Source organism: Salmo salar, chromosome 13 (genome assembly GCF_965601325.2).
Source record: "Salmo salar chromosome 13, fSalSal1, whole genome shotgun sequence".
Classification (NCBI taxonomy): domain Eukaryota; kingdom Metazoa; phylum Chordata; class Actinopteri; order Salmoniformes; family Salmonidae; genus Salmo; species Salmo salar.
The window spans coordinates 104,882,034-105,005,000 of record NC_138303.1 but is presented as its reverse complement, the minus strand read 5'-3'; the positions used below and the strand labels follow the sequence as shown (position 1 = coordinate 105,005,000).

At 42.4% G+C, this 122,967-nt stretch overlaps 1 protein-coding gene and 1 non-coding gene across 4 annotated transcripts; one reads left to right on the top strand and one right to left on the bottom strand.

Moving 5' to 3' along the window:
• Positions 1-1,398: 1,398 nt before the first annotated feature.
• On the bottom strand, positions 1,399-85,304 carry LOC106568460 (zinc finger protein 462). Of its 3 annotated transcripts, none has more exons than XM_082960546.1 (13): positions 85,134-85,304; positions 42,449-42,705; positions 36,891-42,217; positions 36,404-36,541; positions 32,456-32,838; positions 31,455-31,573; positions 27,229-27,429; positions 18,552-18,810; positions 18,122-18,258; positions 17,473-17,696; positions 16,240-16,441; positions 15,878-16,007; positions 1,399-9,266 (listed from the first exon to the last, which is right to left on the bottom strand). In XM_082960546.1, the coding sequence occupies exons 2-13, from the start codon at positions 42,672-42,674 to the stop codon at positions 9,038-9,040; spliced, it is 7,575 nt and encodes a 2,524-aa protein (XP_082816672.1). In that variant the 5' UTR covers positions 42,675-42,705; positions 85,134-85,304; the 3' UTR covers positions 1,399-9,037. The 3 variants fall into 3 exon arrangements, with proteins under 3 accessions (XP_082816672.1, XP_013994304.3, XP_082816673.1); XM_014138829.3 differs by having other exon boundaries at positions 32,456-32,841; positions 85,134-85,303; XM_082960547.1 differs by lacking the exon at positions 27,229-27,429 and having other exon boundaries at positions 32,456-32,841; positions 85,134-85,303.
• On the top strand, positions 30,992-31,044 carry LOC123726251 (U7 small nuclear RNA). The gene has a single exon (XR_006758643.1). It is a non-coding gene; the product is annotated as a U7 small nuclear RNA (small nuclear RNA).
• Positions 85,305-122,967: the final 37,663 nt, after the last annotated feature.

The window sequence follows — 122,967 nt, the reverse complement described above, 5'->3', positions numbered from 1 at the left end:
ACTTCACACTCATATCTGTTGATAAGGTCATGTCAGTTGATGTGATCAGGTTGCAGTAAAAAAATGTGACAGTGGTGTTTTCACCAAAGAAGAGTAGTAAACAATGGCTGTTTAATACAAATAGATAGTTCTAAGAACTCTCGCCTGCCCTAGAACAGCTCATCTTTCTGGTAGCTACAGTACTGGCTGTTGTCTTTGTCCTTTCTCTCTTCTCTGGCCACTCTCTCAGACAGATAAAGAGGGAGCCCCAGCCTGGCTTTGTACGTTGGTTTCAAAGCCTAAACGACTGTCTGTCACATTCTTTTATCTGAGACTGAGGTGAGAGATTCAGGCTTGCGTAACAAAATGGCACTTTATTCCCTACATAGTGCACTACTTTTGACCAGAGCACCTATGTACCCTGGCCAAAAGTAGTGCACTATATAGGGAATAGGGTGCCATTTTAGATGCATCCTCACTATGGCTTCTCCTGTCAACCTTCTCTTTGTCCTCTGCTGCCCAGGGGTGGCTGCATCCCTCCACTAACAGAAGATTGAAGATGCATAAAGACATTTGATCTAACAAAAGATTGCCACCGTCTCTGACAGACACATTCAAACAAGCCACATGTACTACCACAACTACAGCAAATAAAAGGTATTTTGGTATTATTATCCATGTCTCGGCAATCATCCAAAAACAATAATTACACTCAAAAATGATGAGAACTCATGAGGGTTGGGATGAGTAAATACTATGTAAATAATGAATGATCAGTGCAAGGAATTAAAATGTAATGGCTGGCATAGCCGTGATTGTGAAACACTTAAGTATTATTTTATCTCACTGAATCGCATCTGTTCTGCCCTTGAAAGCCAAGGATTCATGTTTGCAAATTGCTTTCCTGGGAGCTTGCTTACCTCATTATTTTTTATTTTACCTTTATTTGAATAGGCAAGTCAGTTAAGAACAAATTCTTATTTACAATGACGGCCTACCCCGGCCAAACCCTAACCCGGATGACGCTGGGGACTCCCTATGGGACATCCAATCATGGCCGGTTGTGATACAGCCTGGAATTGAACCAGGGTCTGTAGTGACGCCTCTAGCACTGAGATGCAGTGCCTTAGACAGCTGCACCACTCGGGAGCCCCTTAGAGCTTATTAATTTACAATTCATGACATCTGTCGTGATAAGCATACTAATAGATACGCCTGTACAAAGAGCTGTTTTGGGAGTGTCAATAACCTGAAACAATGGTATGGTGTCCTATTCAAAGTATTGGGTGGATTGACCTGTGATTTCTTGTGACAATGGAGAACATACTGATCCTGTGGTGTCAAGAGACACTAGATATATCTGATTGGAAACAACAGATGCACAAAGTGGAACTATGATCCATGACAACAAACACAATATACCGTTATCTGATAACTTTATTAACAAGTTAAAAAAAGACAATGAATTACAATATTTACAGAATATCCAGAGATCAAATGGAATACAATTGTAAACAATCATTCTAGGCCCACCTTTAGGAATCAGATTTTCACAGGAGAAAAGGCAAAATGGAGAATCTAAAGTAGTAAAACTATAGAGAACAGTCTGAAGAGAGGAGAGAAACATAATGAAGACAAACTATATATATATATATATACATATATATATATATATACATATATAAATACATATATATATACACATATATATATATACACATATATATACATATATATATATACACATATACTATATATATACACATACAAGTATCCAGTGTGTTATGACGAGCAGGGATTAAATTGGGAGGTGGGAGGAAGGGGTGTGACCAACAACCAACAGAGTCCCACCACCTCCAGGGTACAGTGAGACACTGTATACAGTGACAGTTCAATAGATTCATATGAAAAATTTACCAATTTTGGGGGACAGAGAGACAGGACAGTTTCATCACCTTACAAAATCCATATTTAACCCCTGGTTTTAAGTGGAGCGGCTGCCACTTTAAAAGCTTGTTTCCTCAAACAAACATTTCTCTAATGGGTTAATGTTTAAAAAGCTAGGCTAGTCCTTTAAAAGGAAAAGAGGACAAGGGGTAAAAGACTCAGCACCCCCCCCCCCCCCACGTTGTTTTTAAGGTACAAAAAAATAAGCGATATTTCTTATCAACCAGACGTTGTACAACAGCTTGTTATTAACATTTTGATTTGGGAGTCTGAAAAACACTCCAAAGGTTTTTATTTTTAGATTTTTTGTTTTGTTTATTTGTTTAATTTGAGACCAACACCTAAAGGAAAAAGGTTAAAGTATCCTTTCTGAAACACCACAGTTTCAAACACTTAACAAGCAGTTTGTTTTCTCTATACACGGCTGCATGTCACATACGTACATGCAGGACACCCTATAGGGGAACTGGATTCTATCAGAGCCATATATACATTAATACTGTATTATTATATATATATGTCTCTGGGTTCTTCCCCCTATGCAACAATGGTTCTTTACCCAGGAAAGACATTTGTAGCAAACATAGCCAGCTAAATATTTTGGTAGCAAGAAAACATATTTTTTTTCTGTCATTTTGATGGCTCAAATGAGTTATACCAATAACTGTCAATCACTTTGTATTGTATTGTTTTTTTTGTATTGGTTCCAACCAACCACTGTTGGAAAGAAAACATTTGTTTTGATGAAGCTTGAAATAATTGCTATTCATAATTCTAATAAGGCTTTGGGGTATTTGAGCAGCAACTTCTAACATATACAATCTCTGCCTTGTTTGTCAAAACAGCCTAGTCTAAAAAGAAGCATACAGAAGAGCAGGCTCTCCTAGTTATCTCCATAAACAATGATAGAATCATAGAATACAGCATAAATGCACTGGAGAACATTAGTTAAACACCCCAGTGTTCTACTTTCACATTGCTGGTCAGTCACATTTAAAATCCTTTTTCTTTAGCATACAAGTTGGTTGTCTTTCAAATGCTGTCACAATTCTCTATTGATGAGGTGAATTAGCTGCTTATGTCATGCATTATTCCCTCTATTTTCTTCTGACGTTGAAGATATATATAATATATATATATATATATATATATATATATATATATATATATAATATCACCAGAGTACAGTGTAGCTCGCTATCGATAGAGAAAATAGCAAGGGAACTTAACCAATTAAGTCAAGCTGCTGGTTATCATGTTGTAGGAACACGGTTGTGTCAGTTCACTTTCAAATGTCAAAATCTCAACTGTCAGAAGTTGGACTATAGACAATAAATGCAGTTATAAAGAGTGGAAGTGATGGGAATGCCTAAGGCTGAAGGCATCACGTCATATTCAAGGGAACCATATTAGGTCAAAAGTCAAGTCAATATTCTAAAAGTTGGATATATACTATAGATAAATAAGGTGCAACTATTCCTCAAGGAATTATTCTACTTGATTAACACAATGCTAAAAAAAAAACTACTGTAAAGTAATCATTCGGGTCAAATCACAGAAATGTCCTACTGTGTTTTACAGCAAGTATGGATGGGTGGAGAGTGACAAGTTGAGAAGGCAGATCTAGGATCAGGTCCACAATGTCCATATAATCTTCTTCATTATGATCTAAAAGGCAAAACTGACCCTAGATCAGCACTCCTACTCAGAGACACAAGAATACAGGCACAGGTCAAGAAGAGTCATCTCTCATATACTGTGTCTCTCACATCATGAAACCGACGGCAGTGAGCTGCTCACAGTATATTTTCCTCCACAGTATATCTTCCTCCACAGTATATCTTCCTCCACAGTATATCTTCCTCCACAGTATATTGTCCTCCACTGTCCGTGTCCCCATAACGGGCTCGAACCAGTGACCATCCTCGTTGACAAAGTACCGACCGATTGAGCTATACAAAAGGATCCAATTGGATGGCTCCATCGACGACATTTCAAGCTAGCTGTGGAGTGACCTTACGGCACGTTCTTAACTCTGTTACAACGACAACACTAGATGATGGGAGTATTAGGATAAGGAAATGAGGATCTGGATGGTAGCAGTGAGGTTGAAGGTGGGTCAGGGATTAAATGGGGGTCAGTGAGCTGAATGTGTTACCCCATACAGTAGGAGGTTAAAGGGGGTGAGTTAAATGTGTTACCCCATACAGTAGGAGGTTAAATGGGGGTTGAGGTGGAGGGGGGTCAGGGAGCAGTAGCAGGTTAAAGGGGGATCAGGGAGCAGTAGGAGGTTAAAGGGGGATCAGGGAGCAGGAGGTTAAAGGGGGATCAGGGAGCAGTAGGAGGTTAAAGGGGGATCAGGGAGCAGTAGGAGGTTAAAGGGGGATCAGGGAGCAGTAGGAGGTTAAAGGGGGATCAGGGAGCAGTAGTATGTTAAAGGGGGATCAGGGAGCAGTAGGAGGTTAAAGGGGGATCAGGGAGCAGTAGGAGGTTAAAGGGGGATCAGGGAGCAGTAGGAGGTTAAAGGGTGATCAGGGAGCAGTAGGAGGTTAAAGGGGGATCAGGGAGCAGTAGGAGGTTAAAGGGGGATCAGGGAGCAGTAGAAGGTTAAAGGGGGATCAGGGAGCAGGAGGTTAAAGGGGGATCAGGGAGCAGTAGTATGTTAAAGGGGGATCAGGGAGCAGTAGGAGGTTAAAGGGGGATCAGGGAGCAGGAGGTTAAAGGGGGATCAGGGAGCAGTAGGAGGTTAAAGGGGGATCAGGGAGCAGGAGGTTAAAGGGGGATCAGGGAGCAGTAGTATGTTAAAGGGGGATCAGGGAGCAGTAGGAGGTTAAAAGTGGGGACATAGAGTAGGTTATATATCTTTAAAGAACCCCTCGTTTGGAACTTCCATGAGGTCAAAGGTGCTTTGATACATACAGTGCCTTCAGAAAGTATTCACACCTCTTGACTATTTCCCACATCTTGTTGTGTTACAGCCTGAATTTAAAATGGATTAAATGTAGATTTTTGTTTGTCAATTGCCGACACACAATACCGCATAATGTCAAAATGGAATTACAGTACTAGTCAAAAGTTTGGACACACCTACTCATTCAAGGGTTTTTCTTTATTTTTACTATTTTCTACATTGTAGAATAATAGTGAAGACATCAAAACTATGGAAATTACACATATGGAATCATGTAACCAAAAAAGTGTTAAACAATTCAAAATATATTTTATATTTGAGATTCTTCAAAGTAGCCACCATTTGCCTTGAAGACAGCTTTGCACACTCTTGGCATTCTCTCAACTAGCTTCATGAGGTAGTCACCTGGAATGCAATTCAATTAACAGGTGTGCCTTGTTAAAAGTGAATTTGTGGAATTTCATTCCTTAATGCGTTTGAACCAATCAGTTGTGTTGTGACAAGGTAGGGGTGGTATACAGAAGATATCCCATTTTGGTAAAAGGCCAAGTCCATATTATGGCAAGAACACCTCAAATAAGCAAAGAGAAATGAGAGTCCATCTTTACTTTAAGACATGAAGGTCAGTCATTTCAGAAAATTTCAAGAACTTTGAAAGTTTCTTCAAGTGCAGTCGCAAAAACCATCAAGCGCTATGATGAAACTGGCTCTCATGAGGACCGCCACAGGAATGGACCCAGAGTTACCCAGAGTTACCTCTGCTGCAGAAGATAAGTTCATTTGAGTTACCAGCCTCAGAAATTGCAGCCCAAATATATGCGCTTAGTGGGACTATCATTTGTTTTTCAACAGGACAATGACCCAAAACACACCTCCAAGATGTGTAATGGCTATTTGACCAAGAAGGAGAGTGATGGAGTGCTGCATCAGATGACGTGGCCTCCACAATCACCCGACCTCAACTCAATTGAGATGGTTTGAGATGAGTTGGACCACAGAGTGAAGTAAAAGCAGCCAACGAGTGCTCAGTATGTGTGGGAACTCCTTCAAGACTGTTGGAAAAGCATTCCAGGTGAAGCTGGTTGAGAGAATGCCAAGAGTGTGCAAAGCTGTCATCAATGCAAAGGGTGGCTTTGAAGAATCTAAAATATATTTTGATTTGATTAACAGTTTTCTGGTTACTACATGATTCCATATGTGTTATTTCCATAGTTTTGATGTCTTCACTGTTATTCTACAATGTAGAAAATAGTAAAATAAAGAAAAACCCTTGAATGAGTATGTGTGTTCAAACTTTTGTCTGGTACTGTATGTTTTTAGAAATTATTTGAAATTAATAAAAAATGTAAAGCTGAAATGTCTTGAGTCAACAACTATTCAACCCATTTGTTATGGCAAGCATAAATAGGTTCATGTTACATAAAACGTTGCATGGACTCACTCTGTGTGCAATAATAGTGATTCATAGTAATAAACATGATTTTTGAATGACTACCTCATCTATGTACCCCACACATACAATTATCTGTAAGGTCCCTCAGTTGAGCAGTGAATTTCAAACACAGATTCAACCAATGCCTCGCATAAAAGGGCACCCATTAGTAGATGGGTAAAAAAAGCAGACATTGAATATCCCTTTGAGCATGGTGAAGTTATTAATTACACTAATTACACCCAGTCACTACAAAGATAGAAGCGTCCTTCCTAACTCAGTTGCCAGAGAGGAAGGAAATCGCTCAGGGATTTCACCATGAGGCCAATGGTGACTTTAAAACAGTTACAGTGTTTAATGGCTGTGATAGGAGAAAACTGAGGATGGATCAACAACATTGTAGTTACTCCACAATATTAACATAATTACAGAGGGCAAAGAAGGAAGCCTGTACAGAATAAAAATTATCCAAAACATGCATCCTGTTTGCAATAAGGCACTAAAGTAAAAAAGCAAAAAATGTGGCAAAACAATTACCTTTTTTGTCCTAAATACAAAGTGTTATGTTTGAGGCAAATCCAATACAACACATTACTGAGTACCACTCTCCATATTTTCAAGCATAGTGGTGGCTGCATCATGCTCTGGGTATGCTTGTAATCGTTAAGGACTGGGGAGTTTTTCAGGATAAAAAATAAATGGAATGGTGCTAAGCACAGGCAAAACCTTGTTCAGTCTGCATTCCACCAGATACTGGGAGATTAATTCACCTTTCAGCAGGACAATAACCTAAAACAAAAGGCCCCATCTAGACTGGAGTTTCTTACCGAGAAGTCTGTGAATGTTCCCGAGTGGCCGAGTTACAGTTTCGACTTAAATCTACCTAAAACTTTATGGAAAGACCTGAAAAGGGTTGTTTAGCAATGACCAACAACCAATTTGACAGAGCTTGAATGATTTTGAAAATAATAATGGGCAGATGTTGTACAATCCAGGTGTGCAAAGCTCTTAGAGACTTACCCAGAAAGACTGACAGCTGTACTCGCTGCCAAAGGTGCTTGCATCTACAACAAATTGACTCAGGGGTGTAAATACTTACGGAAATGAGATATTTCTGTATTTAATTTTCAATAAATGTGCAACAAAAAAAAATCTAAAAACATGTTTTCACTTTCTCATTATTGGGTATTGTGTGTAGATGGATGAGAAAAAATATATAATTAATACATTTTGAATTCAGGATGTAACACAACCAAATGTGGAATAAATCAAAGGGTATAAATACTTTCTGAAGGCACTGTATAGGCTTAAAAATGTAATTCTCCAATTTCAAACATGTTTTGGGGAAATGTCACCCACTCTTTCTTTAAACAAAATAAATATCTTAGTTCACTAGACGTGAACTAGGACTTAAGCTGTGGAAACTGACGATTTGACCTGAATGTATACTTTACAGTACCATTCACTATTGGTTACCAATATATTAACATCTATTCTATGGGACCAGTGACTAATTTTAAAGTTCAGCCATTTACATTTTTTGGGATGTAACACAAACGGTGATGTATATAAACCCTGGATTGCTGATGCTATGTATATTTTTTCAATGTTTATTTTTATGTTTAGCTCACATAATATAATAACAAAAATATGCATTAACATGTCTGTAATATACTGAACAAAAACATAAATGCAACATGTAAAGTGTTGGTCCCATGTTTCATGAACTGATATAAATGATATGTTCCAAATGCACAAAAGCTTCTTTTTCTCAGATTTTTTTTTACATCCGTTAGTGAGCATTTCTCCTTTGCCAAGATAAACCATCCACTTGACAGGTGTGGCATATCAAGAAGCTGATTAAACAGCATGATCATTACACAGGTGCACCTTGTACTGGGGACAATAAAAGGCCACTCTAAAATGTGCAGTGTTGTCACACAACACAATGCCACAGGTGTCTCAAGTTTTGAGGGAGCGTGCAATTGGCATGCTGACTGCAGGAATGTCCACCAGAGCTGTTGCCAGAGAATGTTATGTTCATTTCTCTACCATAAGACGCCTACAAGGTTATTTTATAGAATTTGGCAGTACGTCCAACCAGTCTCACAACCGCAGACCACGTGTAACCACGCCAGCCCAGGACCTCCACATCCGGCTTCTTTACCTGCGGGAGCATCTGAGACCAGCCAACTGGACAGCTAATGAAGCTGAGGAGTATTTCTGTCTGTAATAAAGACCTTTTGTTGTGAAAAACTAATTCTGATTGGCTGGGCCTGGCTCGCAAGTGGGGCCTAATTTATTTATTTAAAATGACTGATTTCCTTATATGAAGTGTAACTCAGTACAATCGTTGAAATTGTTGCATGTTGCATTTATATTTTTGTTCAGTATAGAATAAACGTGGCAAAAACAAATGTAGACTTTATAAATGCATTTCTATAGCTTCCAAAATATTTTTTTTCAACGGTGGGGGAGTTCCAAGATGGAGGTACGGCGGCTTCAAAACAGCGCTCCCTGTCAGTCATCTAGTGTATATATAAATCATTGAACACAACCTATTGTTTCCAATATGTTACACTTAAAAGCTAACAATGCTCCAAAAGGTGACAATTCCTTTGACTTTGTTTTTTATGTTTACATCTTTTTTTTTTTGCAGCCTATTTTTGATACCCAACCCAACATCAATATCCATACAACCTAATGTTATGGTCTCTAGCACAGTGACTACAATGTTAGGCCACAGTTCTCTTCTCTTCCATCTCTTCCTATAGGTCATTTTTGGTCTCAAGTATTTCTTTGTCTTCCTCATTCTGATTTTTACTACTCTGTGATAGGTCAGAGGCATATCCTCTCTCCACCTCCATGCCGTTGCTGGATAGGTCCATCCCTCTATCGGTCATTGTCACGTCATCCAACGAGCCAATAAGCAGCTGAGCTGAGGTGTCTATTGCTGGAGTGGTGCTAGTGTCTGTTGTTCTGCTGTTGGTAACAGTCCTGCATGGGGATGAGAGGGTGAAAGGTCAGTGTCCATCACCATAGGAACATACTGGGGGAAAACATGCCGAAGGAAGAGGCTGAGAGGGAGGGAAAGAAGTAGGAATGGAGAGAGAGATGGGACAGGGAAAGGAGAAGAGAGGGATGCAAGATCCCAGTAAACACAATTACGTTGAAAATATGTCTTTTAGACATCTAGTTGCTGAATCAAAGTTGAAAATATGTATTTTCCGGACGTTGAAAATACATATTCAACAGGGCATTGAAATTGGGTGCATTTCAGGTGCGGAATGAAAGGTGAAAATACATATTCTACAGGGCATTGAAAAGACTTCAATTACAGACATTGAAAATATGTTAATAACAGATGTTGAATACTTATTTTTTCAGTCATTGATTCTATGGCCAACTTTCATATGCATATACACTACCGTTCAAACATTTGGGGTCACTTAGAAATGTCCTTGTTTTTGAAAGAAAAGCACCTTTTTTGTCCATGAAATTAACATCAAATTGATCTGAAATACAGTGTAGACATTGTTAATGTTGTAAATGACTATTGTAGCTGTAAACGGCTGATTTGTAATGGAATATATACATAGGCGTACAGAGCCCATTATAAGCAACCATCACTCCTGTGTTCCAATGGTAATCCAAGTTTATCATTTTTAAAAGGCTAATTGATCATTAGAAAACCCTTTTGCAATTATGTTAGCACAGCTGAAAACTGTTGTTCTGTTTAAAGAAGCAATAAAACAAACCTTCTTTAGACTAGTTGAGTATCTGGAGCATCAGCAAGCTCAAAATGGCCAGAAACAAAGAACTTTCTTCTGAAACTCATCAGTCTATTCTTGTTCTGAGAAATTAAGGCTATTCCATGTGAAAAATTGCCAAGAAACTGAAGATCTCGTACAACGCTGTGTACTACTCCCTTCACAGAACAGCACAAACTGTCTCTAACCAGAATAGAAAGAGGATTGGGAGGTCCCGGTGCACAACTGAGCAAGAGGACAAGTACGTTAGTGTCTAGTTTGAGAAACAGGCAGCTTCATTAAATATTACCCGCAAAACACCAGTCTCAAAGTCAAGAGTGAAGAGGCAACTCCGGGATTTTTGCTTTTCTTTCAAAAACAAGGACATTTCTAAGTGACCCCAAACGTTTGAACGGTAGTGTACATTCTCAATGAAATATGCATTATATCACAACATTTTTCAAGCCTCTTTATTATATGAAAAAGGAACTCAAGATTGCAACAGAATATTTATTCTGTCACATGGACTTATTTATGTGAGCTTTTTCAAAAGCTTTAAAATGTGCTATTCTTGCTATGACTGTGATATTTTGTGGTTTATCTACTTAAGTTGAATGCACTGACTGTAAGTCGCTCTGGATAAGAGCGTCTGCTGAATGACCAAAATGTAAATGTAAAAACAAACACTTGCAAAGCATGCCGGGTATTATTCCCCGCCCCGCCCCAAACAAGTACATATTTGGTCGGTATGGACCAGATCCAAATCTGAACAAATCATAGACGTCTATGCTATGTTTCATCAATTTGAACATCGCTGTACAGTACAGCACAGTTTAGCACAGTAGAGCACAGTACAGTATGGTACAGTACAGTAAACTTTAATTCAGAAGAGTACAGTACAGTAGAGTTTAATTCGATAGAGTAGAGTACATTAAGAGTAAAGTAGGGTACAATACAGTAGAGAGGGTGGGGTAAGCTGAACCAAAGGGGTAAGTTGAGTAACCCTTGTTTCTAGGAAACCATACATAAAATGAATAAGGTCATCCTTTCATTTAGTCTGTGAAGGAAGAAACCACATGGAAAAAGTGGTAAGCAAGTTGCGTAAAAGAAAAAAAGGTTTTATGATGCTTGTATCTAAACCAAATTAGATAATGTAAAGATTGTTCTATACATCAGTTGGGATCTCTATAAGCTTCAATATAAGGTCATAAAACTGGCATGAAAGTGCTTCATTGTACCTGTGTGGGCTAATAGTCAAAATATTTGCCTTGGGGTAAGTTGAGCCAATGGCCATGGGGTAAGTTGAGCCAATGGCCATGGGGTAAGTTGAGCCAAATGGTTGAGCCAATGGCAAGTTGAGCAAATTCAAGTGTTTTCTTCCCAAGCGTAATGCAAGGCATTATCACTGGGATATATTGGCCAATGTTGTGTTTACAAAAGTACAAGTGTAAGTACAAGTACAAGTGTTTGTTATTTGTTCAAAGATGCTTAAAATGATTAAAACACCAGAAAAGTGATTGTGTTGAATTGTGTTTGGGAAAAAATATAGACATTGTTTTAACCTGTTATGGATAGGGGGCAGTATTTTCACGGCCGGATAAAAAACGTACCCGATTTAATCTGATTATTACTCCTGCCCAGAAACTAGAATATGCATATCATTATTAGCTTTGGATAGAACACACTCCCAACTTTCTAAAACTGTTTGAATGGTGTCTGTGAGTATAACAGAACTCATTTGGCAGGCCAAAACCTGAGAAGATTCTGTACAGGAAGTACCCTGTATGACCATTTCTTGGCCTTCTTGATCATCTCTATCCAAAACAGGGGATCTCTGCTGTTACGTGACACTTCCTACGGCTCCCATAGGCTCTCAGAAGGCGGCAAAAAGCTGAATGGTGGCTTTGCAGGCCCTGGCTGAAAAACATTAGCGCATTTTGATAGTGGTCGATCAGAGAACAGAGACCGGAGGCGCGTGCACGAGGCGACCCCATGTTTTTATTCTTTCGTCTTTGAACAAAAACAACGACTCCCGGTCGGAATATTATCGCTTTTTTACGAGAAAAATAGCATAAAAATTGATTTTAAACAGCGGTTGACATGCTTCGAAGTACGCTAATGTAATATTTAGACATTTTTTGTCACGAAACGCGTCGGGCGCGTAACCCTTCGTCACCCTTGGATAGTGTCTTGAACGCACGAACAAAACGCCGCTATTTGGATATAACTATGGATTATTTTGAACCAAACCAACATTTGTTATTGAAGTAGAAGCCCTGGGAGTGCATTCTGACGAAGAACAGTAAAGGTAATCACATTTTTCTTATAGTAAATCTGAGTTTGGTGAGGGTCAAACTTGGTGGGTGTCAAAATAGCTAGCCTGTGATGGCGTGCTATCTACTCAGAATATTGCAAAATGTGCTTTCACCGAAAAGCTATTTTAAAATCGGACACCTCGATTGCATAAAGGAGTTCTGTATCTATAATTCTTAAAATAATTGTTATGTTTTTTGTGAACGTTTATCGTGAGTAATTTAGTAAATTCACCGGAAGTGTTCGGTGGGAATGCTAGTTCTGAACGTCACATGCTAATGTAAAAAGCTGTTTTTTGATATAAATATGAACTTGATTGAACAAAACATGCATGTAGAGGAGTTCTGTATCTATAATTCTATATAATCTATAATAACATAATGTCCTAGGCGTGTCATCTGATGAAGATCATCAAAGGTTAGTGCTGCATTTAGCTGTGGTTTTGTTTTTTGTGACATTATATGCTAGCTTGAAAAATGGGTGTCTGATTATTTCTGGCTGGGTACTCTGCTGACATAATCTAATGTTTTGCTTTCGCTGTAAAGCCTTTTTGAAATCGGACAGTGTGGTTAGATAAAGGAGAGTCTTGTCTTTAAAATGGTGTAAAATAGTCATATGTTTGAAAAATTTAAGTTTTTGGATTTTTGAGGAATTTGTATTTCGCGCCACGCCTATCATTGGATATTGGAGCAGGTGTTCCGCTAGCGGAACGTCTAGATGTAAGATTAACAAGGTAGTGGTAATATTTCATTCAGTACATAAATGAGTAGGCGCCTTAACTTACCCTGTCCTGCGACTCAACTTAACCCATACCCCTTTTTTTTTTACAAACTATGTTCTCAAAACAGTAATGTTTACAACATCCTGAAATATGTGTAGATATCTTTATTAGAAAGAATACTATATTTCCCTTGATGAAGTGATGCTGAATGTAAAAAATGGCTCAACCTACCCCACTCTCCCCTTCACTCTATTGTACTGTACTATACTATACTTTTCTGTACTGTACTGTGTACTGTATTGTACTATACTTTTCTATACTGTACTGTGTACTGTACTAAGCTGTGCCATACTGTACTGTACTTTACGCTGCTGTGCTCTACTGTACTGTGTACTGCACTGTAATGTACTGTACTCTGCTGTGCTCTACTGTACTGTGTACTGTATTGTACTGTACTCTGCTGTGCTCTACTGTACTGTGTACTGTAATGTACTGTACTCTGCTGTGCTCTACTCTGCTGTGCTCTACTGTACTGTGTACTGTACTGTAATGTACTGTACTCTGCTGTGCTCTACTGTACTGTGTACTGTACTGTGTGCTGTGCTCTACTGTACTGTGTACTGTACTCTGCTGTGCTCTACTGTACTGTATACTGTACTCTGCTGTGCTCTACTGTACTGTGTACTGTACTCTGCTGTGCTCTACTGTACTGTGTACTGCACTATATTTTTCTTTACTGTACTGTGTACCTAATGCTAGGTAAAGCTCCGCCTTATCTCAGCTCACTGGTCACCATAGCAGCACCCACTCGTAGCACGCGCTCCAGCAGGTATATCTCACTGGTCACCCCCAAAGCCAATTCCTCCTTTGGTCGTCTTTCCTTCCAGTTCTCTGCTGCCCAATGACTGGAACGAACTGCAAAAATCACTGAAGCTGGAGATTCCCATCTCCCTCACTAGCTTTAAGCACCAGCTGTCAGAGCAGCTCACAGATCACCGCACCTGTACATAGCCCATCTGTAAACAGCCCATCTATCTACCTCATCCCCACACTGTATATATTTATTTATCTTGCTCCTTTGCACCCCTGTATCTCTACTTGCACATTCATCTTCTGCACATCTTCCATTCCAGTGTTTAATTGCTATATTGTAATTACTTCGCCACCATGGCCTATTTATTGCCTTACGTCATTTGCACTCACTGTATATAGACTTTTTGTTTTCTTTTGTTCTACTGTATTATTGACTGTATGTTTGTTTTACTCCATGTGTAACTCTGTGTTGTTGTATGTGTCGAATTGCTATGCTTTATCTTGGCCAGGTCACAGTTGTAAATGAGAACTTGTTCTCAACTAGCCTACCTGGTTTAATAAAGGTGAAAAATCAAGAAAGAAAAAAAAGTACTGTACTAAGCTGTGCCATACTGTACTGTATTGTACTCTGCTGTGCTCTACTGTACTGTATTGTACTCTACTCTGCTGTGCTCTACTGTGTACTGTACTGTGTTGTACTATACTCTGCTGTGCTCTACTGTACTGTGTACTGTACTGTATTGTACTGTACTCTACTGTGCTTTACTGTATTGTACGCCACTGTGCTTTACTGTACTGTGAACTGTACTGGACTCTGCTGTGCTCTACTGTACTGTGTACTGCACTCTATTGTACTCTACTCTGCTGTACTCTACTGTACTATACTGTACTATATTGTACTGTACGCTGCTGTACTGTACTCTGCTGTGCTCTACTGTACACTGTACTGTACTGTACTCTGCTGTGCTATACTGTACTACATTTACATTTACATTTAAGTCATTTAGCAGACGCTCTTATCCAGAGCGACTTACAAAATGGTGCATTCACCTTATGATATCCAGTGGAACAACCACTTTACAATAGTGCATCTAAATCTTTTAAGGGGGGGGGGGGGGGTTAGAAGGATTACTTTATCCTATCCTAGGTATTCCTTAAAGAGGTGGGGTTTCAGGTGTCTCCGGAAGGTGGTGATTGACTCCGCTGTCCTGGCGTCGTGAGGGAGCTTGTTCCACCATTGGGGTGCCAGAGAAGCGAACACTGTGTAATGTACTCTGCTGTGCTCTACTGTACTGTGTACTGTACTCTACTGTACTGTGTACTGTACTGTAATGTAATGTACTGTACTCTACTCTGCTGTACTCTACTGTACTGTGTAATGTACTCTGCTGTGCTCTACTGTACTATATTGTACTGTACTCTGCTGTGCTCTACTGTACTGTGTACTGCAATGTATTGTACTCTACTCTGCTGTACTCTACTGTACTGTGTACTGTACTATATTGTACTGTACTCTGCTGTGCTCTACTGTACTGTGTACTGTACTCTACTCTACTGTGTACTGTACTATATTGTACTCTGCTGTGCTCTACTGTACTGTGTACTGTACTCTACTGTGTACTGTACTATATTGTACTGTACTCTGCTGTATTGTACTGTACTCTGCTGTGCTTTACTCTACTATATTGTACTGTACTCTCCAAACTTATGAAACATAGATGTCTATGATTGCTTTTTTGGTCAGGACCAAATCTGAACCAATTATAGACGTCTACGTTTGGGCCAAATAAAGGCCAGACCGGACCAGCTCTGAATCAAACATAGACGCCTATGATTGGTTCAGATTTGGTCTGGTCCGGACTAAAAATCTACATCCTTGGACATTAAAATCAAGGCCAGGCCAGACTGCACCAAAAAAAGACGTTGCTGTCGGTAAATGCTTAGCTGGGGGGGAGGGGGGCACAGAACTAAATACTAATATAAGATATTATCATGTATCTCTATGGACTCACATTCCGTGTCGGAGGACGTGGCGTTCCCACTCTATGTTGTTGGTGAAGCAACGACCACAGAACTCACAGGGGAAACGCTTCTCAGCGGAGGCAGACACACTGCTGCTGCTAGGGGAAACCACAGGGACATCTGGGAGACAGACAGCGATCAGCACGATGAGGGGTTAATATCAGACATACAGCAAAGACAGATATAACATGCCCCCAGTCAAATCACATTACTGATCAGTGACAGGGCCAGTAACAGGGTTGTGTTCATTAGGGCACATGTAACAAAACGTTTTGAAACAGTCCCTCCCTGATTCAGTCAGTTTTCTTCTGTTTTGGTGCCTGATGAACACAGCTCAAAGATTCTTGTTTACCTTTAGGAAAAGGCTTTTCTGCCACTCCCCCTTCCTCTTCCTCCTCTAGCTCTTCATCTCTACTCTCCTCTATCATCTCTTCTTCCATGACCGTTCCATCCTCCTCTCTCTCCTCTTCCTCCTCGGCGCTACCACGAATCTCCTTTAAAGCATCCAGCTGATCCAGATTGACCCGCCCCATCGACTCAAAGTTACGGATCACCTGATCAACAAGAGAAAGACAGAGGTATCATCAGTATGTTCTTACTGCTGTCAAGTTGTTGTTTACTTGTCTCCTCGTAAAACCCAGAAAAATGTCCCCTCTGGGAGGAATTCAGCTTATTGGATTGACTTTATTACAATTAAATGTGACGTTTTTTGTTGTTGCATCTATTCATGTTTAACGATACTGTATAACACCATGATTCAACATGAAGCACAATTTCTATAATTGACGAGCACTACAAACCATGATTGATAGGTATCATGTCAGAAAATAATGATATAATTGGCTTTTAAACAATGAGTTGACGGAACAGAAGCTTCTTAGTCTTTCCTTGAAAAACAGCTAGCGTCGTCTGAGCCCTTTCAATGTCCCTTCAAACTCATGAAAGGCCACCTGCACTCGTTCAGCATCTCATGCATTATCTCCATTTAGGGACTATGGGAAATGAAACCTATTCTTTGTGATATGCACTCAGAATAGATAGCAGGATGTATATGTGTGGGATGTGAATCATCTTGCTTGGTTTACTTTGTGTAACTTCAGATCCTTTTTACCGATAAGCACATTTTATGTGATGGAGGTATAATAAATTCTATGATAAAGTACTGAAATAACTCAGAACTTATTAGTCACTGATATAAAATGCACTGAGACCTCTTGATGCCAAAACAGAATTGTATACAAGCACGATCTTGTATACGATGGCACGATCTTGTGATTTTCTCAGGATAACATCCTTAGAGAACTGCCTATTTTAAAAAGTAAGTAGTTAATTTTGGATTTTTTAAAGATTGATGCGTAGGCTACCCCAAAGTTTAAAAAAGATAAACAGGAAGAGCATGTGTCGAGGCAGGGCATGCTGAGAGTTGAAGTTCAGACCACATCGTGGAGGGGTGTGTGCTACAGAGTGAAAACAATACTATAGTATAATATCAACACACTTCCCATATTGACAGGATGAAGTCCCTTGCATATGTGCCAGCCAGACAGGCTGCATGATGGGAGTTGTAGTTCTGAGTCTGACTTACCTTGTGCTGGTCTCGGAGGTGTTCCTCCAGCTGGTAGCGCTGCCTGCTGTCGTAGTAACACAGCTGGCACTGATAGGGTTTCATCTCGTTATGCTTGGTGATGTGCAGCTGCAGGCTCTGGTCGCTGGAGCAGGTGAAGGTGCACTTGTGGCAGCGAAACACCACACCCGCCAGGTGGCGAGACAGCTTGGAGCGGGACACCTCCAGGGGTACCACGCGCTCCTCTGTGGGGGTGAGGGAGAGGGGGGAGAGAGAAAGAAAGAGATAATGACTACTGTGTAAACATCATAACACTTACAACTGTGAAGTCATATCTTAGCACAGGAGGATGGTGGGACCTGGAGAGGATGGGCTCCTGGTAATGACTGGGGCGGAATCAGTGGAATGCTATCAAATACATTAACCACATAGTTTCCATGTGTTTGATGCCATTCCATTTGCTCCATTCCAGCCATTATTATGAGCCGTCCTGTATCTTAGTAAGTGTAGCTAATCACTTTGGTTTTGCGACAATACAGTGTAATGTCCCGGGACTCCGAGACTAGTACAGCTGTGACTTTAAGCTCAATAAGATCATAACACCTGGCACTAAGAGCTATTTCCCCCTGAATTGTCTTATTAATATTTGAGCAGATAAACTATGGCTTACCCCTGTGCAGGACGATGTGGTCGATCATACTGCTCTTGTATTTGGTGTGGTAGAGACAGAGTGGACAGCGCAGGTCTTTGTGACCCTCCTCAAGAACCACAGTGTGTCCTGCTTCCACATGCATGGTGAATGCTGACCTGACAGGAACCGAACAGATGCAGTGAGGCCCAACGGACAGAAGAAAACAACCAGCACAATCAGTTGCCAAGCAACCATCATAAAACTCCCCCCAAAAGAAGAAAAATAAGACAATTTGTCTTTCCTTGATTCCTCATGTCCACTCTCCTCTCCATTTTGTCAACATGTATTTGAGAGGGTTCCGAGGCAAGGGACCTTGGATGCTCTCCTCCAATGCGGTTTAAGGAGTAAAGAGGACGTGAGGACTCAAGGAAAGACAAATTTGTTGTCACAGTATCATTCATTTGCTTACTTGGAGCAGGTGAAGAAGGAGCAGTCCTTGCACTTGAACAGCTTCTTCCCTCCGTGTCTGTCTCTGTAGTGGCGGCGCAGGCTCTGCATGTACCCCGAACTGAACTCACAGAACTCACAGGTCAGGATGCCATCCGGACGCGTGTCGGAGGTCGCGCCCTGGCCCGGGGCGGTGGGAGAGGTCACATGACTACGAGACGCTAGCTGATAGTGACTGAGCTGCTGCCGTACGTCCGCCGTCTCATGCAGGTACCCAGCGTCTAGAGTGCAGGAAGACACAGTGGGGGCTGAGTGTGTATATCGTATAATACACTACCATTCAGCAGACACTTTTATCCAAAATGACTCACAGCACAGTTACAGTACAATTAGTGATTTTATTTGTGTGTGATCCCTCCGGGAATTGAACCCACAATCTTGGCATTGCTAGTTTAACGCTAATGCAAACTAAGCCACACAGGATCACATGGATAAAAATCATGAAGAAATACTGCCTTACAGTAACTTCCTTTTTTATACTGTAGTAATCATCGACTAGTTATTAACAGAGAAAACAGCCTGTCAGGAACTCAAACAGGCTGTAAGGATTCACCCAAAGAGCTATAAAAGTAAACATTGCTTCAGAATCTGAATGGATCTGGAATGTGTTGGGTTTTACCTCTAGAATGCCAAAGGAACCCGGAATGGAAATCAAACCCACCACGGCTCTACACACTAAGAATGGGTTCCTCAAGGGTTCTTTGGGAAGAGTGATGGTTCTATGTGGAACCATAATGACTCAAAGAACACTTTGCGCCCTTCAATGGTTCCTTACAGTTCACAAAAGGGTTCTTTGCTCTTTTAGTGCTAATTAAAATGCAGGGAAAGTGGCTCAATATAATATTTTGGTGCATGGTTTACGCACAGCTCTTTTTGTGCAACCATGAGTGAGAGTGTCATTCCAGTGTATCTAATCTGTTGCGTTATGCCATAACATGTTATACATGACAGGTGCCAGTAACCGTGTTTTGTGAAAGAATCAAGTAAGGCCTTGTGTCAATTGAGAACTGTTGACTAAATCAGTGGTTCTCAATTCTCTCCTCAGCGACCCCCAGCTGTTACAGAGCTAGTACAGCTGATTCAACTTGTCAATTAACACAATAATGACACCCATGACATTTTAACAATATGGCTAACCAGAATAAAAAACCCTGTATGATTCTTCAAAATGATCAATAAAGAACCTTTGAGATTGAGGAACTCTCCATAAAGGTTCTGTAAATAACTATTAAAAAGTGTTCTGTGTTCTATATAGGTGCTATAGTGGCAAGAAAAAGTATGTGAACCCTTTGGAATTACCTGGACTTCTGCATCAACTGGTCATACAATTTGATCTGATCTTCATCTAAGTCACAACAATAGACAAACACAGTCTGCCTAAACTAATAACACACAAACAATAATACGTTTTCATGTCTTTATTGAACACACAGTGTAAACATTCACAGTGCAGGGTGTGAACCCTTGGATTTAATAACTGGTTGACCCTCCTTTGGCAGCAATAACCTCAACCAAACGGTTTCTGTAGTTGAGGATCAGACCTGCACAACGGTCAGGAGGAATTTTGGACCATTCCTCTTTACAAAACTATTTCAGTTCAGCAATATTCTTGGGATGTCTGGTGTGAACCACTCTCAAGGTCATGCCACAGCATCTCAATTGGGTTGAGGTCAGGACTCTGACTGGGCCACTCCAGAAGGCGTATTTTCTTCTGTTGAAGCCATTCTGTTGTTGATTTACTTCTGTGTTTTGGGTCGTTGTCCTGTTGCATCACCCAACATCTGTTGAGCTTAGATTGGTGGACAGATAGCCTTAAATTCTCCTGCAAAATGTGTTGATAAACTTGGGAATTCATTTTTCCGTCGATGATAGCAAGCTGTCCAGGCCCTGAGGCAGCAAAGCAGCTCCAAACCATGACGCTCCCTCCACCATACTTTACAGTTGGGATGAGGTTTTGATGTTGTTGTGCTGTGCCTTTTTTTCTCCAAACATAGTGTTGTGTGTTCCTTCCAAACAACTCAACTGTAGTTTCATCTGTCCACAGAATATTTTGCCAGTAGCGCTGTGGAACATCCAATGCTCTTTTGTGAACTTCTGACGTGAACACCATTCTTGTTTAGTGTTTTACGGATCGTAGACTCGTCAACAGAGATGTTAGCATGGTCTAGAGAGTTCTGTAAGTCTTTAGCTGACACTCTAGGATTCTAGGACTGCTCTTGCAGTCATCTTTGCAGGACGGCCACTCCTAGGGAGTGTAGCAACAGTGCTGAACTTTCTCCATTTATAGACAATTTGTCTTATCGTGGACTGATGAACATCAAGGCTTTTAGAGATACTTTTGTAACCCTATCCAGCTTTATGCAAGTCAACAATTGGGTCTTCTGAGATCTCTTTTGTTCGGGGCATGGTTCACATCAGGCAATGCTTCTTGTGAATAGCAAACTCAAATGAGTGTTTTTTATAGGGCAGGGCAGCTCTAACCAACATCCCCAATCTCATCTCAATGATTATACTCCAGGTTAGCTGACTCCTGACTCCAATTACGTTTTGGAGAAGTCATTAGCCTAGGGGTTCACATACTATTTCCAACCTACACTGTGAATGTTTAAATGATGTATTCAATATTGACAAGAAAAATACAATAATTTGTGTGTTATTAGTTTAAGCAGACTGTGTTTGTCTGTTGTTGTGACTTTGATGAATATCAGATCTAATTTTATGACCAATTTATGCAGAAATCCAGATAATTCCAAAGGGTTCACATACTTTTTCTTGCCACTGTATATAGAACTTTTTAATAATAGTTCTTTATAGAACCTTAGGAAAGGGTTCCATTTAGAACCTCATGAGCATGTTTCTTTACAGAATCTTCAAAAAAGGTTCTATATAGCACCAAAAAGGGATCCTCTGTGGTAACAAGCCAAATAACCCTTATTTGGCACTATACAGAACCATTTGTTTTAGTGTGTACTGTAACATCCCAGAACTGTGCACAACCACGGTGGATGTCTGCATGTGAAAAATGCCTCATTCAGCACAGTAGCAAGACGAAGCCAGTGAATATGTAGATGAGATGGCAGGTACAGTCAAATCCTTTGAGAAAGTAGTAATCTGTCTTCTTAAATGGTAGTAACAGAAGCCAATAGTTCTGCCCAAGAGCTGTTGAACCGTGCTGAACCACTGTGAAGCAGGAAGGAAGCAGTAGACTCCTTGGGGACTTTAGGAGATCAGCCAAGTGAAATATTTTTACACTAGTATCATGACGACCACAGATATTCAACAGTCAATAACTTTCATAGGAAAACCCTGAACCTAACTACAAGACAGCACAAACACTAGTTGTAAAAATCTACTAGTTGTAACGTTTAGAACTGCTAAGGTTCTGCTCCGTTCCCCCTCAATGGTCTGCTGTAGCCTACGGTGACATGGCAGTTGCATTCCACAGTGCTTCTCTGCTCTCGGTGTTCCACTTCCACCTAGAGGGAAAATTCCATTGTGCCCGCAGCTAGATGACACCTGCCAAGAACATTCTAGAACAGAGCGGGGCGGTTGGTTGGAGGGCCAGGCACCTGACAAGCTAGTTTAACACCTTCTGGAACCAGTCATGGGCACAAAAAGAAAGGTGGATTCTGTTTGATCAGGTCTAACAATGTGAATCCTGGGATTTCAGAGGGAGACCATATGTTAGCTCCTATCCCAGTGTTTCCCCTAGCGGTGAGAAGGGCTGCCCTGCTGAGTTCTGATGCTCTCCAGCCTTGAAATGAATGAGGCTTGTACTGGTTGTAATTGAAAATGTGTATTTGTGTCAACAGTACCCAACCCCAAATATTGTCTTTGTAGTATTATTGTTCTGTATACACTGCTCAAAAAAATAAAGGGAACACTTAAACAACAAAATGTAACTCCAAGTCAATCACACTTTTGTGAAATCAAACTGTCCACTTACGAAGCAACACTGATTGACAATACATTTCACATGCTGTTGTGCAAATGGAATAGACAACAGGTGGAAATTATAGGTCATTAGCAAGACACCCCCAATAAAGGAGTGGTTCTGCAGGTGGTGACCACAGACCACTTCTCAGTTCCTATGCTTCCTGGCTGATGTTTTGGTCACTTTTGAATGCTGGCGGTGCTTTCACTCTAGTGGTAGCATGAGACGGAGTCTACAACCCACACAAGTGGCTCAGGTAGTGCAGCTCATCCAGGATGGCACATCAATGCGAGCTGTGGCAAGGTTTGCTGTGTCTGTCAGCGTAGTATCCAGAGCATGGAGGCGCTACCAGGAGACAGGCCAGTACATCAGGAGACGTGGAGGAGGCCGTAGGAGGGCAACAACCCAGCAGCAGGACCGCTACCGCCGCCTTTGTGCAAGGAGGAGCAGAAGGAGCACTGCCAGAGCCCTGCAAAATGACCTCCAGCAGGCCAGAAATGTGCATGTGTCTCCTCAAACGGTCAGAAACAGACTCCATGAGGGTGGTATGAGGGCCCGACGTCCACAGGTGGGGGTTGTGCTTACAGCCCAACACCGTGCAGGACGTTTGGCATTTGCCAGAGAACACCAAGATTGGCAAATTTGCCACTGGCGCCCTGTGCACTTCACAGATGAAAGCAGGTTCACACTGAGCACCTGACAAACGTGACAGAGTCTGGAGACGCCGTGGAGAACGTTCTGCTGCCTGCAACATCCTCCAGCATGACCGGTTTGGCGGTGGGTCAGTCATGGTGTGGGGTGGCATTTCTTTGGGGGGCCGCACAGCCCTCCATGTGCTTGCCAGAGGTAGCCTGACTGCCATTAGGTACAGAGATGAGATCCTCAGACCCCTTGTGAGACCATATGCTGGTGCGGTTGGCCCTGGGTTCCTCCTAATGCAAGACAATGCTAGAACTCATGTGGTTGGAGTGTGTCAGCAGTTCCTGCAAGAGGAAGGCATTGATGCTATGGACTGGCCCGCCCGTTCCCCAGACCTGAATCCAATTGAGCACATCTGGGACATCATGTCTTGCTCCATCCACCAACACCACGTTGCACCACAGACTGTCCAGGAGTTGGCGGATGCTTTAGTCCAGGTCTGGGAGGAGATCCCTCAGGAGACCATCCGCCACCTCATCAGGAGCATGCCCAGGCATTGTAGGGAGGTCATACAGGCACGTGGAGGCCACACACACTACTGAGACTCATTTTGACTTGTTTTAAGGACATTACATCAAAGTTGGATCAGCCTGTAGTGTGGTTTTCCACTTTAATTTTGAGTGTGACTCCAAATCCAGACCTCCATGGGTTGATAAATTGGATTTCCATTGATTATTTTTGTGTGATTTTGTTGTCAGCACATTCAACTATGTAAAGAAAAAAGTATTTAATAAGATTATTTCATTCATTCAGATCTAGGATGTGTTATTTTAGTGTTCCCTTTATTTTTTGGGGCAGTGTATATTGTGTTTGTTTAGGATTTTACTATTTGATGTTAACTGTGTTGTACATTTGTGTACAATTCAGTCCATGATTGCAATAAACCAATGAAACCTATTAATACTACTACTTGGGGCCTTTTGTAAAGGGTGTTTTCACACTTGGTCCTTTTCAGACAATGTTTGTGAATTCAGTGCGGTTCGCTTAATTTTTTGTGCAGTGTGAACATTCCTACAGAACTCAGACCCCTCAAAAGAGCCCCCGAAGTGAACCAAACTGAGACCATCTCGAGAGGTGGTCTGAGTTCGGCTAGCTTGAATTCCACAGTCCTGTTCCCTTTTTTTGTGAGCAATGTGAACACAAAGCTGGCCAGGTTCTCCTGTCATTATTCCAGAACCACGCACTAGACTACTGCAACACCGTTTCCCCGGACATAACCCCTCACATTAGTGGCACAAAAGAAACGTATGCTCTTTTTGGATATTGATTAGAGATTGTCAAGGATGCAAAGAAATTCCAAAATATGTGTAGAGTTTTGTACTGACACAATGTTCAGATTATTTGTTTTCAATATGTGATCTACAGTATAGGCTAAGAGAGCTTCATAAGCTGTTCGTTCCATTCGATTACAGGCTCAAAATGGCCAGAAACAAATAACTTATTTCTGAAACTTGTCAGTCTATTCCTGTTCTGAGAAATGAAGGCTATTCCTTGCGAGAAATTGCCAAGAAACTGAAGATCTTGTACAACGCTGTGTACTACTCCCTTCACAGAACAGTGCAATCGCGCTCTAACCAGAATAGAAAGAGGAGTGGGAGGCCCCGGTGCACAACTGAGCAAGAAGACAAGTACATTAGTGTCTAGTTTGAGAAACAGATGCCTCACAAGTCCTCAAATGGCAGCTTCATTAAATAGTACCCGCAAAACATCAATCTCAACGTCAACAGTGAAGAGGTGACTCCGGGATGCTGGCCTTCTAGGCAGAGTTCCTCTGTCCAGTGTCTGTATTCTAGGCAGAGTTGCAAAGAAAAAGCCATCCTCCACCAAACTTTACAGTTGGCACTACACACTGGGGCAGGTAGCGTTCTCTAGGCATCCACCAAACCCAGATTCGTCCGTCATACTGCCACTCCTGTGGTGGGCCGGACGCATACACGCTCACGCGGTCGACAGTTGTACGGTGTTTCCTTCGACACATTGGTGCGGCTGGCTTCTGGGTTAAGCGAGCAGTGTGTTAAGAAGCAGTGCGGCTTGGCAGAGTCGTTGTTTCGGAGGATGCATGGCTCTTGACCTTCGCCTCTCCTCATTCATAGGGGAGTGTTCTTCCGTTTTTTTTTTTTTTTTACCCCAGAGTTCACTTTAAACAGGACTGAGATCATTTATTTTAAAAGAGGAGTTCTCCTGTACAGTGCCTTGCAAAAGTATTCACCACCTTGGCGCTTTTCCTATTTTGTTGCATTACAACCTGTAATTTAAATGGCTTTTTATTTGGATTTCATGTAATGGACATACACAAAATAGTCCAAATTGGTGAAGTGAAATGAACAAAAATGACTTGTTAAAAAAATTCTAAAGAATGTCAAACTGAAAAGTGGTGGGTGCATATATATTCACCCCTTTGCTATGAAGCTCCTAAATAAGATATTGTGCAACCAATTACCTTCAGAAGTCACATAATTAGTTAAATAAAGTCCACCTGTGTGCAATCTAAGTGTCACATGATCTGTCACATGATCTCAGTATATATACACTTCTTCTGAAAGAGTCTGTAACACCACTAAGCAAAGGGCACCACCAAACAAGCGGCACTATGAAGACCCAGGAGCTTTCCAAACAGGTCAGGGACAAAGTTATGGAGAAGTATTGATCAGGGTTGGGTTCTAAAAAAAATATCCTAAACTTTGAACATACCAAGAAGCACCACATTATAAAAAATGGAAAGAATATGGCACCACAACAAACCTGCCAAGAGAGGGCCGTCCACCAAAACTCATGGATCAGGCAAGGAGGGCATTAATCAGAGAGGCAACAAAGAGACCAAAGATAACCCTGAAGGAGCTGCAAAGCTCCACAGCGGAGATTGGAGTATCTGTCCATCGGACCACTTTAAGCCATACATTCCACAGAGCTGGGCTTTACAGAAGAGTGACCAGAAAAAAAGCCATTGCTTAAAGGAAAAAATAAGCAAACACGTTTGGTGTTCGCCAAAAGGCATGTGGGAGTCTCCCCAAACATATGGAAGAAGGTACTCTGGTCAGATGAGACTAAAATTGAGCTTTTTGGCCATCAAGGAAAACGCTATGTCTGGCGCAAACCAAACACCTCTCATTACCCGAGAACACCATCCCCACAGTGAATCATGGTGGTGGCAGCATCATGCTGTTGGGATGTTTTTCATTGGCAGGGACTGGGAAACTGGTCAGAATTGAAAGAATGAAGGATGGTGCTAAATACAGGGAAATTATTGAGGGAAACCTCTTTCAGTCTTCAGAGATTTGAGACTGGGACGGAGGTTCACCTTCCAGCAGGACAACGACCCTAAGCATACTGCTAAAGCAACACTCGAGTGGTTTAAGGGGAAACATTTAAATGTCTTGGAATGGCCTAGGTCAAAGCCCAGACTCAATCCAATTGAGAATCTGTGGTATGACTTAAAGATTGCTGTACACCAGCGGAACCCATCCAACTTGAAGGAGCTGGAGCAGTTTTGCCTTGAAGAATGGGCAAAAATCCCAGTGGCTAGATGTGCCAAGCTTATAGAGACATACTCCAAGAGACTTGCAGCTGTAATTAAAAAAAGGTGGCTCTACAAAGTATTGACTTTGGGGGGGATGATTAGTTATGCACGCTCAAGTTTTCTGTTTTTTTGTGTTATTTCTTGTTTGTTTCACAAGAAAAAATATTTTGCGGCTTCAAAGTGGTAGGCATGTTGTGTAAATCAAATGATACAAACCCCCCAAAAATCCATTTTAATTCCAGGTTGTAAGGCAACAAACTAGGAAAAATTCCAAGGGGGTGAATACTTTCGCAAGCCAGTCTATATATGAAAACACCCTAAAATAAACGGCATATCAGCGAATAAATTAGGGCTCATTTGAATAAGATATGTTAATCGCAATTACCTTCCTGGTTAATTTTTTAAAATAAAATATCAAACTAAAAACAATCTACGATCAATAAAAGTCTCCCATCTCAGTCTGCTTGGTAATACAGATGGAGCTCTTACCGTCAAGGTGAGAGGTCAGGGGTGTCTGGTGGGGGTCTGAGCCCAGCCTGAGGGGCCTGGTCTGGGGGCCCTGGGTGGTAGCGCCAGCACGAAGCCTGGGGAGGGTCAGGGCCTCCCCATGGTCCCTCAGAGAGTGCTCCTTCAGCTGGCTGATAGTCATTGAGGAGAAGGGGCAGGACAAGCACTTATAGGTGTTCTCGCCTGTAAAATAGTAATAATAATAATAATAATAGCAAGTAAAGTAACCCAGAGTCAGAATGGCTCATAATAAAACATGGGTTTTATGTAACCGTTAGAGATTCTCAAGGACCCAAAGACACCTGTATGTGTCAAGAATAAATAAAGATCATATCAATATTTCATTAATCTTTTACAGTTTGATGATAATATAGCACTAAATATAATTTTATTAAAGCCCAAGTCACAGTAAAAAAACGACTAAAAAGAAAAATACTATGATAGTGTAAAATAAATTACTCTCTCTCTTTGGCATAGTAGCAGAAATGTTGGTCAGAGAGAGACTCTTTTGAGAGCGGCTTTGTCCAACTTAGTATGGAGTCGAACATGCCAGTCAGTTTTCAGACTCCGAGTCGCTCAAGACACGACAATCTGCCGCTCGTCTGACAATTTTCTTTTTTTGACACTTTTTATGATGAGAACCCCGACTCCATTCAAGGGCAAATCGATTGGCTTGATACTATATTGTAAGGCCAAAAGCTTTCAGCTAGACTGACAGAGCCAGTGCCTTTGGCAGCCAACGGATCTGAAAAGAGGGGTGCTGACACTCATTTTCTACTGCTCTACCCTTCAATGACTTTTGCACCTTATCGAGAGAACCAGCATTCACATGCCACAAGCTATGGATTCCACCGCATACACATGATCCATTACCAAAGCAGCAATCCAAACCCAATCTTTTTCAACTGTCCCGTAATCTGGTTTTAATATCCATTCTAGAATGCTCTTCCAACAAATCAGAAAGTAGTTTTCAACAATGCTGTGGTATAATATACTGTATACAACAGAAGAAGTTTGGGAAAAGAAACACCACCAATAGACTATGTTAGAACACTTTCAACATGTAATCACATGTTAAATGGCTCTGGTTTAGAGTCGATTATCTGAAGCAATTGTTGATTGTTGTTGACTCATCTTTCTGTGTTCTTTTCCAATCATAACTGAGACAACATTCATGACTTGTTTTTAGATGGTTCTTCTATGTACTCGCATTGTCATTTATGATGATTGGCTATCATATCTATTCCTCTGTTCTGGCGTTGGTTCACTGGCTGCATCAGTGCAGTCTATAGGAGTAAATATCCAACAACATCACACACAGAGCATATCCGCAGCCACTTGTACGACAGATATTCACTGCACTCAATGACAGGCTGACTTTAAGATATTCCCATAGGAGACATCTGAGAGACTACTGATATTAGTGTTGATTTAGTATCCTCGAACAGCTCTGGTAAAGTCATACATTCAGACTAGGCCACAGCCCCAATACACAGCTGGGGACAATAACAACCCACTAGCTTGATCCTAGATCAGTTTGTGTTGTTTAGCCAGCTCCTATTAAGTCATGTTTGGCAGCCTGAACAGATCTGGGACCAGCAGGCTAATAACATACCATGTTACAGTACACGTGGGTTGCGTCTGAATCCTATTCACCAGAGCCCTGTAAACGTAGTGCACTACCCACATGAAAAAATACTACAGTTTACTATACTGCCCTACCAAGTAAAAGAGCAATAACTACTCATTGAGTGTAACTGGGAAAAATGGCTTTAAAGTTTAATTGTCTAACCAAATGAGTTGGCAGATCACTGAAAATGTGGTTATCTGTTGTCTTACTATAAGGTCATTTTTTAATTCATATTGACTCTGACCTCTGACATTACCTTTGACCCTAGACTGCAGTTACTGCCTTCTTGCTCGTTACACCCACTGGATACGTTTCCATTATGATTTTTGTATTTTTTATTTTTCATATAGTTTGATACTTGTATCAGCAAAGAAGAATCAATAATACCAAGGTAAACCGTACACACTGCAGATTGGTGATACCAAGGTAAAATACCAAGGTAAAATACCAAGGTAAACCGTACACACTGCAGATTGGTGGTACCAAGGTAAAATACCAAGGTAAAATACCAAGGTAAACCGTACACACTGCAGATTGGTGATACCAAGGTAAAATACCAAGGTAAAATACCAAGGTAAACCGTGCACACTGCAGATTGGTGATACCAAGGTAAAATACCAAGGTAAAATACCAAGGTAAACCGTACACACTGCAGATTGGTGATACCAAGGTAAAATACCAAGATAAACCGTACACACTGCAGATTGGTGATACCAAGGTAAAATACCAAGGTAAAATACCAAGATAAACCGTACACACTGCAGATTGGTGATACCAAGGTAAAATACCAAGGTAAACCGTACACACTGCAGATTGGTGACACCAAGGTAAAATACCAAGGTAAAATACCAAGGTAAACCGTACACACTGCAGATTGGTGATACCAAGGTAAAATACCAAGATAAACCGTACACACTGCAGATTGGTGACACCAAGGTAAAATACCAAGATAAACCGTACACACTGCAGATTGGTGATACCAAGGTAAAATACCAAGGTAAACCGTACACACTGCAGATTGGTGACACCAAGGTAAAATACCAAGGTAAAATACCAAGGTAAACCGTACACACTGCAGATTGGTGATACCAAGGTAAAATACCAAGGTAAACCGTGCACACTGCAGATTGGTGACACCAAGGTAAAATACCAAGGTAAACCGTACATACTGCAGATTGGTGATACCAAGGTAAAATACCAAGATAAACCGTACACACTGCAGATTGGTGACACCAAGGTAAAATACCAAGGTAAAATACCAAGATAAACCGTACACACTGCAGATTGGTGATACCAAGGTAAAATACCAAGGTAAACCGTGCACACTGCAGATTGGTGATACCAAGGTAAAATACCAAGGTAAAATACCAAGATAAACCGTACACACTGCAGATTGGTGATACCAAGGTAAAATACCAAGGTAAAATTCCAAGGTAAACCGTACACACTGCAGATTGGTGATACCAAGGTAAAATACCAAGATAAACCGTGCACACTGCAGATTGGTGATACCAAGGTAAAATACCAAGGTAAAATACCAAGGTAAACCGTACACACTGCAGATTGGTGACACCAAGGTAAAATACCAAGGTAAACCGTACACACTGCAGATTGGTGACACCAAGGTAAAATACCAAGGTAAACCGTACATACTGCAGATTGGTGATACCAAGGTAAAATACCAAGGTAAAATACCAAGATAAACCGTACACACTGCAGATTGGTGATACCAAGGTAAAATACCAAGGTAAAATACCAAGGTAAAATACCAAGGTAAACCGTACACACTGCAGATTGGTGATACCAAGGTAAAATACCAAGGTAAAATACCAAGGTAAACTGTAGTATCCCTTGATCATGTGCAGTACTAACTATAGAATGTTGTAGTATACTGTAGAATACTATAGTAAATACTACAGTATTATAAAAAAAACACTGCAGTAAATACTACAGTAATGTCCGCAAAAACATTTCATAATTTGTGCCACCCATGAGTGAAAAACCTACATGCCAAGTGAAGACCATACAACGTGTTCCCTACAGGTGATAGAAAAGAGCAGAAGCCCTGAATTATCCTTTCAGATCCCAGTTACATACCTACCTACAGGTTATGGAAAATGTGCTCTTTTAGTATTTCTCCAGTAGGTTTCCTAAAGGAGAAAGCCTCCATTTCCGTGTCAAAGATAATTCAACAAAAACACTAAAGTAAATACTACAGTAATGTCCGCAAAAACACTACAGTAAATACTACAGTATAGTACAGTCCACAAAAACGCTACATTAATTATTATAGTATATACTACAGTTTTCTTTTACTACAGTATTTATACTATAGTCAACTGTAAATACTACAGTATAATACAGTATTCTACAGTAAATACTACAGTATAATACAGCATTCACTGTAGTGTTCTTGCAGACTTTTGTCTGCAAAAACAATATTTACACCATAGTATACTATAGTATTTCTTTACGTGGGTGTATAGGGAATAGAGTTCTATTTCGGACCACCCATGAACACTGTCTGTTTCAGGTAGTTGTATAGAGCTCCGTGAGGTGTGTTGTGGTTGTTTTCTACCTGCGTGTGCTTTGTGTAGGTGACTCTTCAGGCGACTCAGGTAGGCAGACTTAAAGGGACAGAGCTTGCATCTGAAAGGCTTGTGGTGCCCATGGTGGGACTGCACGTGTCTGTCCAGACTGAAGAGATGGAGACAGAGAGGAAGTAGGAGGAAGAGGGTTAGAGAGAGAGAGAGAGGAGACAGACAGAGAAGGAGACAAAGAGAGATATAGAGAAAGAAATGTCTTCACACATGTTCCAACACATCACAACAGAATGCTTTCAGGGAAGCAGAGGGAATCTGTTTTCATATAACTTCCTTTTTCAAAACCACAATTTCCAATGACTATTGAGCAGAGGCCGTAGGGGAAAACATCTACCACAGTCCCTGTATCCCTAGTGTATCGCTTTGTGTCTGACTGCAAACCACATAGAACATATCTGGGGAATATTAGTGTGTTTTCATCCAAGCCTCTTGGGTGGCATGGGAACGCATTTCCTTTCTGGGTCAGGGCACATGCAGTACAGTGGGATTACACAATGGAGCTCAACAAAGATGAAGTCTTTCAGCTTTGGATAAGAAGACAAATTAAAATCAAAATGTCTGCCATGCCTGCAGCGTCTCACTGGAGTGGACTGGAGTGAGCTTTGGAGGCAATGTGTGTACCAGCTAACCTGGTGCCTGATCTGTTTGTGCTCTTTCCTGTCAATCACAAACAGACTGGCACTTAGGCTCCATTCCATCCAGAGAGAATGTTGAAATAAAGCACAGCTAAGGAGACAGGTGCAGTAGAGTAAACGCCATACAGAACACAGCCACACACACCAAGACATTAGAGGACTCTATTCATCGAAACAGCAACACACTCAATCTTAAACAATTCAGAGGGCCTACAAAATTGAACTCCAAATCCCAGAATGCCTCTGATATATACATGTACTGTATGCCCTTTGTGTGTGTTTGACAAGCAGTGAACCAATCATTTATATTATCTCTTTAAGTCTATATTATGTCCTCTTACTTGTGTCTGAAGGGGGAGACGAACTGGCAATACTGGCAGCTGTACTTGTCCTCTCTGGTGAACATGGCCATGGCCGAGTGGCTCCTCTCGTGGGACCTCAGCCCCTGCATGGACATGAAGACGCGGTCGCACTGAGCGCACGGGTGTCCCCCAACAAGCCTCTCCTTCACCTGCTGGCCGACGGGCGCCACCACCCCAACTTCCATCTCCGTCGTTTCTATGGCAACAGCCTCCCCGGCGACCACCGGGCCCATCGCTGTGGCGACCATCGTCATGTCCTTGGGGGATGTCTCCATGATGGAGTTGTCGGTCACCTCTTCCACCTCTCCGTTGGTGATGCTGTTCTCTCCCGGGATGGTGGACAATGGTACATCTGTGACTTCCTGCTGAGGTGAAGGACAGAGGGAGAACAGCATTATAGCAGCTATATTTATTTATAATTTCCATATGCTTTGGCAGTTAACACGTCGTCCTGACTAATGTACTCCAAACTGTTGCCATTGTACCAAACTAACCTTGCTTTAGGCTTTGGCTCACTGGGATAACACAGTCTCGTGGTGCGTAGAGAACTTGAGATTGAACCTAGTCAGTCACACCATCATGGCCGAATATGTTATTTGATTTCTGAATTTAATTGAAAACAATATTGCTAGCTGTGATTGAACTTAAATTGGAATAACCTCCCTACAGGCATGGACATACTGTAGAGCAGGGATAGCCAACCAGATTCAGCCGCGGCCCTTTTCCTGTCGGAGTGGATGGTCAGGGGGTAGGAACGTAATCAGAATCATTTCTACACTGCAAATTGACCGCAGCTAAGCCCAAAAATATATTGTATTTGAAAAGAACAATTATTTCCTACCTTGACTACATTGGATACACGATCGCATAAGTCTCTTTTTTTATTTGTGGAAATACTTGAGAACATATTTCCTAAATTAAACTCATTTCTTGCTGAATTCCTGGTCTTTTTTCACCAATTGTTTTTTGTTGTTGTTTTTTTTATAAAAACTTTGCAAACCAAAAACAATCACTTGCAGGCCGGTTTTGGCCCGCGGGCTTGTCGTTGCCTAACCCTGCTGTAGTGAACAGTAAATTAGACATACCGTAGAGGTCAGTAAATTAGACATACCGTAGAGAACAGTAAATTAGACATACCGTAGAGATACAGTAAATTAGACATACCGTAGAGATCAGTAAATTAGACATACCGTAGAGAACAGTAAATTAGACATACCGTAGAGATCAGTAAATTAGACATACCGTAGAGATCAGTAAATTAGACATACCGTAGAGAACAGTAAATTAGACATACCGTAGAGAACAGTAAATTAGACATACCGTAGAGATACAGTAAATTAGACATACCGTATAGAACAGCAAATTAAACATACCGTAGAGATCAGTAAATTAGACATACCGTAGAGATACAGTAAATTAGACATACCGTAGAGGTCAGTAAATTAGACATACCGTAGAGATACAGTAAATTAGACATACCGTAGAGAACAGTAAATTAGACATACCGTAGAGATACAGTAAATTAGACATACCGTAGAGAACAGTAAATTAGACATACCGTAGAGATACAGTAATTAGACATACCGTAGAGATACAGTAAATTAGACATACCGTAGAGAACAGTAAATTAGACATACCGTAGAGAACAGTAAATTAGACATACCGTAGAGAACAGTAAATTAGACATACCGTAGAGATCAGTAAATTAGACATACCGTAGAGATACAGTAAATTAGACATACCGTAGAGAACAGTAAATTAGACATACCGTAGAGATCAGTAAATTAGACATACCGTAGAGAACAGTAAATTAGACATACCGTAGAGATACAGTAAATTAGACATACCGTAGAGATACAGTAAATTAGACATACCGTAGAGATACAGTAAATTAGACATACCGTAGAGAACAGTAAATTGGACATACCGTAGAGAACAGTAAATTGGACATACCGTAGAGAACAGTAAATTAGACATACTGTAGAGATACAGTAAATTAGAAAATGGTTTAGGAGTAAAAGTAGGGCTTTAAGACACTGATTGGTTTTTCTAGTCAACGTTTAAAACGCCTTGTGAAAGTAGAGCCAATTCCCAAGGTCTACATAATGAACTACTAAATTCTTACTACTGCTGTTACCACTAACACTAACCAGGTATTCTGTGTGGTTTCTTTAATCTGACAGTTGGTGATGGTTAAAGTAGGATCTGTTTTTTAACAGACCTTCCTCATTAATAGTCAAAGAGAACTAACTTTGCCCTCCTGTGACTGTAGTTGATTATGTGGACATTAACCTTGAAGACGCCCCGACAGAGACCAGGCGACCAGAGACCAGGCGACCAGAGACCAGAGACATGGCAAGTCCATGTAGTCCCTCCCTGTTTCAGTCCGTTTTCCGTTGTTTGTTGCCTAATGAATAAGACCACGGCCTGCTCTGGTCTGCATATCCCACTTCCTTGATCTGGGAAAGGCAGCACAAAGTGTTTTCTGTCCTGTGCCCCTCGCAAACTCTCCCTCTCTCTCTCTCTCTCGCTCTCTCACACAGACATGACGGCCAACAGACAACCAACCTGGCTTTTTATGGCCTACAGGAAGCTCACTATTTCTGCTCAAGGACCTGACCCCGCACTTCATAGGACCATAAATAAGATGGGCGTCCGCAGAGCTAGCCAGTCTTGCACCGTCAGCCTATTCTCACCCACCCTCTGGGAGAGCTAGGGGACAGGCCAGGGCCAATGTAAATGGCAAAAGATCTAGTACAAATTAGTACAGAAACATGTAATAGCCTAAATGTTCATATGAAACAAATATGCAGTGTAAATATTTGCTATAAGCTGTATTTCTCTGACTGACTTGCTCTTCATATTCAAAATATTTCCACCACACTTTTAGTTGGGGGCAAATTTCCAGAGTGGTTTTGTTTTGTTTTCTAGTCCTAATAGTCGGTGCCATCATGGAGATGGCTTCTCTCGCTCTCTTTCTGACAGGACTTCAGCCATTCCATCTTCCGTATACAGTATTACAGCGGCCTGGAGTGGCCTCCCTGGAGTGGCATGGCCCGCAGAATCAACCAGGCATTAATTTGGCTTCCGTTTTGGGTGAGGCTTTAAATCTTCAGGCCTGTCCTCCCTTTGCCAAGTCCCTGGCAAGCTCAGTGGAATACTAATGTCCAAGCGGTTATCCGCTGCACTCAAAGTTATGGCTTCTTTTTCCCCTGCCTGCCCTGTCACGAGAGGGAGGGACTACCTCACTTGTTTTCTCCAGGGGAAGTTGACAGACTGTCTACCCAGGTGCCTGCCTGCCCTGCAACGAGAGGGAGGGACTACCACACTTGTTTTCTCCAGGGGAAGTTGACAGACTGTCTACCCATCGGCCTCCGTTGCAATAAACAAAACTGAAAACAGAACCCTGCTGCCCCCTAAAAACAGACCTCAGCAGTGTGGGGGTCTCTGAGGGCTAGGAGTCACAAGTCATGACGGACTCTGAACCAAAGAGAACGGGGAACACAGTGGCTTTTAGAGATACGTTTTTGGGGAATTTTAAATATTTAAAAAGCAGCTTCAGAAGTAACCTTTCAGTTTCAGCTGAGATCATTTTTTAATGAGAGGTAAAGAGCTAAAATGTGTTATGGGATGAAAACACATATAATAATAAATCCTACTTCTATTTGTAAGTATGTATTTAACCATCTTAATTCACGTACATTAATAATATGCATATAAAGCATTTACATTTATATAAGCAATGAACCAACTAACTCTACAGTCTAAATGGACTAGTGACTGAATACTGATGAAAACCCCCTATACTTAGAGCTGCAGCTGCAGGTAGAAGGCATTATGATGCAGTTATAATCCACTGTAAGACTTGTCAAGAGTATGTGTGACACCCGTATGTTACCAAACCCTTGGCTATGTGATCATCATTACCTTGACATGGCCCTCCTTGACCTCCCCGTACTGGACGTGTTTCCTCAGGTGGTTACAGATGGCTCTGAGAGTGGGGTGGACCTCCACACAGAAGTTACACCTGTAGCCGATTGGAGCTTTGTCAGCATTGTTCACCAGCTAAAAGAAAGGGAAAACGGGTGGGGGAGGAGTGGTCAGTCAAAATTGTAAACAAGTTGCTTTTCACAAGACTAGTTGCAATGATATTTTCTATTGCTGATTAAATTTCTTAAAATAATACTTAAACATTTCATATTCGTTATTCAATACTATGGGTAACATTGCTATTTTAGCCATTACATTTTAGACTAAGAGTGAAATGCTTACTTACGGGTCCTTTTCCAACAATGCAGAGTTAAGATAAACGCTCCCTATAGTCTTGCTTATTATGCCTGTCTCATTCGACTCTGAGCACATCTAGTATTTTACTGAGATGATAAATAATTTGTCCTTGAACTCTACAACTCACCTTCTCAGTCTTTGTCTCTGGTGGCTCAGATGCCTTCTGCTTGCTAAGGAGCTGTCTCCTCCTCTCCTGCCTCATCGCCCGCTTCTGGAACTCCTCGTTATGGTTCATCAGGTGAGTGCTGAGGAGAGGAAGGCCCAGGAATTTCAGCTCACAGTGGGCACACTGATAGAGCTCTGTCTCCGTCCCATCCTCCGTAAGGCTGGGGTGGATGACGAAGTCCCGCTTCAGGTCCTTGCCACTGTGATGGTCGTTGTAGTGCATGGAGAGCAGATCGACCGTGCTGAAGGATAGCTGGAAGCATTTTAGACACTTGAACGGCAGCCATCCGGCAACCTCTCCCTCTGGCTCGGGCTTCGGTTCAACCTCCACCACTTTGTTCACCTCTTCGATAGGTTCGGGTTCTTTGGCATAGAGTACAGTGAAGTAGCGTCCAAGCTTGCTGGAGTGTTGCCGTTTGGGGAAGACTCCTGGATGGCGTTTGATGTAGTGGGAGACTATGCTCTTCCTGCTGAAGGCCTGGAAAGCACAGAGCGAACACTTTCTCCTCTCCACGGCCAACCGTAACTCCTCGGTCAGCTCTGACCCTTCCGCCTCCGACGCCAAGGGCACCACCACTTTACTGGGCTTCTCCGTCAACGTCTTGGAGGCTGCCAGGCAATGTGTGTAGTAGGCATCAATGTCATGACGCTTCTGATAGTGAGCCGCCAGGCCTTTGCGAATGGGATTGGTGTACGAACAGAGAGCACACTTGAAGACATTGTTCTTGCCTTCCGGCTGAGCTCTGACATTGTTGTGTTTGATGCGGTAGTGTCGAGCTATGCCTTTTCTGGTCGAGCAGAAGTACTTGCAGAGCTGACACCTAAACACAGCATGGGCCTCTCCTTTGTTGATGGGGAACTGGGTGAGAGCGAGTTCGAATTCGCTGACCTCTTGTACCTCTGACGATAGACTCGTGGCACTGCATTCAGCCACCGGCTCATCTTTCACTGTGGAATATTGCATGTGGGGAGTCTTGAACATATCTGAAGCTGGCTGATTGTGATATTTCTCGTAGTGAATTTTCAGTTTCTCCAATGTCCCATGAGTGTAAGGACACATTTTGCACCTGTACGCACCATAGCCCTGTCTTTGGGTTTTGCACTTGTCATCCACTTCAGTTATATCTTTAACCTGCTCTATATCGTCTGAGAAGTCCTCCGCGGTGACCTTCACCAACGGATGCCTCTTCTGGTAATGAGTGAGAACTCCATGGATGCGTGAGTTCACATACGGACAGTGGCGGCACTTGTAAACCGAACTTGGATTGATATCAGCTTCCTGTGCGAAGTCAGCCGCCTTGACTTTCATGCCTGGGTGTTTCTTGCCATAGTGTGTTAGAAGTCCATGTAGGCTGTTATACTCAGACAGACATACAGTGCACTGGTACGGGCTGTTTGAGATAGAGCTGCTTGTGTGGGAGAGCCTGGGATGGTGTTGGAGGTGTTCTTGAGGTGGCGTAGGGATATCCAGTGGGCCTTCATCGTGCTCAGTCGGAAGAAAAATAAATGGTGGTCCTTTAGCCATCGACGGGTGGAGTGTCGCTTGGGACCTTTGACCTTTGATGATGTCCAGTAGCACAGACTCATCCCCTTTGACAGCCCAGGGGTGGACAGCTTGGTAGTGGTTGGTGATATCCCAGATGGAACAAGCCTCGAAGGCACAATCTCTGCATTGGTAGTGCTTAGTGTCCCCAGTGTTCCCTCCCGGCTGGGAGGCAGTAGTATCAGGCCCTGCCCACAGCTTGCTGGCCATGTATGTGTAGTCAACGTTGTGCTCTGGGTGGCGTCTTTGGTAATGCAAGAGCAGCCCGTTGGGTTCTCCGTGGGAGTAGATGCACCACTCACAGTGGTAACCAGCCTCCAGGATGCCGTCTTGGTACGCCCAGTGTAAAATTGTCATGGCTGTGGCCTTCACAGTAGGATGATCCTTCTTCAGGTGCTTCTTCAAGGCATACACGTATGGAGATGTATAAGAGCAGTGCCTGCACTTCAATGAGCGAAGGGTTTCGGAGGACGTTTCTATCTCAGCAGGAGCAGCAGGAGCAATGGCAGAGGCTGCAGTGCCTGACTGGCCCATCTGAGCTCGCTCTCGTTGACTGCGGACCACTGCAGTGTGCCGGCGTACAAGGTCAGCATTCGACTTTGCGTCCCTGTGCTTCTTTTGGTAGTGAATCAGCACTCCTTTTACAGTGCGGTTCCCATAGTCACAGTGCTGACAGAAGAAGAGCATCTCTGCTTCTCCCTTCTCTGTGCCAACCCTACCGTGGGAATTACTGGATCCATCGAATCCGTTGTTGTTGAACTGTTTGAGGAACTGCTTTGGAGGTGCAATCTGTAGCTCATCCATTAGTTTCATCAACCCAGGGGTGGGAGTGGCATGCTTGATGTATTTCGCTGTCACTTTTATTTCTGCATGTCTCTTTTGATAATGGACAAGAACACCCACAACAGAGCGGTTGCTGTAAACACAATGTTTACAGTAGTAGATCTCCTCATCCGTACCAAATGGCATTGTGGCGCTGGATGACTTCACAGGGGTGGGTATGTTGACATTGTAGGAAGAGCTGCCTGCTGACAGTGGCCTATCAACAGTGATAACCCTCATAGTTTTCTGAATGCGGAAATACGAGGCCTTCTGCTCTGGGTGCTTCTTCTGATAGTGAACTAGAACAGAGTGCATGTTAGGGCTAGCAAAGGAGCATACTTCACAGTCATACACCACAACGTTACCACCCTCTTTCAGGGCTTCCGTCTCTGCAGTTGTATCTTGCGTCTTTGCAACATTTTTGTGGGCAGGACTGGATGAGGACTTGGGCGTGGAAGTGGAAGAGCTACAGGTGAAACTCTTGGGACCGGAGTTTAATATTTCTCTCAGAGTTTGAGATTCTGCACCCTTGTGTTGCTGTTCCACCACGTAACTCGAGAAGATCATAGCATTGTTTATTTTCACTTCAGGGTGCATTCTTTGGTAATGGGGCATCAAGCTCCTGACGTTTGGACTTGTGTACGAACAGAAGCGGCACATGTACACCAGATCTGGCTGGTTGAAGTTCAGCACATTGCTGGCTTCTGGGTGGTGATCCATATAGTGATCGTGAAGATCGTTGAAGTTGGTGTATTCGATGAAGCACTCCAGGCAACGGAAGACGGCGCTCTGATCCTCGGGGTCGAGGATGTATCTAAAGCTGAACTTGATATAAGGGTGCATTCTCTGGTAGTGGGTGCTCACACTGCGGGCTGACTTGTTGTGGTAGTCACAGTGCTTGCAATAGAAGCGTGCGACCCCAGAGACCTCTGAATAGTCCAGGTTCTCATGGAAAGAAGTGTCCCGGCTGTCTTGGCTGCTCTGGTCCTGGAGATCAGCTTTAGGATCAGCAGAGTCGTTGTCCTCATCGTCAGAGAGTGTCAGCGCAATGGGAATGTTTCTTAGCTTTGACGTAAGGGTTCTTTTTCTTTTCCCCACCCGGCCTTCGTAAAGCTTGTTGTAAACGTAGCCATGATTTTTACTATCGCTGTCATTCTCCTCCTTGTCTCTGCCCGCATCTTCATCAATGTTGAGCTCTCCTTCCTCTTCATCATCAATTTCTTCCAGATTAATCACCAGATCCTCCTGTTGTTGACTGATCTTGCTCTGAAGGTTGTTGGCGATTTCATCAATCCTAGTTCTCTTTTTGACTGGAGACAGATCCAAAGGTAGGTCGTTGATGGACTTTCTTGCTGTTTTCCCGGTTAAGTGCTTTTTGGATCCAAGTCCAAGAATCGAAGTCTGGGTTTTTTGTACGAAGCTCTGAGAATTGGAGAGCGTTTCTAATTCAGAGTCCTGCTGCTCATTTGCTGACTCCTCCAGAACGACAGCTTGCATTTCGTCACAGTAGGAGTGTTTGTGTTGCTGGTGAACCCTCAGACCTTTCAGGGTGGTGGTCGAGAAGCTACAAAGTGTACAGCGGTGAGGGTTCTGCTGATTAAGGTCATTTAGCACACTGTTTAGCTTTTTCCCATTGACTTTGGAAGGAGCAACATTTCCTCCGTTCACTGGTTCTGGAGTCTCGTTCTGAGGACCTGGGCTTTCACTGGTCAAGTCCATGGTGTCCCAGTCTGAGGAGTGGCTTTGCTTGTGCGTGCCTAACTTGAGAGGGCTGGTGCAGATGAAGGGGCACACATCACACTTGTACACTGTAGTCTTACCAGACAGGTGTATGTTCTCGATGTGACGGGAGATGCTTCTGCGATGCATGGTGAGGAAAGAGCAGAAGGGACACTGGAACCTGTTCATGTACCTTCTGAACGGTATCCCTTTAGTCTCCAGCATCTTGTTATCCTCCTCAGACAGAAGCTGCTTAGCAGAATCACCGGCTGACAACGGGTCGGTGTATTTGGGGTCATCCTCGTCACCCAGTTCATCGTCGTCTTCTTCAGAGCTGCTCCTAGGGTCATCCAGCATGCCTGAATCCATCTCTATGGCAGAGTTGGAGACATCAGACATCACGAAGGTGGACCTTTCAGACAAAATGGAGGATCCTGTGCTGTTGGGCGCTACCGATTGGATCTGTGAATACTGATAGGGTGATATCCCAGAGGCGGTCTTGCTGAACTTGAAAACTGAGCAGTTGGCTACTGAGGAGCCTTCATTAACACTCTGGTCATTGGAAACCATATTGGAGTTAGGAGGGCTTCTTGGGGAAGAGGGGGAATCCGATTTAGAAGAGCCTGCACTTCCCTCTCCTTCTCCACCTGGGTGGATGGTTGAGATCCTTTTCGCCATGTTGCTGTTTTTCATCATGTTATCACACCATTCCCCACGAAGAGCCTGGTTCCTCCTGGACTTCCCCAGAGGTTTAACCATGGACTCCAAGATGCCACGTTCCACCACATCCTCTTCTAGTTCCTCACTGGGTTCCTCAGACGACAATGCCTCAGATTCTTCAACAGCCTCAGACTGAGATTCTGGGGGGTCCAGATTAAGTTTGCCTTTATGATACATCTTTTGGTGTTTCAGGATCCTGGCTTTGCGTGGAGACTTGTATGTACAATACTGGCAGGAGAACACTTTCCCAAGACTATCATGGATAAGGATGTTGTAGTTGGACTGTTTGGATGCCTGGGATGCTGGTGAGCTCCCACCACTTAGTGTGGCTCCATGTACCTTCTTGGTGTGTTTACTCAAGAGAGATTTGGATCTAAAGTAACGGACACAGATCTTACACTGGAATAACTGGTTTGCTGACTGGTTTGCTGACTTGTTGTATGGTATTTGGTTCGAGATGGAAAAGTCTGTTTCGAAGCAGTGGCCTGTGGGAAAGAAAGAATAGCAAAAGAGACCAGTGTAAAACTTGAATCAATCTTTCCTTTAATAATTATATGCATCTTTATATAAATATATAAAATATGTACGTATAAGACCTATAAATATGTAAAGTATAAGACATACCTATACATATATCTATATCATTCATAATAATGATGACAATCAAAATCATAATCATTTGTCCATACACAACACAGTCGATGGAGTGCCCTTACTTGTTTCAGTTTGGGGAGATTCATTCTGCTCATCCTCCTCCTCCCCCTCTGTCTGGCTGGGGGAGTTAAGAGAGTCTGACCTGGACTGGCAGGGACTCCCGCCCCCCTCTCCATCTCCGACGTCCGTGGGCTGCAGGAAGGCTGTGTGGACATCCTGGATGTGAGCCTTGAGGTCGTCATATGACTCAGCACGGAAGTCACAGCCATCGCACTGTAGCACCTCCATCGCTGAGGACTCCCTGGAAAATCAGGGAAACCTGGCGAGGAAAAACACAAGAGAAGAGAATGGGTGAGTAGGGAAAGAAATTAAAGTGACATGTCACATTTAGGCCACATGGGTGGAAACACAAAAGTATTTAGGCCTAGACCCGGTGTAGGCTAAAACCCTGGTATAGAAATGAGTCTAGGCTAAAACCCTGGGATAGAAATGCAACAGTAGAGATATCTTAGAGAAGGCAAGACAAGAGAATTGGTCAGTTTCTGCCTCGGTCTCACACGACAACATTAGAGACATCTACAGACGGCTGGATTCTTCTGCTCTGACATCACCGCAGCGCATACTAAGAAGATCTGTTGTTGTTGTTGCTGCATGGTTCCAAGAACAATGGGCAATCTGAGGAGGGATTACTGAGTTGATTTGTTCCATTTTTATTACCTTGGGATAAACTACAGCTGGAGAGCAGCGCCATCAGGATGCGTCCCAAATAGTACCCTATTCCTGATATGGCGCACTACATTTGACCAGGGCCCTATGTGCGGTGGTCAAAAGTAGAGCGCTAAAAAAGGGACTAGGGTACTATTTGGGACGCATAACCGTCAGACTGCATCCCAATATTTACATCACACACACACAGACAATTCCCTCAGATTGCATCAAGTCCCTCCCAAAAAAGACTTAAATCAATCCACACAGAGAGAAAGATAAAGCTTTGTGTCCGCAGTGCTATTCTGTTCCATGATGAAACACACAACTGATGTAACTGATAATGGTCAGTGCTATCCGGGGTCCTTGGGACATCCCTATCCTAATCCTTAACCCCAACCCTAACATTAATCCTTACCTTAAACATTTTAAACGTCAACTTAAACGGGGTAGAGACGTCCCAAGGTTCACGGATAGCGCGGACCAACTGATAACAACCTGTCACCACCGACCTCGACATTCTAACCAACCAATGGTATTGCTTGTTGGTCAAACTGACTTGCTGCAAATAAATACACCGATATGCCATCCATTTACATTTCTCTGTTTCAAATAGACAGTTTTCAATGTAGACCAATGCCACATAGACACACACTGGTGTGTATTGTTATGATACAAACATAAATCCCAAACTTGTGGACAGACTAGTCCCAAGTGGAACAAAGTATTACACAGTGTGACAAAAAACACACAATTCCAAATGGTAACCCGCTTCCCATTCTAAAATATGTTTCCAAAACGATGGACGTTAAACTAATACATACATTGGTAAAATAGCACAGGACAGTTCTTAGACCATCACAAAAGACAGGCAATCTTAATTAGCCATCTCTGTCTACAGTCAGTGTCAGTTAAAAAGGAAAAAACACATTTCAAAGCATTAATGAAACGGAGAGAGTGAAACAGGACTGGGGCATAAAATGGCTGTTTATGTGGCAGTTATGACAGCTATTTCATCAAAAGGGTGTTGGCCTCTCGTCCACACTTCTTTGTGTGGTGACACACAGAGACACACGGCATTACCTTGAAATGTAACTCATTAACATTCAAACTCGTCACAGCGTGATGTGCACTCTCTTTTTTTATTCTTTTTAGATATATTTTATTGGATTTTAACACTTTCTAAATAAAGGCTGAACTAAAACACCAAGCCTAATTCTGCAGAAAGCAGAACAGGCAATATTTAATACATTTGCCACAGGTCATCTGCGCTGTGCATTGGTCTAGACCAAGGACATGAATATTTGCATGTATTCAAAGAGGATTATTGCTTCACTCTGTTAGCAGTTTAGTCCAGTGAAATATGCATCGTTTTGTATAATCCTTTGGCCTTGGCAGAACGATCATAACATAGCATTCTGGGGGTTATTTACTGGTAAGATGTCTATAGAGTTTGACCATCCCTTATGGAAATAGTCTATACAACCAGCACTAGTTCTTATTCAAATATACACTGTTCAGAAAAGTAGAAGGTAGGAAGAAGCACTAAAAAGCTGTTGACTTTAGAAAGCCTGTGTTATTCAACTCCCTGGCTTTATCTTACATCCACCAGCATTCCTGTCCTAGGAGGAGCTTTTGCAATACCACCACAAGGCCTATATATCCTGTTTATCTGAAGCTCCTGCACCTGTGGCAAAATGGTGGCCAGTAAATGTCAATTTGAGTTTGAGCACACACTCTTCCTTTACCTGGTCCTGTAAACGTACACCATAACATACACCATACGTACACCATATGAGCAGTGTAACCCGTTGCAGAGCTCCAAAAACACAGTGACTTCTCCTCTCCTACGGCTAACTGTGGTAGAAGGGGACATTATTTTCAGTCATCTGTCCATTTGTATTAGTATTGTAGCTTATGTTTGGCTGCAGGGTCAGCAGACCTCTGGTATGAAACCATAACAGTTAACGTCCGTCCAGTAACCAACCAATCTCCACTGGAACAGCCCCTGCAGCCTGCCAGTGGGTCCCCGAGAAGACAGTTCCTGCTCCCTCATTGTTGTCCAGGGTCAGGTTGCCACCCTGATCTGTGGCAGCTCTCTCGTCGGAACTTGGAACATGGAATACAAAACAAAGATGCATTCTAATGCCAGGATCCTTGACATGGATATCAAGAACGTTCCTGCGACTATCTCCCCAGGTGTCAGTTTAGTGACTCCATGCCAGCCACACCAAGTTAATGGACGGTATTTGTAATGCTTTTATCTGCTCTGTCGGCGCTCTGACAGTCAGGCACTGAGCTGTGCAGCAGATCCTTTGAGCTTCAAGGGCAGCCATTTTAGGAGCCAGCCAGCTATGTGTGCTTAGGTGTTCAGCCAGTGCTCTCACTGCACAACATGGCCCCACGGATCAGATCCTCCTCACAGAGGCTGCATCCCAAATGGCTCCCTATTCCCTATATACTGCACTACGTTTGACCAGATCCCTATGGGGCCCTGGTCAAAATAGGGCTCTGGTCAAACGATAGGGCTCTGGTCAAGCGTAGTGGACTATATAGAGAATAGGGTGCTATTTGTGACGGGTCCTGAGACAGCCCAGACAGTCACTTGAGAGCTGCTGACAGAAATCTATCTGCCAGATGTACTGTGCCTCAAGTCCTTCAGCCTGCCTCGCCTGCAATGTAGCTCAGCAAAACCACCTCGCACTTGCTAGCCTTCCTGACTTAGCTCTTTCATTCATTGGTGACAATACATTTATTGGGGACCAAAAAAATGACAGTAAAAAATAACCAAATAATTAATTAAGAGGGTCAGGCCTTTGGAATGACACCACACCAGCTTCTTTAAAACAAATTGGGAAGAGAGAAAATATTTTGAAATTGCCAACTAAGCCCCACAAGGTCTTAACATGCAAAACATGCCTGAACTTCCTTTTTTTCAGAGCCCACAGAAACATCTGCAGTCTTTGGCTTGAAGAGCCAGAGAAGAGGGGTGGAGAGGAGTGAGGAAGAGAGGGGAGGACGAGAGGAGAGGAAGAGAGGAGTGAGGAAAGAGGGGAGGAAGATCGGGAAAACAGGCTAGCATGACCCAGCCACCTGACTCTGCTCCCCAGATTCCAAAGTCTACTGACATTTGTTAATCACCAACCAGTCTCTCTGCATCGGCCAGGCTGCCAGCAGTCACACCCTCTCCTCAAACTGGGCCCGGCCTGGCGGCAGCAGCTGCCCTGTCTGAAAGAGCGCCTTTGAATAAGCCAGCATTAAGCTGATTAAGAGTACAGAGGTTTTGTCCTTAACCGTTGGCCGGTCTGGTCTCCACCATCTCATGCAGTATACAGGAGAGGCAGGCAATGGAAGCCGCAGATTAAATTATGTGGCCACATTTAACTGATAACACACTACAGAAACATGTTAGGGAGGTGTAGAGATCCTCAATTATTAATCCTGGATTGATTGACAACATTATTGATCTCTCTTGTGTTGTGTCATCTCCCATGGACATCAATCTATTGTTGTCAATGAGAGATGACACAACACAAGAGAGATCAATAAATTATTATTTCATATTTGAAAAGGTTTATAAAAAACAAACATACAACCACATTTTGACAGAAACCAGCTCTCTGACACTTCATCTAGACGCTCTCTGACACTTCATCTAGAAGCTCTCTGACACTTCATCTAGAAGCTCTCTGACACTTCATCTAGAAGCTCTCTGACACTTCATCTAGAAGCTCTCTGACACTTCATCTAGAAGCTCTCTGCCACAGCTCTCTGTCACTTCATGTAGAAGATCTCTCCCAGAAATCTCTGACACTTCATCTAGACGCTCTCTGACACTTCATCTAGACGCTCTCTGACACTTCATCTAGAAGATCTCTGACACTTCATCTAGAAGCTCTCTGACACTTCATCTAGAAGCTCTCTGACACTTCATCTAGAAGATCTCTGACACTTCATCTAGAAGCTCTCTGACACTTCATCTAGAAGCTCTCTGACACTTCATCTAGAAGCTCTCTGACACTTCATCTAGAAGCTCTCTGACACTTCATCTGGAAGATATCTGACACTTCATCTAGAAGCTCTCTGACACTTCATCTGGAAGATCTCTGTCACTTCATCTAGAAGCTCTATGTCACTTCATCTAGAAGCTCTCTTCCACAGCTCTCTGACATTTCCTCTAGAAGCTCTCTGACACTTCATCTAGAAAATATCTGACACTTCATCTAGAAGATATCTGACACTTCATCTAGAAGATCTGACACTTCATCTAGAAGATCTGACACTTCATCTAGAAGCTCTCTGACACTTCATCTAGAAGCTCTCTGACACTTCCTCTAGAAGCTCTGACACTATCTAGAAACTCTGACACTTCATCTAGAAGATCTGACACTTCATCTAGAAGATCTGACACTTCATCTAGAAGCTCTCTGACACTTCATCTAGAAGATCTCTGACACTTCCTCTAGAAGATCTCTGACACTTCCTCTAGAAGCTCTCTCCCACAAATCTCTGACACTTCATCTAGAAGGTCTCTCCCACAGCTCTCTGTCACTTCATCTAAATGCTCTCTGTCACTCCATATAGAAGCTCTCTTACACAGCTTTCTGACACTTCCTCTAGCAGCTCTCTCCCACAGCTGTCACTTCATCTAGGATATCTGTCACTTCCTCTAGAAGCTCTCTCCCACAGCTGTCACTTGTATCTATGTCAACACTGTACAGATCCAGATTCTTCAGAACTTCATATGGGTTCATTTGTTAAGGTAATTGTCATATATTCAAAATATGACTTTCAGAATGAATATGGTACAATGAAGACTAGGCAATGTCAACACAAAACAAGATTTAGACTTTGAGCTTCAAGCTTATTACTTCAGACCTTATGGGTCAAATATTTATATGTTCAACCCATGGCTTTCAGAATGAACATGGAACAAACAAGACTACCACTAGACAGCTTCAGACTTCAGACCTTATGGGTCAACATGTTCTCCTTTCATATATCTGAACCAGAATGAATATGTTACAAGCAAGAGTCTGCCACCTATACAATTGCCTCATGGGTCAATGGAATTAAGTGGAATATTAATATTGTCTGTATATGCATAGTTTTTTCAAAGGCCAAACCCACCATTGGTGTGCGTGGCCAAATAGCTATTTTTTCATGTCATATAACCATAGCACCGGTTCTAATCTTAGTGCCAATACAGTTTATCAAATGCCAGGCGGTGCTATCGTCAGATGACATGAAAATAGAGGTTTTTGGCCACGCACACCAATGGTGGGTTTGGCCTTCAAAATAACAATGCATATGCAGAAAATACTTCCACCACCATATTTTACAGTAGGGATGATCTTTGATATTATGGGGCTATTTTGCTTCCAATGGTCCTGGGGCCCTTGTTAACCTGTTGGGGCTAGGGGGCAGTATTTTCACGGCTGGATAAAAAAACGTACCCGATTTAATCTGGTTACTAATCCTACCCAGTAACTAGAATATGCATATACTTATTATATATGGATAGAAAACACCCTATATTTTCTAAAACTGTTTGAATGGTGTTTGTGAGTATAACAGAACTCATTTGGCAGGCAAAACCCTGAGACATTTTCTGACAGGAAGTGGATACCTGATGTGTTGAATTACCTTTAAGCCTATGCCATTGAAACACACAGGGGTTGATTAATGTTTTGGCACTTCCTATTGCTTCCACTAGATGTCACCAGCCTTTACAAAGTGTTTTGAGTCTTTTACTGTGAGATCTGACCGAACAAGAGCCATGGAACGGTGATGGCCGATTAGACTCTGGCGCGCGAGTTCATGTTGGGTACCCTCGTTCCAATACGTTATAAAAGAGAATGCATTCGTCCACCTTGATTATTATTCATGTTCTGGTTAAAAAAGGCACTAATGATTTATGCTATACAACGTTTGACATGTTTGAACGAACGTAAATATATTTTTTCCCCTCGTTCATGACGAGAAGTCCGGCTGGCTTAGATCATGTGCTAACAACACGGAGCTTTTTGGATATAAATGATGAGCTTTTTTGAACAAAACTACATTCGTTATGGACCTGGGATTCCTGGAAGTGACATCTGATGAAGAGAATCAAAGGTAATGGATTATTTACATAGTATTTTCGATTTTAGATCTCTCCAACATGGCCGTTTGTCTGTATAGCAAAGCATATTTTTCTGGGCGCAGTGCTCAGATTATTGCAAAGTGTGATTTCCCAGTAAGGTTATTTTTAAATCTGGCAAGTTGATTGCGTTCAAGAGATGTAAATCTATAATTCTTTAAATGACAATATAATATTTTACCAATGTTTTCTAATTTTAATTATTTAATTTGTGGTGCTGACTTGACTGCCGGTTATTGGAGGGAAACGATTTCCTCAACATCAATGCCATAGTAAAACGCTGTTTTTGGATATAAATATGAACTTGATAGAACTAAAAATGCATGCATTGTCTAACATAATGTCCTAGGAGTGTCATCTGATGGAGATTGTAAAAGGTTAGTGCATCATTTTAGCTGGTTTTATGGTTTTGGTGACCCTGTCTTTGAATTGACAAAACATTACACACAGCTATTGTCAATGTACTCTCCTAACATAATCTAACTTTATGCTTTCGCCGTAAAACCTTTTTGAAATCGGACAACGTGGTTAGATTAAGGAGATGTTTATCTTTCAAAGGGTGTAAGATAGTTGTATGTTTGAAAAATTTGAATTTTGACATTTATTTGGTTTCAAATTTGCCGCTCTTGAAATGCACCTGCTGTTGATAGGGTGCACCACGGGTGGCACGCTAGCGTCCCACATAGCCCCAAGAAGTTAAGGTCAACTGCATCATGAATTTGACCAAGTACCAGGCCATTTTTGCCAAAAACCTGGTTGCCTCTACCAGGAGGATGAAACTTGGCCGCAAGTGGATCTTCCAGCAAGACAATTACCTCAAGCACACATAAAAATCCACCAGGGCTGTCCACGACTAAAGAAATCTTTTATTTTGACCCATCGATTGGTCAAAATTGCAAAATTTGTATTTTTCTATATATAGACACACAATGTGTTTTAATCAAATCAACTATATACACTGAGCTTGTCTGATGCTTTAAGCACACTGTTTGATTACATAATTAAGACACACAAATGACTCAAGAGTGAATCAAAGATCTAGATAACCAGAAGAAAAAACCTGTTCCCGACCCTCCTCCTGCAGTTGGCAGTAATAGGCTACACCAAGGGTCAACAGTCTTTTTCATGTGGAGTGCCAACTTACAATTAATATTACCATTTCTACTGATCTGCATGCCAGTTATGATTTTCATATGCACATTGTCATGGAGCAGTTTCAATTAAATTATAATAAAGTATTTTTGTTCTATTGCCAACTAGGTAAAAAATTGCCTACATAAAGCCATCAAATAAAAAAATATCAGGAAAAAGAATTATTAAAATACATATTCAATAAAATCACAGTGGCTACGCATGGAAGTTTGTTCATGTTCTTCATTCATCTCGCTACTCCACCTGTCTACAATGAACTTGAAACATTGTATCAACTATCAACTGGTCCAGCCCACAGCTAGCTAGAAAACTTGCAACATTGTATCAACTATTCTGGGAACTCAGAGTTTCCGGAGCCAGTGAGCTCCAGACAAACACAGTTGTATTTGTGCAAGGGCTAAGAAGTAATCAGGTATTTTATGAAGTTTCCACTGGATCAGAGTATGCAATTTTTCCCTTTCACGCTGAGGCTCAGTGGTTATTTGTAAGTCGCTCTGGATAAGAGCGTCTGCTAAATGACTAAAATGTAAAAATGTAAAATGTTATCGAAAGGGAGAGACCCGGGAAAATGTTTTAAAAACACTGAGGAACAGACTTTGTTTACATGCTGTTTGAAGTGAAGAAAACACACAGCTCATTAGTGGTGGTGAGTTAAGACAATCAGAAATACTATCAGACATCCCCAAACGGGCGGCTTCCGGTGACGCAAGTTAAGAAATGGCTGTCTAGTTTTTCGTACTGCACATCGGTTGGGTATTTCCCCTCCTAAATTCAAGTATTTACTCAGAGCATTATAATAACTTAAGCAAAATGGAAAAGGGGAAAATAGGAAAAGGTTGCGGAGCTACAACAACAGCCCGTAACAAGACAGCAGAAGATATAATCGTCGATGAACCTGAGATGGCTAATACTAGCACAAATAAGATAGCAGCAGCAAAAGAACCCTCATTTCGTGAGGTGAAAAAGGAGGAATTGCACGAGGTGCTCACAGGCTTACGAGGGGAACTTCGAGAAGATCTAAGAAAGTAACTAAATGAATTCAAGAAAGAAATTAACCTGTTAGGGCTAGGGGGCAGTATTGACACGGCTGGATAAAAAACATACCCGATTTAATCTGGTTACCACTCCTACCCAGTAACTAGAATATGCATATACTTATTACATATGGATAGAAAACACCCTAAAGTTTCTAAAACTGTTTGAATGGTGTCTGTGAGTATAACAGAACTCAAATGGCAGGTCAAAACCTGAGAGATTCCTTTACAGGAAGTGGCCTGTCTGACCATTTCTTGAACTTCTTTTCCATCTCTATCTTTTACTAAGGATCTCTGCTCTAACGTGACACTTCCTACGTCGTTCATAGGCGCTCAGAGCCCGGGAAAAACCTGAATGTCGTCATCTCAGCCCCAGGCTGAAACACATTATCGCCTTTCTCAAGTGGCCGATCAAGGGACTCTGGGCTTAGGCGCGTGACCCGACCGCCCCCGCCTTTGTGATTTTTTCCTCTGTTTGCCGAAAAGGAGATTCCCTGTCGGAATATTATCGCTTTTCTACGAGAAAAATGGCGTAAAAATTGATTTTAAACAGCGGTTGACATGCTTCGAAGTACGGTAATGGAATATTTAGAATTTTTTTGTCACGAATTGCGCCATGCACGCGACCCTTCTTTACCATTTCGGATAGTGTCTGGAACGCACGAACAAAACGCCGCTATTCGGATATAACGATGGATTATTTTGGACCAAACCAACATTTGTTATTGAAGTAGCAGTCCTGGGAGTGCATTCTGACGAAGACAACAAAAGGTAATCAAACTTTTATAATAGTAAATATGATTATGGTGAGTGCTAAACTTGCCGGGTGTCTAAATAGCTAGCCCGTGATGCCTGGGCTATGTACTTAGAATATTGCAAAATGTGCTTTCACCAAAAAGCTATTTTAAAATCGGACATATCGAGTGCATAGAGGAGGTCTGTATCTATAATTCTTAAAATAATTGTTATGCTTTTTGTGAACGTTTATCGTGAGTAATTTAGTCAAATGTTAGCGAATTCCCCGGAAGTTTGCGGGGGGTATGCTAGTTCTGAACGTCACATGCTAATGTAAAAAGCTGTTTTTTGATATAAATATGAACTTGATTGAACAAAACATGCATGTATTGTATAACATAATGTCCTAGGGTTGTCATCTGATGAAGATCATCAAAGGTGAGTGCTGCATTTAGCTGTCTTCTGGGTTTTTGTGACATTATATGCTAGCTTGAAAAATGGGTGTCTGATTATTTCTGGCTTGGTACTCTGCTGACATAATCTAATGTTTTGCTTTCGTTGTAAAGCCTTTTTGAAATCGGACAGTGTGGTTAGATTAACGAGAGTCTTGTCTTTAAATAGCTGTAAAATAGTCATATGTTTGAGAAATTGAAGTAATAGGATTTTTAAGGTTTTGAAAATCGCGCCACAGGCTTCAAGTGGCTGTTACGTAGGTGGGACGAATTCGTCCCGCCTAGCCCAGAGAGGTTAACCGGAAACTTGAAGAAAACAAATTAGAACTTCACAGCATATCTACGAGAATGGGGGACGCAGAACAGCGCATTGGGGAAACGGACACATGGAACTCCGCAGTCAAGGAAATACTTGAACAGTCACTGAAAAACCAACACGCACTACGGGCAAAAGTGACAGAACTCAAAGGTTTCTCACGTCGAAACAACATTAGACTTTATAACGTAGTAGAGAGCGCAGAAAAAGACTCTATGCCCAAATTCGTGGAGGTTCTATTCAAAGACATACTTGAAGACGACACTGACCTGGGAATTGAGAGAGCACACCGAGCTCTGGCCCCAAAACCCCCAGCGGCGCCCCACCAAGATCCATAGTAGTACGGTTCCTAAAATTCTCAGTCAAAGAGAAAGTCTTACATGCAACCTGGAAAAAGTCTGTTAGCTTCCAAGGCCAACGAGTGTTCTTTGATCATGACTACGCGGGAGAGATACTGAAAAAAAGGAAAGAATACACCCTCATTAAGAAAGCACTTAAAGAGAAGGGTATACGCTTCCAAACACCATTCCCGGCAAAAATGCGGGTATTTCTGGAAAATGGCCCGGTTACATACGAGCATGCAGACGAGGCGGCTGAGGATCTGAAGTCGAGAGGCATCCCAGTGGAGTATACCGCCAGGAGAAAGGCGACATCACCGGCAGAAAGACTCGAGCAGGCTCTCCCATGGATCGTTATCGACAAGCAGAGCCATGGAGAAAGAGGGAAACCACCTCGGCGAGAGGACGTTCACATCCGAGAGAGACTCAGGCATTTCCAACAGGAAGATGGAAGACACTGAACCAGATTTAACAGAATGAATAGTTACTGCGAGCTGTTAAGACATTGGGTTGTTACGGTTGACATTACAATAGGTTAAATATCTCCCCTATTTCCCCCCAATGCTGAACAAGATGAGCAGCCAAACGTATGTGTTCTTTATGAACACACTAAGTAGAGTCACGTTAATAACATATATATTAACTAAGGATTAATGACACATTGACAACGGGGTGACAGAAGGACATATCAAGAGGAGGATTCAGGATATGCACGCATGACCGTTATAGTTTCACTTGTAATTAACCGATGTGTATAAGTGACGAAACAGGCGCCCTTATTATTTTCGTTTCCAACAGGTCTAGTTTGTGACTACGTCACGCATTTTCATATCTGAGCGAGGGGCCCCTCCTGCGGACAGGCTCATCCCCTCAAACCCCAGAGGCAGGAGACAGTCCTCTGACATGGGAGTCCAAATACCTAAGTATTTTCCCACTTTACTTTATTATGGTTCTTGATTTTTCGTTCATTTTTAGGCTCAAGATAAGCAGGCAGATATGGTGCACAGGTTTTTTTATTTCTATCGATGCATCATCGGGAATTTAAGGTCATAAGTCTGAATGTAAACGGACTGGGGAGTGCCATCAAGAGAAGTAAGGTAATAGCAAAGATGAAACGGGAGAGAGTTGACATACTATTCTGGCAGGAAACTCACTTATCCACACCTGAACACGAGAAACTCAAGAAAATGGGATATAGGAACACTTTGTTTTCTCCTTACAAAACGGGTAGAAGGGGAGTTGCAATCTTGATCCCAAATTCAGTTAATTTTGAGTTTATGTCAGAAATAAAAGACAAGGAGGGTAGACTTATACTTGTTAAATGTAAACTGGATAACAAGGAAGTTACATTATTTAATGTATACACACCCCCAGGGAGTGACATGGTCTTCTACAGGAAGGTGTTTGATTGAATTACCCCAGAAACCTGACACTCTTATCTGTGGAGGGGATTTTAACACTATTTTAAACTCAAAATTGGACAGCACAAATAAAAATAGGAACATGAGTCTAGTTGCTAAAAAGATCAATAGGATATTGCAGGATCTAGGAGTGCTCGATGTATGGCGTGAAACCCACAAGACAGAATATACTTTTTACTCAGCCCGCCACACTGAACACTCCAGGTTAGACTATTTTTTCATGTACAGTGCAGATAGACACAGGCTTAAGGATTGTAGGATGGACAGAGCGACTTATCAGATCGTAATGGAGTTTACCTTACTCTACATCTTGATAGCAAACTAAGAAATACTCTATGGAGACTTAATACAAGCATGCTGAATGATCCAGCATTCAAGGAATGAATAAAGACAGAATTGAACATCTATCTGGAGAATAATGATAACGAGGAAGTATCTCCTGCTACATTGTGGGATGCAGCTAAGGCGGTTATTAGAGGAAAGATCATAGCCACATCATCTCTCAAGAAAAAGATTAAAGCACAGAAACTGCTGACATTACAGGAAACACTAAGAAACTTAGAACGATCTCATAGTCAATACAAAGATCCTCTTCTATTACGAGAGATTCAAAAGGTAAAACAGGAAATTGACCAGATTTATAGAGAAGTAGAGAAAAAGCTCAGGTTCCTGAAACAACGATATTATGGAGCAGGCTCAAAGGCAACCAAATTACTAGCATGGAGACTCAGGAAACAACAAGCACAGAATACCGTTTTCAAAATAAAAGACCCCAAAACAAAGAAGATCACATGCAAATTAGATGAAATACAGAATGCATTTGAATCATATTACACATCTGTACAAGGAACCAGAGAAGGCAGATGCACAGACAATAGAGCATTTTTTGAACTCACTTGATCTCCCCTCAATTGGGACAGAGCAAAATGATAGACTAACTTTAGAAATATCCACCGAAGAAATTAATAAAGCAATATCTCAACTAAAAGTAAACAAGTCTCCAGGCACTGATGGCTTCCCTTCAGAATGATTCAAGACCTTCAGAGAACAACTAACACCTCTACTTAAGGGCCTGATGGCTTCCCTTCAGAATGGTTCAAGACCTTCAGAGAACAACTAACACCTCTACTTAAGGGCCTGATGGCTTCCCTTCAGAATGGTTCAAGACCTTCAGAGAACAACTAACACCTCTACTTAACCTGTTAGGGCTAGGGGGCAGTATTGACACGGCTGGATAAAAAACATACCCGATTTAATCTGGTTACTACTCCTGCCCAGTAACTAGAATATGCATATAAGTATTGGCTTTGGATAGAAAACACCCTAAAGTTTCTAAAACTGTTTGAATGGTGTCTGTGAGTATAACAGAACTCCTATGGCAGGCCAAAACCTGAGAAGATTTCAAGCAGGAAGTGGCCTGTCTGAGAAGTAGTGTTTCATCTTGGCTCTTTTTATTGAAGACTCAGGATCTGTGCAATAACGTGACACTTCCTACGTCGTCCATAGGGTCTCAGAGCCCGGGAAAACGTTGAACGATATCGAGGCAGGCTCTGGCTGAAACACTTTATCGCTTTTGGCAAGTGGCCACTCAGAGTACTATGGGTTTAGGCGCGTGCCCGCTTCGACCGAATGGTTTCTTTTCCTTTGTCTGTTTATCTAAACGCAGATTCCCGGTCGGAATATTATCGCTTTTTTATGAGAAAAATGGCATAAAAATTGATTTTAAACAGCGGTTGACATGCTTCAAAGTACGGTAATGGAATATTTAGAATTCTTTTGTCACGAATTGCGCCATGCTCGTCACCCTTATTTATCCTTTAGGATAGTGTCTAGAACGCACGAACAAAACGCCGCTGTTTGGATATAACGATGGATTATTTTGGACCAAACCAACATTTGTTATTGAAGTAGAAGTCCTGGGAGTGCATTCTGACGAAGACAACAAAGCTAAGAACATTTTTCTTATAGTAAATCTGACTTTGATGAGTGCTAAACCTGCTGGGTGTCTAAATAGCTAGCCCTGTGATGCCGGGCTATCTACTGAGAATATTGCAAAATGTGCTTTCACCGAAAAGCTATTTTAAAATCGGACATATCGAGTGCATAGAGGAGTTCTGTATCTATAATTCTTAAAATAATTGTTATGCTTTTTGTGAACGTTTATCGTGAGTAATTTTGTAAATTCACCGGCAGTGTTCGGTGGGAATGCTAGTCACATGCTAGTCACATGCTAATGTAAAAAGCTGGTTTTTGATAGAAATATGAACTTGGTTGAACAAAACATGCATGTATTGTATAACATAATGTCCTAGGGTTGTCATCTGATGAAGATCAAAGGTTAGTGCTACATTTAGCTGTGGTTTGGGTTTATGTGACATTATATGCTAGCTTGAAAAATGGGTGTCTGATTATTTCTGGCTCGGTACTCTGCTGACATAATCTAATGTTTTGCTTTCGTTGTAAAGCCTTTTTGAAATCGGACAGTGTGGTTAGATTAACGAGAGTCTTATCTTTAAAATGGTGTAAAATAGTCATATTTTTGAAAAATTGAAGTAATAGCATATCTAAGGATTTGAATAACGCGCCACAGGATTCAACTGGCTGTTGAGTAGGTGGGACGCTAGCCCATAGAGGTTAAGGGCCTGTTTTAACTGGACTCTGCGGGAGGGGGGTCTCGCACCATCATGGAGAGAGGCCATCATATCTGTAATCCCAAAAGAGGGTAAAGATAAGAAGGAATGAAGTTCATATAGACCTATCACAATTCTTAACACGGATTATAAACTATATGCATCAATAATAGCCAAAAGAATGGAGAACATAATCCCAGAATTGATTGACGGAGATCAAACTGGTTTCATACAAAATAGGCAGACACAGGACAATATAAGGAGAACACTACATGTCATGGACCACATTACTCAGAATAAGACAAGTGCAATATTAATCAGTCTAGATGCAGAAAAAGCATTTGATTCAGTGGGCTGGGATTATCTATTCCAAGTTATGGAAAGATTTGGTTTCAACAAAGAAGTGATACAGTGCATCAAAACACTGTATTCATGTCCGACTGCTAGAATAAAGATAAATGGACATTTGTCACGAACGATAAAATTAGAGCGAGGGGCAAGACAAGGCTGTAATATTTCACCCACGCGCTTCTCCTTGTACCTCGAACCATTAGCACAGGCAATAAGACAGGACCCAACCTTAGAGGGAATAACAATAAGACAGGACCCAACCTTAGAGGGAATAACAATAAGACAGGACCCAACCTTAGAGGGAATAACAATAAGAAGCAGTGAACATAAGATATGCATGTATGCTGATGACGTTCTGTTATTCCTTAAAGACCCAGGCTCAAGTGGACCTAGATTGATGGATGTTTTACAAACATTTGGAACATATGTGCTTAACGTACACAAGACCCAAGCCCTAGTATATAATTATACCCCACAGGAAGAGCTGAAGAGTAGGTATAACTTCGACTGGATCTCTTCATCCATTAAATATCTTGGAGTATATCTACCAAAACATACACCCAAACTTTATTGCATGAATTACGATCACATCAACAAGAAAATATATGATGACCTAGACAGGTGGAATTCACTTCCCTTAGATCCTAGTAGTAGAATTGAAACAATCAAAATGAACATCCTGCAGAGGTTACTGTACTTGTTCCAATCACTGCCCATAGAAATCCCGCTTAAACAGTTTAGAGATAAATGGATATCAAGGTTTATCTGGAACAGTAAGAGACCAAGAATTAGATATACAACATAGAGGTCAACCGATTAATCAGAATGGTCGATTAATTAGGGCCGATTTCAAGTTTTCATAACAATCGGTAATCGGTATTTTTGGCCACCGATTTGCCGTTTTTTTTTCTTTTTAAACCTTTATTTAACTAGGCAAGTCAGTTAAAGAACACATTCTTATTTACAATGACAGCCTAGGAACGGTGGGTTAACTGCCTGTTCAGGGGCAGAACGACAGATTTTTACCTTGTCAGCTTGGGGATGCAACCTTACGTTAACTAGCCCAACGCTCTAACCACCTGCTTTACGTTGCCAAGGTAAGTTGCTAGCTAGCATTAAACTTATCTTATAAAAAAACAGTCAATCAATCATAAACACTAGTCAACTACACATGGTTGATGATATTACTAGTTTATCTAGCCTGTCCTGCTTTGCATATAATCGATGTGGTGCGCATTCGCGAAAAAGGACTTTCTTTGCTCCGACGTGTAAACCATATAAACATCAATGTCTTTCTTAAAATCAATACACAAGTATATATTTTTAAACCTGCATATTTAGTTAATATTGCCTGCTAACATGAATTTCTTTTAACTAGGGAAAATGTGTCACTTCTCTTGCAAACAGAGTCAGGGTATATGCAGCAGTTTGGGCCACCTGGCTCGTGGCGCACTGTGTGAAGACTATTTCATCCTAACTAAGACAGCAGACTTCGCCAAACGGGGATGATTTAACAAAAGCGCATTTGCGAAAAAAAGCACAATCGTTGCACGACTGTACCTAACCATAAACATCAATGCCTTTCTTAAAATCAATACACAGAAGTATATATTTTTAAACCTGCATATTTAGCTAAAAGAAATCCAGGTTAACAGGCAATATTAACCAGGTGAAATTGTGTCAGTTCTCTTGCGTTCGTTGCACGCAGAATCAGGGTATACAGAATCTGGCTCGTTGCGAACTAATTTGCCTGAATTTTAAGGAACTATGAAATAACATTGTAGGTTGTGCGATGTAACAGGAATATTTAGACTTATGGATACCACCCGTTAGATAAAATACGGAACGGTTCCGTATGTCACTGAAAGAATAATGTTTTCGAGATGATAGTGTCCGGATTTGACCATATGGTCAAATCCGGACACTAAGGTTTATTATATTATAGTTAAGTCTATGATTTTATATTTGATAGAGCAGTCTGACTGAGCGGTGGTAAGCAGCAGCAGGCTCATAATAGTCAAAGGTATATGGTTTAGAGAGAAATAGTCGACGCGTCATAATTCCTGTAATAACTTGCGGCTGAACTTGAAAGGGGTTCCTTCATTATTTTACCGTTCATGTCTTCCATAGAGAATGTCTTGATCTACTTCAAATAAGGTCTGTGTTTTGTGCTTAAACCGCCTGGGCGTTTTGATACCCGTGTAAATCTCACTAAGTAACGTTTGTCAACATATTTTCATAAATCCACTCTACAAAAATGTTTATCTTCGCTTATATTGATCAGAGTTATATCCTATGGATATCTACACAGTTATAAAATTGGCAAGGTGGTGTAAGCCTAAACCAAACACAGACCTTATTTTAAGTTAATCTAAAAATATCCTATGGAATAAATGAAGGAACCGCTTTTCAGATTTTGCTAGAAGGTGTCATGGGAATTATGACTCGCACTTTGGTAGTCAATTCTTACCATGCCCATTATTAAAATAGGATTTCCTGCATATAGAAATTACAGTTTTTGTTTTCAGCATTCATCACAGGTATCTTAAACTCTATTTTTATTATTCAAACAGTTGAGAGTATTTGTCTCCTAAGCAGACTCTTCAGTATCGTTGTCACTTCAGAGCTGTGTGTGTGTGTGTGTATATATACTGCTCAAAAAAATAAAGGGAACACTTAAACAACACATTCTAGATCTGAATGAAAGAAATAATCTTATTAAATACTTTTTTCTTTACATAGTTGAATGTGCTGACAACAAAATCACACAAAAATAATCACTAGAAATCCAATTTATCAACCCATGGAGGTCTGGATTTGGAGTCACACTCAAAATTAAAGTGGAAAACCACACTACAGGCTGATCCAACTTTGATGTAATGTCCTTAAAACAAGTCAAAATGAGGCTCAGTAGTGTGTGTGGCCTCCACGTGCCTGTATGACCTCCCTACAAGGCCTGGGCATGCTCCTGATGAGGTGGCGGATGATCTCCTGAGGGATCTCCTCCCAGACCTGGACTAAAGCATCCGCTAACTCCTGGACAGTCTGTGGTGCAACGTGGCGTTGGTGGATGGAGCGAGACATGATGTCCCAGATGTGCTCAATTGGATTCAGGTCTGGGGAACGGGCGGGGAACGGACGGGCCTTCGTCTTGCAGGAACTGCTGACACACTCCAGCCACATGAGTTCTAGCATTGTCTTGCATTAGGAGGAACCCAGGGCCAACCGCACCAGCATATGGTCTCACAAGGGGTCTGAGGATCTCATCTCTGTACCTAATGGCAGTCAGGCTACCTCTGGCGAGCACATGGAGGGCTGTGCGGCCCCCCAAAGAAATGCCACCCCACACCATGACTGACCCACCGCCAAACCGGTCATGCTGGAGGATGTTGCAGGCAGCAGAACGTTCTCCACGGCGTCTCCAGACTCTGTCACGTTTGTCAGGTGCTCAGTGTGAACCTGCTTTCATCTGTGAAGTGCACAGGGCGCCAGTGGCAAATTTGCCAATCTTGGTGTTCTCTGGCAAATGCCAAACGTCCTGCACGGTGTTGGGCTGTAAGCACAACCCCCACCTGTGGACGTCGGGCCCTCATACCACCCTCATGGAGTCTGTTTCTGACCGTTTGAGGAGACACATGCACATTTCTGGCCTGCAGGAGGTCATTTTGCAGGGCTCTGGCAGTGCTCCTTCTGCTCCTCCTTGCACAAAGGCGGAGGTAGCGGTCCTGCTGCTGGGTTGTTGCCCTCCTACGGCCTCCTCCACGTCTCCTGATGTACTGGCCTGTCTCCTGGTAGCGCCTCCATGCTCTGGATACTACGCTGACAGACACAGCAAACCTTCTTGCCACAGCTCGCATTGATGTGCCATCCTGGATGAGCTGCACTACCTGAGCCACTTGTGTGGGTTGTAGACTCCGTCTCATGCTACCACTAGAGTGAAAGCACCGCCAGCATTCAAAAGTGACCAAAACATCAGCCAGAAAGCATAGGAACTGAGAAGTGGTCTGTGGTCCCCACCTGCAGAACCACTCCTTTATTGGGGGTGTCTTGCTAATTGCCTATAATTTCCACCTGTTGTCTATTCCATTTGCACAAAGGCATGTGAAATTTATTGTCAATCAGTGTTGCTTCCTAAGTGGACAGTTTGATTTCACAGAAGTGTGATTGACTTGGAGTTACATTGTGTTGTTTAAGTGTTCCCTTTATTTTTTGGAGCAGTGTATATACATTAAAAAAATAATAATAATAATCGGCCGATTAATCGGCGGCAGCTTTTTTTGGCCCTCCAATAATCGGTATCGGCGTTGAAAAATCATAATCAGTCGACCTCTAATTCAACATTACAATTACCAAAAAACTGTGGGGGTATGGCCTAACCAAACCTCAAAAATTATTATGTGTCAGCCCAATTGAGACCTCTGGTGTGTTGGTGCAATTCAGAATACGAATCCAAATGGAAAGACATCGAGACAACTTTTACAGAGACACCCATACAGTCAGTTTTGGGAAACAAGGACATGGTAATAGAAATATACAGTAGACAAAATCAGTGGATTAATTTCTCTCTGAAGACATGGTTTAGGGTAGTTAAGCAAAATAATTTAGACAGAGAGGTCAAACTGCTGAGTTGGCCCGCATACGACCCCAGCTTCATCCCTGCAACTCAGGACAGCAGATTTAAACAATGGACGCAGAAAGGCATTACATCATTCAGTACAATTATAAGGAATGGGGATCTAGATAACTTCCAGGACCTAAGTAAAAAACATGGCTTGGATAAACAAGATTTTTACAGGTACCTACAAGTTCGACACTATTTCTTAAGGGAGATCGACACTATTTCTTAAGGGAGATAAAAGTGACTAACCCTCGAGCACCTCCAGAACTAATCCAAGTATTCACTAACGCATACAACTTGGGGAGTAACAAAAAAACGATCTCAAATCTCTACTTGGGTATTCAATCCTCAAAGAAACATTTTACAAACTATATTAAACAGAAATGGGAGGAGGAACTTAACATTGAAATAACTGATGAAACATGGTTGAACATATTAGAGACTCAACAAAGCTCCACCAACTCAAGGTCATGGAGAGAATTCTGTTGGAAGAATGTTGTATGTTTCTTCATAACACCTAAACTGAAATCAAAACGAGACTGGCTCCCTACATCCTTGTTGGAGAGAATGCGGCCTATCGAGGGTTGATCACTCTCATATCTTTTGGACTTGCCCCGCAATCAAAACCTACTGGGGAGACATTGGAAAAATAATGGGATTTGACATAGAACAAACATTCATTTCTTTGTACTTGGGTGAAATACTTGATAACTTACACAATAGAGAAAAGTACCTCTTGAAGGTCCTACTGGCAGCCAGTAAAAAGGCTGTCACTGGGAAATGGCTACAAAAAGACCCTCCCACAGTGACACAATGGATAGACATTGTAAAAAAAAATACACCACATGGAGCGTATGACCTTTGCTTTAAGAACACAAGAGGAGAGAGGTCAGGAATACTGGGAAAATGGGTTTCGTACTTGGAGAAGGTCTAATTCAAAGATGTCAATGTAACTAAAATGATGAAGGTATGACGTGCACTGTAACTGACAGATCTTTTTTGTTGTTCTTTTATTTTACTTTATTTGTACTTTGTGTTCATACAATTTTTAAAAAACGATATAAAAAAAAAGACATCACCAAACGGGGAGGCCTACTTCTATGCGTAATTACCTTGCTAATGCCTGTCTTAGAGTGATGGACTGACATCCCCGCTGCTCGACAAAAAAAATCTCAGTCGACCAACAGCCTATCGACCAAACAATCGCCCAGTCGACTAAAATGGGGTCAGCCCTAAAATCCACAAAGAAATTGTTAATTGACCACAAAATCATTTTGAAGTGGCCATCTCATTCTCTGGAGCTGAACCCCATTGAAAACCTGTGGTTTGAATTGAAAAGGGCAGTCCATAAGCTCAGATGAAGGATATCAAAGATGTGAAAAGATTCTGTATGGAAAAATGGTCTCCAATCTCATATAACATTTTAGAAAAGGGCTCAATGTCATTAACCTCTCAATGGGAGGGTGCTGGAGAAATGAAAACAGGGGATCCAATCATTTTTACCCCTATCTTCCCGGCCTTCTTGTTCGCTCTGTGTTCACCGCAAAAGCCTGAAACTAGTGGAAGCCTTAGGAAGTGCAAAATGAACCCTAAGTCACTGTGTGTTAGGCAATGACTTGAAAAGACTACAAGCATCAGATTTCCCACTTACTGGTTGGATTTTTCTCAGGTTTTTGCCTGCCATATGAGTTCTGTTATACTCACAGACATCATTCAAACAGTTTTAGAAACTTCAGAGTGTTTTCTATCCAAATCTACTAATAATATGCAAATATTTGACTCGGGGCCCGAGTATTAGGCAGTTTACTCTGGGCATGTTTTTCATCCGAAATCAAAAATACTGCCCCCTATACCTTGACAGGTTAAGTGTACAGTTTCATCTCCAGCTGCAAGGAGATGAAGCTTTGACATGATGATACAACTTGCTATAAAGGGACAATTCCGCCACTTTATAACCAGTTATTATGCTGTTAGTATATATGCAGTACTATAAGATTTGATACGCATTTTGATCTTTTATTGTTTTTGTTAGTCATACTGCACAATTCCTTGTTTTTGTCATTTTGAAGCTTCTGTATTGCCCTCGTCTACAGCATACTACAATTCCCATGGTGCATTTCGTCTCCCATGATGCAATGCTACGTCTAGGTTAGCCTGCAGTTAGCTTAGCTTAGAATGTAATTTTGAATAAGTTTCATGTCATTGACCACGTTCCCATCCACAGTTTTTATGCGAGTAAAGTCATATAGTATTAAAAAAAATCACGACAGCTGTGTAATTTTATAAATGCCGACAGATCATTTGTTTGTTTGACATGGTGAGATATTATCTGTAAAATTAATTATGCAGGAAACGCCGGTGGAAACGCCTTTATGTGCAGATATTGATATAATAACCAATATATCAAAGTAAATTTGGAGTCACGCGATGATATAGTGTGTGACCCTCCAACTACAACTCAGGAAACCACACAGTGCACAATGCTGCTTCCAATAAATATCGAGGGTCTTAATCTGGTGACATGGTGATCGATGCGTGACTGCCGTTTGACAAATCCAAAAACTCTGTCTCTGATCCATAATAATCTCATGTAGATAGCCAACCTGCACAGCCTACCCACATTGTATATAGGAGATGTGGACTAGGTCACAGGTGCCAAGACCAGAGTAGACACATTTCCTATCTAACGCAAAACAAATCGGTAGAGTTGAAAATGCGATGGAAACACATTGAACTTTATTCGGTACGTGAAAACGTAAGCGATAAAGTCCATTTTGTGTGCACTACGTCATCACACATTGATTTTGATCTGAAACAAGTCTGTTTGGTGGAAACATACCACCGCTGGGAAAATGTGCATATTAAAAATGCTTTATTAAAAAATACAAAATAAACTTATGTTAGGTTGTGTTGAAATGGTCAAACTGTATTGAACCACACCCTAATCCATAATCTCCTATGGACGTAAATACATGGCGTTTGGTCCTCCCACTACGAGTCGGAAAAACATGCAAGTTATTAGGCTACTGTTTTATAATACATGTAAAAACAGGCCAGCACAGCCTTTATGACAATAATATAAATGATCGTTAGGTAGGCCTAGTGATGAGGTAAGAGAGGGAAGAGAAGAGGGTTATGCATCACTGTGCCTTGATATAAAAGAAAGGCCCAACGGGCACCAGTCTGTTAGCCAATCGGCTGCACTGTGTTGTATTTCTGGCTGTGGCATGGGATGCCATTTTTCACACTTGACCCCTCACATTCTTGATATAATTACAATCACATTCTCAGTGCATTATTTATGTTGAACGGACCAGACTATCAGACCCAGGGCTGCTCCTGTTTCTAAATTGCACACCTTCTTCTGAGGAGAGAAGCTCCTAAATCACATATCACCTTAGCTAGCATTGGTATGTCTGTGCTGAGTATGGCATAGGCCTGTTACCTAAAAAGGATCTCCAAATGCATGCTTTGCTAGTTATTTTGGTTCAAAATGGGACTGGTGCCCCCCACTGTGCACACAAAGGTTATGCAAGCAACCAAAATAACTAACTAATCTCTAGTTCAAACTGATCGTTTTGGCTATACTACATACATAGTATCTTCTCACGAAAACGTCTTTAGCATCAGAACGTTCTCCGTTTTGCTCTACGACCCCCACAAGCCCCACGGGATTCATCTGCACTCAGTAGCACCGACGTGCCAACTTCTGTCTGTAGCATCCAAACCGTTTGGGCTACAAACTAATACGATCTTATGGAAAGGAGATACTCTCTTTTGCTCTATGACCCCACGGTAACCCGGTACCTGTTAAAACATTTTTATGGAAGTTCAGTGCCTTCAGAAAGTATTCACACCACTTGACTTTTTCTGCATTTTGTTGTGTTACAGCCTGAATTTAAAATGGATTAAATTCAGATGTTCTTTCACTACACACAATACCCCATAATGTTAAAGTGGAATTTTGTTTGAAAAGCTGAAATGTATTGGGTGTGGATACCATGGAAACGTGTGGGTCTGCGCAAGTGTGATGTCATTAATGTTTTGCCAATGTATGTATATATATTTAAAAAATATGAGGAAATCCAAAGCATGTTTGACAAGCCTGGTGTCTCAGATCTGTTTATGCTGTCTTGTTGCATGTTTGACTAGCCTGGTGTCTCAGATCTGTTTATGCTGTCTTGTTGCATGTTTGACTAGCCTGGTGTCTCAGATCTGTTTATGCTGTCTTGTTGCATGTTTGACTAGCCTGGTGTCTCAGATCTGTTTATGCTGTCTTGTTGCATGTTTGACTAGCCTGGTGTCTCAGATCTGTTTATGCTGTCTTGTTGCATGTTTGACTAGCCTGGTGTCTCAGATCTGTTTATGCTGTCTTGTTGCATGTTTGACTAGCCTGGTGTCTCAGATCTGTTTATGCTGTCTTGCCGGACTCCTATAGCCGTTGTCATAGCCAAACATTGGAACCAGGATAATATTTGACCCCTCTCTGAACTTCCTTTTCATTAGGCTGTGACTTATCCTTTCATGACTGTTTCCTCTCCATCTATGGGAGACACTGACAGTTAACATCACACAACAATTCTCCAAAGGTAAGAACTTCACAAACAACCTTGCACAGGGCCTTTGTTTTCCAGTGTATGAAGTTACATCATAAACAACCTGCACTGCGTTTTCCGTTAGATGTTACTTATGTAGGCAAGCTATACATAAAACTCCAGTGCCCAGTGCCCCACACCGCAAAACCCAGGCCCAGTGCCCCACGCCGCAAAACCCAGGCCCAGTGCCCCACGCCGCAAAACCCAGGCCCAGTGCCCCACGCCGCAAAACCCAGGCCCAGTGCCCCACGCCGCAAAACCCAGGCCCAGTGCCCCACGCCGCAAAACCCAGGCCCAGTGCCCCACGCCGCAAAACCCAGGCCCAGTGCCCCACAATCCAAAACACAGGCCCAGTGCCCCACGCCGCAAAACCCAGGCCCAGTGCCCCACAATCCAAAACACAGGCCCAGTGCCCCACGCCGCAAAACCCAGGCCCAGTGCCCCACAATCCAAAACCCAGGCCCAGTGCCCCACAATCCAAAACCCAGGCCCAGTGCCCCACAATCCAAAACACAGGCCCAGTGCCCCACAATCCAAAACCCAGGCCCAGTGCCCCACAATCCAAAACCCAGGCCCAGTGCCCCACAATCCAAAACCCAGGCCCAGTGCCCCACAATCCAAAACACAGGCCCAGTGCCCCACAATCCAAAACCCAGGCCCAGTGCCCCACGCCGCAAAACACAGACCCAGTGCCCCACAATCCAAAACACAGGCCCAGTGCCCCACAATTCAAAACCCAGGCCCAGTGCCCCACAATCCAAAACCCAGGCCCAGTGCCCCACAATCCAAAACCCAGGCCCAGTGCCCCACAATCCAAAACACAGGCCCAGTGCCCCACAATCCAAAACCCAGGCCCAGTGCCCCACAATCCAAAACACAGGCCCAGTGCCCCACAATCCAAAACCCAGGCCCAGTGCCCCATAATCCAAAACCCAGGCCCAGTGCCCCATAATCCAAAACCCCGGCCCAGTGCACCACGCCGCAAAACCCAGGCCCAGTGCCCCACAATCCAAAACACAGGCCCAGTGCCCCACAATCCAAAACACAGGCCCAGTGCCCCACATCCCAAAATACAGGCCCAGTGCCCCACACTGTAGTAGCCTAGCTACAATTAAACTGTTACTCATACTGTATAATTAATATGTGTGCATACTAATACTAAATCCATACTAATACAACATTTATACTAATCTTAAACCCATACCGATGCTAAATCCATACCGATACTAAACCCATACCGATGCTAAATCCATACTAATACTAAACCCATACCGATACTAAACCCCTACTAATACTAAACCCATACCGATGCTAAATCCCTACCAATACTAAACCCATACCGATGCTAAATCCATACTAATACTAAACCCATACCGATACTAAACCCCTACTAATACTAAACCCATACCGATACTAAACCCCTACTAATACTAAACCCATACCGATACTAAACCCCTACTAATACTAAACCCATACCGATGCTAAATCCATACCGATACTAAACCCCTACTAATACTAAACCCATACCGATGCTAAATCCATACAAATACTAAACCCATACCGATGCTAAATCCATACCGATACTAAACCCCTACTAATACTAAACCCATACCGATGCTAAATCCATACAAATACTAAACCCATACCGATGCTAAATCCATACAAATACTAAACCCATAGCGATGCTAAATCCATACCAATACTAAACCCATACCGATACTAAACCCCTACTAATACTAAACCCATACCGATGCTAAATCCATACAAATACTAAATCCATACCGATACTAAACCCCTACTAATACTAAACCCATACCGATGCTAAATCCATACAAATACTAAACCCATACCGATGCTAAATCCATACCGATACTAAACCCCTACTAATACTAAACCCATACCGATGCTAAATCCATACAAATACTAAACCCATACAGATGCTAAATCCATACCGATACTAAACCCCTACTAATACTAAACCCATACCGATGCTAAATCCATACCAATACTAAACCCATACCGATGCTAAATCCATACCGATACTAAACCCCTACTAATACTAAACCCATACCGATGCTAAATCCATACCAATACTAAACCCATACCGATGCTAAATCCATACCAATACTAAACCCCTACTAATACTAAACCCATACCGATGCTAAATCCATACAAATACTAAACCCATACCAATGCTAAACCCCTACTAATACTAAACCCATACCGATGCTAAATCCATACCGATACTAAACCCCTACTAATACTAAACCCATACGATACTAAACCCCTACTAATACTAAACCCATACCGATACTAAACCCCTACTAATACTAAACCCATACCGATACTAAACCCCTACTAATACTAAACCCATACCGATACTAAACCCCTACTAATACTAAACCCATACCGATACTAAACCCCTACTAATACTAAACCCATACCGATGCTAAATCCATACTAATACTATACTAATACTAACGCCATACTAATACTAAACCCCTACTGATACTAAACCCCTACTAATACTAAACCCACACTAAGTCTATTCTGGGATTGTTGAGAAGTAGACTGTTTTGAACAGGGTTTAATATTTATTTCCATGGACCATCAATTTGTAATAGTTCCTATTATGCAATTGTTTCTAGTCACCAACAGATAGCAGTATATCACCACAACCTCTAACCAACTAACTTACTATTCATCACTACCTTACAAGTTCTACTCAATAATACGTGTTTCACTACTTATTTACTATATACATGTCAGGACTGATGATGTTGACCGATTTCCTTATTTAATTGTTATTTTATTTAACTAGGCAAGTAAGTTAAGAACAAATTCTTATTTACAATGACGGCCTAGGAACAGTGGGTTAACTGCCTTGTTCAGGGGCAGAACGACAGATTTGTACCTTGTCAGCTCGGGGATTCGATCTAGCAACCTTTCGGTTACTGCCCAACGCTCTAACCACTAGGCTACCTGCTGGCCTGCCACCCCTTATATGAACTGTAATTCAGTAAATCTTTGTAATTGTTGCATGTTGCGTTTATATTTTTGTTCAATGTACATAATAAACTCAGCAAAAAAAGAAACATCCTCTCACTGTCAACTGCGTTTATTTTCAGCAAACTTAACATGTGTAAATATTTGTATGAACATAACAAGATTCAACAACTGAGACATAAACTGAACAAGTTCCACAGACATGTGACTAACAGAAAGGGAATAATGTGTCCCTGAACAAAAAGGGGGGTCAAAATCAAAAGTAACAGTCAGTATCTGGTGTGGCCACCAGCTGCATTAAGTACTGCAGTGCATCTCCTCCTCATGGACTGCACCAGATGTGCCAGTTCTTGCTGTGAGATGTTACCCCACTCTTCCACCAAGGCACCTGCAAGTTCCCAGCCATTTCTGGGGGGAATGGCCCTAGCCCTCACCCTCCGATCCAACAGGTTCCAGACGTGCTCAATGGGATTGAGATCTGGGCTCTTCGCTGGCCATGGCAGAACACTGACATTCCTGTCTTGCATGAAATCAGCCATACTGCTCGTTTTGCGCGTGGTGGCATTGTCATGCTGGAGGGCCATGTCAGGATGAGCCTGCAGGAAGGGTACCACATGAGGGAGGAGGATGTCTTCCCTGTAACGGACAGCATTGAGATTGCCTGCAATGACAACAAGCCCAGTCCGATGATTCTGTGACACACCGCCCCAGACCATGACGGACCATCCACCTCCAAATCGATCCCGCTCCAGAGTACAGGCCTCGGTGTAACGCTCATTCCTTCGACGATAAACGCGAATCCGACCATCACCCCTGGTGAGACAAATCCGTGACTCGTCAGTGAAGAGCACTTTTTGCCAGTCCTGTCTGGTCCAGCGACGGTGGGTTTGTGCCCATAGGTGACGTTGTTGCCGGTGATGTCTGGTGAGGACCTGCCTTACAACAGGGCTACAAGCCCTCAGTCCAGCCTCTCTCAGCCTATTGCGGACAGTCTGAGCACTGATGGAGGGATTGTGCTTTCCTGGTGTAACTCGGGCAGTTGTTGTTGCCATCCTGTACCTGTCCTGCAGGTGTGATGTTCGGATGTACTGATCCTGTGCAGGTGTTGTTGCACGTGGTCTGCCACTGCGAGGACGATCAGCTGTCTGTCCTGTCTCCCTGTAGTGCTGTCTTAGGCGTCTCACAGTACGGACATGGCAATTTATTGCCCTGGCCACATCTGCAGTCCTCATGCCTCCTTGCAGCATGCCTAAGGCACTTCACGCCGATGAGCAGGGACCCTGGGAATCTTTCTTTTGGTGTTTTTCAGAGTCAGTAGAAAGGCCTCTTTAGTGTCCTAAGTTTTCATAACTGTGACCTTAATTGCCTACCGTCTCTAAGCTGTTTGTGTCTTAACGACCGTTCCACAGGTGCATGTTCATTAATTGTTTATGGTTCATTGAACAAGCATGGGAAACAGTGATTAAACCCTTTACAATGAAGATATGTGAAGTTATTTGGATTTTTACGAATTATCTTTGAAAGACAGGGTCCTGAAAAAGGGACGTTTCTTTTTTGCCCTACACTACTATAGAAAATGACATTTTACTAGGGTCAGGACCTGACATGAATTCTGACAAAGGCCCTTACTTGACTCTAAAATGTTGTATTCTATACCCATTTGAAGATAAACAAGTTATTAATGTGTTTGATAAGATTAAAGACTCTCTCAGGGGATCCAATTTAAATTTTAGGGGACCCCACATGGGTCCCGGATCCCAAGATTGGGAACCACTGTACTAACTTCTCTCCCTGCTTGCTTCAATTTTTCTCTCTCTCTCTCTCTCTCTCTCTCTCTCTGTGTATCTCCTTTGCCTCCTTCATTGCAGCCTGACCAGCCACTATCTCACTGCTCTCTATAAAGAAAAGGTATTTTGTTATGAGAACTTATAGTTGCCCATCTTTTGACTATCGCTAGCTTAATTTCAGTCAACTGCTCCTGCTGAGATCAAGCTCCGTTCAACATTAGCTTCTAACTTCATCCTTTTAGCCATTGAGTTATAGCTAGCTACCTGGCTAACAGCCAGAGCCCTTGAGTTACCTAGCTAGCTAGACATCTGACTGAAATATCTATTTACCAGTTCTACACTAATTCTCAGAGAGTCAGCGGTTGGGTTGTTTGGGGGATGTCTGTTTCACGGCAGAGAGATGATAAAATAATTCCAACTGTCAGCGGTGTCTCTACTACTTGCCACTGATCTGGGCTGAGCTAGTTCGTTTCACCTCTCGGCCTATGTCGTGTGCGGAATTTCCCGTTGGACAGAGTGGTGAGTGAATGCGCTGCTAACAAGGCAAATCTAGGGGGAGCATGCGAACATAACGAGCATTCACGATTCCACTCGTTCGCAGAGGTAGGCACGATTATAACTCAGATCAAGAAGCCTTCTGAGCGTTGATCAACGTTGGGAATGCAATAATAAGTGGATAAACGATAATCAACAAAAATAAAAAGGTAAGTAAATGCTATTTCACAAATAAAAAGCTGTGTAAACAGCTTTTACGTGTGTTTACCCTCCACTACATCCCTGGTTGGATCTGGAAAAACCCATTCATAAATGTCAATATCCTGCCAGGCAGAATTGAATCTACATTTGTCTGGCATTTTAGCTATCGATGTGACGTTTGGCGCGCGCCTAATCAGTCAGTTCTGTACCTACCTGGCTGAGTGGCAGTGTGGGTTGAATGAGCAAGCCGCCTGGAAAACAGAGCGCGAAACACGTGAGGACATCTGCTTTGCAAGACCAATACATTTCTACTATTTTTCATATTAACATATGTGATCATTTTCTGTTCTCTCATTTTAATTCAAGTACTTATAAAGTACCAACTTGAGAAAATATCTGATTTTCAAGGTATTCCAGTACTTGAATTTCAGAGTTCCAAATTCAAGTACTTTAAGCACCTCAAGCAACTTGTGCGAACCCTGTTTGAAACAAAATACTTACCTGAAGAAGAAAAAAAACATAATACACACAAATTGTTCTCCTATATCCATTTATCAATATTCCACATTTCTACACATTTCCGGAGATTAGCCAGTACACGGTTCACAACGGTGAGGAAAACAATTACTGTTTATTCTATTCCCTCTGTTCTACTCACTCATCATCATAAGAGGGCAAAACTTCCTTAAAGGATTTGATCATGTGTCTCTGCTCATTTGAGGAAGTGTCTGAAAACACACAGACATGAAGCATTGATTCCACCAGGCTGATCGATGAGGCAGCCAGCCCTATTATTATGTTCAAAACAGGGGAAATATTCAGTAGAAAAAGCACCATGTCGTTCAACATATATCAACTAGTGTGTGTCCAAAATGGCACCCTATTCCCTATGTAGGGCACTAAACTGACCAGTAGTGCCCTATAGGGAATAGTGTGCCATTACAGACACAGCACTGCTGGTATCATGGGCCATATGAGGTGACATCAGCCAGACTTAGTCATCTCCCAGTGAATCTCTCTCTGCTCGGTGGGGCAGCTGCTAGTCATGGTGGAGGTGACATCAACCAGACTTAGTCATCTCCCAGTGAATCTCTCTCTGCCCGGAGGGGCAGCTGCTAGTCATGGTGGAGGTGACATCAACCAGACTTAGTCATCTCCCAGTGAATCTCTCTCTGCCCGGAGGGGCAGCTGCTAGTCATGGTGGAGGTGACATCAACCAGACTTAGTCATCTCCCAGTGAATCTCTCTCTGCCCGGAGGGGCAGCTGCTAGTCATGGTGGAGGTGACATCAACCCAGGCTCATAGTTTTGAGTATGAGATGTCTCCTCTAGCCCGAACCGTCGTGACATAAGTTAACCATTAACCAGTTAACCATTTAGTGATGAATCTATTAAAAGGACTTCATCTAGCTCATGTTAAAACCACAGTTTGGCTGGATGATGAATCAATCAACCACTATGGATAGATCGGGATCATAATAATTCTATATTTTACAACATTTTCTAAATTAGTTGCAAAATGTTTTCTTATTATGACACCTTGGCTTGAAACATTACTAAATTAGACGATTGTATATTACAGTAATCATCTCCACCACTACCACCACCACCACCACAATGGCTTTTCTTTTCAGATGTAATGTGTTCCAGGAAGCATATGGCATATGGAGCTGAACTAGGTCAACCATTAACGAACTAACACGAAGCTTCTCAGACAGAGAACACCCAACTGAAGCCCCGCTTCTAATCTACACGGGTAGATATTTCACTGTTGGACTGACCTTAGCTAATGTATGAATGGGCCCTGGTTAATAAGGGTGCACTATAAAGGGAATAGGGCTCCATTTCACATACACCTATGTTTATGGAGCAACAGCTCTCCGTCCCCAGAAATATTTATCTTCAATCTTCTTGTTCAACAACATTTGAATGGATCTTGGAGTAATAACAAACAAATCAATTCACCGCCAGTCAGCCTCAGATGACAGATGGTTGGTTACCTGACGTCACCCGAGCTAGCTAACGCTCAGCTAGCATTATTACTTAATATCGCCACATCGCTTTCTTCTTCTTTACGGGGCCAGCCAAGCCTACTGCCTGCCTGCCGACCAAACCATTTCCCATTTTGTCTTTCCATCAAAGCCATCAAAGAGCACATCATGGCACAGTACAACCTTGCTCCGAGGATAGCGTAGCCTTTGTCTCTTATAGAAAGCTTCTATTGTTGCTCCACTGATTCTAAAAAGGGTGGTTGTGACAGAGCACTCAAGAGCAATGGCCCCTCTTGCACAAGCAGGAGACAATGGCCCCTCTTGCACAAGCAGGAGATAATGGCCCCTCTTGCACAAGCAGGAGACAATGGAACTGCAGATCAAGAAGAATGTTCTCCTATAGCTGTCCCTCTAATGTCATCTAGCAAGCTGGGTATTTCCTGATGGTAGAAAGCATCACAGACATGGCTGATACGATCTAATCATATACAATGTGCTAGTTTAATATTCTGCTAACATTAACATTTCCTGAAGCAAACGTACAGTTGGTTTTAAAAAGAAAGGAGGACCAAGGCACTCTTCAAATAATGAAATGGCCTTCGTCAAGGAGTACCGTATGCAGGAGGTTACATTCAATAACAAACATTTCTGGATTAATCAAAAGTGAAGCCATTATCATTTCACCATCTGACTGTGTGACCTTCAAACCTTCAAACCGAAAGGAAAAGCAATCAACAAAAGCGACAAAACATAGCATATTAAATCCTTAAAACCCTGTAGGTTTGGTTTGAAGGCAGCTAAGCTAGATAAGTCTCAGCACTCTGGATCCTTCTTGCCATGCATGGCCATGGTTCACTGTCTAATCAGAATATTGCTCAACCTGCTTTAACAGAGTCACCTCACTTGGCTGGCTGCTCCCTCTGGCCTGACAGAATTATCTTCTGCATCATAGAGAGACCAGCAGAGCAGAGATTGGGTGAACAGAGCTAGCTACGCAGAGACAGAGAGAGAGGACTCCATTTCATAGAGCACCCACTGCAGAGCAAAACAGAGAGAACAGGGAAGTATCAGTGGCTCAGTGGCATTGGACGGTCATCCACCATTTTGTGATCCTCAAGGTCTGCATGGGCAACCCAGTCCCCCTCCCTGCCCTGCCTGCCTTTACCCTGCTATCTTGTTACACAGATGGGACTGTTTAGCTAGGAGCACAGACCTGGACCAGTTTCTTTTCTCGTTTTCTGCTGTCATAGCTGCCAGAGAAAGGAGAAGTGAAATGTTCTCTCTGCTCGGTGGTTGCCTTGTCACCACAAGGTCTTCTTCAGAAGATAGGTAGACAGAAGAGATTTGAGGATCACAGTTCAGCCACCACCAAATATGGAACTTAATCTCTCTTTGAGATAGCAGTCATGCTGTAGGTTAACCAAGGTTTCCAGAGAAGGCCGTGAGAAGGTTTTACTGATAACACGATGAAACACAAACATACATTTGCAGTGCTTTCAGATGTAGGTAATTGTTTTTTTTCCTGATAAAACCATACAACTCAGGCTTTTAGGCTCACAGCAATAAGGTTCATTAAATATGCCATCCCCAAAAAGTATTAAGTGCACAAACCAATTGCAAGCCATCAGCACAATTATTTAAAAAATGTTATTATTTAAAAAAATATGAAATAACAAACTCGGTGGAGGTACTTCTCACTTGGTTTCTCTGCCCTTTGGGTTGGAGTATTCTCCATGGTCTGAGCTGATACATGTACCTGAGCAACTTCTCCAATGACGCAAACCTCACTTCACTTTGATATTGCTCCTGCTCAAAACACCTGGTCCTGCTCAAAACACCTGGTCCTGCTCAAAACACCTGGTCCTGCTCAAAACACCTGGTCCTGCTCAAAACACCTGGTCCTGCTCAAAACACCTGGTCCTGCTCAAAACAACATTCGGAATACATACAGGCACAGGTAAGCACCGTCAATGTGTCACTGTGTGAAATTATACAGCCTATTTTGTTAAAATGTCACTAATGTAATTTAACCCGAGGCCATATCACAGTTTTATATTTTTACATTTTAGTAATTTAGCAGACGCTCTTATCCAGTGTGACTTACAGTAGTGAGTGCATACATTTTCATACTTTTTCATACTGCATCACAGTGCTTGGCTTGGCATCGTGTCAAGAGTTTCATCATCATTTTTATTAACACACTTACTGGCTACATTAGTTGCTAGAAATGTATTAATAGTAAAGGAAATCTGTGTAGTATTGCAATTGCCTCAAGAAGCAATCATTAAGTGACCATTCATCAATCATTCATCAGTCATTCAGCGATCATTCATTGACCATTCAGCAATCATTCATTGACCATTCAGCAATCATTCAGCGACCATTCAGCGACCATTCAGCGACCATTCATCATTCATTCATCATCAGAGGCATGGCCAATATGAAACAAAAATAATATCCACCTCCCACACTAACAGTTAAACCAGCACATAATTCAACAGTCATCTCACACTATTGACATTTCCATTATCTTACCCAGCTGACTGCTGCTCGCTATTCACAAGGCAGTGGAAATAATCATAATAATGACTAATCCAGAGATCTCAGTCAAAAATCAATCAAAATGGTCTGATTGTCGGAAGTTCTCTCAAGGTCAATTACAAAGCCAAAAGGTTTGCATAAATACAAACAAGTTGAACCACATTTACTATGTGCCCATTAAGAAATTCTTGAGTTCTTTACTACTAGTAAACACGGTAATGATACCTTAAATAAATTAGGTTCTTAGATGTAGTGACCAGTGGATAGGAAAGCCACAAGCCCAGAACGTCTGTTTGAAGCAAAACTCAAGCAAACCCAAACTCAAAACTCAAGCAAAACACAAGCTGTGGCTCTGTTTTCAAAATGTCTTGGATTGTATTTCCCAAAGGGAATGTGCTGGGTCACGGATGAATACGTAGAGTTAAAGAAAGAAAACTGAAGAAGGATGTCCAAGGACATTCTTGGAGAATAACCAGGAAGTGTTTTTCCACAAAGACAATTAGGCCAACTTCAGCAAACCATGATGCATTTAGCATTCCACTACACAACCAAGCAATCCATAACCCATCTCTGTTTGACTTTGGCACCATTTCCCAAAGTTAGGCCAACATAGCCGACCTGCCAATGCTATGTGTCCAATTCAAAATAGATTTGAGGCACATGGATTTCTCCCCTGAGAGGTCACACATTGCAGGCCTACAGAAAGCATGACTATTATTGGTCACTGATGACAGAAACCCACATAGGTGTGAAACAAAGGCTGTGAATAGGTTGTAACAAGGTTGTAACAGGATTAGCCTACTACAAGATTACTACAAGATTACATCAGTTCTCTCTTTCCACACATTGGGGTTTGTCCACTACGTTCAGAGCTTTCATCTCCAGAATCAAACCATTTAATGGTTCTTCTACCTTGCTTCAGTGATGGTCATCATACTGGGTGTCCTCTATTGTTAGACCTAAGGTCAAAGCTCAGTAAATAATGTGTCCTAATCTTTTTCTCTTCATACTTTGAATATATTCTGCTCAATTTAAAGATAAATGAGGGGATGACTGATCTTAAAACATTTTTGCTCTTTATGAGGTGTAAGCAAAATTTCTCATAGTGACGTTCTTTGTGGACGTCTTCCAAAACATTCAGCATTACCGTCGTCTTCCTTTACCTGACATAGCAGATACCAGTTACAGGGTGAAGGTGAGGTTACAAGCTGGTAGGTCTTGAAGTGAACAAAGCAAGACAGTGGACATAGATACAGATCCTACTGGTGGAAACGGGAAAGCCTAACAGAAGTATTACTTTCTAGATGTGAAATTTTGGAACAGTTTTGAAACTGTTTCCGCTGTATGCTAGTCTCTCCTACTTGTATAGGAGAAGTATCTTAAGGTCCCTCTTCAGGTGAGCCAAACCACCCTCTTGAAGAGCAACACAAGACCCATTAATATTAACTTACCAGCGAGACCTCCTTCCCAACTCCTTAAATATTTAATCGGCCTTGGACAGCTTCATTGCTCTGTAGGCTGAGGCCAGTGGATCCCCTTTACAAGACCACTCCTGTTCCCTCTCAAAGAGGGCCTTGTCCCCTGCCACTAGACTGCCTCACAAACTGGCGTCTCCAAAGAATTCAGAATTTTTCCACCGCAGCTCAGCTCGACTCGGCTGACAGAGTTGGTTTACTGTGTCTCGTTTGAGAAACTTATGAAGGATTGTGGATGAGACTGATCAGACTTGCTAACCTATGGGAAAGCTGGTGGCTACTGGCTAAGCCTATAGCAGTCTGATTAAATATGGTTTACTAGATATCTTGAAAACAACATAAAGGCACATAGAGATTCTTCAATTCAGTTCAAAATAGTCCTAGATGTCCACAGACTGCATGCATGTGCAATGATGCCCCATGTCTCATGATCGACACTGTGTCTGGTTTTTTTTAAATGTTGTTTATTTTTTTTATTTAACCTTTATTGAACTAGGCAAGTCAGTTTTGAACAAATTCTTAACTTTGTGTGCCTCATCGCTTCAAAATATATAAATGTAAGTGCACCCTGTCACATACTGAGCAGTAAAAAGAAATCCCATCAGTATATAGTGTAAGATGTTTCTACAGATCGAACAAGGAAGCTCCTTACACAGGCTGACCTTACTAGGGATGTACCTCTGGTACTAACATCTTATGTAATATAAAGTAAATATTATAAAATATTAAAAAACAGTTAAGTAACCTTATTTCATATCCCCTTCCAAAGTTGTTATACAGAGAGAGAAGATGCCATTTGCACTGAAGTGAACCATGACAACAGTAACCAGAATGTCACTTCCACAAGAAAATCACTTCCTTTAACAGTTTAATTTATTCTACCATGATCTGTGCTCTTGTACTTAAATACCAAGAAGAGCTATAATGTGGGTTAGGTTTGATTTACATGCAAGCTAATCAGAAAGCAGGTAAGATGGTAGCTGTGTTTTGCGGTGGCAATTTTTTTAACATTTTTTTTAAATCGCTCAAAATATCCAATATTGACAGAAAGGGGGCCATTCTGAAATAGGGCCATAGCATGAACTACTAAAAGAAAGTGTGTTCACCGTTGCAGTAGGCTAGGCCCTACATCTTATGAGCCAATGCATCATGTCAAGAAAGCACTCACTGGACCATTTCAATTGGCTTTTGTGTCTCTCTCTCCCGTCCCTGCTACGGCCCCAGGTATCTACACTAGAGTGCATCACTCTGCCACTCTGCCTGAGCTCCATTTCATTCTTCCTATATGTCCAAACCGTCACTGAACTAAGAGGTCACATTCATTCTGTTGTTTAATTCTTCTCCTTTTCTTCAGAAGACTGAAATACCTCGCTAAAATCCTGTTATGAAATGTTTATAAAAGTATCTCTTATGATTATAAGAACTTGACTAATGTTCACAAAAGTAAATCCCTTACAACAGAATGGGGATAAAACGTCAAATTATATATAAAATTGTATTTGTCACATTCGTCGACTACAACAAAGTGTAGTTGTTGTCGGCGCATGTGAAATGCTTACTTATGAGCCCTTACTTAAAAAATGCAGAGTTAAAAAGTAAGAAAAATGTGCAAAAGATGTAAAAGGTAATAGTAACACAATAAAATACCAATAACGAGACTATAGACATAGAGTAGCGGTATCGAATCAGTGTGCAGGGGTACGAGGTAGTTGAAGAAATTGAGATGATATGTACATGTAGTTAGGAGTCAAAGTGACTCGGCAATCAGGATAGATAATAAACAGAGTAGCAGCACCGTATGTGAAGAGCGTGAAAGTGTGTCTATGTGTGGCGTGCCTGTGTGTGATGTCAATATTCATGTTTGTGTGTGTAAGCGTATGTAGTGTTTCTATGTGTGTGTTGGGGTGTCAGTGTAGTATGTGTGAGGGTAGAGTCCAGTGAGTGTGCATAGAGCCGGTGCATAGAGCCAGTGCATAGCATAGAGCCGGTGCAAATACAAAGGGGTCAATGCAAATAGTCAGGGTAGCCATGGTAGTTGTCCTGGCACCACACTGCCAGTTCTCCGACCTCCTCTCTATAGTCGTGCACGACCATGCAGTCGTGGGTGAACAGGGAGTACAGGAGGGGACTAAGCACGCACCCCTGAGGGTCCCGTGTTGAGGGTCAGCGTGGCGGATGTGTTGTTGCCTACCCTCACCACCTGGGGGCATCCTGTCAGGAAGTCCAGGATCCAGTTGCAGAGGGAGGTGTTCATGGTGTTGGGCACTATGGTGTTGAACACTGAGCTGTAGTCAATGTACAGCATTCTCACATAGGTTTTCCTTTTGTCCAGGTGGGAAAGGGCAGTGTGGAAGGAGCAGTATGCAAATTGCAGTGGGTCTGGATGATAGTGTTGATGTGATCCATGATCAGCGTTTCAAAGCCTTTCATGGCTACAGATGTGAGTGCTACGGGTTTAGACAGGTTACCTTGCCGTTCTTGGGCATAAGGACTGTGGTGGTCTGCTTGAAACATGCAGGTATTACAGACTGGGTCAGGGAGAGGTTGCATGCTCTGAGTATGCGTCCTGGTAATCCATCTGTTAACCTGAATGTTAACCTGTTTAAAAGGTGTTAGTCACATCGGCTACAGAGAGCGTGATCACACAGTCATCAGGAACAACTGGTGCTCTTGTGCATGGTTAAGTGTTGCTAGCCTCGAAGCAAACATAGAAAGCATTTAGCTTGTCTGGTAGTCTCGCGTCACTGGGCAGTTTGCGGCTTTGCGGCTTTGTAATCCGTGATAGTTTGCAATCCCTGCCACATCAGCGTCAGAGCCAATGTAGTAGGAATCGATTTTAGTCTGGTATTGACGCTTAGCCTGTTTGATGGTTCGGAGGGCATAGCGGGATTTCTTATAAGTGTCCGGATTAGTGTCCCGCTCCTTGAAAGTGGCAACTCTAGCCTTTAGCTCAATTCAAATGTTGCCTGTAATCCATGGCTTCTGGTGGAGATACGTACGGTCACTGTGGGGACGATGTCGTCGATGCACTTATTAATGAAGCCAGTGACTGATGCGGTAAACTCTTCAATGTCTTTGGATGCATCCCTGAACATATTGGAGTCTGTACTAGTGAAACAGTCCTGTAGTTTAACATCTGCTTCATTGGACCACTTCCGTATTAAGCGCATCTCTGGTACTTCCTGTTTGCGTTTTTGCTTGTATGCAGGAATCAGGAGGATAGAGTTATGGTCAGATTTGGCAAATGGAGGGCGAGGGAGAGCCTTGTATGTGTCTCTGTGTGTGGAGTAAAGGTGGTCTAGGTTCATATCAATAGTGTGGAGTAAAGGTGGTCTAGGTTCATATCAATAGTGTGGAGTAAAGGTGGTCTAGGTTCATATCAATAGTGTGGAGTAAAGGTGGTCTAGGTTCATATCAATAGTGTGGAGTAAAGGTGGTCTAGGTTCATATCAATAGTGTGGAGTAAAGGTGGTCTAGGTTCATATCAATAGTGTGGAGTAAAGGTGGTCTAGGTTCATATCAATAGTGTGGAGTAAAGGTGGTCTAGGTTCATATCAATAGCGTGGAGTAAAGGTGGTCTAGGTTCATATCAATAGTGTGGAGTAAAGGTGGTCTAGGTTCATATCAATAGTGTGGAGTAAAGGTGGTCTAGGTTCATATCAATAGTGTGGAGTAAAGGTGGTCTAGGTTCATATCAATAGCGTGGAGTAAAGGTGGTCTAGGTTCATATCAATAGTGTGGAGTAAAGGTGGTCTAGGTTCATATCAATAGCGTGGATTAAAGGTGGTCTAGGTTCATATCAATAGTGTGGAGTAAAGGTGGTCTAGGTTCATATCAATAGTGTGGAGTAAAGGTGGTCTAGGTTCATATCAATAGCGTGGATTAAAGGTGGTCTAGGTTCATATCAATAGCGTGGAGTAAAGGTGGTCTAGGTTCATATCAATAGTGTGGAGTAAAGGTGGTCTAGGTTCATATCAATAGCGTGGATTAAAGGTGGTCTAGGTTCATATCAATAGCGTGGAGTAAAGGTGGTCTAGGTTCATATCAATAGTGTGGAGTAAAGGTGGTCTAGGTTCATATCAATAGCGTGGAGTAAAGGTGGTCTAGGTTCATATCAATAGCGTGGAGTAAAGGTGGTCTAGGTTCATATCAATAGCGTGGATTAAAGGTGGTCTAGGTTCATATCAATAGCGTGGAGTAAAGGTGGTCTAGGTTCATATCAATAGTTGTATAGGAGTAAAAGTCGCCTTGTTTAATTTGGAAAGACTTTGAGGTGCTTTCGGTGGCTTAATCCTTCCTACAGCAGGGAAGGATTAAGTAATAGCCTAATGCATTGTCGGTAAGTACAATGAGGAAGTAGACTAAATATTTTGGCATTAATGCTGAAGAAAAACAAAACTACTTTGATAAGGAAATGCACTTTAACCCCCAGAGTGTCAACACAACTTCTGGAGGTCTTGGACAATCCATCAGAATTAGGTTACTGTGTAATGCTGGAGATCTGCTAACTTCATCCAGATTGGTTGAGACTAAAAATAGCCTAGACATGAGGTTCACAGAGATGTTCTATCAGTGATCCATTGTGATCATAGCATAATATGTAGGCTATAATGCAGCTAACTTGGGTCGGAAGTATCCTTCTTCAAGGTGGAAGCTATTTGCATTGTACAGGAATGACTGATCTGTAAAAGATCAAGACTACAGCATGAAGTCTTGCAAGAACACAACTTCCCAGCAAATACCAAAATGTGCCCTGCTCTGAAGCCATCTAGCCCACATATTTTCAGTCCAAACATCCCAGCTAGCTCCTCCTTCAGAACCTGTTTCCCTTGACATGTGAGACTGAGACTAGCGCCACCATTTTGATTGCCTCCTAGCCCACAGCCCACAGTTGTCACAGAGTGTATAGTTCAGTCTCCTTGTCAGCAAGATTTCACCGTGGCCACAGTGAGTGAGTCTGCAGGAGAGTAAGGCACACATTGCCTTCTCTTGACTGAGTGAATGACATACGGTACACACCAGTTAAACTGAGGTTGAGAACTACATGTACTGTACATGCTGAGAACATAAGTACATAAATAACAAATCGATTAACAAACAACTATTCAAACTCTAAATCTCAAAACAATGTGTAATAAAACATGTAAATTGTTCATTTTACTTTTTGGATAGCTCTGTCTATCTAATTTACTGTAGCCTAAATTGACGAATAGCCATATGGCATAGCCTGCATGGTGAAACGGTTGAAGTGTAGCAAACTGCTTTTGAAAGTTGTCTACTTTACTCTCAAGAACTTTGTAAGACTGCACTCCTCTGTGTGTGTGTGTGTGTGTGTGTGTGTGTGTGTGTGTGTGTGTGTGTGTGTGTGTGTGTGTGTGTGTGTGTGTGTGTGTGTGGTGTGTGTGTGGTGTGTGTGTGTGTGTGTGTGTGTGGTGTGTGTGTACACTGTTTGGGGAACACCACTTTGTAGAGCATGAACAACCTGCAGCTACAACCACTACATTATTAAACATTAAAATTCCCATCTCATCCATGTGTGTCTGAGACTGTCCTCCTCTCACCAGCACATTGACAGCTCCAAACCATCACAGACTAGACCTACCACTGGGACCCATAATAACACTCCTAAAGTACCCTACATTTACCCCTAAACTCAATGGCAATAATAGAACAGGTGGAAAGGAAATTAATCAAATGAATCCAAAATAGAATATAAACTTCACCTTGACTTGTTCTCATAAATCACTATAAATAAAACTAACAATACTTGGAGATATCCATAAAGACTTCCAGACTATAGCTACATTAACCCTGTAACAACCCAAAATTGGCTGCTGTACAGGAGAAGAAAGTCAACCTTTGTTCTTCCGTGAAGGCTCCTGTCTGACTCCAGGCTCTCCTCTGAGACTCATCTGCCTTCCTCCATTTTATGGTGAAGCCCCAATGACATACCTGACTTCAGAGCCTTGGCTGACAGCATAACATCCAAAACAGTTCTGCTTACAGCGCCACATCAGACTCAGAATACATTTAAAAAAGAAGTCAAACTGATCATACTGATATTTCATCCATGAAACTCGTAGCTAGATAGTTCCAATCATATGGAGAACCATATTAAATCCACATCAGATTAGATTGTAATTGAAGGAATAAACCATCGGCAGCATAACATAGTGGACATGGAGTGTCTGGACATGTACCAGCGGCTATGCCAGCCAGACTGTCGCTAATGGAGGCTGGGCTCTCTCTTTCTGCTCTGGCTGGGAGTGGGAGAGGGGGTAGAGCAGTCCGTGCAATGGCTTCTCCTTGGAGCAATCGCACAACACAGCCGGGGGACCGACAGCTAAATCTCCTGACTCTTCCCGACCTAGCGCAACTCACAGCCTCGGCTTTCTTATTTCCTCCTTATCCAGTTTGACAAGAACACGAAAGATAGATAGCGAGATAGCTACACGAATGGAAGGTTGGTAGAATATTGGTAGAAGAAGCTAGTTGACTTTGACTACCATGGTTTCCAGCGCCAGCCAGTTCGAGCGGTCGTTTGTCCACCCGTTTATTCACGCTCGCCCAGGCTGGCTCAAGCAAGTCACCACGTCTGGTGCTACACTAACTAAGAAAGGAGATAAGCTCTTTCCAGGTCATTCACGAGGCGCTCTCTCTGTCTCCAAATTATTCCATCTATCAAACAACGACGTACTCGTGAACCATGAACCCAAGCGAGCAGTGATCTTGAACAAACTGGTACATTTTATTATAAACTCACAGTTACGTCTTCTTCTGGTGGAGAAGCGATCTTCTACATAAAAGTTGTCCTGTATTTCATGCGTTCGCCCGGTCTAATGGATGAACGCCATGTTTCCTGCTTCTCCTTTGCTGCAGCTGCAGATGACCTGAGATCCGCCTGTCTCTGAATAATGAGCAACCACAGAGACAAGGAAGACAATCTGCAAAGCAGGCAACACAAAGAAGTTTTGGAGACTAGCAAGCACCAGAGGGTGCACAAGAGTTTGCGATGAGACGACAGGAAAGGAACAGCAGCAGGATGATGGTCAACGTGTGTATCCTCTGAGCAACTCATCACAACGTGTGTATCCTCTGAGCAACTCGTCACAACGTTTGTATATTCTGAGCAACTCGTCACAACGCGTGTATCCTCTGAGCAACTCATCCTTCACCGAGTCAAATTAAACCCCAGTCTCAGGCAGCCATGAATGGGCGTCGTTATCAGCTAGAGAGGGAATCTAGTGCATGAATATAGAAGTTATATCCATATGCACACGTCATGAGGGTTATCAACAGTTCACAGACTGAAACTGGGTAATGATGCTGGATATTGTATCCCACATCCAACCTGACAGACAGACAGACAGACAGACAGACAGACAGATTAGCCAAACAGACATACTAGATTAGACAGACAGACAGACAGACAGACTAGATTAGATTAGATTAGGCAGACAGACAGACAAGCAGGGAGAATTGAAGAGACTATAATAGAACAATGTAGTGTAGAATAGAATAGCATATTGGCTTCCCCACCACCCTTGTCTCCCATTGTGTAATAAAGTACATGTGCATGTGTTATAAACAGATTCAGGACACATTTTTAAAAAATCACAGTAGCTTAAATATGACTAATAAAGTCCATGATGATCCCCTTGGCTGCTGTAGTCAATGTTGCTCTACCATCAAGATGCTAACGAAGGGGAAGCAAGTAGGATATCCTGTTTTCATCCTGTATTGGTGGAGTGAGAGTGAGAGAGAGAAGAATGAACTACCTCTCAAAATAGAAGGAACGTAACAGAGTTAAACTTTCCTGATGAGTTAGAATATCATGTTCGAAATTCTGCCAGAGCCCTCCAAGACTATTATAAATGTCCAGGTAGCCTATAGTGTAGCAAGCTGTTTAGCAATGTAATTAACACCCACAACAATTGTCTAGACTCATTTTCTACTTTTGTGTTTTCATTACTGTGTAATTATTCTTCGAAGTACATTGTAATAAGTATTGTATTTACTTGTTTTTACCGTGCATAAAATAGAGTTATGTTGGTTATGATAATCATTTTATGATGGATAATTGTGAGACTTTCTGGACACAGAAATACTACATTAATGAATTATGCTTTGTCTGAAATGTTTTCATGTCATTCATGAATTATAAACAACTTTGGTTATAGAAGTGGGGGGGACATAACTTTTTATATATATATATATATTTAGCCTGTCAGATAAACACTGCAAACAGCCTACCCAACCGCCTGGAGGTGTCCGCATGGTCCTTAAGCACATCGTTGCCTCGTTTTGTATCACATTCCAATGATAAAACTAAGGGGAACAAAAAATGCAATTTCAGAATGTGCGGGGACATGTCCCCAGTGAAAGTGTTAAATCCACTTCAAATAGTGTAGATGAAGGGGAGGAGACATGTTAAAGAAGAATTTTGAAGCCTTGAGACAATTGAGACATGTATTGTGTATTTGCGCCATTCAGAGGGTGGGGGCAAGACAAAAAATGTAAGTGCCTTTCAACAGGGTATGGTAGTAGGTGCCAGGCGCACCGGTTTGGATCAAGAACTGCAACGCTGCTGGGTTTTTCACGCTCAACAGTTTCTCATATGTATCACAAATGGTGCACCACCCAAAGGACATCCAGCCAACTTGACAACTGTGGGAAGCATTGGAATAAGAATTTGTTCTTAACTGACCAGTTAAATAAAGGTTAAATAAAAATAAAATATAAAAAATTGGAGACAACAAGGGCCAGCATCCCTGTGGAACGCTTTGAAATCCTTGTAGAGTCCGTGCCCCGACGAATTGAGATTGTTTTGAGGGCAAAAGGCGGGATGTGGTTCATTTTAAAATACTTCTGCGTCAGCAAAGGATATTCATGAGAATCCTCGCCGAGAGGAGGCTATCGAGGAGTGGAGGACACTTCATAATTCGCCAACTAACAAATTGATACTCTCCTTGACGCTTGACCACTTTTTGGTTTCCAGGTCAAGGAGGAAAGGAGGACAGAGGAGTCGAGGAGAGGACGGACTTTTGCCAAATTGTGAATCTCCCAGAGGGAGCAGGTGTGTCAGGAAATGGGAGGATCCATCTTGACTCCATCTTGGTCAGAAATGAGGGGACTCGATTAATGCCCCAGGCATGCCCTGGGTGAACTGGGTTAGCGTTGACTGCATTTGATTTGGAGCCGGGTGCCCCGTTCTGGCCATAAGAGGCTTTTCCAGCAAGACAATAACCCCAAGCACTAATAAAAATCCACAATGAAATGGTTATTGACCACAAAATCAACATTTTGCAATGGCCGTCTCAGTCTCCAGACTTGACCCCATTGAAAACCTGTGGTTTGAATTGAAGAAGGCAGTCCATAAGAGCAGACGAAGGAAATCAAGGATCTGGATAGATTTAGTATGGAGGAATGGTCTGAGACAGGGATCATCAACTAGATTCAGCTGGGGACTATTTTTTTTCTTGAGTGGATGGTCAGGAGGCCGGAACATAATTATAAATATTTTGTTGGCTGTAAATTGACAGCAAGAAGACCAAACAGATATAGCATTTGACTAAAACATAATCATTTCAAATCGTGCTTAAATTTGTATACGATCATGTGTCTCTCTATTATTGTCACGCCCTGACCATAGAGATCCTTATTGATCTCTATGTTTGGTTAGGTCAGGGTGTGACTCGGGTGGGAAAATCTATGTTTTCTGTTTCTTTGTTTTTGGGCCGAGTGTGGTTCCCAATCAGAGGCAGCTGTCTATCGTTGTCTCTGATTGGGAATCATACTTAGGCAGCCTGTTTTATTCCTGTGTTTGTGGGAGGTTGTTTTCTGTTTAGCATCTGTTGCCTGACAGAACTGTGCGTTTTCGTTTTTCACCTTTTGTTATTTTGTTTGAGTGTGTTGTGATAGTAAAGAATCAGGAGCACTTACCACGCTGCGCTTTGGTCCACTTCTCCATCTAACGACGACTGTTACAGAACCTCCCACCAAAAACGGACCAAGCAGCGTGGCCAGGATAGGTGGACATGGGAGGACATCCTGGATGGCAAAGGATCCTGGACGTGGGAGGAGATCCAGGCCGGATGGGATCGCCTCCCATGGGAACAGGTGGAAGCAGCGAGGGAGGAACGGCGACGAGATCGGGAGTCATGGCAACTCGGGAAGCCCGAGAGGCAACTCGGGGAGATTGACGGAGTCAGGGTTAAGACCTGAGCCAACTCCCCGTGCTTACCGTGGGGAGCGTGTGACCAGTCAGGCACCGTGTTATGCGGTGATGTGCACCGTTTCGCCGGTGCGCATTCACAGCCTGGTGCGCTCGTTGCCGGCTCCCCGCACTTGCTGGGCTAAAGTGAGCATCCAGCCAGGACGGGTTGTGCCAGCACTACGCTCCAGACCTCCAGTGCACCTCCACGGCCCAGGATATTCTGCGCCAGCTCTACGCACTGTGTCGCCAGTGCGCTTTCACAGCCCAGTTCGTCCTGTGCCAGTGGCCCGCACTTACCGGGCTAAAGTAAGCATCCACCCATGACGGGTTGTGCCAGCCCTATGCTCCAGACCTCCAGTGCGCCTCCACGGCCCAGTATATCCTGTGCCAGCTCCGCGCACCCGGTCTTCAGTGCGTCTCCCCAGTCCGGTAAGACCTGTTCCGGCTCCACGTACGAAGCCTCCAGTGATGATCCATGGTCCGAAGCCTCCAGTGATGATCCATGGCACGAAGCCTCCAGTGATGATCCATGGCCCGGAGCCTCCAGTGATAATCCATGGCACGAAGCCTCCAGTGATGATCCATGGCCCGGAGCCTGTAGGGATGATCCATGGCACGAAGCCTCCAGTGATGATCCATGGCCCGGAGCCTGTAGGGATGATCCATGGCCCGGAGCCTCCAGTGATAATCCATGGCACGAAGCCTCCAGTGATGATCCATGGCCCGGAGCCTGTAGGGATGATCCATGGCACGAAGCCTCCAGTGATAATCCATGGCCCGGACCCTCCAGTGTTGATCCATGGCGCGGAGCCTGTAGCGACGATCCATGGCGCGGAGCCTGCAGCGACGGTCTCCAGTACGAAGCCTCCAGCGACGGTCGGCAGTCCGGAGCCTCCAGCGATGGTTGGCAGTTCAGAGCCTCCAGCGTGGGTTCCCAGTCCAGAGCCCCCGGCGATGATCTACGGTACGGTTCCTCCGGCAACGATCAAGGGTCCGGAGCCTCCGGCGACGATCCACGGTCCGGTTCCACAAAAGTGGGGGGAGCCCCAAGCGGAGGGGGATCTGCATCCCACCAAGAGGAGATGCCCACCCCCCTATAGGTTCAGGTTTGCGGCCGGAGTCCGCACCTTTGGGGGGGGTACTGTCACACCCTGACCTTAGAGATCCTTATTATTCTCTATGTTTGGTTAGGTCAGGGTGTGACTCGGGTGGGAAAATCTATGTTTTCTGTTTCTTTGTTTTTGGGCCGAGTGTGGTTCCCAATCAGAGGCAGCTGTCTATCGTTGTCTCTGATTGGGAATCATACTTAGGCAGCCTGTTTTCTTCCTGTGTTTGTGGGAGGTTGTTTTCTGTTTAGCATCTGTTGCCTGACAGAACTGTGCGTTTTCGTTTTTCGCCTTTTGTTATTTTGTTTGAGTGTGTTGTGATAGCAAAGAATCAGGAGCACTTACCACGCTGCGCTTTGGTCCACTTCTCCATCTAACGACGACCGTTACAATTATGTGTGAGAATACTTGGGAACAGATTTCCAAAATTAAAAGCTGATTTCCTGGTGCTTTTATTATAGCTAAGAATGAAAAGAAAAAATATAATATACAGTACATATATATATATTGTTGTTCAGAATACTTGGGGGGCCAAATAAACCACCAGTTGGGGAACCTTCCTCTCCCAATGTCTTCTCCAAGCTCATAAAACATTTTAGAGAAAGGCACCGTGTCGTTATGCTCGGGAGGGTGCTAGACTGCGAGGCGATGCTAGAGTATTGAAAACAGACGTGACAATAATTGTTATCAATATATCTTTTTAGAGATGTTTTGTATTAATTTTTAAACAAAATACCTTTCTCTGAGCAATTGTATTAGTATAAAATTATAAACATTTCAATTTTTTTGGTGCATACAATATAGCTCAGTATTTGTGTTATTGGTTTTATAGAGCTTTCTTTTGCTCATCTTCATCAAGGGTGCTAATAATTATTGACCTGAATGTATATGTCTATATAACTACAGTACATCTCTATAACTATACTGAAGTGGTGAATGAAACTTCATCAGATGACTGATGGGATCACAGATATGACTAGTACATAATGTATCATCACACACACACAGACACACAGACACACAGACAAACACACAGACACGCACGCACGCACGCACGCACGCACGCACGCACGCACACACACACACACACACACACACACAGAGAGACAGACGGGATAACAGATATGACTAGTACATACTGTATCATCACACACACACACACACACACACACACACACACACACACACACACACACACACACACACACACACACAGAGACAGATGGGATAACAGATATGACTAGTACATACTCTATCATCTCACACACACACACACACACACACACACACACACACACACACACACACACACACATACACACACACACACACACGCACACACACACACATTCACACAGACGGGATAACAGATATGACTACATACATACTGTAGTATCACACATACACTAAATATACATGGTATGTGGACACCCCTTCAAATGAGTGGTTTTCGGCTATTTCAGCCACATCCGTTGCTGACAGGTGTATAAAATCGAGCACACAGCTATGCAATCCCCATAGACAAACATTGGCAGTAGAATGGCCTTACTGAAGAGCTCAGTGACTTTCAACGTGGCACCGTCACGGGATGCCACCTTTCCAACAAGTCAGTTCGTCAAATTTCTGCCCTGCTAGAGCTGCCCCAGTCAACTGTAAGTGCTGTTATTGTGAGGTGGAAACCTCTAGGAGCAACAACGGCTTGGCCGCGAAGTGGTAGGACGCACAAGCTCACAGAACGGGACCGTCGAGTGCTGAAGCGCATAAGAATCATCTGTCCTTGTTTGCAACACTCACTACGAGTTCCAAACTGCCTCTGGATGCAACGTCAGCACAAGAACTGTTCGTCAGGAGCTTCATGAAATAGGTTTACATGGCCAAGCAGCTGCACAGAAGCCTAAGATCACCATGCGCAATGCCATTGGACTCTGGGGCAGTGGAAATGCGTTCTCTGGAGTGGTGAATCACGCTTCACCCTCTGGCAGTCCAACGGATAAATCTGGGTTTGGTAGATGCCAGGAGAACGCTACCTGCCTGAATGTATAGTGCCAATTGTAAAGTTTGGTGGAGGAGGAATAATGGTCTGGGGCTGTTATTCATGGTTCGAGCAAGTCCCGAACGATACAACATTCTAGGCGATTCTAGCCTTTTCCTGTTTCAGCAAGACAATGTTCCATACAGAAATGGTTTGTCGAGATTGGTGTGGAATAACTTGACTGGCCTGCACAGAGCCCTGACCTCAACCCCATCGAACTCCTTTGTGATGAATTGGAACACTGACTGCGAGCCAGACCGAATCCCCCAGCATCAATGCCCGACCTCACTAATGCTCTTGTGGCTGAATGGAAGCAAGTCTCCGCAGCAATGTTCCAACATCTATTGGAAAGCCTTCCCAGAAGAGTGGATGCTGTTATAGCAGCAAAGTGGGGACCAATTCCATATTAATGCCATGATTTTGGAATGAGATGTTCGACTAGCAGGTGTCCACATCCTTTTGGTCATGTAGTGTACAGTAACAATTCATCCCTACTAACATGATGACGTGTGTAGCTCTGTGAACGTCCTGTAGCCTACGCAGTAGGCCGGGAATCCATATGGTCAAAAGCACTGATGAGGGTTCCAAGATTGTTGTTGTTGTGAAAGTGAGTAATCCTAATTTGGCAACCTCCTCACCAATTTTGAGCACTCCTCTGTGACTTTAGTTATTTTTCTTCTTCACATTTACCACAGAGAAGATTACAGAGATCCACAAGCCTTGTTGTAGGCCTAAGATAGCCTTTGCTGGAGTGTAGGAATGTGTTCCGAAATGTAAGGAGATCCTTGTAAAAGACACAGCCGCGGCCAGGGTTGAGAGTTGGTTGTGATTCCCAGGGGTGCTGGAAAGGTGGCTGGGTCTATCACGCTGATACGACATATGGCTGCTGAGGAAAATCTGGTTAATGTGGGCGGAGTCCCAAATGGTAACCCATTTCAAATACAGTGCACTACTTTTAACCAGGGCTCATAGGGTAGTGCACTGTCTATGAGGGATAGGCTGCTATTTGGGATGTAACTCAGGACAGACTGCACCGGGAAACACCAACCGTTTCCACGTCCCCTCTGTGCCTCAGTGCCAGGCCTTCCTCCAGCGCAGGCAGCTAAAAACAGACAGGCGGACGTCACAGATTCACATGGTTCCACTGTGGGAGGGTGGGAGGTCAAATCAAAATCAAATCAAACGCTATTGGTCGCGTACACATATTTAGCAGATGTTATTGTAGGTGTAGTGAAATGCTTGGGTTCCTAGCTCCAACAGTGTAGTAATATCTAACAATTCACAACAATACACACAGATCTAAAAGTAAAAGAATGGAATTAAGAAATATATAAATATTAGGATGACCAATGTCGGAGTCCAGAGAATAAATATATATATGTGATGGGATGTATGGACATTATAGACATTATGGTCAGTATGTGGATAGAATATTTAGTATATCTGTAGAATACGTAGGATAGAATAGTATATAGAGAACAATAGTTGAATAGGATGGTCTTGACTAGAATACAGTATATACATTTGAAATGAGTAAAACAGTATTTAAACATTATTCAAGTGACCAGTGTTCCATTATTAAAGTGATCAGTGATTCCATATCTGTGTACATTGGGCAGCAGCGTCTAAGGTGCAGAGTTGAGTAACCAACCATGGGAGGGGAGAGGGGAGGAGAGGGGGAGGCACAGAGGAGAGGGGAGGAGAGGGTGAGGCACAGAGGAGAGGGGAGGAGAGGGGGAGGCACAGAGGAGAGGGGAGGAGAGGGGGAGGCACAGAGGAGAGGGGAGGAGAGGGTGAGGCACAGAGGAGAGGGGAGGAGAGGGTGAGGCACAGAGGAGAGGGGAGGAGAGGGTGAGGCACAGAGGAGAGGGGAGGAGAGGGTGAGGCACAGAGGAGAGGGGAGGAGAGGGTGAGGCACAGAGGAGAGGGGAGGAGAGGGTGAGGCACAGAGGAGAGGGGAGGAGAGGGTGAGGCACAGAGGAGAGGGGAGGAGAGGGTGAGGCACAGAGGAGAGGGGAGGAGAGGGTGAGGCACAGAGGAGAGGGGAGGAGAGGGTGAGGCACAGAGGAGAGGGGAGGAGAGGGTGAGGCACAGAGGAGAGGGGAGGCACAGATTCAAGATGACCTAGAGCTTTATGGATCCATATTCAGACGGTCCTCTTTGTAGATATAAATGGTCAATACTGGATCATAGTTGTACATGCATTATTGACCGGGATGATTGGATTCACAATTGTGATTAGACAGATTGATTAAATGAGTGAATCTTATTAAAATAAATACTATGGGTGTACACAACTTATGTGGTGTGCCAGTAACCATCTTATGTTTGTAGTTGGTATTAGTACACAGGAAATACTTAATATATTAGCAATTCAACAAGCTCAGCTTACATTGTTCACCATTCAAGGAGCTACGTTCTTTAGCTGTCTGTCTGTCATTATCTCAGGACCTGTTCCGTCACATCCACATCTCAAAGTCTGATTTCTTCTCTCAGGTTCAAGCTGATGTCAAGGGGTGAGGTGCTGTGTCTAGGGTTCAATGAACTGTTACCCAAAAAACATTGGGGCTGTTAAGACAGACAGACAAACAGACAGACACCAGAATGAAAGCAGTTTGTTCAAAATGTGTGCAAAACATTGACAGTGTCTGCAAGGTTCTTGGTCTTGTCTGAGAAAGCTTAGAGAGCGATTTGTTGAGTTTGTCAAAGGCTCTAGTCGTTTATTGGGTTTCGAGTCTTCAGAAAGTAATTTTCAAGTCAAATTGTTACCCAAATCAAAACTAGAGGAAGTGCTTTGGGGACACGTAGACATGAATACAAAAAAGCAACCATGAACTGAACAATGGCCGTGCCTGCTGTGTAATTTTAATGCAATTTTGAAATATTTTAAGTGAGAAAAAAAACATTACTTTTCAAGGGAAGCACTAGACTACCGAGGGTAATTTTAAACAGAAAATATTATAATATAAATTTAGATAAATGCAGGCTCGAAGCATACGTGATAAGGCCTCAACACGGTGCCCTAATTATTTCTCTGCAAACATAAAGAATACATTGTTTTTGCAATCACACTCCGTTTTCAGGACATTGCTCAAAGATGAGAAAAAAAGAAGAAACCCTCACACTTCTGTTGATAGTATCACTGATATTTAATAAGCTTTACGTATCGGCCTCAAGGCCTTCGTCAGAGCTTTACGTCTCGGCCTCAAGGCCTTCGTCAGAGCTTTACGTATCGGCCTCAAGGCCTTCGTCAGAGCTTTACGTATCGGCCTCAAGGCCTTCGTCAGAGCTTTACGTATCGGCCTCAAGGCCTTCGTCAGAGCTTTACGTATCGGCCTCAAGGCCTTCGCCAGAGCTTTACGTATCGGCCTCAAGGCCTTCGTCAGAGCTTTACGTATCGGCCTCAAGGCCTTCGTCAGAGCTTTACGTATCGGCCTCAAGGCCTTCGTAAGAGCTTTACGTATCGGCCTCAAGGCCTTCGTCAGAGCTTTACGTATCGGCCTCAAGGCCTTCGTCAGAGCTTTACGTATCGGCCTCAAGGCCTTCGTCAGAGCTTTACGTATCGGCCTCAAGGCCTTCGTCAGAGCTTTACATATCGGCCTCAAGGCCTTGGTCAGAGCTTTACGTATCGGCCTCAAGGCCTTGGTCAGAGCTTTACATATCGGCCTCAAGGCCTTCGTCAGAGCTTTACGTATCGGCCTCAAGGCCTTCGTCAGAGCTTTACGTCTCGGCCTCAAGGCCTTCGTCAGAGCTTTACGTATCGGCCTCAAGGCCTTCGTCAGAGCTTTACGTATCGGCCTCAAGGCCTTCGTCAGAGCTTTACGTCTCGGCCTCAAGGCCTTCGTCAGAGCTTTACGTCTCGGCCTCAAGGCCTTTGTCAGAGCTTTACGTATCGGCCTCAAGGCCTTCGTCAGAGCTTTACGTCTCTCTATCCTCTCTCTATCCTCTTTCTCAGATCCTGCCTTTTCTGATGCCACGCAGAATGCATCTGCCACGCAGAGGAGGCTGGTGGGATGAGCTATAGGAGGATGGGCTCATTGTAATGGCAGTTGGTTGTTGATCATTGCTAGACAATCCATTTTCAAGTCTTGCCATAGATTTTCAAGACGATTTAAGTCAAAACTGTAACTAGGCCACTCAGGAACATTCAATGTTGTCTTGCTAAGCAGCTCTAGTGTATAGTTGGCCTTGTGTTTTTGGTTATTGTCCTGCTGAAAGGTGCATTTTTGTAAGATCAAAATAAATGGTAGAGCTAAGCACAGGCCAAATCCTTCAGGAAAACCTGGTTCATTCTGCTTTCCAACAGAAACTGAGAGACAAATTCACAAAATCTATGGCAAGACCTGAAAATTGCTCTCTAGCAATAATCAACAACCAACTTGATAGAGTTGTGCAATATTGTACAATCCAGGTGTCCAAAGCTCTTAGAGATTTACCCAGAAAGACTCACAGCTGTTATCGCTGCCAAAGATGTTTCTAACATGTTTGATTTACTCAGGTGTGTGAATAAATTCGATATTTGTGTATTTCCTTTTCAAGAAATGTGCAAACATTTCTAAAACCATATTTGCGCTTTGTCATTATGGGGTACTGTGTGTACATGGGTGAGAAAAATTCAATTTTAATTTCAGGCTATAACACAACAAAATGTGGAATAAGTCAAGGGGTATGAATATTTTCTGAAAGCACTGTATATGTTACCTTTAGAAGTGTCCAAATCAACTGAAAGTATCTACAAAAATGGATTTGCAGTGACACAAGTCGAAAGGAAGGCTACAGCTAAATGATTTCCTTTTACTGTTCACTATTCACAAATTATTATTTTGATTCCCATGGTTCGATTCCCAATGGCGAAGCACATCACTCAGTTACTCAAAAGTAATTGTTTGAAAATAATTGATTCATATAAAATGAAATGAATCCCTATTTTATATAATGTTCAACTATTTTCAGAAATGTGGAGAGGGCAATCCGTTATGTGTTAAATACAATTTGTATGGCCTAAACAAGATGAATAGGAGAGCTTTTTGAGCTGTGTGTCTCATGTCTTGACTGTTCTTTCATGCGCAATGACCCACCAGCCTCTGCGCTGCCTATCAGCTGTTCTTCTATGTTCTTGTGGAGTTATATTGAAAATTGGTACAGATTTGAAAGATTTTATATGTGATATGTTTCAAGTTTTAAGTTTGAATGTCATGTGCACAAATACAGTGAAATGCCTTTCTTTTTTTCTTTATTGAATATCCGAAACGTACAATATACTTGCAGTGAAGCCGCTCAACAACTACATCACACCAGTCATCCAACAGATTCCCATTCAGAGCAACACACAGAAGCATCCAGGGTCAATGGCCTGCTCAAGGGCACGTTGACAAATCTACCACCAGGCCAAAAAACGTGAATCCGAACACTCCAAGAAATGCCTTTCTTGCAAGCTCTTAACCTAACAATGCAGTAATCAATAAATCAAATCTAATCAAATTTTATTGGTCACATACACATATTTAGCAGATGTTATTGCGGGTGTAGCGAAATGCTTGTAACAGTGTAATACTAAAAATAACATAAGGTAAAGTAAGTAAGCTATATACAGGGTCAGTCAGTTCCAGTACCATATTTACAATGTGCCGGAATAGATGGAGATATTGTGACGACCCTCCTGTTTGCTTTGGCACCCTTCAACACCCTGCATTATTACATTTATGCATGCAAACACTCACTTACACTACTGATTACACACACCATTGTTAATTACTTAGTTTACTTTAGTTAATAAATATATATTTTGATACTCCTTGTCTCCACGTTGTCTCCCTTTTGTTGCGAACTCTGAGCCGGTTTGTAACAAGTGGGGGCTCATCCAGGATTTTGAACGGATTGTGTTTAGGAGAAAACGTGGAGGTAATGTTAAATTCTGTAGGTGCTTTGTTTGTATATTTTGTTAGTTTGAGTTTGGTGCTCAGTACTGGTTGCCTTTGTTTGTGTGCTGTGTTGGAGAGAGTTCATTGGTTAGTTTCCAGGCCCCTGCCCAGCCTGGAAATGCTTGTTCTACTCGCTGTTGGGACATTGGTCTGAGGAGGTGAGTACAATCAGCTGTGTACCTCAGTGGGAGATTTGGGTAGGGTAGTGAAACTTACTACCCGGAACTATAGTCTTTTTCCCCTGATAGGCTTAGTGACGTGTTTCATTTTGGAATACGTTGGGCATGGTTAATGTTTATTATTTTTGTGTGGTGTCTGTGGACTCGGCAGTTGTCTCGGGGTCACATCCGTGGCTTGGTGGAATCTGCCAGCGTGCTGGGGGGTTTATTTCCTTGCCAGCGGGCTACAGTGCATAATTACCCACCACAAATCCGCACGAAGACGAGGGTTGAGTCATTGTAGGTTTTGGGGAAGCTCCTTATCTCTTTCTGTGGTGCCAGGTAATTGTCATTTCTCTTGTTGTGGTCTGGTGTGCTCAGCAGAGGGGTTGAGTGAGTTTTCTTTTCTCTCTGACTATGGTGTCAAATGGAGACGAGTTCATTCGGTTTCCATCAGAGGAACTGATAGAATTATGTACTAAAGAACAGCTGTTGAAGGTTGCTGAACACTACAAGGTTGAAATTAGTGATAAATGTCTAAAATTCTATTAGGTTAATATTGAAGGCCAATCTGATGGAGAGTGGTATAATTGAAGTTACCACTGGGGCAGCCTCTGCTGAGGACTCGCCATCTCCTCGATATGTTACAATGACCGCTCCATCGGTTAGTCCTAGTGGTCATCTTTTTGAACAACAAAAATAACTACTTCTGTTACAGCTAGAGCACGATCGTGAGAAGCTAGAGCATGATCGTGTAAAGTATGAAAAGGAATTGGAATTTAAACAGGATATGGAATGTGCTAAAATCAAGCTGCAACAAAAGCGACTAGAGTTGGTTAGGGAAGGAAAGCTCTCAGGGGAGAGTTTGCTCTGGGAAGGTGACCCAGATTTACCTAGGGATCGTTCCTCTTTTGGTCGTGCCCTGGACACATTTGACATTATTGGGAATTTACGGTTGTTGCCTCAGTTTAATGAAAAGGACCCTGAGACATTATTTTTGTTGTTTGAGCGTGTTGCTGACGCTAGGAGTTGGCCTGATTCTGACCACACTTTAATGTTGCAGTGTGTGCTGACTGGTAAAGCGCAGGAAGCATATTCAGCTCTTAGTGTAGCCGACAGTGTCAGTTATGATAAGGTTAAAACGGCGGTGTTACAGATTTACGAATTGGTTCCTGAGGCTTACCGCCAACGATTTAGAACTTTAAAAAGGGACGATAAGCAGACTCATGTTGAGTTTGCGCGAGAATTATCTTCACAGTTTAATCGCTGGTGTTCCGCCTCTGCAGTTATGACTTTCCAAGGGCTATGTGAGCTGATTATGTTAGAGCAATTTAAGGACACAATCCCTGATCGTATAGCGACGTACAATATTCGAACGAAAAGTAGACTGTCGCTGAAGCTGCGGTTTTGGCGGACGAATATGTTTTGACTCACAAGTGTTTTTGCAGAACCCCGTATTCGGAGTGAGTGAGGGTGTTCGGAGAGATTTGGGCCTCGCTCACCGAGATACTTTGGTTCACGAGCAGAGTTTTATTCGACTAGGGTTGAGCCTGACTCCCGTGGTAAAGCTGACTTTGGTCAAGAGTCATTACTGTCAAGGCTCAGGTCATTGGAAAAACAAATGTCTGGTTCTCAGGTCTAGGGGTAAATTTAGTATGTGTGCTAACGTTAAATCTAGGCCTACGGCGTTAGCTGCGCCTGTTCCACATCAGTTCACTGCCGACACATTGTCTCATGCCCAGGGGCATGTGAAAGTCCATATTGATCCAGACTATTTACCTTTCATTACGGAGGGTTTTGTGTCTATGTTAGGAAGTAAGAACCTAGTGCCAGTGAAGATCCTAAGAGACACAGGTGCCTCTGAATCGTTTGTGTTGGAATCTGTGTTACCCTTCTCTGCTGAGACTGATTCAGGGAATAGTGTTCTAATTAGGGGAATAGGGTTGAACACTCTGTCAGTTCCATTACATAAACTGATGTTGGATTGTGGACTGGTGAAAGGTGAGGTTGTTGTGGGGGTGCATCCTTTGTTGCCTATTGAGGGTATCGACGTTATCCTTGGGAATAACTTGGCTGGTGAGAGTGTGTGGCCTGTCGTGTTTTCATCTCTAGTGGTTTCCACTAAACCGTCAATTGTAGGGATTCCTGATGAGAGTGTGCAGAGTTCCCTAGCGGTGTTCTCTGCGTGTGCAGTGACGCGGTCTATGAGCCATGGTGACCTGGTCCCTGCTCCGGTAAATGAGAATACCACAAAGACGTCTGTCACTGTTTTCCCTGTTATCCCGTTATCTGTACCCCGCTCCGATCTAATCGATGCACAACGGACTGACCCCACATTAGAAGAGTTGCATGACCAAATTGTGCCCGTGGAACAGTTGGGAGATGTCGCACATGGTTATTTTCTCCAAGAGGATGTCCTTATGAGAAAGTGGGTGTCTCATGGTAGTTGTTTTCTGGGGGAGGCGATTAGCCAGGTTGTGGTACCAGTTAAGCTTCGTGAGTTGGTTTTGACAACTTCTCACAACGACGTTGCTGGACATATGGGTGTGAGGAAAACCTACAATCGCATATTAAGACATTTCTTTTGGCCTAGATTGAAGAGAGATGTTTCTGATTTCATCAAACCTTGTCACACCTGTCAATTAACTGGTAAACCTAATCAAGCTATTAAGCCGGTACCACTGTTTCCTATTCCTGTACTCAGCCAACCTTTTGAGTACCTGATTATTGATTGTGTTGGTCCTCTGCCTCGTTCTAAAAAGGGTAGTAATTATTTGTTGACTGTGATGTGTCAGACCACTAGGTTGCCTGCTGCCTATCCTCTCCGGTCTATCACCACTAAGTCTGTGCTAAAAGCTTTGACTCAGTTTCTCTCACTGTTTGGAATCCCTAAGGTCATTCAGAGTGATCAGGGATCTAATTTCACGTCTAATCTGTTTGGTCAGGTTCTCCAACAGCTCCATATTAAACACAATTTGTCTAGCGCCTATCACGTGCAAAGTCAAGGAGCACTGGAACGTTTCCATCAAACACTTAAGTCTCTGAGAGCTTATTGTACTGAGATGGATAAGGATTGGGAGGAGGGGTTGCCTTGGTTACTGTTAGCCGCTAGGGAGGTTTCACAGGAGAGCACGGGTTTCAGTCCAAATGACCTTGTTTGGACATGGGGTGCTTGGACTTTTATCTGTTCTCCAGGATGATTGGAAGTCTCCCGAGCCTCCTCAGTCCCTGTTATCGTATGTGTGTGATTTCCGGCGACGCTTGTACGCCGCTGGTGGAATGGCTAAAGAGAAGCTATCATCTTCACAGGACAGGATGAAGGGCATATTTGATCGCCGAACTGAGCCTCGTCACTTTAGTCCAGGTGACCAGGTTCTTGCTCTGCTGCCAATTGTTGGTTCTCCTTTTCAAGCCAAGTTTCAAAGTCCATATACAGTGGTGCGCCAGTACACTGAGCAAAATTACCTAGTTGCCACTCCAGAACGGAGAAAAGCACACCAACTGTGCCATGTAGATTTGTTAAAACCCTATTATACACGTTCCTCTGTGACTGAACAGTGGGAGTCTACAGAGGACGGTAAACCTGTTCGTTTGGCTGATACCGTTACTTCCCTTGGTTCTTGTAATGCTAGGTCTGTGCATGAGGAGGAAGATGTTCCTGGTCCTGATGATTGCATACTGCAGGGTAGATTGAAAAATTCAGAGACACTGGATATTTTGGACAGCCTTACTCATCTACCTGTTGATGGTCGGAAAGAGATGGTTGGTCTGATTCGGAAAATTCCAGGTTTGTTTTCTGATACACCTACACGTACAAACTTGATAGAGCATGATATTGACATTGGAGATGCTGACCCCATTCGTCAGCGGTTCTATAGAGTTTCTGCAGAGAAACTGCGTTGTCTGGATGCTGAGGTCAGGTACATGCTGGAGAGTAAGAGAGCAGAGCCTTCTTTCTCCAGTTGGGCTTCTCCCTGTATCTTGGTCAGTAAACCGGATGGAATAAACAGATTTTGTACGGACTACCGTAAGGTAAACGGTGTCACTAAGCCAGATTCATTTCCTCTTCCTCGGATGGAGGACTGCGTAGATCAAGTCGGAGCAGCTAAGTTTGTGAGCAAATTTGACCTGTTAAAGGGCTATTGGCAGGTGCCACTGACGAGTAGGGCATGTGAAATCTCTGCCTTTATTACACCCTCTGGTCTGTACTCGTATTCGGTTATGAGTTTCGTGACTATGAATCGTTGAGAAGTGACTATGAATCGTTGGGAGATGTTCTTTTCGTTGGAGCTGGTAGCTGACGGTCCCTTGTGTGCCCTGTTCCTGAATGTTATTAGACTGACCATTGTTTGGTTTTGTCATGATCCATCTTTCCTGTCTGTCCCTCCTGGTCTTATGTTCTTCTCTCCTTACACTTGCTTCCTGTGCGTAAATGTTGCTGAGGTGTGGGGAGGAGGAGATTGGCTGGGGCAAAGGGAGGTGTGAACACGTAACCCCTCATCAATTTGGGACGCAGAGGCTGGTACGTTGTTCCGGGGGCCTTGTTGGTCTCCGGTTTTATGGGGGGGGGGTCGTCAGCTACATGGGAAACACCTGGGCTCGGTTGTGTCCCAGGATAAAGAGACCTCTTCCACATTGATTGGGGAGACTCGCTCCATGCAGACACCTTGTTGTTTTTGGTTGTGGTAGTTTTGTGGCTTTTTAATTGTTTGCTTTGGCACCCTTCAACACCCTGCATTATTACATTTATGCATGCAAACACTCACTTACACTACTGATTACACACACCATTGTTAATTACTTAGTTTACTTTAGTTAATAAATATATATTTTGATACTCCTTGTCTCCACGTTGTGTCCCTTTTGTTGTGAACTCTGAGCCGGTTCGTAACAATATGCATAGGGGTAAGGTGACTAGGCATCAGGATGAATGACAAACAGAGTAGTAGCAGCTTGCTTGTAGAGTCAGTATAAATGTATGTTCATATTATGCGTGTGTGTGAAAATGGAGTGAGTGTTTGTGTGTGTGCTGGAGTGTCAGTGTGCGTGAGTGTGTGGAGCCCTGTGAGTGTCTAGGGCCCTGTGAGTGTGCAGAGACAGTGGACAAATAAAAGGGGGAGATGGTGCTTTCGTGCCTTCACAGCTGTGTGTGTGTGTGGACCATTTGAAGTCCTTAGTGATTTGGACACAGAGGAGACTGAAGCTCTTGACCCGCTCCACTGCAGCTACGTCGATGTGGATCCCAGGAATCTAAGTTCAATTACGAGCTTGTAGGGGCAATGGTGCTGAACACTGATCTCTAGTCAATGAACAGCATTCTCACATAGGTATTCCTCTAATCTAGGTGGGTGAGGGCAGTGTGGAGTGCAATTGAGGTTGTGTCTATGGATGTGTTGGGGCGGTATGCAAATTGGAGTGGGTCTAGGGTGTCTGGGATGGTGGAGTGAATGTGTGTGATACCCAGCCTCTCAAAGCACCTCATGATTCCAGATGTGAGAGCTACAGTGTGGTAGTCACTGTGGCATGAAGCCTTAGAGTTCTTGGGAGCAGGAATGATGGTAGTCATCTTAAAACCAGCATGATTGCTAGTTAACTTACTGCAGATCTGGACAAATGATGCACCTACTATCATTGTCACTATGTATAGAGGGCAGGATAGCATGCAGAAAAGTGTAGTGCAGAAGCGAAGTACCAAAACACCTTGAAAGGGGAGGAGCATGCAAGCAGATGAGAAAATGTAGCTTTAAGTAAGAAATGATATACAGTAGTAAAACATGCAAAATGGAGAACGTAAACCAACGAAAATATGTGACCGAAATATTTTTTCTTACATTGGATAAAAGTAGACACTCAGAGCTAGAAAATTGTACACTACAATTGAGGAACAATGGGAAAGTAATTCTGCTTTGAAAGTTGATCAACTTTTAACCTCACTTTTGAGAAAAATGGCCCTTGAATGTTTTGGTAAACGATCTGGAGAGCTCTTTGTCTACACCCATTCAGCATCGCTCACACCCTCTTAAGCCCCACCCATCTCTTTAAGGATTCACATGTGAGGCCATGTACTAAACAATCAAAGATTTCAAGACTAAAGGCTAGTTTATGCTTCCAGTGTGTTCTTAATTCAATCTGGAGTGCCAGAGTCCGCTCTGGGCGTTCATAAACTCAGAGCATTGTTAGATTGTCCATTCGTAAATTCAGAACGTTTCAGCCTCGGCATTCAGAGCGGACACATTGGACACTGGCCGAGGAGTAGGTTTGATTTTGAGCGTTCTGACCTTACAACAGCAGTCAAGCACTGCAGCTAACTGGCTAACTTGCTAGCTACTTCCAGACACAAATGAGAGCAGAGTTGCTTAGGCTGTTTTTATGTGACCCCGTCGCGGCCGGCTGAGACACAGCCTGGGATCGAACCCAGGTCTGTAGTGATGCCTCTGGCACTGTGATGCAGTACCTTAGACCGCTGCGCCAATTACACTTTTTTTGCAGACATTAACTGACACTGGCTATATTCAACGGGTGTTGAGAGTTTATAAATTCTTCAGTTAATCTGCGCTCTGGCACACTCAGACGAGAGTGCTCTGAAATCGGAGAAGATAGCCAGAGCGAATTTACCAGCTACGTCTATCGACAGTTGTCGCAGTGACATCATGAATATTCCATTGAAATGGTTACTTGCAAAGTGGAGTCTTTTGTTTAGACATGTAGCTAGCTAAACAATTAACCATAAATCAAATAAAAGCAAATTACATTTTATTGGTCACTTACATGTGTTTAGCAGATGTTATTGTGGATGTAGCAAAATGCTCCTGTTTCTAGCTCCGACACTGCAGTAATATCTAACAAGTAATATCTAACAATTTCACAACATACACACAAATCTAAGTAAAGGAATGTAATTAAGAATATATAAATATATGGACATGCAATGTCAGTGGCATAGACTAAGATACAGTAAGAATAGAATTATATAATCCCAACTCATAACGTTACTACCCTGCATGAATCTGCAGGTAGCTAACCAACCAGGTTCAATGTTAGCTAGCTAACATTAGGCTATAACTAGCAACGCAAATGGCTCTGAGATATGAATAATATTACTACCCAGATCATACACATAATGTTAGCGGAGCCAGCCAGCTAATGTTAGCTAGCTAGTTTACTGTACACTTTAACTAAAAAATGAAAATGAATATCTGACAAAATTAGAAATGTTTAATATCTGAAAATGTAGCTAGCTAGACTATCTTACCCATACACATGAATGGACGCTTCTCCCTCTGTCACGGATGCCATGGTTGCCCTTAGTTTAAAGATGTAATCCGGAGACAGGTGTTTTATACAACAGCATATTTGCAATCAAACACCAGAATCCCCTATCATACTCTAATTCCACCAGGCATTCCACAAAACTCTGTCCTGCAGAAACTGGAGAGCAAAACTTTTGCAGTTCTACTACGTGATATCTTTAAAAAAAAGCAGCGTGAGAAAGGATTACCTACACATACTGAGCAGCTCATGTTATAGACAGAAGCGTGCTACATGGCAGACCATTCCGAACTCATCTCCCAGCATGTCCAGCCCACCCATTATCTCAGCCAATCATGGCTAGCGGAAGGTTCTTGTCTTTTCCGTGGCTAAACCAACTGGGCTCGAAATTTAACCATTTTATTTGTATTTACAGAAGATTCACATGTTCCAGAAGGCATTCGTTCAAATGGCATTACGTTCAAATGGTTCTCCTGTGAAGTAGTGATATGCAACATAGGCCTAGTTTCCTGAAACAAGTCACATATACACTATAAAAAAATCACACAACCCTTCCCAAAAATTCAGTTAGACAACCCTCCCCTATTTTGGACCAGCCTCCCTACCCCAGTAAATTTCGAAACTGTCCCTAATTAGACTGACACACTGGTGCTCTTAAAGACTTGTGCTCTTAGAGACTTATGGGATTAGAATAGATAACTCTTCTCTTGCCCTCAACAGATCTATGATCCTAGTCTGGGTTATAGGACAATGGCAAATATAGCCTACAGTACCAGGACAATATTATAATCTACATATCGAAATCAATATTTGACCCATTTGATTATGTTAAACTTAGTATTGTAATCCAAATGTCACATAATGTTACCTAATGATGACCAGAAGACATCACATATTTTGTGGCTGTACTTTTTGTTGCATTTTAATCATTTCACTATACTGTATAATTAATGTTTATATGGATATGTCAATGGTCTATGGTTTTGAGGTACAGAGATGACATATCCATGACACACATATTTCACAGTTAGACAGTGTAGATCATTATTCTCCCACCAGTGACTGGGTCAATATTGCCAGTCGATTGGGAGAAATGGATGGTTCTAGAGTGATGTGATGAATATTAATGATTCCAAAGAACAAAATGATCTCCTCATATTCTGTCTCCAGCCAAAATGGAACCAAATTTAGCAACTGTCTAGATGATCTCAGAGAATGTAGAAATGTTGGGCAATTTGGACTAGTATGGTTTGATATTATACATTGCACCATGCTGCATCCCTCCCACATCGACACTGTAAGCCCAGGAGATGGTTCCTGAGTCCCATCTCCAGGTCCATCTTGTGTGGTAGGATAAACTAGCCTGGTCCCAGATCTGTGTGGTAGGATAAACTAGGCTGGTCCCAGATCTGTGTGGTAGGATAAACTAGCCTGGTCCCAGATCTGTGTGGTAGGATAAACTAGCCTGGTCCCAGATCTGTGTGGTAGGATAAACTAGCCTAGTCCCAGATCTGTGTGGTAGGATAAACTAGGCTGGTCCCAGATCTGTGTGGTAGGATAAACTAGCCTGGTCCCAGATCTGTGTGGTAGGATAAACTAGCCTGGTCTTAGATCTATGTGGTAGGATAAACGTGATCCTTCAGGGAGATAGAGGTCCCAGGTGAGAGGATGAGAGAAGATGAGCAAAGACCACCAATCAGTGAACAACCAACCGATCGTATAGTACAGTGGACTGTGCCATGCGCTCTGAGGATTAAAAACAGCTGCATCCACTGCTTCCCCTGCTCTATTGACGGATGGATAAAGCCTTGGACTTTACCTTATTGAAATAGGAGAAAGTGCCTTGGGAGCCATGAAATCCATAGACCCTGCTTAAATGGGTTTGTAAGAGGCTTCTGCCGAGAGGACAATGATTGCGTCCCAAATGGCACCATATTCCCTATATAGTGCACTACTTTTGACCAGGACCCATGGCCTATATAGTGAACTATCTTTTACCAAGGCCCATGAATAGGGTGCAATTTGAGATGCAGAACCATGGCTGAGAGAGAGCACATTAAACACAGCTAGCTCCTCCCTGGCAGCAGATTCCAGGACCAGGGCAGATTCTTCAGAGAAGGAAGACTAAAATAATGATAGCTCGTGGCCTCGTGTGATAGACGGTGTGAGTGAGACATTTGCTCCATTGGTCTGCTCCAGGGGGACCCTGTCAACAATAAAATTGCCATTCTCCTCTCTCATTCTTCTTCACTTCTTCTTTTTATTTCTTCTTCTTCTTTTTCTTCTACCTCTTTCTCTGTCTTTCTCTCTTTTTCTCTCTCTCACTGTCTTTCACTCTCAATTCAATTCTATTCAAAGGGCTTTATTGGCATGGGAAACATGTGTTTACATTGCCAAAGCAAATGGAATAGACAATAAACAAAAGGGAAATAAACAAGGGAAATAAACAATCAGTAAACATTACACTCACAAAAGTTTTCAAAGCATTGTTATATTATTGGCTATGTACAGTGTTGTAACGAGGTACACTTTCTCTCTCTCTCTCTCTTTCTTACCCCCCCTCCCCTCGCACCACCACCAAGCATATTTCACAGTCAATAGGTGAGTGGGTTTGGTGTGTTTTGTTCTAATTTCATAGTTGTGTTTGTTGTTGTGTGGTCTCTCAACACGCTTGTTTCTTTGGATTAATCGTTCATTAACCTACACTTATTACCAGGAGCAATATAATAGGCTTTAACAAGATGCTGATTGATGGGGTTGCTGTGCCCTTAGGAAACATGTAAAACGCCATTAGAACGTGTTGCCACAATTGAATGTGGTCTAATCATAACCAGACAATCAGACCATGAATAATATGACAGTAATAACTTTATTTTACTGTATGTTTTTTTCTATTTAACACTTATTAAACCAGGTAGTGTACCTCTTCCTCAAAGTAGACCTGACCAAGAAGGGAAGTTCAATAGAAAATGACAGTGAAGACAGTATGTTCTAAAACTACAGAACATTCCAGAACATCCCAGAACATTCCAGAACATTCCAGTAACACTCTGTCACCACAAAGGCTTTTACCTTGGGGAGAGTATATGATTAAAAATCAATAAACGCAATAATGGTCAAAAAAAAAAAAAAGACTTGTTGTTCTTCAAATCTGGTGGTGACAGACAGCAAAACAACACGCCAGATTACCAGAGGACTTATTCCAGTTCAAAGGATACGCTTTCCTTGTCAGATCAGCCTGAGCCCTCCCCTGTCCCTCCCCTGTACCACCTCTGTAGGGAGCTTTGTGAAGGGTAGGATTCAGAGAGAGGAGGATTAATTAACCCTGCTTGTCCCTCCGTAGGTATGCAGCAGCCAGAAGAGCCCTTTGTGTGGTGGCTCAGGATGGAATGCTGTGTAGATTTGAATATCAATGTGCCAGGGGGGTCCGTGAGAGGAGCAGGGAGCATGGAAGGAGAGAGGAGGAGGAAGAGCGGACAGCAAGAGGAGAGGAAAGGAGAGGAGGAGCGGGAGAGCGAGAGAGGAGAGCGAGAGGAGAAGCGAGGAGAGGCGAGGAGAGGGGGCCTCTGGCAGGACAGTGAGAGATGTGTAATTTGCTCTTCGTTCCACCTGCTCTCCTGTCATGCATCCTGCCTGAAAAAACACATCCCTCCCTTGACGTCTGTCTGAGAGGAGAAGGGCTGAGAGGAGAAGAGAGAAATATATGCATGTCATTGCGTATTCTGGGGTCTGGGGCCTGAGATGCGGTAGGTAACAACAGGGGCTGGCAGGTATGCAAATAGGAGGGAGTAGCAGTCAGCCACCAGATTACATTCTAGAACATTTGCTATTCATATATTTGCAAGGTGACTCACTTCAGACAAAGCAGGTGATCAAGAGCTTTCTCTCTCCATCCGCCTCTCTCTCCCTCTCTTTCTCCCTCCCACTCCCACCCTCTCTCTCTCTCTCTCTCTGTCTCTCTCCTTCTCCCTCCCTCTCTCACCTTCTCTCTCTCTCTATTTCTCTCTCCTTCTCCCTCTCCCACCCTCTCTTTCTTTCTCTCTCTCTTCCCCTCTCGCTCTCTCCCTCCCTCCCTCCATCCGTGAGGCAGAGGAGAAGAGAGGGGAAAGGTGTGATTGATCCAAAGCTTCAGCACAAGTCATAAGCCTTGCAAATGAATGGAGCCACAAATGCATGCCGCAGATTTGATATGTATTCCGTCAGCAAACCCCATTTAATCCATTTTGCTGTCAGGGCCTTTTAAAAAAGAGCTTCAAGTAAGACAGAGTATAGTGGGAAGAAAACAGGCTACACAGACATGTGATGAACACCTATGGGGTAGTTACAAATGTGAAATATTTCCCTCCTGTTGTTCCCCATTCCAAACCTGCCGGCTAAAGATGAACATGAATCATCAGTGGTTTAAGTGATAAAAAAAAAAAAATGACCGTATGAATATGAACACTTACTACAGTTTACAGTAATTGATGTTAATTTACAGTAATTGATGTTCCTTTTTGAGCAGGTTGGAAGGATTCCGGCTTCAAATCAAATGTTATTTGTCACATGCGCCGAATATAACAGGTGTAGACCTAACCTTGAAATGCTTACTTTACAAGACCTTAACCAACAATGCAGTTCAAGAAATAGAGTTAAGAAAATATTTACTAAATAAATTAAAGTGAAAAAAAATATATATACAATAATTATAATATACTATATAAATACAATTACTTTTAATCAAAAAGTAACACAAGAAAATGACATAATAATAACGAGGCTATATACATGGGGTACCGGTACCGAGTCAATGTGAGGGGGTGCAGGTTAGTCAAGGTAATAGTCCGGATGGCTATTTGAATAATTGTTCACAATCTTATGGCTTGGGGGTAGAAGCTGTTAAGGAGCCTTTTGGTCCTAAACTCAGCGCTCCGGTATCGCTTGCTGTGCGGTAGAAGAGAAAACAGTCTATGACTTGGGTCTTTGACCATTTTTTGGGCCATCCTCTGACACCGCCTAGTATATAGGTCCTGGATGTCAGGAAGCTTGGCCCCAGTGATGTACTGGGCCGTACGCACTACCCTCTGTAGCGCCTTATGGTCAGATGCCGAGCAGTTGCCATACCAGGCGCTGATGCAACCGGTCAGGATGCTCTCGATGGTGCAGCTGTAGAACTTTTTGAGGATCTGGGGACCCATGCCAAATCTTTTCAGTCTCCTGAGGGGGAAAAGGTGTTGTCGTGCCCTCTTCACTACTGTCTTGGTGTGTTTGGACCATGATAGTTCATTGGTGATGTGGACACCAAGGAACTTGAAACTCTCGACCCGCTCCACTTCATCCCGTCGATGTTAATGGGGTTCTCTTCGGCCCTCCTTTTCTTATAGTCCATGATCAGCTCCTTCGTCTTGCTCACATTGAGGGAGAGGTTGTTGTACTGGCACCACACTGCCAGGTATCTGACCTCCTCCCTATAGGCTGTCTCATCGTTGTCGGTGATCAGGCCTACCACTGTTGTGTCATCAGCAAACTTAATGATGGTGTTGGAGTCGTGCTCGGCCACGCAGTCGTGGGTGAACAGTGAGTACCAGAGGGGACTAAGCACCCACCCCTGAGGGCCCCCAGTGTTGAGGATCAGCATGGCAGATGTGTTGTTGCCTACCCTTACCACCTGGGGCGGCCCATCAGGAAGTCCAGGACCCAGTTGCCGAGGGAGGTGTTTAGTCCCAGGGTCCTTAGCTTAGTGATGAGCTTTGTGGGCACTTTTGTGTTGAACGCTGAGCTGTAGTCAATGAACAGCGTGCTCACATAGGTGTTCCTTTTGTCCAGGTGGGAAAGGGCGGTGTGGATTGAGATTGAGATTGCGTCATCTGTGGATCTGTTGGGGCGGTATGTGAATTGGAGTGGGTCTAGGGTTTCCGGCATGACGGAATTGATGTGAGCCATGACCAGTCTTTCAAAGCAATTCATGGCTACCGACGTGAGTGCTATGGGGTGGTAATCATTTAGGCAGGTTACCTTCACTTTCTTGGGCACATGGACTATGGTGGTCTGTTTGAAATATGTAGGTATTACAGACTCGGTCAGGGAGAGGTTGAAAATGTCAGTGAAGACACTTGCCAGTTGGTCCGCGCATGCTTTGCAGTACATGTCCTGGTAATCCGTCTGGCCCCGCAGCTTTGTGAATGTTGACCTGTGTAAAGGTCTTTCTCACATCGGCTACGGAGAGCGTGATCCCACAGTCATCTGGAACAGCTGGTGCTCTCATGCATGCTTCAGTGTTGCTTGCCTCGAAGCGAGCATAAATGGCATTTAGCTCGTCTGGTAGGCTCACGTCACTGGGCAGCTAACGGCTGGGTTTCCCTTTGTAATCCATAATATTTTTCAAGCCCTGCCACATCCGACGGGCGTCATAGCCCGTATTTTAGCATTTAATCTTAGACCTGTACTGACGAGTTGCTTGTTTGATGGTTCGTCTGAGGACATAGCGGGATTTCTTATAAGTCTCCAAATTATTGTCCCGCTCCTTGAAAGCGGCAGCTCTAGCATTTAGCTCAGTGCAGATGTTCCCTGTAATCCGTGGCTTCTGGTTGGGAAATATACGTATGGTCACTGTGGGGACGACGTCATTGATGCACTTATTGATGCAGCCGGTGAATGAGGTGGTGTACTCCTCAATGCCATTGGATGAATCATGGAACATATTCCAGTCTGTGCTAGCAAAACAGTCCTGTAGCATAGCATCCGCATCATCTGACCACATCCGTATTGAATGAGTCATTGGTACTTCCTGCTTTAATTTTTGCTTGTAAGCAGGAATCAGGAGGATATAATTATGGTCAGATTTGCCAAATGGAGGGCGAGGGAGAGCTTTGTATGTGTCTCTGTGTGTCACGCCCTGACCTGAGAGAGACGGTTTATTTCTCTATTTTGTTAGGTCAGGGTGTGGGGTGGGCATTCTATGTTTTGTATTTCTTTGTGTTGGGCCGAGTATGGTTCCTAATCAGAGGCAGCTGTCTATCGTTGTCTCTGATTAGGAATCATACTTAGGCAGCCTTTTCCCACCTGTGTTTCGTGGGTATTTATTTTCTGTTTTGTATTCGTTACCTGACGGAACTGTTTGGCTTTTCGTTTTGTTTCTTTGTTATAGTGTTTCATTGTTTAATAAACAATATGAACACTTACCACGCTGCGCTTTGGTCCCCTTCCTCCAACGACGGTCGTAACACTGTGTGTGGAGTAAAGGTGGTCTAGAGTTTTTTTTTACCTCTGGTTGCACGTGACATGCTGGTTGAAATTAGGTAAAACGGATTTAAGTTTTCCTGCATTAAAGTCCCTGGCCACTAGGAGCGCCGCTTCTGGATGAGCATTTTCTTGTTTGCTTATGGCCTTATACAGCTCATTGAGTGCGGTCTTAGTGTCAGCATCGGTTTGTGGTGGTAAATAGACGTCTATGAATAATATAGATGAGAACTCTCTTGGTATATTGTGTGGCCTACAGCTTATCATGAGGTATTCTACCTCAGACGAGCAATACCTCGAGACTTCTTTAATATTAGACATCGCGCATCAGGAGTTAACAAATAAACCCACACACCCGCTCCTCTTCTTACCAGACGTAGCTGCTCTGTCCTGCTGATGCACAGAGAAGCAAACTAGCTCTATATTATCCGTCTCGACGTTCAGCCACGTCTCGGTGAAACATAATATATTACAGTTTTTAATGTCCCGTTGGTAGGATAGTCTTAATCATAGATTGTCCAGTTTGTTATCCAATGATTGCATTGTAGCCAATAATACGTCGGAAAATTCTTACAAGGCGCCTCCCCCTTTCCCTCCTCTTTTCTTCATGCTGACGACGGGGATTTGGGCCTTGTCTTGACAAAGCAGTATATCCTTCGCGTCGGTCTCATTAAAGAAACAGTCTTCGCCCAGTTCGAGGTGAGTCATCACTGTTCTGATGTTAGGAAGCTCTTTTCGGTCATAAGAGACAGTAGTAGTAACATTATGTACAAAATGAGTTACAAAAAATGTGGAAAAAATAAATAAAATAGCACAGTTGGTTAGGAGCCCGTAAAACGGCAGCCATAGCCTCTGGCGCCATTATATAGATACATTATTCTAACAGCTTTCCCCTGCTGTTAGTTTAATAAGGAAGACCACTAGAATAGAACAAATCAGAGCTTATAGGGCTCCCTTGGCATACAAATGGAATGCACCACCACCCTGCCTGCCCTGACCAAAATGAAACCGCTGCAGTGGATACGAGTCTGGAGATACAGACACATGTATTTAGGAGAAGGCTGGCAGTGTGTCCTAGATACCAGTTCCTTCACACAGACACAAACCACCGTGGACCAAGCCTTGGAAAATGTCATATTTCCCTTTTTATTATTGCAACCTTCAGCTGCTATAACTAACACAGAGCTCCAGTACTGGGACTTACTCTGGACAAACACTTTTGATTTCTATCTCAAGTCATCATATTCATAGCATGATACAACTACAGTTATACAGTATATTGTATATCAGTGGAGGCTGCTGAGGGCAGGACGGCTCATAATAGTGGCTGAAACGGAGAAAAATGGAATGGCATCCAACCATGTGTTTGATGTAATTGATACCATTCCACCTACTCCGCTCCAGCCATTACCACGAGCCCATCCTCCCCAATTAAGGTGTCACCAACCTCCTGTGGTGTATATATGGTTCTATATACACATGGCTCTAGATACCACCTTAGTTTGGTGTAAATGTCCAATCCATATCATATTACTTGGCCAGAATGCTTGGACAGTACCTATGGTATATGGTAGAGTGTAGGCTGGACTTGCCGTGACCAGTTTGTCTTTGGGTCACCAGAGGGATGAGGAAACAACAGAGACAGTACATTGGGTTCAGTGCCTTCTGAAGAGCTGCTGATGAATGCAGTCTGATTGCGTTCTTTTGATGAAACACCTGCATGTTGTTCTGAAGAGGAAGGCCAATGAACATTGGGCAATAGATTATACACAGTGAGTATTAGTGAATCAAAGATATGCTCAAATGCAAACCGTTTCAACCTAATTTCATATGATAAACATTATTCAAACACTGTAAATTAACATCAATCAAAAGCAATCCTTTGAATTAACACATCAATCTTTATTGGTGTTTTTTGTAGATTGTAACGTATACCGTATAGCACCAGTAAGGAATAGGAGCAAAGCAAACTGTCAACATAGACATCCCTAAATATCACACCAACCCCCCCAGAGGTTGTATCGTAAGTAACAGGTCAGATTGATCAATAAAAGATATGAAAGAGGGATAAGAAATATTAGGGCAGCAAAATAGAAACTAGATGAGAGGAGAAGTTGTTGGCATTTCATTTATTATGAGTTCTTTGTTGAGATTCTAGAATGAGACAGGGCCTTGGTGTCAGCAGATTCCGCCCGGCAACAGCAGCAGTAGCAGCATTAGCACCAGGTTTGCATTCCAAATGGCACCCTATTCCCTATTTAGTGCACTACTTTTGACCAGGGCCCATAAGGCTCGGGTCAAAAATAGTGCACTAAATAGGGAACAGGGTGCCATTTGGGATGCAACAGTAGAATTCACGAGACAAGTGACCAAGTCAGCGTTTTCTCCCACAGCCACTGTATTAAAGAACATCACAGTTGTCAGCCTCACCAAGCAAAAATTATGAGGACAAATAAAGCTGCCTGTAGTAGTTTGCAGGCTGCACCTACTCTTATAAAAAAACACATGAAAAAAAATCACACGTGAAAAAGAGCACGTGGTTTTCAGACCTGTGTGAACAAATCACATGTAAATCATTTCACATGTAAAAAAAAAAGATATAATAATCACATGCGGTAAATTTCAAGTGGGGAAAACAGGTACGACTCAGTCACGTGGTTTTCGGACATGTGTGAAGTTTCAAATGAATTCTCACGACTCAGACACGTAGTTTCCCAACATTTCACATTTGATATTATCAGGGTTAGGTAGGTTACTTTCTAAATGTAATCCGTTACAGTTACTAGTTACCTGTCCAAAATTGTAATCAGTAACATAATTTTTGGATTACCCAAACTCAGTAACGTAATCTGATTACATTGTTACTTTCAGATTTCCTTTTTTTGGGGGGGGGGGGGATCCCTTGTGGCGCAGCGGTCTAAGGCACTGCATCTCAGTGCTAGAGGCGTTACTACAGACCCTGGTTCGATCACGGGCTGTATCGCAACCGGCCGTGATTGGGAGTCCCATAGTGCGGCGCACAATTGACCCAGCGTCGTCCGGGTTAGGGGAGGTTTTGGCCGGGGTAGGCCGTCATTGTAAAATAAGAATTTGTTCTTAACTGTCTTTTCAGGTTAAATCAAATTTAAATAGATTACTTTCCCCTTAAGAGCCATTAGAAGAATAAAAAAAATTATGTTACCAATTGAACGATATCTGTTGCAGAATAAGTTCAAGTTTACATAGCTGGCCGTATATGGATGTAAACTTTTACTTTATGGTTTTGTTATGTAGGCTCCTTCTAACCCATCGCTTTCTACTACATATAATAATATGATTAAATTATATATTTACATCAGAATTCCAGTCATTCCAATAAATGTTATACCCCTTGATCTTCAAGAATAGGACTTGGAAATATGGACGTATAGATTATCCAAATTGTTTAACCTGAGTATAACCCCAAAACTAAGGACTTATTAGCCAGCCCTACTCTGTTGATTATGATTTTGTTGTCATGGAGGACTGATTGGGCTCATTGATTCGAGTTTAAAAATAAATGCTGCTCTCATTGAATGGCATGCTTTGTGCACTACTGAAAAGTGCTATTTACATGTGAAAAATGAATGCCAAATGCTGCAATTGCTATAGGCCTACTGTTTACCTTTTTGTTGGTGACACTTCAATATCTTGATAATATGCAGCTGTTTAAAGGGCAAATCCACAGAGGAAACAATAACAAAATGGTCGCCCCGCCTCTGTTTTGGTAAAAAGCTGAGGGATGGACCTGGAGAAATGTAACCACTCTCAGATTAATAGACAGAGCTATGAACGCAAGGACTGACCATCCATGATATCAAAGTATTGTTTTAACCATGTCATGAGGCTATACAGTGTTTGTTTAGAATGTTTACAAAAGTTGGAGAAAAACTAGCTTATATTTTGGGTTCTCGTGGGGTGCGACCGTTAAACTAAGCTCATGAGGCATTTATAAGTTATATTCTTCAAGAATCAATGGATATAGTTTGGACACACCTACTCATTCAAGGGTTTTTCTTTATTTTTACTTTTTTCTACATTGTAGAATAATAGTGAAGACATCAAAACTATGAAATAACATATGGAATCCTGTAGTAACAAAAAAAGTGTTAAAATTAAAATATATTTCATATTTGAGGTTCTTCAATAGCTACTCTTTGCCTTGATGACAGCTCTGCACACTCTTGGCACTCTCTCAACCAGCTTCATGATGTAGTCACCTGGAATGCATTGCAATTAACAGGTGTGCCTTCTTAAAAGTAAATGTGTGGAATTTCTTTCCTTCTTAATGCGTTTCAGCCAATCAGTTGTGTTGTGACAAGGTAGGGGTGGTATACAGAAGATAGTCCTATTTGGTAAAAGACCATGTCCATATTATGGCAAGAACACCTCAAATAAGCAAAGAGAAATGACAGTCAATCATTACTTTAAGACATGAAGGTAAGTCAATACAGACAATTTCCAAAACTTTTACAGTTTCCTCAAGTGCAGTCGCAAAAACCATCAAGCGCTATGATGAAACTGGCTCTCATGAGGACTGCCACAGGAATGTAAGACCCAGAGTTATCTCTACTGCAGAGGATAAGTTCATTAGAGTTACCAGCCTCAGAAATTGCAGCCCAAAATAAATACTTCACAGAGAACAAGTAATAGACACATCTCAACATCAACTGTTCAGAGGAGACTGTGTGAATCAGGCCTTCATGGTCGAATTGCTGCAAAGAAACCACTACTAAAGGACACCAATAATAAGAAGAGACTTGCTTGAGCCAAGAAACACAAGCAATGGACATTAGACCAGTGGAAATCTGTCCTTTGGTCTGATGAGTCCAAATTTTAGATTTTTGGTTCCAAACTCCATGTCTTTGTGAGACGCAGAGTAGGTGAACGATGATCTCCGCATGTGTGGTTCCAACCGTGAAGCATGGAGGAGGAGGTGCGATGGTGTGGGGGTGCTTTGCTGGTGACACTGTCAGTGATTTACTTAGAATTCAAGGCACACTTAACCAGCATGGCTACCATAGCATTCTGCAACGATACGCCATCCAATCTGGTTTGTGCTTAGTGGGACGATCATTTGTTTTTCAACAGAACAATGACCCAACACACCTCCAGGCTGTGTAAGGGCTATTTCACCAAGAAGGAGGGTGATGGAGTGCTGCATCAGATGACATGGCCTCCACAATCACCCGACCTCAACCCAATTGAGATGGTTTGGGATGAGTTGGACCGCAGAGTGAAGGAAAAACAGCCAACAAGTGATCAGCATATGTGGGAATTCCTTCAAGACGGTTGGAAAAGCATTCCAGGTGAAGCTGGTTGAGAGAATGCCAAGAGTGTGCAAAGCTGTCATCAAGACAAAGGGTGGCTACTTTGAAGAATCTAAAATATTAAATATATTTTGATTTGTTTGACACTTTTTTGGTTATTACATGATTCCATATGTGTTATTTCATAGTTTTGATGTCTTCACTATTATTCTCTGTAGAAAAAAGTTTAAAAAAAGAAAAACCCTTGAATGAGTAGGTGTGTCCAAACTTTTGACTCGTACTATATAAAATACATTTTGATTTGTTTAACACTTTTTTGGTTACTACATCATTCTATATGTCACCGACCAGCTCAAATTGGTCTTATATAGCAACATTTGAAATTGTGTTTTTTTTACATTGGATAAAAGTAGAGACTCAGAACTCCAAAATGGTATATCATACACTGCATTTGAGGAACAATGGGAAAGTAATTTTTGCTTTGAAAGTTGATAAACTTGTAAATTCACTTTTGAGAAAATGGCCTTTAAATGTCTTGCTACTACTACTGGAGAGCCCTTCTTTGTCTACACCCATTCAACATCTTTCACACCCTCTTAAGCTTTAGCCCCACCCATCTCTTTAAGGTTTGATCCGAGCTTTCTGCAATAACAACAGTCAAGCACCCCTGTAAAGACCTTTATTATACACAGATTCTAAATAGATATTGACAACAAATGTGTATTTTGTGGTTGTGACCAAGAGACTTTTGTCCATTTATTTTGGGACTGTTCGTATGTCAGAAGATTTTGGAGTGAGTTAAAAGATTTTATTTGAAAATAAACTACTATTAACTTCTATGGGCTACGTGGGACACTAACGTCCCACCTGCGGGACACAGCCGGTGAAATATCAGGGCGGAAAATTCAAAAACAACAAAATGTCATAATTCAACTTTCTCTTTCGTGATGTTCAGAAAATGTATTCCCACCAAAACGTCCGGTGAATGTGCACATCAATTTACAAAAATACTCATCATAAATGTTGACAAAATATCTAACAATTATTTAAAGAATTATAGATGGACTACTCCTGGATGCAACCGCTGTGTCAGATTTTAAAATAGCTTTACGGAGAAAGCTCAGCCATCACGGCGAGCTATTCAGACACCCGCCAAGTTCGGGGAAACCTAAACTCAGAATTAGTATTAGAAATATTCTCTTACCTTTGCTGATCTTCATCAGAATGCACTCCCAGGACTGCTACTTCCACAAGAAATGTTGTTTTTGTTCAAAATAATCCATATTTATGTACAAATACCTCCGTTTTGTACAGAGACGAAAAGTCAAAATGTTCCATTACCGTACTTAGAAGCATGTCAAACGCTGTTTAAAATCAATCTTTATGGTATTTTTAACGTAAAATGGCGATAATATTCCAACCGGACAATAGCATATTCATTCAAGAAGAAAAAGAAGGAGGGGTGCACTCGTGGGACCGAGCATATCCAATCCCTTTGTTGCCAGGCAGTCCACACAGAAACTGAGCTCCTATTATCTGCCCAGTGACAGGAGAATGCTCAAACCACATTCTGAAGGCTGTTGACAGCCAATGGAAGCCTTAGGAAGTGCAACGTCCCCCACAGACACTGTAGTTTCGATAGTGAATCAAAAGAAGAACTACAATTCTCAGACTTTCCACTTCCTGCTTGGATATTCCTCAGGTTTTTGCCTGCCATATGAGTTCTGTTATACTCACAGACACCATTCAAACAGTTTTAGAAACTTCAGAGTGTTTTCTATCCAAATCTACTAATGCATATTCTAGTTTCTGGGCCAGAGTAGTAACCTGTTTAAATTGCGTACGTTTTTCATCCGGCCGTGAAAATACTGCCCCCTAGCCCGGACAGGTTAATGTTAATTTGAAAGATTCTGATATTATGTTTTATTTTGATCCAAATGATATGGACCCTGATTTAACTTTCATTGTTCATTTGTTTATTTTTCATGACAGATTCTTTATCCATAAAATGAAGTTGGTGGAGAACCCCTCTTCACATTGTATAACATAGATGAGAAATATTATTTTGAAATGATCAGTAAGTGTAAAAACTAAGAAGCAATACGTAACCTAAAACTTTTTGACAAATTGAAAATATATGTCATTAAGTAATACCCCTGTCTGTTAGGTTAAAATACTCTTGTTTGTATATTTCTGTTTTGTATTTGTTTTGTTCATAAAAATAATTTAAAAAATACATTAAACAAATTGCAGTCAAGCACCCAAGCTAACTTGCTAGCTGCTTACAGACACAAATGAGAGAACAGCTCACTGAACATTACTCGCCCTAGCAGAGCTGGTTAGGCTGTTATGTTTTCCAGAGCATTGGTGACTGCAACTGAGCTGTCAGATTGTTCTTTCATAAATTCAGAGCATTTCGCTCTCGGTGCATTCAGAGTGCACACAACACTCTGGCCGATGAGTAGGGTTGATCCCAACGTTCTGACCTCACAATAGCAGTCAAGCACCCAAGCTAACTGGCTAACATTGGCTAGCTTGCTAGCTACTTCCAGACACATAATGAGAGAACACCCCACTCTGACCATTTTACTCGCCCTAGCAGAGCTGGTTAGGCTGTGTTCATGTTATCCAGAGCTTTGGTGACTGTAACTGTGCTGCTGGCAACAATTTAAATACGCTTTTTGCTGAAAAATAAACGCAGTTGACAGTGAGAGGACGTTTCATTTTTTCTGAGTTTATATGGCAGACCAATCCAAACTCTCAGCATGTCCAGCCCACTCAATATCCCAGCCAATCATGGCTAGCAAGAAGGTTGCTGCCTTTTCTGTGGCTAAACCAACTAGGCTTGTAATTTCACAGTTGTATTTGTATATACAGATGGCATACAAGTTTGCTATTAAGGCACATGAAAGTCCACATGTTCGAGAAGGCATTTCTGCCAAATAACGCATTTTGATTAATAAAAAAAGTTTCCTTTCAAACGTCTCTCCTGTGAAGTAGTGACCCGCGACATACACCTAGCTTCCTGAAACGGGTCACATATTTCTAAAATATAAAATATATTTTGATTTGTTTAGCACTTTTTTGCTTACTACATGATTCCATATTTGTTATTTCATAGTTTTGATGTCTTCACTATTACTCTACAATGAAGAAAATAGTAAAAATAAAGAAAAACCCTTGAATGAGTAGGTGTGTCCAAACTTTGACTGGTCCTGTATATATATTTAATTTATAAGTCAACAAAAATTGATGTAGCAACTACAGATTGCCCATTTAAGTGTATAAAAAGTGTACAAGTTTGAGTATGTGTCCATTTGGCCTATGGTTTTTAATCAGCATGAATTAGATTGAGCAATAATATCCCCAATCCATCAAACACATTTGGTGTGTTATCATAGTGGTCTCTGACTTGACTCAGGTGGAACAAACTTAAACTTGCACCTTTTTTCAACGCTGATTTGAATGTCATTTAGAAAACAGAGAAGTGTCAAAGATGTATTTTTCACATTGTAATGTCAGCTAGGGCTTTCAAACGATTCAAACGTAATTGAGTTTAATCGCAGGATTTGCTGTGATTAAAATTAATCAAATTGAGCTGTAATTTAAGATTTTTTTATACAAAAAGTATTACAAAAATATTGCAGTTTAGATTTTGTCCAAAGTAAAGGTTAGCCAAATCAGGTAAAGTGATCAACACACTTTCTTTAACCTTCAAGTCAACTTGTTTTGACATCGCATTGTTGTTTTTAGCTATATAAATATTATGCATTTAGGATGTTTTCTGTGTATTTTCAACCCTTTTAGGCAATTCATTTAAACAAAAATTGTGCCCCCAAATTACAAAAAGTTAACATGAGTTAACTGATTAACTCTGACAGTGCTAATTTGAACATGTTAAAAATGATAAATAAAGACACACTGAGCACTAGCTCCTCTGTTCTTTTCTGCTTCTTCCAACAGTCACTGCAGCAGTGACACTCGGAATGGATGGCTCAGAAATAAGAAATAATTATTTGTAACACACTTGAATTATTATACTTGGGAAGGCTGTTACCTTTTTACAAAATGCCAATCCAGAATTTGCAATTCAATTTGCCGAAACATTTCTACTGCAACATGTTAACACTATTTCACCACCACATGTGAATTTGCAATTCCACATGTGAAAGTAAGATTTTCACATGAATGTTTCTTACATGTGAAACTGCAAAGGTGATTTTACATGTGATTTATTTTCACATGTGAACTTGCAATTCCACATGTGAACGTGAGATTTTCACATGAGAATGTTTTTTTCAGATGTGAAACTGCATATCTGATGTTCACGTCAACGTTTTTAACATGTGGAACAGCAGATTTCACGTGCAACTGCAATTCACATGTGAGGTGGAAACATGTTATTCTTCTCACATGTGAAAAGGTGGTGTTATCATGTCAACTATAAATGTAATACATGTGAAATTTCAGCTCAACATGTGAAATTGCACATTTTTGTAAGAGTAGCTCCACGAGATGAGGAGGATTTTGAAAAGAGGAGGCCAGGAGAATGGTCCATTGGGAGGATTGGAAGAGATTTCTCATGGTTTGACAGAGAGTTTGTGTGTGTGTGTGTGTGTGTGTGTGTGTGTGTGTGTGTGTGTGTGTGTGTGGTGTCTGTGTGTCTGTGTGTGTGTGTGTGTGTGTGTGTGTGACTATAGTGGCACACAGAGACCATCAGACCATATCGTTTGCATTTGGTTTATAGAGGACAGGTAAAGGGTTTGGATTTACTGTCAGACTGGTCTTGGTTCTGGTCTCTGCTCATTAGAGAGATCCGGTAATATCCCAGTAATCCCTCCTATCCGCTTGTCATTCTCCATGACACCTGTCGGTACCCCTCCTGAGACACACTCTGCAAAACCCCTCTCATTAAAAAGTTGTAATTTCCATTCACTTGATCATAACAAAAACAGCAGCCCACTTCTTTCCCACGTTTTGAACCTAAAAGGCTCAATCCGAGACACACTGATGATAGAGTTGATGATGTAACACAGAGCAAAATAAGATGATGGTATAGATTTCTGGTTTAATATTCAACTCAGGAAGATGTAGCCCTTTCCTGCAGTCAAATGACTTAGTGGTCTCATTGCTGGAATGTAATCCATATTTTTCATAATTTCATAATTAATAAACATTATTTAAAAAGCCCTGCTGAAAATCCAATGTTTCTATCTCAAACAGTTGTGTTATATTTCAGTCATCTGTGATATGTATAAAGTGTAATATTGGGATGCAAACTGAAAATGTAATACATTTCAACTCTATATCTGACATGGTACAGGTGTGTTCTTTTTTTAAAACCCATAACCATGTGTGTGAGGTGGATACTTTTGTTTCAAAATAGATT

Bases quoted from the DNA above. Each gene is read 5' to 3' on its own strand.
- LOC106568460 (XM_014138829.3), bottom strand. From the start codon at position 42,674: ATGGAGGTGCTACAGTGCGATGGCTGTGACTTCCGTGCTGAGTCATAT. The intron at 32,842-36,403 runs GTAATGATGATC...CCTTCACCTCAG, and splicing joins TCAAGGAGGGCCATGTCAAG to CAGGAAGTCACAGATGTACC. The intron at 16,442-17,472 runs GTAAGTCAGACT...CTTGTTGATCAG, and splicing joins ACCTCCGAGACCAGCACAAG to GTGATCCGTAACTTTGAGTC.